The 141,118-nt window shown below is 53.9% G+C and overlaps 3 protein-coding genes across 3 annotated transcripts; 1 reads left to right on the forward strand and 2 right to left on the reverse strand.

Moving 5' to 3' along the window:
* Positions 1-46,365: 46,365 nt before the first annotated feature.
* On the reverse strand, positions 46,366-66,465 carry SPMIP7 (sperm microtubule inner protein 7). The gene is made up of 9 exons (XM_016198306.2): positions 65,913-66,465; positions 61,463-61,560; positions 60,264-60,340; positions 58,548-58,686; positions 56,824-56,891; positions 56,090-56,131; positions 55,414-55,521; positions 47,306-47,413; positions 46,366-46,593 (listed from the first exon to the last, which is right to left on the reverse strand). Exons 1-9 carry the CDS (start codon positions 66,463-66,465, stop codon positions 46,470-46,472), a joined length of 1,317 nt encoding a protein of 438 aa, XP_016053792.2. The 3' UTR covers positions 46,366-46,469.
* Positions 66,466-67,576: 1,111 nt separating this feature from the next.
* ZPBP (zona pellucida binding protein) lies at positions 67,577-82,451 on the forward strand. Its single transcript, XM_087821447.1, has 8 exons — positions 67,577-67,712; positions 69,233-69,313; positions 72,954-73,079; positions 75,230-75,379; positions 76,968-77,186; positions 80,948-81,024; positions 81,256-81,433; positions 82,357-82,451. The coding sequence occupies exons 1-8, from the start codon at positions 67,583-67,585 to the stop codon at positions 82,449-82,451; spliced, it is 1,056 nt and encodes a 351-aa protein (XP_087677573.1). The 5' UTR covers positions 67,577-67,582.
* Positions 82,452-89,705: 7,254 nt separating this feature from the next.
* Positions 89,706-117,520, reverse strand: VWC2 (von Willebrand factor C domain containing 2). The gene is made up of 3 exons (XM_087821448.1): positions 116,825-117,520; positions 101,572-101,701; positions 89,706-90,092 (listed from the first exon to the last, which is right to left on the reverse strand). Exons 1-3 carry the CDS (start codon positions 117,518-117,520, stop codon positions 89,941-89,943), a joined length of 978 nt encoding a protein of 325 aa, XP_087677574.1. The 3' UTR covers positions 89,706-89,940.
* Positions 117,521-141,118: the final 23,598 nt, after the last annotated feature.

Consider the following 141,118-nt stretch of genomic DNA (forward strand, 5'->3'; position numbering starts at 1 on the left):
TCAGTCTTTGTAAGGAGCCCGGGGGTGAGTCAGTCCTGGGCCGGGGTGGCCCCCCTGCCTAGATGATGCTTCTGGAGCATTTGTACATCACTTCACTTGTTGACCAGCTAAAAGAGAAAGAATTTATTCAATCGAGAACTGTTAACCAATGAGTTCTTTTATTATAGGTAACTCTGCTATTTTTTAATAGGTTATGAAAAAGACGTCCCGAGGTGCCATTTACATAAAGACGTTACCGTGTGTAATGGGTCACAGCAAACCAGGAACACAATATCCCCGTGATTAAATAACAGTTAGGAGGAGGGGCCCCATTAGCCGGGCCTGGAGTTGGAGCTCACCACCTCACCACTCTCCAGCTAGAAGGCCTCTAAATCCCCAATTTAAAACCAATGTATTTCCGGCTCGTGGATCAGAGCGGGTCTCCGAGTGAGAGAATAAATTGGGCCAGAGCCTCGGCCATTGTGCTGCTGTGGACACCCGATTGCTCTGGCGAAGGAATTAAGAATTCTGGGCTAATGTTCTGGAAAGAATGAATCGGCTGTTACAGCCATCTCCCCGCAGCAGGTGCCTCCACGGTGGAAGCACCGTCTAGCTAGGAAGGAGATTAATTGAATCAAGAATTATTCATTAGAGAAGGAATAAAGAGCTTTTTTATTGTTTTAAAATATGTTTTTATTGATGTCAGAGAGAGGAAGAGAGAGGGAGAGAGAGAGAGAAACGTCAATGATGAGAGTCATGGACCGGCTGCCTCCTGCTCGCCCCCCACTGGGGATCCAGCCCGCAACCCGGGCCTGCGCCCTGACCGGGAATGAAATGAATCTCAATCTCCTGGATCCTAGGTCGATGCTCAACCACTGAGCCACGCCTTCTGGCTGGAATAAATAGCTTTTGACAATTAGTGAGCTCAATCAGCCCATGGGTGACGGAGGGGCCAGGGAGCTCCCGCGGGGGGGGCTTTCGGGCACGGAGCCCGAGGGTGGGCAGCATCCGGGGCGCGGAGTCCATCGGCGCCGTGGACATTCAGGGGCAGGGAGTGAGCGAAGTGTGAGCGAGAGCCCCGGAGCCATTGTCGTCAGGTTGGAAACATGCTGGTATAATTCTCTGTATTGGCTATCAGAGCACTTTTTTATATACCGGGTGCGCCAAAAAGTGTATCCACACTGCAGCAGCTGAGAGCTCAATCTGCAAAATGAAATGTACTGTAATAAAACTGCCTTTATAATTATTCAAGGTGTGTGTATACATTTTTTGGGACACCCTATATAATGACAGGCACCTGCCTGGTGGGATCCTTTCCTACTATTTGTTACTATTTGGGCATCAGCAATGTATGGACAGTTATTTTCTAATTTTCAGCTTATGGGAGGAAACATTGCACTCAGGCAATCTGAAAATGTACCGAATTCTCTACGTAATGGAAACTTCAAATAAACAAAGAGGATGCCCCTTTCCCTCCAATATCACTGTAACTTTTTTCCAAAACTGTTACATTGGTTTGTACTTGTATTTAAACACACATATGTCACACACACTATATTAATTTCCTATATTAACATGTTATACTTCGGGCAAGGAGAGTCTTCCCGGAGAAAGACTTCATTTAAGGTCCCCGTGCAAATGTGTTTCATTGAACTCTTTGTTGGCCAGGATCATGGTTATGAAAACTTGGCTCCTGGAACATAGGCTGTTTGAAGAGGAAGAGACCCCAGGTGGTCCCTGGTCACTGTGGTCTGAGTGGCCTCACGCTTCTCTATTTTTTGTTTATGCTCAACTGAGGATATTTTTTCCATTGCTTTTCAGAGTGGAAGGGAAGGAGAGAGAGAGAGAGAGAGAAACATCGATGTGAGAGAGACACACCCACTGGTTGCTACTGGCTGCCTCCTGCACCCAACCCAGGTACATGCCCTCGACCTGGAATCGAACCCTCGACTGTGGTGCACAGGCTGATGCTCTAACCACCGAGCACACCCACTCAAGCTGGGGTGTTTACCAGAGGCCATTAGCAGCACCTCTGCAGGCACCATGAACATGCTGGGAGAGCTTCTGGGAGGAGCGTTGCCTGGTCCCGCCGACAGCAAGTCATTCGTGAAGGAGGGACCCGGCCGCGGGAAGCAGTCAGCATTTTCTAATCACCAGCTGCACCTCGACACTGCGGACGGTTTCTATGCATCACTGAATTCCCGTAACACCCCGGGAGGCAGACATTGCCGCCCCTGCTCGGCAGGTGAGTAAACTGAGGCTCACCTCCGCCGGTCAGTCATAAAGTTAGGCCCTGAACTCACATGCGTCTGGTTTTGATGAACTTACTTTTCCCTTTCCCACCACCTGCTCTCCCCACTTGCCTCCCTGTTGGTGTCTCTGGCCGTGGGGACAGGCCCTCAGGAGGCCGACATGCCTGCTCCCGCCTCCTCCTGCTTTGGCGCCCACAGGGCTGCTTCCCCACCTGGGACCAGGCACTGTGGTTAAGAGTCCACAGGAAACCGCCTGGATTCCAATCCTGGCTCCTCCGAATTGGGGGGCTCCCAGCTGGTGAAGGCATGCTTGGGTCCTGTCTGTGGCTGGCGTCTGGAATCCTCAACTCCATGTCCTTTGAAGGTCCCCTCCTGACTGCCACAGGCTCCTGTTCCCTCCTGGTGTAGGTCGTCGTGACCTAACTGGAAGGGACTCTCATCTCTCCGTCTGCAAGGGACCGATACCCACATTTTAAGTACATCACCCACTCCTGGGTTTAAATAGCTCTGGTTGTTGCTGAACCTAAGGAGAGACTTTCTTCCCATTTCTTCTCTCTAGAATGTTCCAGAAGCTTTCTGGTTACTTGGGCATCAGTCCTCCTACTTCTCTCCCCACTTTAGAATGAACTGTCTTCAGACACAGAGACTCCTGTGGGTTCAGTGTGAGAGGAAGAAATCCCCCATGGTGGGTGTGGCTCATCCCCCCCCCATGACTGTCCAGTTGAAAACACCCCCCCCCTCCCTGCCTCACCCCACCTCATCTACCCCTGCAGCTGCAGAGCCCTGAGGTTTCGTTGCTGAGCCATCCCACACCCACTGGTTCCCCTGGAGCAACGAAGTGAGTGAAATGAGAAGAACCCGAGAAGCAGAAGCCCTGGCCCATGGTGCGTGAATCGGGACATGGCCAAGGATTTCTCCTGATCAAAATAACCTACTGAGAAGCCCTGCTGCCCAAATCTCCCGGCATCTGCAGGTGCTGGGACCGGCCGTTCACACACACACGTGCGCACTCTGAGCAGTGGGCGTGAGCACCTCGTCCCACAGCTCTGCAAGTTTTGGAAGAAGAGCCAGCTAGACGGAGCACTCGCTCACTCCACCCCAAGTTCATCTTCAGCGCACGCCCGCACAGGCGGCTGGCTTGTTATACATTTATTACTCTCAGTGCAGTTGGCAGCTCACGGAGAGGCCCTCGCTGTCCAGAACAGGGAGCTCTCGCCGTTTGAACCAGAGCTCCCCCGACAGCCCCATTAAGCCAGAGAGTGAATTATTAATAGTGCTGACTAAAACTAAAGCCCAGATGAGGCAAATAAAGTTAACCAACGTGCACTGGAGAGACAGAAGGATTTGAGGGAGCCGAGAAAAACATCTCTGAAACACATTTCAGAAGTTCTCGGTGGGTATTGCAGACCGGCTCCCACAGAGAAGGTCCCACTTATGTAAGAAGAATCAGGCCTAGGGAATTCGAGTAAATTACACAGCGATCAGTAAGTCAGACAGTGATATCCAGGCAAAGTTATGCAAAGAATGTTGTTTCCAGGTTTTCATACTCTTGTTAAAATAATAGAGAAAAGCTTGATCTGAAAGCTTTTCAATTTGGTCAAATAAAACAAGCAACTAGGCCCATTGACAAAGGAGTCTAGACTGAGAGGCCAAAATCTCTTTCCAAGAATAAACGGCAGATGTGGGGATTCTTTAGCAGCCTTGAGGCCTCCTTGAAGTTCTGCAGCTCAAGGCAAGCCCAGCGCTCTACCTGTAGCACGTGACCAGGGTCATTCCTGGGAGGATGTGGGGTGTAGCAGGGGGTCACTATGAGGCCCCCCTCTGCTGCTCAGGATGGAAGCTCTGCCTTTGGCTCTTAGGTGAGTCTACAGCCTGGTTCAGAGTCCTGGGAGCTTCTCACTATTGAGAGTTAAGAATTTTCTTCTTGAGGAAATATCAATTAGTATTCATTCTGTGTGTTGGGCCAGCAGGTGACCGCGGCTGGGCCAGTTGGGCCTCCCTGGACATTCCTGGTGGCTGCTGGAGAAAGGCTATTCTGTGACTTGGGTGATGGAGCTCTATGATGTCAGGCCTGGGCTCTCATATTTTCTTCAGCATGGAGAAATGTCTGCCACTAGAAAAAGTAATAAAACCTGGATCCTGGCAGTGAGAGAAGAGAGGGAGGGAGGGAGGCAGGAGCACTTCATACCCAGCCCTTTGCTACCATGTTTTTCTTCTTGCTCAACACCAGCTTGTCTTGCATATCTGTGACCTACTCAGCATCCTTTTGTGACAGGGATCCAGGGTTGGCTGCCTGCCACCACGAAAATCAAACTCATGAGACAGGTGCTGGTGAAAAAGGAAAGAGGCTTATTCAAGTGCCTGTCACCTGAGGAGATGGGGGACTCTTGTCACAAAGCCCATCTCAACACCTCAGTGCAGGCGGAGGTTTTTATAAGGAGGGAGAGGGGAAAGCAGGACAAAGAGACAAAGGAGAGGGGGTTGAAAAGTTACTACATGCAGGCAGCACAGTCCATTCTGATAAGGACCTGGAAACTGGTCGAGTGATGGTCTGGTATGCAGCATCTTGGTCTTCTTCATCTTGGTTCTATGGTTGAAGGTCAGCCAATCTCCCAGAGCTGGGATCAGATTGAAGCCTGTATCTTCTGAAGTTAATTCTTAGGATCCTTACACAAACATGCTGTTTATCTTCAAGCTACATATTAGTCAGAATCAGCATTTACAGAAACAATGTCAAAAGAATGGTAGGGGGGTTTACAATTCCCACTGTTACATTTTTACTAAGTCATCTAGTGTTGCACATGACAGTTCTAATCGAGTTTCTTTAACTGGCAACTGACAGACCCCTGAGAAATATGATAAAAGAAGAAAGAATGCAATGGGAAATACACAGAAACAAAATAGATAAATAGCTCCAAGGCATGAATCTTAGAAAAACTAATGATATAGACAAATCTGAGAAATAAATAGCAAAGTGAAGTATGTATCAGAAAGTTTTCATATTTCCAAAATTTTGAGCCAATATAACAAATTGTGAAGAAAGCAAGTAAAAGATATGGAACATAAACATAGGAAACTTCCACCAAACAAGCACTTAATAAAAATAAAATGAAAAGAAAACAAATTGGGAAATATTTTCAATAAATATGACAGAGATTTAATATGGATTCTCATAAAATCAATCAATATGTGTCATGTGCTCAAGTAGAGATAGAATGAATAGTTAACCTCATGACTTAACAAAAATGCAACTTGAACAATAATTTAATCCCTAATAATTCAGTAAAAATTTAAAATAAAAAAAAAAAGCATAACTGAAACATATCTAAACAATATAGGGAATGTATCAGCTCAAATAAAAAAGTCAACAGCAGATGCAGGAGAAGCTGGATCCAGAGGACTCACAGGGAAATCAATGACTCTCCATTTCTGTGATCTGCCTTCTATAGTGTCAGTCTCAGAGTTGGACCCCACAGGGGGCTTTCCCTTGGATAAGCTCCACCCTCGTGCCCAGACCTAATGTTCTAAGTCACACAATATGAAGGGAGGGTGCCCTTCCCTTCAAGCCCTTGAAGCCCTTGAAGCCCTTGAAGCCCTTGCGTAAGAGTAAATTTCTCCATCCGCAGGACTCAGGAAATATTCTGGCTCTGACTGGATTGTGTCCCTGTCTCGTAACAATTACTGTGGCCAGGTGGTGTGATGCACAGCTGGTCTCAGCTGTCCAGGGCCCACATTCCCATGACTGGCCATAGACTCAGTGCTATTCACATGTCAGCTCAGAGGAGGTTGCTGAGAGCAATTCAAACAGTCCACACAACATGCCCAGTGCAGGAAACTAGCACATACAGGTTAGAGAGGTGTCACCCAACAGGACTTAGAGCCTAGAAGGGCCCTTAAGGGGAGGATTGCAAGCATGGTGACAGGCAGTGAGGACCGCTGGATGGACACAAGCCACGCTGACTGTCCCTGCTGGGCACATGCCCCCACAGGCCAGTCCTGCTCCTGCTTGGTCTCCTCCAGCCCTCACCACTCCCCTGTGAAGTCTGCTCTTTCCTGCACCTCCTAAGAGGAAATGGAGTCAGATCCCTATCTGCCCTGAGCAGCAGCACCTCTGTCAGCTGTCTGTCCACGGCTCCCAGGTCTCCGCTGCATATGTGGGCCACCCTGGGTGCAGCTCTGAGCCACATGCCTCACAGCACAGCCCCCGCAACGGCCCTTCCAGTGGGTGGGAATTTCACTTCCTTATTTCCAGGCATAAATAATCGCAGATGCAAAATCGCAGCCTTAATTTAGACACGAGGGTTGAGAATGCAGCTCCCAAACACCCAGCCATCCCTCTTGTCTTTGAGGGGGAGGTCACCTGAGCCCAAGCCACGGAGGCCCTTGGCTCACGTGCCACCCAAGCAGCAGAGAGAGGGGCAGGCGGGTTCTGTCTCCCTGAGCCTCAGGTTGCTGTTTGCAGCCACCTCTTCTCACACCCTTCCTGCTCCTTAAGAAGAGCTACAATCTAAAATGTCAGGTGCATGGGGGGCTCTGAGAGTCCGACCTGCAGCAGCAAGCTGGGTCCTGGGCAGCACGTGTCCCCAGGCAGGGCGACTCCACACTGGGCAGGGCTCTGCCAACCTGAAACACGTTTCCTTCTGTCATCTCTCTCTTAACTCGTAATGTTTTCTATTTGCTATTTGATGTCACGACCCCTGTGATGGGGATACTCAGGGGTAAATGCAGACCCTCATGGCCCCTGGGGCTGGGCCCAGACTCCCATGCACATGACTGCCCCGCCCCCACGTCCCCACTCCCAGGCCCAGGCCCCAGCTTGGGCAACAGGAGGCAGCAGTTTCTGGTGGGAGCAGATGGCCCGGATCCCATCCTGGGAGGGGAAGCAGCTGGGACTGTGGCTTGTGTGGGAGCCGAGGCCTGCTCCATGCTTCACCTGGCTTCATGTACAAAACACAGATTTAAGATAAAATGACCAGCAATTTGAGACACTGGCCACGGAGCATTAACTGCGGAGTCTGGGTGCCCAGGACCTGGGCCACTGCACTGTCTGCAGGCCTGCAGAGCGGCCCCACTGCCTGGCCCAGCGGGAGGGGAGGCACATGGCAAACAGCAGGGTGACTGCATCGCTCAGTTTGTTGCTTCATATTCTGACCTTTGCCAGTTATATGATCTTGAAAGAGCCTCTCTGAGCCACTCTGAGCCCCCGTGTCCAGGTGGGTGCTGCAGAGCATCCACCTGGAGAGCCTCGGCTCGGACCACAGACAGAGTGTCCCTCCAGAGTGTTCCCTGGCCACACTGAGCCCCCGTGTCCAGGTGGGTGCTGCAGAGCACCCACCTGGAGAGCCTCGGCTCGGACCACAGACAGAGTGTTCCCTGGCCTAGTCACGGACTCCCGAGCTGCCACTGCCCCAGGTGGGCGGCCTTGTCAGGTCCTGAGCTCAGGACGACTGCATGTGGTCAGCGAGGGACGCCAGGAGTGGGCCTTGGGCCCAGCAGCTTCCCTGATTCGCGACATTTCTTCCATTCTGGGCCATCAGGTGGCCGAGGTAAACAGGGGCCCCAGTGCTTCCCAGGGACTAACCCTTTGCAGGGCCAGAGATGGAGGAGTGACGGGTGTGGCCTCAGGACTCAGAGCCGCGGGCATGGCAGCCCAAGGAGGCTGGAAGCCAGAGGAGGAAGGCGGAGCAGCTGGGGTCGGGCATGTGCGATTCAGGCCATGGGCTGAGCAGGGGACAGGCTGGGGGGCCCTGGACAGAGGAGAGAGGGTCCAGAGGAGGAGACGGGAGGGGCCCCGGCCGTGGACCCCCTGTCCTTCTCATCCACAGGGTGACATTATCCCACAGTGACAGGGGCAGCTAAAACACATCCTGACTGCTCAGAGCCCAGGGCGAGAAATAGGACCTCGCCTCCTCACACCAAACAAGAAGACTGCCCGCACAACGCAGGGGTGCACCCACCCAGGGGGCGCTGGGAGGGAGCCCGAGCCTCCTTCAGGGATGGGGACATGGAGTCCAAGCCGCGTGGCTCAGGGCGCCTTTCCTGGCTCTAGCAGAGAAACGTAAAAGAAGGCGCCCGCCGCGATGTTAAATGGGGTGCATGTTTAAAAGGATGCAACCCACAGGAGCCTGTGGTTTCTGCAGTTAGGGTGGGTGGCTTCCTGCAGCTGCAAGGCCTGATGGGAGGAGACAGGAGACTTGAGGGCCCCACCTCAGAAGGGCCACCCCACCTCACCCCCTGCCCCCCACCCATACACACCTCCCTGGGCTCCGGCTGAGCACCTGCCTGCTCCTGGGCCTGCACCTACCATGGAGGGAAGCCACTCATTTACCAGAAAAGCAAAGACTGGGCGGATCAAATAAATCACCGAGGCCTAAAAAGTGAAAGCCGGGCATCGCAGCAGGCCCTCAGGAGGCGTGGGGAGGGAGTCGTTTTATTTGGCACCTGGAAGACAGTGAGGATGTCACATAAATGCGGCCCGATCCCCAAGCCGTCCTGAGATGCCTGGTCAAGCCCCGGCCACAGGCCACAGCAGGGGGTCTATACCAGATGGTTACCTGCTTCTGAGCGTTTTTAAAGTTATTATTTCAAATTTTGCACAGGATGAGCTGAGCCAGTGGAACTCAGGGGTGGGACTGGGTGAGGGTCTAGGGAGAAGCTGCTGCTCAGGCCCCTGGCAGGGAGGCCAGGACTTAGAACAAGGGCTCCTGACTGGGAGATCCAAGGTCCAGGCAGGACCCCTGTCCACCCTGACGCCCCGAGAAACCAGGACGAGAGGCAAACCTGTCCCTTTCTCCAGGAGGCCGGCTCTCTCGGTCTCCTTGCAAGGAGCCGGGGCGATCGCGAGAGACGGGCCAGCCCCGCCGCAGGCGGAGCCCAGGATGGCGAGAAATTCCCAGGAGAGTCCGGCAGCCGTCCTTCCCCGACTCCGGACTCCACAGCTCGGCGTGGGACCCGCGAGTTTAATCAGCGCCTGTGTTTCCTCCAGCTCTCGTCGGAGGTTCCTCCCCAAACCCTGCGCCATCTCCTCTCCTTTCTGTTCGCTGCTCCGCGGTCCCGCTCTTCCCGCGTCTGCTGGTTTCGTCGTGGGTCCGTTCCGTTGGGAGCCACCTTACACCACTTTGCCCCGAGGAGAGCTGCCCCTGGGCCCCGAACTGGAGGACTAGCGACGCCTGTCCTGACGGAAGGCGGCTGCGTCCTGTCCCTCTGGCACGTTCGCCAGCCGCCCACGTTGCCCGGGGAGGTCATGGCCGCCCTGCCCGGGGCTCCGGGAGGCAGGCCCGCGGCCTCGTCAGCCATTCCAGACCTGGAAATTCCGTAACAGCGTGAAAGAAAGAGCGCTGCCCTTCAGAGAGAGGGGCCCGGGCCACAGATGAGTCACGGGCTACCTCTGTCTCCTACTCGGCTCCTTCATAAGACCTGAAACTTCCCCTTTCCCCAGAGCTCGGCGCTCACCTCTCCCTCCCGCGGCCTCCGGTCCTGGATGCCCTGAAATCGCCACCTTCGAGGACGGCACAGAGCCGGCCACAGCGGCCTCGGAGGCTCCCACTCATGTCTTCCTCCCACGGCCCATCCCCACCCCGCGTGCTCAGGCCTCTGGCCTCTGCCCAGACTCCAGGAGCGGAGCCCCTCTGCCCGCGGCCCTCCGGACGCTGGCCCGCCTGGCCCCCGCCTTGACCCCCCTGCCTTCACCGCCTGCCCTCCCGCGGGCCGTCCAGCTGCTGCGCCAGCCCCTCAGAGAGCCTTCCCTTCGCCCGCCGCACACCTGTCCCCGGCCCTCATCTGACCCTGACCCTGACCCTGCCCAGGCTTCCTGAGGGCGTTTATTTTCTATTCGTGGCCGGGTTCCCCGGCCAGAACGCAGGTGCCCTTAGGACAAGCGTCGCTCGCCTTGCTCCTTTGCTGCGTGTCGAGTACCCAGGAGGGCGTCCTAAGACTGTACTTACGAGGGTGAAAAATGGATGAACGCGAGAGGGACCCACTTCGGCGAGGCGCTCCCCGGCTCCGCGGGGCCCTTGCGGCCCTGCCCGCTCGCTGCCCCTGGGCTGCCCCCGTCTAATTTATCTCGTAGGAGGGCCTGACTAATTTTCCTAGAATACCCATTGCCCTTTCAGCACCTTCCCGGTTCCCTATTCTCAGCACAGAGCAGGGCCCGAAGTGTGGACCAGGCCTCCGCGGCCCCTTCATCCGGCGCAGGCCCGCGTCCAGGCACCGCGGCCTCTGCGCCACCTGCCCGGCCTCTGCCGCCCGCCTCACCCTCAGCCCCGTGCCAGCCGCTCCTCACACCGCCCCCTCTCCCCTTAGCTGTGCCCCGAGGAAGCCATTCCCACCAGAATAAAATATTCTCGGGGGGATGGGGGGCTGTCAGACAGACTTGCAGGAAGGTCCTGCCTCACATTGACCACACACGGCCTCCCGGTTTTCCCTGCGTAACGGAACGCCACCGAAGCGGATGCCAGAGGAAAACGCCCATCGAACGCGAGGCCACGCGTGGCTTTCTCACCTGCGCCCCTGCCCCCCGGCCCCTCCTCCCAGGACGGTGCTGCCCCGGCGGCCGAGCGCCCGGCCCGGCGCCGCTCCTCAGGAGCGCGTCCGACATCCACCGTCTCCCCTGCCGGCTCTCCAGGAGGCGCCGGGTCAGCCTGGAGCGCGAGCGTCAGTCCACCGGGGCTTCCTGAGCACGCGCGACGTGGGAACCCACAGGCAGAGCGGGCACAGGTTTGTCCTGGGGCACCTGTGTCCACGCAGCGTTCATCCTCGGGAGAACCGCCACTAGATGGTCACTCTCGGCCCCCCCCGGGGAGGCGCGTGGGTGCCGATGATGTGACGGTGAACGAGAGACGCGGTCGCCGCCTTGCGCACGCACACCCCAGGCCGAGGGGGACGCTTCCCCAAACCGAGACCCGTTTCTGCTCTTCTAGGAGCAATAGAAACGAGAAGGGTGGCGACGGTGGGACCCAGTGATGGAGCGAGAAATCGTTTCTTTCTGGGCTTTGTCATTAAACAAGTGCTTTCACATTAAACTGCCTGGTGAGCCCGGCCGGGCGTGGCTCAGCCACTGAGCATCGACCTAGGATCCAGGCGATCGGGGTTCGGTTCCCGGTCAGGGCACAGGCCTGGGTTGGGGGCTCCATCCCCAGTCGGGGGCCTGCAGGAGGCAGCTGGTCAATGACTCCCTCTCATCATTGACGTTTCTCTCTCTCTCTCTCCCTCTCCCTTCCTCTCTCTGAAATCAATAAAGATATATTAAAAAAAAAATAGTGGTCCTCTCTACGTGGTGGTATTACAGCTTTAAAAATAATAATAATAATAAACTGTCTGGTGCAGTTCTGTGTTGAGAGCACCTTCCAGGTCGCTGTGGTCTCCGCAGGCCTCTCCACAGGCCTCTCTGCTCACTTCCTGTTTGTCCGACTTGGGTGGCTTCGCGGCTCCTGAATGAGAATGGAACCCAGGGGTGACTCATGGGCTCGCTCACCTCGCCCAGGAAAGGCAGGGGACCGAAGGCGAACCCTCTTTCCTCCCCCTCCTTCCCCCAATTCTGCTTTCCAAGCATCGCACTGGAGCCAGGAATAACCCCAATAATTTCTGGAGATGTTCAGGAGGTAATTTATCGATCGAGCTGGTTCTAGAGCCTCTTTGAAGCCTGGAGAGCCGCTCCCCGGAGAGGCGGCCTGATGTCCCCCCGCCCCTGCTCACCCACCCTCCTGGGGCTCAGGCTCTGAGCCAAGGCCCCCGCGGGATCCCCGACCCATTCAGTTCTCCACCACACGGCGCGCAGGGAGGGTTCCACAGCCAACCTCATTTTGGACGCGCCCCTTGGCGGGACAAGCCCTCCAGCAGAGCGTGATGGGTATTTCCAGGGCCTACCATGTGCCAGGAACCGTGCCTTGGTTTATGGGTCCCCGTGAGAACCCTGTGAACGGGTATCTCTGTTCACATTTTTCAGGTGAGGAATTTGAGAGTCAAAGAGTGGGAGACCTGGGTGGCCCCCCGCACGACCATCTCTCCAAAGAAAGATGCAACCACCCAGCCTGGGCAACCGGAAATCCCCAGGGCAGGGGGCAGGGCCCAGGTACCCCGAGGCAGCTCTGCCGGGGTGGAAAAAGAAGGTGGGTCCTGAGCACTTCCCCCTGGCCCTCTCCGCCCCACTCTCCCTCACGACCACAGGACACCACCGCAGCTTTTCTTTTTTCTGTTTTCAAAGAATTTCTGACCCCTTCAGAAATCAGGAAGTGCTGGAAATCAGGCAACCAAACTTCATCGCATGATAGTTCCTACCCAAGTAGGCGCCGAGAGTTCAAGGTCTCCAAACGAGCCCTCAACCTGTCGATGTTTATCTCGCCTGCAAGTTCAAGCCCTCCGGGGTCGCTGGATTCTGTACCCGAGACGCCCAGCACCCGGTTTTAGGGGCTTTTTTTTTTTTTTCTTCCCACCTGGGCTGCTGGGCGTAAGGAGGAGCGTGGCGACTCTTCTATTTTTATACTCAGTTTTCCGGGAACACACATTGTCCAGGAAGAGCTTCTAGGAAAACAAAAAGTTAAAATCCAGTGGGTGAAAGATGGACTGATCAACGGAACAGGGCGTCCTAGATATCTGATGACGGCAGATAGAGATCTCTCCCACGCCGGGGCCTGCACAGAGCGAGGGCCCCAGCCAGTCACGCATCACATGTGGAAAGAGCTCGCACGGCCTCGGAAGGCTCAGGGACTGACTTCGAGAAGGTGTGTCCATGTCTGGAACAGAAAACATGAGGCCAGGGCCAGTGGATGACCGTGAAACGCCCCCCGGCCATGCCCGTGATGTTCTGCAGGTCCGAGAACACGCTCGCTCCCGCTCTTCCCAGCTCTTCCTGAGCCCCCTGAGTCAGCAGACACGCGGCCACCACCGGCCATCACGCCCCCGGGAAGCTCTGGGGCTCGATCCCGCTGAGTGGCTGCCCCGGGGCCTGCGGGAAGTGGCCCCGACCTGCTGCTGGGGTCCGGCCGTGGTTCCCCAGGAGGAGGCTGCGACCGTCCTGTGTGGCTACGGAAAGAGAAGTTCTGAGAGCGGCCGCGGTGAGAAGAGCAAGGAGGAGATTACGGCGGCTCCGTGGAAGGAACGTGAGCCCTGGAGCCGCAAACCTCCCCCGCTCCTGTTTTGTCCCGTTGCTCGTCGCGGGACCCCGGGCAGGTTCCCTAATTCCTCCCCGCGCCCAGGTTTGCCAGGTGGAGCGTTTCTGGTGAAGGTTGGAGGAGGCGACGGGCGTGTTCCAGGCGCTAACTGCGCGTTGGATTCCGTCTCTCCCCCTTTCCCTCCAGCCTTCGCAGAGACCGGACGAGCACATCTCGGGGACCTGTTGCTGCGGGAGCGCCAGCCGGTTCTCCTCTTGCACCCCGGGGAGTCGGCGAGGCGCCCTCGCTTCTGAACTCTGTCGTCTCCCGGGTTTGCCGGCGGGAGACACGGGCTGCAAAGCCCGGCTGCCTTCCTTGGGCTCCTCCGCTTCACTGTCTCTCACGCCAGTGGAGTGCGCGGCCTGCGGCCTGTGGGTCATCCCATCGAAGTTATTTGTTTTATTTTTTTCTTGATCTTCCCCTGAGGGTATTTTTCCCATTGATTTTTATAGAGAGCGGAAGGGAGGGAGGGAGAGAGAGACGCGTGGATGGGTTGCCTCCCGCATGCTCCCCGGCGGGCTGGGGGTCGAAGCTGCAAGACCCAGGTCCTTGCCCTCGAAGGGAAATCGAACCCGAGAAGCCCTGTTGCGTGGGCCAGCGCTCCAACCACGGAGCCCCGTGGGCCAGGGATCGTGAACTTTATTAATTACACTTGATGATCGAAGCAACGTGGGGACGGGAAAGGCACCTGAGTGTGTGCGAGGGCCCCACGCCTTCCTCCACCGGGTAGAAGGCGGACAGCCGTGGGCCGTGATGAGTCCCGTGTGTGAATCGCGATACTCAGAGGCACCACTAAGGACACCGCACAAAGAAATACACTAACTGCAGTACAAATAAGCCAGGTGACTAAATTATAGAAGCGAGGGCTCCTGGGAGAGGGATGGGGGGTGGAGGGTGTTCAGCAGCACAGGGCCTCGTGGTGACGGAGCTCGGCTGAGCCTTCGCTGCGTGGCCGGTACACGGACCTGCACACGCGGCAACACGGATAGAGCTAAAGGCACACAAGTGCCTGGAGGAGACCCCTGGGCTGCGTCCGTGTCAAGGCCGTGGCCGCGATATGAGGCTACGTTTCGCAGGATGACACGAAACGGGCTGGCGGGCCCAGGGCGCGTCTGGATTACTCCCTGCACCTGCGTGTGAATCTACGCCTGTGTTAGAACTGAAAAGCTGAGTTACGCCAGCCCCCAAACGTGAAAACAACGGGCCAAATGGCAGGAAGGGGACTCTCGCTTTGCTTAGGAAGCGCTGAAGTCCTTATAGATTAGCCGAGGAAACGGGTCACAACGCCCGGAGTAACTGCTAGACCCCGGCGAGGCGGTGACGCTGTCGGGGAACAGGGGAGCAGAGCGGTGGGTTTTAAAAATAGTTTAATTAGGTGAAAAAAAGAAATAAAAAAGAGAAAACGCAGTACAGGAGCAGTGCAACCAACAGGAAGTAAGTTGTAAAATGGTTGATTTAAACCTAAATGTAAAATTAATTATCATAATGGGAACTGAAAATGTTCCAAATAAAAAGACTGTTTGTCAGACTAAATTTAAAAAATGATAAAAAAAGAAGACATACGATTTCGTTCCTCAGATACAAGGAAACAGAGCTTGAAAGTCACTTTAAAAAAAAAAAAGCCAATTAAATGGACAAATTCCTGGCCAAACAGATAACATAATAACAAAAAAAAAAAACCCAAAACAAACAGCATACATCCCTGTATTGATGATAAAAAACAGGACGTTACTACAGAAACTGTAGACATTAAAAAGCTAATATTAGGATTTTATCAAAAGTTTTACGCTAATAAATTGGACAGTTCAGATAAAACCGTGAAATCCCCAGGAGAACACGGCGGCTGGGAACTGACTCCTGCCTCGGGGGCGACGCGGCCCCCAGAGTCTGCGGACACACGGGCCCCTGGACACCGTGTCCTCGAGCTGCCCGGCCCCTCCAGCTGCTGTCCATCGGGGCCTGCAGGGCCGGCCGGGAGCGGACGCTGCGTTTCAACGGCCTGTTTGCACCCAGGGGTCCCGGGATGACCACACCCCCCGGGCCGAGCTAACCCTCCCTTCCAGAGGAAGCTTTTCCCCGAGATGGCTCCTGACCCCTAAACCGGCAAAGCAAACAAGCAAAAACAAACAGAAAAACAGCCCAAAGAAACTGCCTGACTCCTCTCGAGCAGGACATGGGACGCGGGACGCGGGCGCGGCGATCCTCTCCCCGTGGGCTGGGTGCTCCCTCGGGCTCCTCGGCGAGGCGAGGCCTCACCCTCCGCCTCCTCACGCTCGCCCCGCTTACCAGCTCCCGGGGGGCCTCGTCCGCGGCTCAGAATCTACTTCATACTTGAAATTTCCGCCAACCAGGAAAGGAGCAATTATTACGATTTAACAGTCACGCAGCCGGGGGTGGGGTCAGGGGCAACCCCAAGGAAACGAGCAAGGAAAAGGTGAACTCGAAGTTTCTTACAAGGGAGATGCACGTTTCTCCCGCGTCCACGTGTCCGTGTTGGGGTGGAGTTCGTGAACTACGGGTGATTACTAAGCATGTTTTTATCACGCATCGTTCTGGATGGAACACTCTAACCTGTGAGAGATGAAGCTCTAAGGTTCCCACCCCGAATGCTCGCATGTTACGCGTGACGGGGAACTCACTCCGACCTCCCCCCAGAAAGGTGGGAGGCGTTTGGAAGTCGCTCCACGCTGCTTAGGGGACCCGGGACACAGTGGGGTCCAGGGCGGATGTCCTTCTGGGCCTGAATGGTCATGAGGTCATTTCAGACACACAGTGAGACGGGGACAGGTGTTTATTCCGATGCCCACGGTGGCAGCTAGACCACGGCGCCCGCCTGCCCACGGCGCCCAGCGCTCCACACTTAGACGCGTGGAGTGGCCCCCCTCCCTCCTCAAGTCAAAAAGGGGCGAGTCAGGAAGTGTGACCATCGATCATGGAAAGAGCAAAATGGGGAAGGTGACCTTTGTTGAAAATAGGAAATTAATTCTAAGAACTGGCAGCTTGAAAGCCGAATCCCGATTCCCTGCGCTGGGTCATGATGCAGGACTTTCTCCGTATCCACAGCAGTTCACGGAAGCTCGTCGCTTGGTGAGAATCCCCCCAAATGGGAAAGCTGGGCTCCCAACAGAAAATGCCGGGTACTTACCACCCACTCAGGCAGAGAGAGGATCCTGCCCCGCCCACCGGTCACCCAGCTGCCCAGACCTGCCCTGCTGAGGACGTGGGCCCGGCTCGGGAGCCAAGGGCCGGCTTTGCCCGTTCCTGGGGGGTGTCACTCGTCAGGGGAGACGGGAGGATGTGCCGTAAACGCAGCCCGAGCCGGGCGTGGAGCCTTGCCGGGAACCTCGTCTCTGCCGCAGAGGCGCTGTCTTGGGCCAAGACGCCCGCTTTCTGGGCCGTGGAGAGGCAACGGGCAGTAACCACAAAGCTCCAAATACTGTCGGAAGAATCGAGATAAAACCATCACAAGAAAGCGCCCCGGGCATTCTGCTGTGAGTGACGTTGTTGTTGTAAGAAATTTAAGTGATCTGTGTAGAGGCCTCTCATTTCGAAAGTATTAGTGCCTGATTTGTGTAAAATCAGGGCATTTTCTGGTGCTTTCCCATTCCCAGCTTTCTGCGAAACCCTCCAGGGTGGCTAAGTCGGAGCAAACGTGCGCCGCGGGCAAGGGCACTTCACCCACACGTTCCCCGGCCCACCCCGACCCCACCCCCGGGGAAGCTGGGGTCTTACTTTTCTTTTGAATTGAATTTATCAGGGTGACGCTGGTCAATGAAGTCAATAGGCTTCAGGCGTACAGTGTCCCAGCACATGGTCTGCGTATTGCGGTGTGTTCGCCACCCAGAGCCGAGCCTCCTCCGCGGCACTGACGCCCCTCCGCCCTCTCCTGCTTCCCCCTTCCCTCCGGTCGTCACCACTCTGCCTTCTGTCTCGGGGGCATTTTTTTCTTCTTAATCCCATCACCTTTTCCACCCAGGGCCCCCCCTCTCCCAGCTACGAGTCTGTTCCAAGTTTGTCAGCCTGTCCGGCTCGCTGGAGTCCACGCGTGAGCGGGACCACGTGGCGCGTGTCTGTCTCTGACTTCACTCTCCAGGTCCCGCCAGGCCTAACTTACCCGTTACCTCCCCCGTCAGCACCAACGTGCGCGCAAGTCAACGGTCAGTCGGAACCGTACGAACTCACTAATTTCGGAGGTAACCACGGTCCCCCATCGGCTACTGCACGCCTCAGCCCAGCGCGGCCGCTCTCACACCGGCGAACGGTGGGCTCGGAGAGATGGGATTCCCCCAAGGGGCGCAGGCAGAGCGGGGACACGACCCAGGTCCGTCTGCGTCTAACCGACCCCCGGAACCGACGGGCGGCTTCCTGGGGAGTTTTCCCTGCCGCCCGGGACGTGATCTTAATGGACCTGAGCTGATGCGTCAGCACCTGGGGCTTCGCCGGCCGTAGGTGAGGAGTTCCCCGCACTTCCCGACCCCAGCCGGGGCCACTCGCCCGCCCTTCACCGTCACCCCCGACGCCGTAAAGGGCACCTCTGCGGGGCTCGGTTTCCCGGCAGCCTGGACCCTCTGACGGCGGAGCCTCGGCTCACGCTTGTGTCCCGGGTTGTGTGTTTTTCCTCTCTCCTGCGCAGGATTTGAGGGTCCCTACCTGCGCTGGAGCCCACGTCCTCCCGAGGGTCCTGGCTGTGGAGGGCGGCTTCTTTTTAGTTCTATATATTTTTCTGTACCGATGAGAATGAGCTTAGAAACCTGTTTGAGAGAGAAAATCTGCGTCTGTAAGTTTGTGGCATCAGGGGCCCAGACCATTGTTTTTATCGGCTGTTTTCTTTTTTTTTTTTTTTAAGATTTTTTATTGATTTTTAGAAAGACAAAAAGGGAGAGGGAGAGGGAGAGAAACCGTGATGTGAGAGAGAAACACCCACCCACTGCCTCCCCACACCCCCTGCTGGGGATCGAGCCCCAACCTGGGCGTGTGCCCTGCTGGGTGTCCAGCCGACCGCCTTCGGGTGGACGGGACGGGGGATGACACCCCACCAGCCGCGTCGCACTGGCCACGTCCTATCAGCTGTTTCCTTAACGTGACTCAGTGACTGACACCCACCGACTCACGCGAGGATTTTCGTAACAGCCTGAGCTACTCCGCGAGGACCGTCTGCCGGGCGCTGTGCCAAGGGCTCTGCATGGGCTCTGCACTTTAATTCTCACGCTAACACTCTGACTTGGGTGCTGGCATCAGCCCGTTTCACAGATGAAGCAGATGAACAACAAGGACGGGTCCCGGTGGCGCAGGGGGAAGGACTGGCCCGGGACCCCCCAGGCTGCCCGACCTCGGATGCCGAGCCCTCGGCCGGGACGCTGTTGCTTCCCTGGGGCTGGACTCTCAGCGGCTCATTGACTCACCCAAACGTTTAGCTCCGAGCCTGTGGATGGACACGGATGCGCCTGGGATTCCATACCCAGATCACACAGCCTTTTAATCCAGCAAGTCCTGCGTGGACTCCTATTTTGTGTCAAGTAAGCAAAGCTTTTTGACATTTAGACACATCTTTGCATTTTATTTATTTATTTGTTAATTCTCACAGGAGGAAGTTTTTCCCTTGATCTTTAGAGAGAGCGAAAGGGAGACAGAGAGAGAGAAAGAGAGACATCGATGCGGGAGAGACATCACCGGTCGCCTCCCGCACCTGCCCTGACCCGGGCCAGGGACCAAACCTGCAGCCCAGGCACCGTGCCCTTGACCGGGAGGCGCACCTGAGGCCCTCCGCGCCCGGGCCGACGCTCCGACCGCTGCGCACGCTGCCCAGGGCACGTCTTTAGATTTTTAAGCAGGAGTTTGGGGCCCGGCGGAAATGGTCTCTAGCTAACATTACATGTCACGAAGCATGAACCAAAGTGAGAGGCAGCTAAGCCCCTTATTATGACGACTTCTGCTCCGTCGTAGGGGCTCTAGAAAAGACACGAGGGGCCACTCTCCTCCCCCCGCCTACCCCGGAGCATTGTCGCCGAGCCCCAGGATGTCACAAAACCCTGACAACGGGCTGGCGGCGGGGGGCGTGCACGCGAGGCTCTGAGGGGATTCGCCTCCGGCTAGTTTCTCGAAACTCCGCTCAGGAGCACCCTGCCCCGGCCTGGGGACAACCCCGGCTCCTCTCTAGCCGACCGTCTTGTTTTATGCACCCGCACTAATGGGGAATGATGGATGCGCATCACTTGGGCGTCTAAATTATTTACAACTCCTCGAAGCACAGAAAAAATAATGCAGGGAATATGTTTCTGGCAGACAGCGGGACACCGCGGGATGGATGTGACAGGCGGAGACTGAAGGCCCGGGCGTCAATCCTGGCCCATCTCCCTGAAAGTTAACTACAGTTAACCGGCAAACCCGTTAGCTCTCCTCACCAGCTACGGGAACTCGGCCGGTGAAGCCTCGCTCGCTTGTCTGATCACGCCCTCCCTCCCTCCCTCGCCCACCTTTTAAGCTTCTAGTAAGTTTCAGGCACAAGTTTAGGTCCTAAGTAAAACGCTGCATTTGTGTCTTTTTTTTTTTTTTCACTTTTTTAATCCATTGATTTTCAGAGAGAGAGGAAGACACAGAGAGAGGGAAACATCTGTGAGAGAGAAACATTGACCGGCTGCCTCCTGCACGCCCCTTACTGGGGATCGAACCTGAAACCGAGGTATGTGCTGGATTTGAACCCGGGACCCCTCAGCCCACAGGCCAACGCTCTAACCACTGAGCCTGACCGGCCAGGGCTGCACCCATATTCTTAAGAGGAAGCGGGGCAACACTAGCAGGGACGAGGCCTGTTTTTTCGGTGACAGTAAGGGTTTCGGAATTCCCAGGAGCCGGAGCCGGGCCGCTCCCAGGCTCTAGCCAAGTGGAGAGATTTCTTCAAATGACAGACGGTGCAGAAGACCGGGGCTGTATTTCATGCTTCTCTTTTACGCTGATAGTGAAAGCTCCCTTAATCCATCTCATCCCACGAATAGAATTAATGTTTGAATTGGTCGACGAGACGGGAGCTGAGCTTCGTGGCTCCACGAGACCTGCGCTAATCCCGGGATCATGGACTTTCTCCAGCCCCTTTGTTTCTCTCTGTTGAGAGAATGATCTACGAAAAGCCTGTTAGGAACAACAGGAGCCTGTCTCAGTGCCTTTGGCCGAAGTCACAATTTCCGGTAAATGCCAGGGCTCCTCACTGTGCCCCCCGAGCGGGCGAGCGAGGCGCAGCGTGCCGCGGCCCCAGGGCGCTGCCCACCGAGCCCCCAGCCGGGCGTGCGGGCGCCCACGGCACACACGTGCGCACGTGCCTCTGCGTGCCCAGGGTTACACACAGTGCGGCACTCGCTCGTTTCAGGGCAATGGCGAGAGGCTCTCGGAGACGCTCTGCGTGGCTCGAGCCTGCGGCGGGGCGTGTTTTACTGGGTGAAAGAGATGAAAGTGTCAGGAAATCAATTTCTCCTCTGCGGTTACGTGTTTCCCATTATCGCAGTGGCTCTGACCTGGATTTGAGCCCCGACGTTTTAACCCCGAGTGCCCGGTTCCCTCCCTGTAGGCCGTAGCTGCGGGCTCACTGCGGGCGCCGCTCCCCTCTCCCGCCCGCACCCACGGGCCGTCCCGCGGCTCCGCGGACACGCCCTCCCCGCGTTCCCTCCGGTGCCTCCCCGCAGGCTAATCTCCTCGCCGTTTCCTGCGGGCTGGCGATTGCCTAGGCCCTGCTGGCGTTGCCTCACTTCCTCTATTTGGAGATACCCCTCTGCCCCTTTCCCAATTCAGCTGCGTGACGTGTGTCAAACGTCTTCTGCGTGAGATGGTCGCAGGCTCGGGCCCCTCACCCGCGGCTCCTGCGGGCTCCTCTACCTTGACGTGAGGTGACTTTACCGAAGGCACCGTCTTCAGCCAGGAGGGAGGGAGAGGGGGGCCTGGGTGGGGCTCAGTCCGCCCACCAGGACAAGCAAAGAGGGGCTGGAAGGGCCCCCAGGGCTGGGAACGCCGCCTGGGGCGGGGGGGGGCTGGGCCGGGGTGTCCGAGGGGACGTCTCGGTCAGGGTTCCCGGAAAGCTGTCGGCTCTGTCGGCCGGAGGTGACGGGCTCCTGGTGGAAGATGAAGCACCGACCACGAGCCTGTGCAGTAAATGATGCCGGGTGGGATGAAAACAGCTGGGAAGCGGATTTCCTGAGACGAGGTCCTAGGCCCCTTGTGAGGTGCCCAGAGGCAGGAGCTCAGACATGAGCAAGGGGGTCAGAAGGGGCCCAAGACCATCGTCCAGAGACTGGAACACTCGCAGGTCAGGGGGAGCCCGAGACGGGGGCCCGAGCAGGGGCTCCCCGTGCAGCTCAGTGAGGGGAGTAAGGGCATTAAATTCTCCTGCCTGGCCAGGGAACTAAGGGCGGGGCAGGGCGTGAGCAGGTGGGTGCAGGTGGCTGTTCAATTGACGTTTCAGACGGAGGTGAAGCGAGATAAAGGGTTGCTGGGGGCACAGCCTCATGTCAGGAAAGGAGGCCGCCGAGCCCCAGGGTCCCAGGGCCAGTCACGAAGCCATCTGGTGACGTCTCCACGTCAAGGTAAAGGCCTCAGGCTGCGGGGGGCCGGTTTCGTCCGCGCGTCGCAAGGCGGCCACGCTCCTAGAAACAAACTCATGATGCTCGAACTCGCGAGACACCAAGTTACAGCCCATAACTGGTCCTCTTGTCAACTTACAATAGGAAGCGTTGCTTCTGAGTGACATCCCCGCGTGCCGCCCACGGTGCCGCCTCCCGTCAGAGCCGTCGGGATGGGGTCAGGGCACAGGGCACCGGCCGACACACCAGGACCCTGGGGAAACTCTCGGGATAATTTTGGGAACCGTCCCTGCGACTTGAATCTAATGTCTGCCCGGCCCTTTCACCGGCGCGGCTGACGGGCCCGTTCAAGGGCAGCCCTCCCCGTCCGCCGGCTCCTCGCCTCGGGGTGCGTCTTCCGCTGATCCGCCTGCCGTCCCTTCGCTCGGTTTCTCGCTTTGACTCTGAGACGCCGGATCTCATAACGATGGCTCCGGAACGGTCGTCTCCAGCAGGCGAGGGTTTTGATCATTTGAACTTGGAAGGTCAGCTGAGGGTTGAGGGCCTGGGAACTCCTCCAGCAGTTCTGAGGTTATAACCGCAGGGCACTGACCAAGCAGGTAGGACAGGGCAGTGGTGGGACCCAACCAGCACCCGCCCAAGACCTCCTGCCCCCCTCGTCACGTTGATGAGTGCTGGGGTGCATGGAGCAATGGGCGAAAAGCTCGCAAGCGCAGTGTCAGTTAGAGACGCAACGTCTACCAACCTCCATGTCTCTCGCGAACCCCAAGCTCACATCACTTCTTTTTGTGTGTTTTATGATCACGTTAGAACACGAATTCCTCAGGGACCCTTCTCACTGGGCATCATGGGGCTTCCCCCTCCAGGGAGCCCCCAGTTCCCTCCCGACCGGGACCGTCCCCACCCGCCTCGGACGCTGACGCCTGGCCCTGAAGTCCTGAAGGACACTCCCCAGGGAGGCAGGCCCACCGCCTGGGAACCCGACTCCGTCTGAGGTCTGGGGCGGGGCTCAGGGGCCTGCACCTCTACCGAGCTCCCAGGTGACAGGTGCTGCTGGGCTGTGCGTCTTGAACGACAAGGCTCTGGTGCTAAAATCACGAGCTTCAGAGACTCACCGTCCTGAGCGGTTACTCAGTTCCCTCCATTGTCAGCTTCATACACTTGGGCGAATCCCTTCCCCGCCCTGAGCCTCAGCCTTGCATCTCTGGAGTGGGGACACTCCCTATCCCCAGGCTCTGTGACGATGGAGGCCATCATGCTCCGTGCCTTGGAGAGTGTCTGTCACCTGGAATCCTTCCCTTCTTACCTGGCCCTTTCCTCTTAGCCCCCGAGTCCCTCTTCCGGCCAGGCTCTGGCCTCCATATCTGGCTGACCCCTCCAGCAGGACACCCTCGGGGAGGCCTTTTCAAAGGGGTTCCGTCCGCTCAGGCACCAGCCAGCCCCTTGGCTTGGCCACAGCTCCTGTTCTCAGCAGGCAGCCACCCCTCCTGTGGCCCCTGGACTGCAGCTCCCACCACCTGGGTTCTCCCCGGGCCTGGGAGTTCTGACACCCGGCGTGGACCTTCTCTGCCTACGGACACTGTGGAAAGGCGCCTCGCCTCTGTGGCACCCTCCACGCCACAAGTCTGCTGTCGGGAGACAGTGAGAGAGTCGTGCTTCTAAACTGAAGGGGGTGACATTGTTTTCGGGGCCCATTTCCTTCTGCTGGTCTGCTCCCGAGACGTGGGTCCCTGGCCCACACTGTCCCAGAGGCTGAGCGACCGAGTGGCAACTTGAAAAGTGGTTCCCTTTTAGCATTTAAAGAGCACTCCCGTTTCCTCGCCACGTGAGATGTGCAACCTGGGCTGTTGAGCAGGACTCGGGGCGCAGGCTTCCTGCCTGCGAGGGGACCAGAGTCGGTGTTTGGGCTCGAAAGGGAGGGAGCAGGATGCTGTCCGGCGGAGGACGGGGGAACTCGCCGAGCTGTCCAGGATTACCAAAGCGTGTGCAAGAAATATGTTGTGCACGGTGGAAATTGCCACCCTTGGGTAACAGGAAGGCCGGCCATTACATTAGAGGTAGGAAGCGGGAGTAATGAAATCGACGCCACGCGGCGCAGCCTCAGTGAGACGAGGGGTTGGCCTGAGAGCGTCTGACCTGCTTGCACACGGCTCCTCTTGGGCATTTAAACTCTGCCTCTAACATCAGCCCGGGAAATGAGCAGAGAGATGCGCCCGGCTGCTGTTATTATCATCAGAGACTGATGTCAGCGAAGTGTCAGTAAAACGGGCCTGTGATGTCCTCGGAGATCAAGAGCACCTTGAGGGACCCGAGGGGACTGAAACACCACGTCCCCGCGGCCTGTGGGGTCCCAGGGAGGTCACTGCATTTAGGTCTCAGCGGACGGAGGCTTCAGTCTGGTCACACAGCCCAACCTACACAGGGAGGCCCTTGGAAAATGCGTTCCTGGCGTAGGAGTAGTTCCGGCTCAGCTCCCGGAAACACTCGGGAACATTTAAACCTCAGTCCCTGGCCTGTTCCGTGGACGGTCCAGGCTGCTGATGGGTGGTCAGATTCTTGGTGAGAAATGAGGCAGAGAGAACATTTCCCACGACGTCGGAGAGGAACTTGGCTCCAAGGCTCCCTGGCACACACACCAGTCACACGGCCTCCATCCCGAGTGGCCTCTCTTGTGCTGTCAGGTGCCACGGTGGCCTCCTCCTTCCGTGGCTTCGGGTCATGGGGCTCAGGGAGGGGAGCCCATGGCCAGACTAGTTAGGGATCACATTGGGACAGAGGCTCCCGACCCCTGTCCCCAGGGTGGTGCCCTGGAACCCTGACGTCACACCTGCCCATGTCCTGCCTCTGCTGGCAGAGCTGCTCTAAGTGGGGTGCCCACGGGGGAGACAGCAGGGAGGCCACCCAACCTCTAACACCTTTCTGCGTCTCCGTGGCAAACCAAGGGCAGCTGCGAGAGGGACGCGCGGTGACGTGCTGGGAGGCAGGCGAGCCCCCCCGGTGCCCGGTGCCCGGTGCCCGGTGCCCGGTGCGGGCAGGTGCCAGGCGAGGTCAGCGCTCCGCGCACTGGGGCTGGCGGCCTGGGCCCTGCACCTTGCTGCGTGGACGGAGGGCTGGGCTGCCGCTGGTTGTGCATGTGGCCGGGGCGCTGACTTGCGCAGACGGAGCCGTGGACGCATGCGAGAGGGGACGCGGACGGGGGATCCCAGAGCGGCGGCAGCCTGCGCCCTGCAGCCGGGGAGAGGGGAGCCAGGCCCACCGTGCTCGGCGAGGCTGTTGGCCGGAAGCGGAGGCAGCTGGGGAGCCAGTGTCCTGCCTCGGAGAAGCCAAGGCGCGGATGTGGTTTCCAGCCCTGGAGGCCCCAGGAGATGTGTATCCTGGCCCCATGCGTGCTGATTTGGAGATAAGCGCCGGCCTGGAGCGGGGAGGGCGGGGTGCCGGCCTGGACTCCTGCTCCCTGCGCCCCCTGCGCCCCCTGCGCCGGCCACTCCCGGAGTGTCCCCTGCTCGGCGCCCCTCGTCTTCACTGCCCTCGAACCCTGCCCATCAGGCGGCTGCCTCTGACACGCCCACCAAGCCTGGCGTCCAGGGACCGAGCCTGTCCAGGGACCGCGGCTCTTTCTGCCCCCCCCCAAGGACACGGGCTCCATGCGCATTGGAAGTCACCGGACGAGTGATGGGCGACCAGCAGGGACGGCCCCCTCTCCTGCCCCGTCCCTGCCACAGCACCGGCCTGCAGCTGTCCTGTGCCCAGTTCTCATTCCTGTGCCTGTCTGGCCGCTGGCTCCCCTTTGCAGGACACAGGGCGCCCACCCGCCCCGTCGCCCCCGGAGCCTGGCTCCTCCCAGGTCTCGGCAGCCCCTCCCCACGGCCTCAGGTGCGGCCCAGGCCACCCTCTGCCGCCCCAGCACCAGTTTCTTATGTCACTGGACTGTCTCTATATTGTCACCTCACGGACACAGCCGTCCCCATGACCTTGTCACCTCCAGGACCTCTCCGCCATCACGACCCAGGGCCGCAGGCTCCCGACGCCAGCTGCAGCGCCTGGCGCCCCCCTTTGTGGGTGCGAGCGAGGAGACAGGGATGTGGCATGAGTGCGATTCAAGCCCACGGCCTCACCTTTGCCGAGGGACTCCCGCCTCAGGTGACACTGGCTTAGGAGGAAGGACGGTCGGGTGTCTATCATGACGTTTCTGACATGGGGAAACCGAGGCACGGGGGGAAAGGACTCGCCCCAGACCATATGGAGTGAGCGGGACGGGAGGGATCAGAACGCCCCTGGCCCCGGGCTCCTCCCGTCGCGGAGCTGAGGCCCACGGCCGCCCTGGCCCCGCTGCCTCCCAGCGCGGGCCCCGCGGGGCTGCAGGTGCTCTGGGTAAGCGGCTCTGGACGCAGCCGCCTTGTTGGAGCCCCCGCGTGCTCTCCGGCTTGCGCTAGGGACACGGGTATTGCACAGCAGATGCCGCGCAGATAAGGGGAGATTTGCGAAGCGAGGGCCTCCCCGGTTTGCACACATCCCAGTTTGACCCAGCTCTGGGCTGTGAAATCGCCAAGAATTTGGTTGGAAAACAACCGACCGTCCAGCTGCTGCAGCCTGGGGCCTGGGCGGCCGGGTGCAGCTCCCAGGGGGCGGCCAGGGGACGGTCCACCTGGATCAGTGGGACAGACAACACTTCGGGCGCGTGAGGCACGGGGACCCCGCCAGCAGCTCCAGCGTGTCCTGTGTGACCCTGGGCGAGCACCTCGCTCCCCACGTGGGGCTTCCACGGATGGAAAATCGTTTTCCCAAAGTCTCATTTCAAAGGGAGCCTTGGGAGTGGAGTAAGAGCCCCGTGAGGGCAGAGGGTCAATGCCCTGGACCAGGCAGCCGTGGGCGGGAGGGGGCCCTGCGGGGAGACGGGGCCTCCGCAGCGCCTCCTGCAGGCTCCTGAGCACCCTGCGTGTCCTGCTTCTCCGGCGTCAACCGTGGCTGACGCTCCTACTCCTGGTGACGCCTCCCACTGACCAGAGCTCGGCCTGAGGCACGAGGCCGTCCAGGCAGCCACCCCCCTTCCCGCCTCCTTTCTCCAGCCCAGAGAGGACGGTGGCGCAGGCCCCGTCCGCGGCCTCCTCTACCCGCCTCCCCGGAGGGTCTGTCCACAGTCGTGGGGAAACGTCCGGGATGTTTGCTGAGCAGGGAGGTGACAGGGGAGACAGGAGACCTGGGGGCTACCGGGGGGTCCTCTGAGCTGCGAACACCGGGCAGCCCGAGCGGCGGAGTCTGTGATGGGAAAGAGCCCACGCAAGTCACAGCGAGCGTGTCCGCTGTTTGGTCTTCCGGCCACGCTGACCCCCACCTGTGGCCCACTGAGAACACGTCCCTACAGCACTCGGCCGCTGCAGGGGAGATTTTCCAAATCTACCTCCCAGGAAAAAATCAAATGTTCTTCTCGGCAGGTGCCTGTGAGCGAGCCTGCCCCCTGCGCCGTCCCTCGCTGCCGGGGTGTCACAGTGTCTGTCCCACGTCAGGCTGGGGACAGCCCCGCTCCAGCCTCAGACCTGCCCGGCCAGCCGTGGGCTCGCGGGCGGACACTGGCGTGCGCTCACTCGTGAAATCCTGCCTGTTACGGGACAGTGACCCAGTCAGGAGTGACGTCTAAAAATGTGACGATCTGTAACGCGCTACATTTTTAAAAAAAGATATTCTCGTGAGCAAAACAGAGACCTGGCTTTATGTATTTTCCCTTCCCTATTTGGCAACAGACCTTAAATTTCTGTATTAAGCCCTTTCTAAGTTTCTGTGAAAATGTTTTAAAAAACGCTTTGTTCCTGAAAAATAGACACCGGGCTCTAAGAGGACAGTTTATTCAGAGGAAGGAAAACAAGTCCAGCGCTCGGCTGGTTATGGGGTCGGCCCGTGGACCGAAGGGTTACAGGTTCAACCCCCAGCCCTGGTCGGGGCGCGTCGGGAGGCAGCCAATCGATGTCTCTCTCTCCCCCTCCTCCCTCCCTCCCGCTCTCTCCAAGAATCAATGATAAATACACAAACAAAAACAAGCCCAGCTGTGACAGTTGCCTGTGGATGGGACCCCTTGGCTCTGGGCACCACAGTCAGTGCACTTTGGGGTGTCTCAGAGGGAGGAGCTGCTGCTTCCCCGCCGGGTCCCCTCCTGACGAAAAAAGAAACCAGTTTCCAATCAAACAAGAAGCTTTTATTCCTTCACCTGTGGTCTCAGGCCCCCTGCCGCTGCCAGGGGGGACCCGGGACACCCTTCTCAGCTGACAGCACAGAGGCCTCGCGTGACCGGTGCTAACAGCAAAGGAAGGAGAGAAGGTGGCCCGGGCGGAGGCCGGCCGCTGGCCTTGCAGCAGGCGTCTCAGGTCGAAGGGATGTGACGGGACCCGGCCCCTGGGACGCAGCAGCACCGGCTCGGCGAGGACCTGGGCGGCCCGGAGGACCCCTGGGCGTGGGGACTGCTGTGTGCCCCCGAGAGGGGCGTTCGACACTCGCTCGCCAGCAACCGAAATGTGGTTCTTGCCAGAGACCTCAGTCTGAGCTGCCAAAGGTCACCGGTGACATCACAGTGCCCTCCCTGCTGACGTCACCGGGCTTCGCCCCATCGATTGTTCACCGGCATTTCAGCCCAGTTCCTCTGCCACGTGCTGGCCCGTCGGCTCCACTGGGAGGCTCCAGCCCTTCCCTTCGCCTCCACAGCATCCGGCCTCCACCCTCATCAGCACCCCGACTGCAACCCCCGGTCCCCCCTGGACCCCACCTGCCGCCTTCCGCCTGGTTCCCTCACTCTCATTTTTTAAAACCCTCACCCGAGGATTCATTTTTATGGAATTTTAGAGAATGAGAGGAAGGGGAGAGAGAGAAACGTCGATGTGAGAAATATCATCAGTCCCTCCAAGGCTCCCCGGCCAGGAATGGAACCTGCAACCTTTCGGTGCCCGACGGGGCTCCACCCGGCTCAGCCCCGGCCAGGCCCCTTCTCTCCCCCTTTCCCTCCCACTTCTCAGCGACGGAAGTGACGGCTGAGCCCGGCCTCTCGCCTATGCCAGGACCCACCTGAGCCCCCCCCAGGGAAACCAACCCCTTTCCGCCTGGGAGCCTGACCCAGCCCCTGCTGGGCCCTGATGCTCCTCACATGTGGGTCCCCTGCCAGGAATGGGGGCTCCTCTCTCTCAAGTTTTCCTTGAAGGCTCTTCCTCAAAGAGGCAACGTTTCCTGACCACACTGACCGGCCCACTGCGCTGTCCCGAGTCCTTGGAGAGGACACCTCTGAGTTCACGTTCCTCTGCCTGCTGTGCTCCCTGGTTGGCCTCTGACCGCGCCCAGAGCTCCCTGTGGGGAGGGGGTCTGCGTCCCCAGGGGTCCACAGTGCTCAGATCCATGTCCCCAAGGGTCCCCCCAGTGCTCAGAGTGGCCACTCATTCACGTGTGGGACAGAGTGGATGTCAGCAACTAAGCAGTCCGCTCTTCAGCTCCACCTCCACCGAGCTCCCCTGGGCTCTGGGACATGCTCCGTCCACCCTGAGGTGTCCCCCTACATGTCCTCCCAGACTCCACCTAGCGGGGCGGACACGGTGGCTGCTGACAGTGCCCTCGTCCCTGCTCCATCAGCACCCCCTGTACTGAGTCCCCAGACAAGGGTCCTGAGGCAGAGGGGGTGAGGCCGAGAAACAGAACACGCCTAGCGGTTCCCGGAGCGACCTCTGGTCCAGGGGACAGGCACGTTCCCGGGGGGACTCCGGAGTGAAGAGAGAGACAGGACAGAGGGGGCCGTGGGAGTTCGGGGGGGCCCTGGCTCAGACTCGGGTGTGTGGGCCTGAGTCCCCGCTGTCGGGTCCATCCGTCCATCCTGACGTCTGTCCCAGTCCAGGTGACCCGTGTACGGACAGACACCTTGTGTTGTCCTGCCCGCCTACGGCTGCCGGCTGCCCTCCCCGTGGCCAGGCAGCGCCTCAAAGACCCCCCCGCGCAGGCCCCCCCCACTGCGCCTGGCACCTTCCGGAACAGGCCGCCCCCTGCCTGGGGTAACCTCACCTTCCTCCCCGGCCAGCAAGTATGAGTCACAGGAGGCTTCACATGCAGTCAAATGTCACCCCCTTTGAACAGCGCCTGCCCCTCTTCCTGCCCCCCACATGGCGGACGGCTCCCTATGAACTGGTGGGGCCTCCACGGGGGTAGCCCCTGGGGGCCCAGCCAGCTCCAGGGTGGGGGGCTGAGGGCCTGGCCCACACCCTGCATGACGTGGCCCCAGCACAGGGGCCCACGGCGGGATCAGGACTTGTCCCATCGGAAGGATGGAGCTGGGAGCCTGGGAACCATGTGACAGCCCCGCCCCACAGGAGGGACAGAGGAACAGCCGGCCACCCTACCCGGAGATGTGAGCGCGTCACGTGCGGCGGTGGGCCTCAGTTTCCCCACCCAGAGCCGGGCAGGGCGTGTGTGCGCATGTGCGTGTGCAGGGACCCAGTCACTACTGCCACCTGCTGGCTGGGTACCCGACCTGCAGGCTGGGCCCCTGCGAGGTCGCCCTCATTTTCCGGCTGGCGCCATCCCAATCTTTCCCCAGTTCTAGGGGGAGCCCTATGACTCCAGGGTGAGAGGAAGGGAATTTCCTCCCCGCGATGTTCTCTCCCACGCTCCCACCCAGCCCAGACGGTCACTGTCCACCTGACAGCTCCAGGCAACAGCGGCCGGGCCCCCCTCTGGCTGCCTGAGCTGAGAACCCTGCCCGGGGGCAGAGGACAGGCGGGTGCTCAGCCCCCCACAGCCTCAGCCGCCCGGGCTCCGGTCAGAGCAGCTGGGCAAGGACGGGCAGGGTGACCCTCTAGCTCGGTGCCAGGCCTTCAGCAGCACGTGGTTTCACTCAGGCCAAAGGAAGACATTTTCACCAATATATGAACAAGGCCACTCAACCAGCAAACTCCCCCGGTAACAGCTCATGAAACAACAGGGCAGCTTGGACACCGGCGCTGCTTCCTGGGACCCATCAGCGGCCCCTCGCCATGGCCATGTTCCAGAAAATACCACTGCGCTTCTCCCTCTGGGCAATGGTCCGGCCGGCAACGCGGAAATCGAGTGCCCCGAGCGGCCCGGGCCTGTGGGCAGCCGCAGGAGCCCCCTCGTCCGCTGGCTTCTGAGCAGGGACGTGTCTGCCAGAGAGCTCTTTGGACGTGGCCCCAGCCTCCCTCCCAGGGCCCCGGCGTCCAGCTCAGCGACCAGGCCACCTCTGAGACGCCCAACAATCCCCACCCGGGCTCCGTGCCCCCCACACAGCCTTTACCTCTGTCTCCGAACAGTAGCACCCCGTGAGTGGGGACTGAGCCCAGGCTCGGGGTGTCCGAGGCGCCAGCAGGCAGCTCACAGAGCCTCTCCCAGGCTCCCCCGCGAGAAGCGGCCGGAGGGCCCGGGATGGGAGGCGGGGTCACCGGGCTCCAGGTGCAGGACATGAGGAATCGGGAAACTGCAGGTGGGCAGGAGGGAACTTACCCAGATGAGGCCTGTCCTGGGACCCTGCTTTGCCATCTGTGGGCTTGGGGGGATCTCTGCAGACCATCCAGGGGTTCACTCACTCACTCACTCACAGCAGGGGACACTGGGTGGGGCCCACGCCCGGTGCTGGGAACAGGTGCTGATAGAAACTGGCCACGGCTCCTGTTCTCAAAGAGCTGGGCCTCGTGGGCAGCTGGGGACCAACGAAAGCTTCGCAGGAATGATGCGTAGTTACCCCCCGGGAACAACATCTCACACGGGAGCAGGCGCCGGAGGGGCTTTACCTGCCTGGGTGCATCCAGGCCTCCCCGGGAAAGGGCCCTGGGCACAGGGAACTGGGGACGGTGGGAGCTGACTGGGTGGAGGGAGAGATAAGAACCCTGCTCCCGACGGGAGGAAGGAAAGAGGGGAGAGAGGCCTCCGGGAGGATCGGAAAGAAGCTGGGCGGCGTGTCCCTGGGCACCGAGCAGGGGGCTGCGAGCCCCACGGGGCAGGGTGAGCCCAGGGCAGAGGCCTCTCTGAGGGGCACCTTCCCCAGAACGGTGCCCGGACGCAGTGTTTGCTGAATGGCGGAAGAAAGGGCGCCTGCATTTAAAAATATTTAATTGTGTTAAAATACCCACAACACAAACGCGCCATTTTATCCGTGATTAAGTACCCAGCCGGGTGGCATTAAGCACATTCTCACTGATGTGCAGCCCAAACCCCCATCACCTCCAGGGCTTCTTCCAGAACCGACCTCTGTCCCCTTTAACAACGGCCCCCCCGGGACTGCGGACAGCCCCTCCTCCTGTCCCGGGGACGCGGTGGCTCTCAGGACGGAGCAGAGCAGGGTCGGCCTCGCGTCTGGTGCGCGTCGCTGGGCGCCGTGTCCTCGGGGTCCATCCCCGCTGCAGCCAGGTCAGGCTCTCATTCCTTTTCAAGGCCGAGCGACGTCCGCTGTGCGTACAGGTCACATCTGTCTGTCTGTCTGGACGGACGGGGCTGCTGAGAATCTCTCAGATCCTGGCACTTTCAGTCCTTCCGCGTCTACACCTGGAGAAACGGTGCTGCTTGACCCTGTGGTCATCCCACGTTCTTTCCTTTCCTGTCAGTCCTCACGGGGGATGTTTTCTCCATTGATTTTCAGAGGGAGTAGAGGGAGGGAGGGAGAAGCATGGATGTGAGAGAGAGACATCGATTGGTTGCCTCCCGCACGTGGGAATCGAACCTGCGACCCGGGGAGGTGCCCTTGACGGGTATTGAACCTGCGCCGCTGGGGGTGCCGGCCGATGCTCTAGCCACTGAGCCACCGGCCGGGGCCATGTTTCATTTTTTGAGAAACTGCCAGACTGTGCTCGGCCGTGGCTGCCCCATTTTGCACCCCACCAGCAGTGGGAGGGCTCCCACGGCCCCCCATCCCCACCAGCCCTTGTCTGTCCATTTCTTTTCCTGTTACTACCGATCACCCCAATGGGTGGGGAGCGTCTGAGGTGATGGACCAGGGAACCGAGACGGAGCCGATCTAAGCAGCTCGTGGGGTCGCCCAGCTACCACGGGGCAGGTCCGGGGACTGCACTCAGCTGGTCTGAATCCAGGGCCCAGGGTCCCCTCTCCCCTTCCTTCGGGGTCAGCAGGGTCCACCCCCGGGCTTGTGGGGCTCCTGCGAAGGGTCTGAGGCTGCTCATCTCGGGGGCGGGGGGCTGTGCTCGGCACGTGCCGGGGTCACCGGAGAGACAAAAAGCGGGTCCGGCGGCTGGAAGCGAGTCTGCAGCTCGTTCGGCCCCAAACCGGCTGCCGCCTGGCACAGGTCGAAGCGAACGGCTCCCGACCTTGGGCGCAGACGCCAGGGGACCCGCGCGGATAATTTTGGAAGCCAACTGCAGGTTTGAGTTATGACTTGTCTCGGCGCTTCCTGCTTTCGGTTGGGACTGGAAATGGAAGCTCTGGCGCTGCCAGGAAGCCTCGGCTCGCGGTTTTACTGGTCGGGGCTAATTTAGGAAGGGCTGGAAATCTCGCAGAAGCCCCTCGGGAAAGTTTCACCTCGCCTTCCCGCCGAAAAAGTTCCACCCGGTTACGAAACCTCAGAAGAGACATCTGGCCGCCCTGCCGGCTTATCTGGGCCCAGCCTTGCCTCTTCCCCGTGCAGTTCGGGGTCGGGCTGCCCAGCCGGGGCCAGGGTCCCGGGGGCTGGGGCGGAGCCGCTGGAGCAGCCTGCCGGCCCGCGCGTCCTCCCACACCCTGCGCTCGCTGTCCTGCGCGTGGGTGTCTGTTTCCATCTCCCCGCCGACAGCCTCGCGGCGGAGCAGGTGAGGGACTTCATCCAGCGTCCCCAGCCACTCAGCAGTCAGGCCGACGCACCGAAACCCCCGCAGCCAGAACAACAGCGCTTTTCATTGCCCCCTCTCCTCTCTGTTTCAGAAGCGACGGAAACAATTCCTCTGGTGAAGGAGGTCTGGAAAGTTTAAGCTCCTCCGTCAAACAGGAAACGTACACGTGGCCTTAAGTCCAAACTCAGGCCCCCAGCAGGCCCGGGGCCGGGAGATTCCCTCCGTCTCCTCCGAGCACCTGCGCCCGCGGCCGGACCGACCCACAGCTCAGACACACCCGCCCCGCCCCTGTCCCTCCCTCTACGGGGGACGGTCATCGTCCTCCTGCCCGGGCCCCACGCCAGCCGTCGCTCATCTGCGTCTGTAAGGGGTTTTGAGTGTTTCCACCTCTGGTAGCTCAGAGGGGTCCCCGCCTCCTAGAAGACACAGCCGGGCAAAGGGGAGTCGAAATCCAGGCGGCCGTCCGGTCACTCGACGTCTGTCCTGGAGAGATGCCTGGAACTCCGCCGACGGGCGCAGGGGGGAGTCATTTTATCCGGGAGAACCGGGCCCTGCGGACTTAGCTTTGCTGGTGGCAAAACTGTATTTGCTCACAGGTGCTCCTGAAGAGCCGACGACTGAGAGAGAAAATTCCGCCTTGTTATTTTCCTCCTTAAAGTCAATTTTAATCACTTAGAGCTGTTTCACGGCAGACTCACCAACTCGAGTCTTTTAATTACTCATGGGACCGTCTCTATCATAAAGGCACCTCTTGTTTTTTTTTAACTCTGAGAGTCAAATGTGTTCTCAGACACTTGGAAATTTCACGTAAGGTTTTCAAACGTGATTTACATATCCAGCAGCATTTTGAGCTAAAAAAACAAGTTAGAATCAAAACATCCCTCTTCTCTGGGAAACCGGGTCCCAAGGCCGGTGGCAGCCCCTCCGTTACTCACGACTCATTTCCATACTCCCACCCGCGGGGAGAGGCACCTGGTGCCCACGGAGGGTGCGGTGACTCAGAGCAGCCCGGTCCTGTCACCCACCTGAGCCTGGCCGAGTGACTCATCCCCAGGCCCGGGAGCCTCCGTGGTCCCCCTCCCAGGGACGTGGCTTCCTGTCACCACGGCCCCCCCGCTGCTCTTGTGCTCACAGAGCGCGACCCACAGGCCTCGTCACCTCCCTGGGTCAGGCACACGTGAGCCTTTTTTTAAAACAAAATATTTTATTGTTGAGAGTATTCCAGTGCCCCCCATTTCCCCCTTTGCCCCCTGCACCCACCCCACCCCTCCCCAGTGCCCCGTCCGTCGTCTGTGTCCACGGCTGTGCCCACGCGCTTCCAGGTTCTTCCGTTCGCTCCTTCCTGCCCCCTTCCCGCCTCCCCTCTGAGATCCCTCCGTCTGTCCCCTGCTTCCACGTCCGTGGTCCTGTCTCGTTGGTCGATTTAACCTGCTCCTTGGATCCCACACGAGTGAGATCACGGGGCACCTGTCTTTCTCCGACGGGCCTGTTTCACTCAGCGCCGTGCTCTCCAGGTGCCTCCAGGCCGTCCCAGCGGGTGAGAGAGCAAAGGGGCCGTGTTTAAATGGAGGTCAGTTTGGGGGGGTCTCTATCAGCCTTGGGGGTCGGTTCTTCCTCTTTTCTTGGGGTCAAAATAATTTAATGAGTTTTTGGGTGACTCGGTTGCTTCCAACTCAGACCCTCGGCCTTGGCCGACAGTGAGGGAAATCCATGGTCCTGGGGGCGTCGGCCCAGGTGACGGTGACAGGGAGTCACCCGCTCCCCGTGGTCTGCGCTGTGGGAGGGGGCGCGGGCCCTGCCACGAGGCGGCCGCCCGGGACGAGGAGAGCGCTGCGGGCGGTGAGGCTGCAGGCGCCGGGGGCAGGAGCACCGACGCCGCCCGAAGCTCTCCCTCCGCTGGGAGCCTCGCGCCCGTAGCCTCGGGCCTGGGGACAGTCCTCAGAGGTGAGTCTGCAGCTCTGCTTCGAAGCTGAACGGGCTGAGCTTGGGGGGCGACCTCACTGAGAGCAGAAACCGGGGGGGGGGTGAGGAGAGGGCCGGGCAGCCCTGCCGGGGGGACCCGAGGGGAGCAGGGCCCCGGGGGCTGGCTCAGAGGCTGGCGGGGGGGCCGGGGGGCAGGTTACTCGTCTGCACTGGCCATTTCTGTGCAGCTCCAGAGGAAACGTGTGGCAGGTAGATGCCGAGATGCCCTAAGCCTCAGGCCTGTTCTAGACGGCGTGAGCTCGAGCACGTCCCACAAAGACGGCGTCGGGCTGCTCCGGGCAGCCGGGGACCCTGCAGAGTGGACGGCAGCCTCGGCCGGTGGGACTGGTGTCCAGCCGGAAGCGACGAGGGGTGTGGAGGACCGGCCAGCGTCCCGCTCCCCATCCCGCCTGGACTGTGACGTGAGACGGCTCCTTGGGGCAGGTCGGCCTCAGCTGGGAAACTCAAACCTTCTAGTTAATAATAAAAAAAAAAGTGACTTAATTTGTACCTCAAGTGGAGAAAAGAGGTGCCGCACAGACACCAAAATTGTGCACAGCTGGGCCGGTGTGGCTCAGGGGTTGGGCTTCGTCCTATGAACCACGAGGTCTCGGGTTCGATTCCGGGTCAGGGCACATGCCCCAGGTTCCGCTCGGTCCCCAGTGCAGGAGGCAGCCGATCAATGTCTCTCTCTCCCTCTCCGTCTCTAAAATCAATGAAAAACATTTTTTAAAAAAATGTGTATTTTGGTCCAGTAGGTACAAGGGGCTGTGCCTCCTGAGCCCCGGCGAAGGGACCCGGCCCTCGCCGTCTGTGGAAGGGGTGACGGGGGCCGGGACCCCCACGTTTCTGTGGCTACCCTAAGGCGCTCAGTGAGGACCGCGCTCTGCCCGCATCTCGCCCTCGGCGACGCCCTCCCCACCGCGCCCGAGGCCTGGCACTGGGGAATCGAGCCCAGGTCGGGGGCTCCGGCTCCGTGGCGCACGCGGCCCCGCACAGCCCGGTGTGAGTTAGACGCGGGCTCCGGGCCCTTCGGGTCCCTCCCGTGACGGCCGCGCCTTTCCCAGCAGCACAGAGCAGAGGCGCGTCTGGAAGCCGGTCCCCGAGTTGATGACCTCAGTTCTTATTGTCTGAAATCTAAACAAAACAATATCACGTCACCGGGCTCCGCCGTCTGCCCGGAAAGGACACTGGGGCTCAATGAGACGCGAAGCCGGGGTCGCCTCCCTCCTCCGGCTGCTGACGGCTTGGAAATGGTTTGTCAGGTTGTATTTATGGTCAGACGGGTTCCCGGGCGGCTTCGGAGCCACCGGCCTGGAACTGTGTTGGAAGCGGGCGGGGCAGTCATCAGGGGTCGATTAAGGCTCCGGGCAGAGGAGAGCGGGGACATCAGGAGGAGCGTTGAAGGGGCCGGAATTGTTTTATTGCTACTTCAGACCGTCGGAGAGAAGGGACGCGCGGGAGGAGCCCGGAGAAAGCCCGCGGGGCGGGGGCAGCCACGCGTCGCCAACACCGTCGCCGCCGTGGGTCGGGCGACAGCTCTGCCCCGTCACCTGGCGAAGCTCCCCCGCCTGGGCCGTGGGGTCAGCGCTATTACCCCAACTGCAGGGGTGGGGTCGGCGAGGCCGGGCGCCCAGGGGATCTGCCCAGGCCCCCGGCAGTCACTGGGAGCTGGCGAGAGGCCCACGGCTCGGACCCGGCGCCCTGAGGTCTCCCTAGACGCCCGCCTCCCAGGTGGCGAGGAGGGTGGAGCGCGCCGGAGCCGCTGGGAGCCCTCGGCCGGGCCCTGCTTAGCTGGAGCCGTCCCTGCAGCGAGCGGGAGCCCGGGATGGGGATGGGGAAGGGGGAACGGGGAACGGGGCAGGAAAGTCCCGCGGGGCTGGGCCGCACCTGGGGCCCTTGGAGGGGCCCTGGAGCCGCAGGTGGGGCCGTGTCCTCGGCTGTGTCCCTGGCGCGGGGGGCGCCTCCTGGGGCTCTTGTTGGGCCCGGACTGCGCCCCGTGTGTCTGGGGGGCACCGGCAGGAAGAGCTGGGCCCTCTCGCTTCAAAATCATGGCATCTGAGTAATTTTTGAGCCGCGGCACGGAATTTATTTAGGCGTTTAAAGGCTAATTGGTACAGTTTCGGTTTCAGGTGGAAACATCGCTTTCGGGGCGCCCCATTCACCTCAGGCCCTAACGTGGGGCCGTAATTGAGGCTCCTGGGACAAGAGCATCATGAACGCCGTGGCCGCTGGTCGATGCGCAGCCAAGTCCCCACATGGAGGCCGCGGCGGGGCGGGGGGTCGGGGTCTCCGGCCCGGAGTTTCTGGGAGAGGAGCCCCCCCCGCGCTGGGGCGTCTCCCTTGGGCGATGGGGGGTGAGTGAGGTGACGCAGGGCGGACCCAGCGTCCACGCCCAGCCAGCCGTCAGGGAACAGCTTCCGTTTCTTCAGTGGGTGGTTATTTTGCAGCTGCTCCCAAAAGCTGTATTTATTCCCCCCCAGCTTCCCGGAGACGCGCACGGGGTCCGGGCCGCACGCTGAGCTGTGGGAAGCGCCTCAGAGCCCGTCCTCCCCTCGGCGTCCCCCCGGCGTCCCCAGCTTGGAGCTTGTGTGTGTGACAGGCACCCGCGGTCCCTCTGACACGGGAGCACGACCCCTCCCTGGGGCCCGACCGTGGGCGTCACTGTGCCCCTGCGTCCACATGGACCCTGAGGTTTGAGGCCCTCAAGTCCCCGAGTTCACACGAGGTGCCTACTAAGCGGCGGAGCTGAAATTCCACCGGACGCCGTGGCCCAGGCAGGGTCGCCCCCACGGCTGGGCGCCCGGAGGGGCTCGGGGACAGCGGGTCGCCTCTGGGCCTGGCGGCAGTCCCCAGGGAGGAGGATCCGGCCGGGTTTGCTCCCTCGCACAGCCACGGCCCTTCCCGCCTCCCTCGGCCTCGTACCCGGCGCCCCGAGGAGCCCGGAGCCCACCACCCAGACCGGTTCCTGAGCTGACTCCCCGAGGTGCTTCCTCCGTCCTGCCCCGTCCCCGAGGGCAGGGCGGGCCCACCTCTGCCGTCCCTCGAGGGCCAGCGCTCTGTCCCTGGGCGCTCGAGTGTCGGGGTCGAGCGTCCCTAGAGCTTTCTAAGGTGTCTACTGGCAGCAGAGACCACAGCGAGCGGAGGCCTGAGGCCTGAGGCTGCCCCCCGGCGGCTTCTCGTTTTGGTCCTTGGGGGTGGGAAGGGCATTCGGAGCCTCCCGGCGTCCGCCAGCCGAGCCTCACGTCTCCTGGACAGCGAGCGAACCGGGTGCTGCGCGGCCCAGGCTCTGGGACAGGTGCCCGGGGAGATCGGCGGCTGGTGGGCACGTGGGGCCGGCGGGTCAGTGCCGAGGCCAGTGAACAGCCAGCAGGGTGAGACCGTCCCTGTGGTCACAAGTCTCGTCTGCACTGAGCCCTGTGCGCTTGGTACTGGGGTGCACGGTCCCCCTCAGTCCTCACTGTGAGCCCCGTGAAGTGGGCACTGTCCCTACCCACCCACTCGTGGGGAAGCTGAGGTCCAGGGAGGGGAGATGACTTCCCCCGGACGGCGCGGCCACCGGGCCGCGGGTCAGAATGCGCCTCCCGCGGGCCTGACGGCCGGGCGCCAGCTCAGTGGCCGCCCCTCGTGGCTCCGGTGCATCGAGGGCAGGCAGTGAGCAGAGGGGACACCGCGGGGGCTGCATGGAGGCGGCAGCCCTCTGTTGGCACCTTACAGCTTGGGTCAGAATTGGCTGCGGGAACAAGAGATGAGAATTCCCAGCTGAAGAAATAGGGTGCCCCCGAGCCCGGGGTCCAAGGTCGCCCCAAGTTTTGGGAACCTCCTGCGGTTACTCAAGTGAACTTCCTGGGGAGGGTGGGGCGGGAGGCAGGAGGGAAGGGGAAGTGGCCGGCCTGGCGGGGGTCAGGTCACAGGCCTGCGGGCTACGCAAGGCTGGAATTGGATCTGCCGATGGGGGAGCCCTGGGGAGGGTGGGGGCCCGGATGTGGGGCGACGGGATGGGGGTTCGGGAGCTCCCTGTGGCTGCCCGTGGGGCTGGGGAGAGCAGGGAGGCGGGTGTGGGGCCGACACCACGGCTACGGCGACGGTCCAGGTGAGGCGCGGCCAGGACTCCACGCAGTGGCCACCGAGAGGAGAGGGGGCGCTCAGGGTAGGACGACCGCGTGAGGTGGGCGACGGCTCAGGCGTCCCGCTCTGACCGACTGTGGCCAAGAAAGGGCTTCACCTGAGGGACGCTGGCTGGTCGGGGGCAGGAGAGCTGGACTCGCAGCTCCGAGGGGCTGGAGGGAGCCTGAGGACAGACTGTCCTGGGAGCGATGGGACCGGCACAGGGCCGCCCTCCCGGCCTGTCTCTGACCCCACGTGAGAGCAACACCTGCGGCGCCACGTGCCCTGAGGACAGACAGGGACAGGTGTCCACCGGGGCGCGGGAGGCCGGGGAGGGGCCTCGCTGGACCGAGGGCCCGGTGGGTCCAGCCTCCCCGGGAAAGGGGCAGGAGGCCCTGGAGCAAGGCAGTCTGTGTTCTAACAAGTGGAAAAGGTCAAGATTTGTCTCCGACTGTAAAACACAAACCGGTTTCAGGAATGAGGCTCCCCGTTTAAAGGGAACTCCGTCTGGGGGGGCGTTCTCGGTGCGGCTGTGATGCGCGGGGCGGCCCCGGGGACCGGGGGTCATCTCTCCGTGGGCAGGGCCCCGAGCGGCCCCGCCGGGCACCCGTGGGGGGTGAGGGCAGAGGGAATGAGCGCGGCCGGGTGTGTGCCAGGCGAGCGTCCAGGACGACACGCGGGCAACGCGCTGGGGCCCAGGCGCCCGGGTTCGGAGCAGCTCTGACAGGCACCAGCTGTGCGTTTTGGGGCAAAGTTACTTAAGGCCTGAGTCTGTTTCCTTGGACATTTCAGCAAATACGTTTGTCCAGACCCCACGCCTTAGCCTGGGACTCAGCGAACGTCCCGCGCGTCACAGCCCGAGCAGGGAGGGTGGGCAGCCGATCACCGGAAGGCCCCCGGCGGTCACCTTCCCACAGCCGCTCGCTCCTCCCCCCGAATTCAGCTCGTTTTCTGAGGACCCCCGAGCCAGGGTCTGAGCTGGGCACCGGGGGCACAGGCACGGGCCGGGTGGGACCCGCTGCCCGCGGAGCTCAGTGTGTCAGGCGCGGGGGTCAGTCAGTGGCCTCCTCACGAAAGAAAACGCTCTCGTGTCCCCACCAGCTGCCGGGAGCTCCGGGGACGCTCAGCTCCTGAATCCCTACAGAACCACTGCTGGCAGTTCCGGGCTGGGACGGTTTCAGTTCGCGACGCCGGGGACACTACAGATGCGGATGAAGGCTGGGCGAGGTTCACATTTCCCACGCGAACGTGGGGCGTCGGGGAAGGCGCAGTGGGGGGGCAGGCTGGGACCCCGCTGTGGGCAGAGCTCAGGGCCGAGCCCACCGCCCGCTGCTCTGCTGCTCAGCGGCATCGACTGAGCCCCCGGACACGGCGGACCCGACGGCGGCCGGTGGGACGCGGCAGCCTCGGCAACGACACAGTTAACCTGGCTGCCCGCGGCTCCCATGGGCAGAAGTAGGAGCCCACAGGCTGGGAAGAGCCTCCCCCCGGAAAGAGGAAGCTCGGGCCTGGCGGTCAGGGCGGGGAGCGGGTGGGGCTGGGAAGGGAGCGGCCAGGACTCGTGGGATCCAGTCGTACTTTCAACAGAAAGTAAAGCGACGTGAGCGCCCCGGCATTTGAATGCAGGCTCGTGGGACCCCCGTGTCCCTGTGGATAGAAGCAGGCGCGTTACACTGAACGGTGGCTCCTGTCTGCTTCCCGGGCGGCCCCAGCGGCCTCGCGGCCTCGCATGGCATCTGGCGTGCGGCCGGTGTGGACAAATGCTTTAGGACAAGTGCCCGACCGGCGTCGAGTCCCGACTAGGGTAGTAACTGGACGAAGCCGCACCAGTCGCCCCGGTGCCCTTGGTGCCCTGGGATGGGCTGGGCTTGGGTCTCCCTCTGCACAGCCTGCGGTTAGGAAAGTGGGCGCAGGCGTCGGCCGCCCTGGTTCACGTCCAGCTCGGCCGCTGTTCACGGAGACGCTGAGCAGTGTTGCTAACTGCACACGAGGCGCGAGCGCGAGCTCACGTGTGCGGTCAGTTTACGCGAGATGCTTGGCACCAATCTTGCTGGGGCGCCGGGTCTTTGAAGTTAAGAGCTGTAAGGACAGCTCCCCGTTTGGACACCGACGTCACCCGAGTCCCGACTGCCCCCCGGGGAGCAGTGTGCCGCCCAGAGCGGCCCTGAAGGCTGCGGCTCCCGATGGGACGCAACCTCCTCAGGTCTCGTCGCTCGACATTTCAGACCCTGGCCAGCTGGTCACAACGCTGTCCCCTGAATTCTTGCTTCCGTCTTTGTCCCCTGCGGCTTAAAAAACAAACACCAGGGCGAGTATGTTGTCAAATAAAACTGCATTTCAGGCTTCGAGCGACTGAGCAGTTACGGGGGGCTGCCAGGGAGGGGCCCCTTCTCATGTCTGTAGCTCTAGTTCTCAGTCCCGGCATTTCTCTCCGTGTGGAATGGCTCTAAGGGCCTCCACACATCTGATGAAATACCATTTTTTCCAGAATTGGGCATCTGGAACCCGAGTATCCGCCCTGCGGACGCGGGAGGGTGGAGCAGCCAGCTGCCTGGCGCGTCCTGGGAGCCCCTCCTGGGACCACCGCAAGGTCAGCCAGGCCCCAGCTTCCGCAGCTGAGGGACGGGGGAATTTTCGGTTGGGACCCTTGGGCAATCCCCCGGCTGTTACCCAAACAGTCACAGGACCGCCGGGCGCGGGGCGGGAGGCGTCTCTGAAAGTCCTCCAGAGGGAAACGGGACGGCAGAGGTGCTGGATAAAGGGAACTGCTGGGCTGGCTCCGTCCAGAAATTTCCTGTCGGGTGTTTCACTTCGCGTTCAGGGAGCGATTGAGGAACCCTGGGAATCTGGCGCGGTGAGACCCGGGCTCGGGGAGCAACTCCGCAGCCCAGCCTGAACCCGCCTCTGGGCCCCTGGAGGCGGCGGCACCCCGGCTGCCAGGCGTCCGCCTCCCGCCGGTGCCCACTTCCTGCTGGCCCCGGGCCTGCGCTGGGCATGGTCTTTCTTCTCTCTCCAGGTCCTAGAAAAGGAGAACAGGAAGCCGGGGCAGAGCCCGTCTCGCAGGCCCGGCAGCAGGCGCAGGGCCACGGTCCCGAGGGCGCGTCCCGGCCTCAGGCCAGCGAGGGGCCGAGGGACACGGGCCAGCCCAGCCGCGCGGGGAGACGACACCTCTCCACGGGGGCCGCTCGGCCCCGCTCCCTGGTCTTAGGCAGATTTGGGAAGACGGAGGAAGGAGACGCAGGTTTTCTTTTCATTTCATGGATCCCTGCCCTGTATTTAAAGCAGGCCCTGGGCCTTAGACACAGCTGGCGCGCCGGTAATTATTTCAAACACTTAAAAAAGCTAGTTAATGATGTTCAACATAAGTAATCATGTTAAATAGTAAAATTTAATTTCTTAAAAACCTAAATCCCCCTATCTCCTGGAAGGCATTGTTCTGGGGGATGTCTGAGTAAATTAAATTCTCTCCCGCTCACTAAGGCATCAATTTCCGTATGGTAATTATCTGCTACAGTGGATCTGTCAGAGGCGGGGAGCGAGCCTGACATTAGACCCTCTTTACAGAAAATGATTACAAAAAATTAAGACGAATGAGTGAAATTACGGGCGGCTGGTGAGCCTCCGCGAAGCCCCCATGGATCACCCGGCGTCGGGCGGCATTGTGCGGGGCTAAGCCTTTAATGACTCGCCGCACCGTCAGGAGAGTCCATTACGGGCTGGCAGAGTCACCGATCACACAGATAACAGCAGAAGCGATTTTCCGCCAAGTGGAAGCAATTTATTACACACAAAGGCCCGTCTCTAACAGAAGCATCTGCACAGAGGGACCCCATGGAGTTGGCAGGATCTCTCCTGGGAAGTTGGACACGCTGCAATGCTGGGTCCCCCGGGCGCTCACCTTGGCTTCAGGCCTCCCTCGGGGGCACTCACCTGGGTCAGCAGGAGCGCGCTGGCCACCCAGGGTCCCCGTGTCACGTTGTCCCCGTGGCCGTGTCCTCAGAAGCAGCTTGGGACGAGCAGACTGGACGAGGCGACTCCCAGGCAGCTCCCCAGACCCCTGGGCGTCATGTCCCTGCCCCCAGGGCTGCAGTGGGTGGGCCAGGTGGGGGCCGTGGGGCAGGTTAGCAGGCGCAGGTCGGAGCTGGGCTCGGGGGACGGTCCACATGGGAGGGGAGCCCAGGTTGGTCCCAGGGGCACGTCCACGTGGGAGCAGCAGCTGTATGTCCGTGGGATGGTCCTAAGTGCCCGGGGCTCTGCGTGTCCCGTCGCCCTCCCAGCACCGTCCCAAGGAGAGTGAGGGGGGAGCACAGGCCTTCGCCACAGCCGGGCGCAGAGCCGAAGCCTGTGGGCCCAGCAGCTGCTCCGAGGACCCCGACTCTGACGCGGGCCAGGGAGCCGGGCGCCAGGGCTCGAGGTCACAGAGCTTACGGGGCACCCTGGGAACTTAGGAAGTTAGACAGACAAGGGCTAGGAACGGAGTTTCCACCAGGAGTAAGCGAACACGCTGGTCCCACAGGCAGCGGCCGGGCCCCAGGAGGAGCGGGTTGGACAGGAGGGTCCCCACACACGGCAGGAGGTGCACCCGAGCCCGCGCGGCTCCCACGAGGGGAGCTCTGACGGAAGGGTCCCCTCTGCCCCTCCCCGAGGAAGGGGTGCTGTCGCTGTGGCTTCAGAGCCTGAGGCTCCTGAGGGACAAGCCATGAAGAGTTCGAAGGAGCTGTGATGAGGCCACAGCCACAGACAGCGTCGCCGCCTCGCCAACCCGCCTCCGCCCACCGGGGGAGGTTCGCAAGGTCCCTGTGCTTGCAGAGGTACCGGGCGCTCACCCCACCCGAGGTCCCCACCCTGAGCTCCGGGAGCCAGCCTGGCGTCCCCAGGGGCTGAGGGAGGCTGGCAGAGCCACGCGGAGGTGGTGAGCCCCCTGCACTGGCCTTTACAGGTGCCCGGCACCGTCCCAGGGCAGGAGGGCACCTCCACTGTTCTGTGGGGCCCAGAGCCGAGTCCACTGGGCAAAAGGCTGGAGCCGCGCCTGACAGGCAGTGGCCACTGCCCTCGGGGAACACGGGGCCCATCTGTCTGCTCCGAGGAATCCTACGCGGACGGTGGTTCCCCCAGACAGCCCCTCAGGAACAGAGGGGGGAGCCCCCCAGGGTCTCCCTCCACACAGGCTCCTGCAGGAAGCCGGCTGACCCCCAGCACATTCGGTGACCCGGGTCACTCGGGGCCACCCCTGCCCCTGCCCTTCCTGGGTGTTTGGACGTCGCTCACCTGGCCGTCCTCAGGTGGCCTCGTGGAAAGCCACCTGTGTGAGGTCACTGCTGCTGCGCACAGGCCGACTCCAAAGGGCCTTCGGCTCTGCAGCTGGTGAGCTTATGAAACAATCCTGGGAGGGGCACAGGCCACTGGCTCCGGCATCCGCACCACCACACGTTAACCGTGCTCAGAGCGGAGCCTCTGCTCCCAGATCTGAAGTGAATTAACGTTTCCTGACCTTTAATGGGTGGCAGCTGAGACACATTCTTTTAAACAGAAAAACCATGAAGCTGGTCACCTAGCGTACACATGCCGACCCCCTTCATGAGCGGATTCAGCAGGTCTTTTCCCAAAGGAAGGCGTGAGGGGCGTGTGCAGTCCACGTGGAATGATGGGGCACGTGAACTTCACGTGGACTGACCGCGATGGATCCCCACGTTTCACAGACGGATTCAGACCCATCTTCTGCTACACTCACCACCCCTACCTACGCCCTGTGCTCTCAGGTCTTTAAAGGATCACACATTCAGGTGGCACCTGACAGCAAAATACGTGGGAGCAGACACCTGCAGGAGGGCAGGGCGGCCGAGTCACCCCCTGGGGGCCCCTTGCTGCTCCGGGGGAAATGCCCCTCCACAGGGGAGCCCCGGCCCCGGTGGTCTGACACACATGTGTGCACGTACAGAATTCTCTTTCTGAAAATAATTATGCCCAAGGCATCAGGTGGGATCAGGCGTGTGAAGCACACTGTGAGCTCTAACAGGACCCACAGACCTGAGCACACAGGTGTCACTGTGTGGGGAGGTGGGAGGGTCTGCACGGCCACACCTGTGTGAGGGCCTGCAGCCGGCACCGTGATCAGGCCACACGCTGACGATGCTGACGTGGATGCGTGTGGCCCTTCCTGCCCATGACCTTCATGGGGCCTGTGGGACGCTTGTCCCTCTAAAGCCCTAGAGCCAGGCGAGGGTGTCTGTCCTCCTTCATGGCCTGTCCCTGGTGAGGCTGCCCCTAGTGACAGGACAAGGGAGAGGCCATTTCTCTTGGTGGATAGGTTTCCCCACTGACAACAGGTGGACCTGGACTGGATGCTGTCACTGTGACAACCTGTGATCTACGCTACAAACAACTGCACTGACCTGGTCAAGACATGAACCCCTAGGAGGCCTAGCACCCCACTAAGAGGAGTCTTCTCCAATAGACCCCTCACCACAGGAGGCCTCAGACTACTTCGGCCGCTTGCGTGGAACGGTGGCATCGCAGGGCTTGCTGGCGACCAGGGCTGGGCCCCTGACCCGTCTCAGTCGGAAAAGAGCCTCCAGCCTCATGCAGCTGCGGGGCCCCTGCGTCCTTTATTCCCAGGGATCGTGGACAGCACCTCCCCAGGCTGAGGTCAGTCTCACTGGACGCTGCCCTTCAGTAGCCTGCAGTTTCTCTCTTCCTATCACTGAAAGGGTTGTAGGGCTTTACGGTTGTGACCAATCGGGACAGGGGTGCCTGGCGACGGAAGAGGTCAACCGCCATCTCTTCCCGTAAGACACTGAAAAAGAGTAGAAATAAAAACTGACACATCAAATAAACATAAAAACATAAGCTGCAGTAAGAGCCACAGTGACCGTGGGGGGAAGTTTCCACGTAGAAGCAGATTTCTCTGAAACACATGAGCAACACCGGAGAGCCGGACTGCACGGCCGGGAAGGTGCAGCCCATCAGGATGTGGGGGTGAGGCCTGAGATCTTTCGGGAGAGAAGACGGATTGTGACAAAAGTGAGGAACCAGAACGCTCTCATTCCCCTCGGAGAGCACCTTTGAGCTGGACCCTCCCCGACTTACCCGCCTAGAGTCCCACCCCAGCACCTGGGGACAGCGTCTGAAGGACAGATGTGAGGAATTTAACTTGACACTGTTTCCTTAGGTCCTTCACATAGAATGAAGCACATGAACTACCTACAACTCTGCCAGGCCCGCCTTTGGAAAGGGGTGTGTGACATCTGAAAATGCATCTTGAGAGAAGACTGACTGGACGCAAAACATCAGCCGAGAAAGATGACTTTTCAAACACAGAGTGGCTCTGACACACTCTCAGCATCCGGGCAGTGGCCCCCTGCTCTTAGCAGCAGCAGGGGAAGGAGCTCTCCATCCCTCTGGACTCAGCACCCCAGTTTTAGACCAGGTATTAACTGCTCTGTGATGCATGGCGTCACGAGGTGCCCCACTGTCTGGGCAGACTGAGGAGTGGGTCCCACACTCACCGGTGCACTTCGGAGTCCACTGAGGGGGCCGCTGCCGGGATACTGGAGTTTGCCGGGTGGGTGGCTGTGAAGTGGACCTTCCCTGTGTACCCAGGAATGTTGGCAGAGCTGGAGGAAAGGGTTAAGGGGGGGAGGATTATGATGTGAAATACTCGTGGTCACCAGCACCCAAACCTGGAAACAGGCAGGAGCGGTCCAGCGGCTTTGTCCTTTGGAAGGTCCGAAGTCGGCTGCCGCAGCTCTCCTCCAGGCCTGAAGAAACTCACCTTGGATCCACGTTTTCTTATCATTTGCATTTTCATGTATTTTATGAACATAATTCGCTGCTGAGCTCATTTCCTCATGAGGGCAGAGCCTGCTCTTGACACAGCAGATTGTGCCCCATGCAGAACTCAAGGCCGACTCCAGTGCAAGGGGATGTAACCGTGTTTTTAAATAATATTTCCCCCTTGTCACCACTGTGCGCCGTATGGCTGATCTCACGGTTAAACGCAGCCCCACTTACTCCTCTGCTTCCCCACCCGTTTCCCTCCAGCCAGTGAGGAGACAAGATAAACACAAAATGTGTGTGTAGAAAACCCGTCTACAGTCAAACCAGCATTCAGGACAACAGCTCAGTACCCACCTGAGAGCAGCATCTCTGCTGCGTTTATAGCACGCGACATGCTGTGCTCGGCGCGCCTTTTGCGGGGAGGAGGCTCAGTGTGAGCTGCTTCAGACACGGGCCTTCACCTCAGGGGCTGGGGGACGTGCTCCAAGGAGCAAGAACATGCTGTGTGCAGGGGTGAGGTCACCCCAACAGCGCGCCACCTTTCTGGCGCTCAGCTCTCAGCCTCCTCTCCTGCGAGGCCTCAGCTTCTGGGGCTGCTCCAGAGGGACGCAGACACCAGCAGCATGACATGCCCTGAGCACCGAGAGGGCCGGGGCCGGCTGCCCCTCCCGCGCACTCAGCGTGGGCCCCATCCCTTGGCCCCTCTCTGAGAGCGTGATGTCGGGGGGGCTCCTTATCCTACCTGGGCCACCAAACCCCGAGGATGGGTGACAGGGAAGTGGGACCCTCCTGGTGAAAGTGTCTCTGGGGAAAAGGTGGCGGCTCAGATCGCAGCCCCTTGGTGGCCTTCGGAGCACCGACTGTGTGAGAGAGAAACTCACGTCCCTAACACGCCTCCCATGCGTCTTCCCAGGGGTCGTCTGTGCCTGTATGTGACGACTCTCAGGCTTGTGGGGACGGTCGGGACGCCTACCGAGCAGCGAGAGGCCGCATCCGGGGCAAGGGCAGCACGGACGGCCCGTCAGAGGGAGCCGAGCCCCCTCCACCCCACCCCCAGTCAGAGGGAGCCGAGCGCCCTCCACCCCACCCCCAGTCAGAGGGAGCCGAGCCCCCTCCACCCCACCCCCAGTCAGAGGGAGCCGAGCCCCCTCCACCCCACCCCACTCAGGTTCACTCGGGGAAGCCCTGGGCCTCACCCAGCCCCTGCAGCTGGGAGACACCGCCAGGCTCTCGGGGGCACCCTGGGGAGAAAGGGACTCAGAAGGCGAGAGCAGCCAGCAGAGCTTTGCACTTAGGTGCTGTTAGTAGAAATACGAGGTTTTAAAGAGATCAGAAACGTGCACACAGGCTCCCAACGGGTGGAGCAGGCAGGGGCAGTGCAGTGTGGGCAGCCGCCCAGACGCCGGGACAGCGGGTTTCAGACACTGCTGCACAGGCTCGTGGGGGCTCCTCTAAGGCGCTGACGCCGACTCCCAACACCGGCCGTTCTGACCGGGCTGGTGAGGCTGTGACCTGGGAACTGGGCTTCCTAAGACCCTCCAGGTAATTCTAGGTGGGGTGGGGTTTGGAAGCATCTGTTTTAGAGCCACAGTCTCGGGTTTGCTGGAGAAACCGGGGAGGGGACCAGCACCAAATTCTGAGAAGTGTCCTTCAGGGTGTCTTGGAGTTTTCTTGTACACGTGCGGCTGTGTGTCAGAAAGACAACCAAAAAGCGAGAAAACTGTTTTCTGGGTGCGCTCTCCCCAGACACCCACAAAGGCTCCAATGTGTGGTATGGAGGAAGTCCCCGCCTGTATCCACGCCCCGGACACCTGCAGAGTGAGCACCTCTGAGTCACAGCTGCCCAAGTAGCTGAGGAGTCAGCCAGCAGCAGCCGCTCATCAGTCCTGAGAAGGGCTGGATGTAAAACATGCAGCTCCACGAGCCGTGGGAGGCAGGGCACTGATGTTCTCTTCTCTCCCATTATCCAGAAGTTCTTCCGCCTGCCGACACTTGTGCCTCTTCAGAGAACTCTCACTTCTATCCCGTTGGGTTTATATTCTATCACATTCCGTTATATTCTATTACATCACCTCTAATCACAATGCACCAGGAGCGAGGAGCCTGAGTGAGCAGCAGGCTGCCAGGCCGGAGGAACTAAGCTGCATAATGAACTTTCCCCTGTGGGAAAAGGCAGGTCCTCCCCACACTGCCCCCAAATCCCACCAATGCACCTCTGAAGGGCGTCACAGGGACGTTTCTCCACCCTAACAGTACCGTGCTGACTCATAGCACTACGAGGACAGTCGCTGGTGGACCCTCCACAGATGGCTCATAGATGACACTATTTTTCAGGTGGAGCAAAGTTATTAAAGACAGTGGAATATGCAGCCTCTAATATGGATTCCGGATGAGGTGCATGCCCAGAGCCCCGTCTCAGGACAGCAGGGAGCAGCAGGACCCATCTAAAAATAAGAGTCCTCACTTTCGCCTTCGCTCCACTTTCTAGTCCCCTGAACACGTTCTGTACCCCAGTTCCCAAAATACACCCAGACGTTTTACTACTGGGTAAATTGGACTAAATTATTTCCTAGGTTTACTATGAATTGGTCTCGTTCAACAAAGCACAATAAAATAGAAATTAAATAACTTCAGAATATAAAAGGTTTAGTATATCAGAAAAGAGAGCACGGATGGTGTGTCATCAAGAGCTAAACAGACTATCAGGAAACAGAGAAGAGTATGTTCTCTGTAGAATACAGGCCGTGGCACATGGATTAGAACCTCTGTGTGCATGTCTCTGGATGACAGACATGACTAATACTCATGGGGTGAGCACTGTACCCCGGGCACCTTTTAGATGCTCGGTGAATGGACTATTTAATCCTCACAGTGCGCTGTGTCGCTGGTCAGGCCCATTCCTTAGATGCAGGAATTGAGGCTTTGGGGAAAGTCTAAGGAATGTGCCCAGAGCTGACTCAGCAGGCAAGTGGCAGAGCTGACCCCGCCCAGAGACCAGGACAGGGATGAAGGTCCACCTGCTGGGAGATGCCCTGTGCCCTCGAACCCAGGACTTCCTGCGGAACCAGGGCAGCTCTGCCAGGTAGAGGGGCAGTGGTCATTCAGGGAGGGTGTGAGTTCAAGTCCACTCAACTGTCCTTTACAAAGCACTGCTCTGTCAGGTACAGATCCAGGTAGAAACCATGCCGACTCCTGACAGCTGCCACAGTAAGGAGTAAAATTTAAATACTCATTTAGAAGCTGAATGAACACCAGTGGGGCAAAGTAAGTGGGGGGGGGTGTGAGGGAGACACAGAAAGGGGCATCGGATCCGAGCCCAGAGCAGCTGGCATTTACCCCAGGGCTGCCCCTGCCAGCCTGTAACCTCAGGACCTGAAGCTTCCAGCCACTCCTCCAGCGGTTGGGAAAGCGGCTCCCGTGGGGTGGGGGGACGTTACCTGGGTACAGAGCTGGCACAGTGCAGACTGGGAGGTGGGAAGAAGTGGGGGGGTGCACAGCTGGCCCAGGCTGGGTCTTAGGGGGGACTGAGGCGGGGTTGCAGGGGACACTGGGGTGGGGCACAGCTAGGGGGAAAAGGGGAGCCATGTGAGTTTTCATCCACCTGCTTTTACTGCTCAGTGAGAAACCCCAGCAAACAGCCTTGTTTCGGTCACTGGACTGTGCTTCTGTGGATGTGAGAGGCGCTGGGCCTCAGGTATGTTGAGGAATTAGTTTTATCATATAATCATCATCGCCCAGTGTATGTGTTTCTCCCTGTTCTGAGAATCTGTGCCTGTCCCTTCAGCAGGGGCACAGAATACCTGTCTGGGGGAGGGCTGGGTGCAGGACCCTCCTTCTAGCCTCCCAGGGACTAGGAGGCTATGTTCTCAGCTGCTCCTGAGATGAGTGATTGGCCCTGACATCAATTCTCCCAGCTCAGCCATCTCCTCTGTAAGGTGGGGATAGAGCCTCTTCCCACCCCTCTGACTCTACACTCTTTTTAAACCCAATGATGTAGAAGTGAGAGTTCTCTGAAGGGGCAGAAGTGTCCGGCCGGCAGAAGGAACTTCTATTCAGAGCCCCTTGGACCTGGGCTGCAGGAAGACCCAAGGTGCCTCACAGGAACACACCAGGGTCTTAACAGGGTATGTCTTGTGTGACAGTGTGGTCATAGCTTAATTGTTATTAGTTCTTCTGCACTTTTTCTGTACTTTTTTCCTATTATGGTCAGATTTAGTTCTACAATAATTTTTAAAAACCGATTTTCTAAACTACAAGTACAATCAACACCAATTTAAAAAATATTGGTCATGTCGGATAACTGGTGACCAGAAAACAAATCCATTAGTTAGGGAAATGTGAAAGCATCCGCCCTGTAGGGAAACCGGTGACCCTTCCATGGTGCTGCCTTCACGGTCTGTGTCCTGATTCTGCGTGAGGTGTGGCCTGTGTGGAAGGGCGGGGCTGGTGCAGCTGGCCCACCAGGAGTAAGGTCAGGAACTGTGAGGAGAACCCTAAGGATAGCATCACAAAGGTATTCATTCCTAAGAAAGTTTAGGATGAGGCCACAGGGGGCGCCCTGCTTGCTCCTGAACAGGATGGAGCCCTACTACCTCCCAGGCACACAGTCCGAAGTTCACCTGTTGTGGGTTTTGGACTTTATGCAAATGACATCCCATTGTGTCGCTTGTTGGCTCAATGTGGTTTTACAGACACGATGTGATATTTTACTTGGACATTCATGTATATGTAGTGAGATTACAAAGCAAGGGGAGCCAAGGATGGGCACCAAGTCAGATATGGGGCCAAGTGAGGAGGCTGGGAGGAGCACACAGTGCTGAAAGATGTTAGTGAAACATTGTATCTTTAGCTAGGAGCACACAGTGCTGAAAGATGTTAGTGAAACACTGTATCTTTAGCTAGGAGCACACAGTGCTGAAAGATGTTAGTGAAACATTGTATCTTTAGCTAGGAGCACACAGTGCTGAAACAAGTTAGTGAAACACCCTATTTTTAGCTAGGTGAGACATGGCATCTATCTATTATTTCACTTCAGATGGAACATGTGACACTACCTAGTTCAGTTCTGTATCTATCCACACTTCACAATGAAATTGGAAAGCACTTCTTTGTGAAATGGGGGACATCTGTGATACTCTCAACAATAAATATATTTTTTTGAAGGTTAAGATCATGTTAAAAATTGAAACCTAATGGAAAGAAGAAACTCTGCAACCTTGCAGGCCCTCTAGTGCCCAAATTGTGTAACTACAGTTAATGTCTTCAATTCTTTTGCCTGATTCACTCATTTATCTCCCAAGGCAAGGGAAACAAATAAAAAATAAACAAATGGGACTACCTCAAACTAAAAAGTCTTGCACAGAAAAGGAAATCATCAGCAAAAGAGAGACAACTCAGTGACTAGGAGAACATATTCACCAATGATCCATCTGATAGGGGCTTAACATCCAAAATTTATAAGGAACTTACACTACTCAACACCAAAAACCCCACAAACAATCCAATTAAAAAATGGGCAAAGGACCTGAATAGATGCTTCTCCAAAGAGGAGACACAGATGGTCAACAGACATATGAAACGATGCTCAACGTCGCTAATCATCAGAGATGCAAATCAAAACCACAGTGAGGTCTCACCTCACACCTGTCAGAATGGCTCCATCAACAAACCAACAAACACGTGCTGGTGAGGATGTGGGGAAAGGGGACCCTAGTACACTTCTGGGAATGCAGACTGGTGCGGCCGCTTTGGAAAACAGTATGGAGGTTCCTGAAAAGCTGAAACATGGAGCCGCCTTATGACCCAGTGATTCCACTCCTAGGGATATATCCTAAGAATCCTGAAACACTAATGCGAAAGAATATATCCACCCTTGTGTTCACAGCAGCACTATTTACAATAGTCAAGCTATGGAAGCAAGTGCCCATCCGTAGATGAGTGGATTAAAAAGCAGTGGGACATTTACACCATGGAATACTACTTGGCCATAAAAAAGAAGGAAATCTTACCCTTGGGGACAGCAGGATGGACCCAGAGGGTATTATGCTAGGTGAAATAAGTCAGTCAGAGAAAGACAAATACCCTGTAATTTCACTTACATGTGGAATCTAATAAAACAAATGAACAAACAAAATGGAAAGACTGATAGATACAGAGAACAGACTGACGGCTGCCAGAGGGGAGCAGGTTGGGGGGCCGGGTGAAAAGGGTGAGGGGACTAAGACGCACAAATTGGCAGTTACACAGGAGTCACGGGAAGTAAGGGCCGGTGGGTACTGGAAATACGGAGGGGACACCATGTAAAGTACAGGACTGTCTAACCACTAAGCTGTACACCTGAAACCAATATATAACAACAAAAAAACAGAATTAACAGCAAAATGAGGTAGAATGGCCTGCCCCCAAATTTGTTTATGTTAAACGGTAAATTTCACATCAACTTTAAAACTACCACCAGGCTGCTCTTCATTCCCTTTGAAGAAGGACCCAAGAGAGTGTTTCAATGTTTTATAGCAAGAATGTTTCATAAAACTATTCAAAATTCAAATGTACATTTCAAAGGAGAATCATTAAATGTTTATGGCCGTCGAACATTTTTAAATTGGTTTGTCCCATGTCCTTCCTTTAAATTTTTAGAATTACTACATTACCAGCAATAAATTCCTTTCAGAATTTATGGGAGAATCACACCAGCTGGTCCTTCCCCAGGACTCAGCTCCACATCACAGCCTCCAGGTTCCCAGGGAGAAAGGGATCCTCCCTATAACTGGGAGCTGCGGGCCCCCAGCTGGCTCTTAGGGTCTGACTTCACCCTGCTTTCTACTGTCAGCATTTGTGCACAGAGCTCATCAGCCCTTCACAGTTTTAAGTGTCGTGAGGGCAAAGTCTTTGTCTTTTTTATCTTTGTATTTCCACAGTTCTTAACATTCTATGTATGTTTTTCTCCCCTTTTGGTTGAAGTAGACAGACATTTAAGTGAGATAAGTTGTATAACTATATTTTAAAACCAAATTTACTTTTGAAACATATTTTATAGTTTGGTCAAGTGGTCAAAAGGATTTAATAGTCAGAAAAGATGAGATAGAAAAATATAAAATCATTGTAGGATACAGTGTATTGCATTTGACCACTACTGAAGGTATTGTCTGATGGTAACTAATGTGAAATTTAACTTGTTCCTATCACGGGCACAGCTGATATTTTTAAAAAATAGAAAACAGTCAACATTTAAAATACTGCTGGGGGTCCCACTGTGGCTCTGCATGGAAGCCTCTGCCGGTCTGTCAGTCATTACAGACACTGACGGTACAATCAACACCATGGCATTTACCAGCTCAGTGGCATCACAAAAAAAGCTCAGGACTTCAGCTTACAGCAGAGTGCCTTGTGAATGCTGGGGAAGTCCTTTCTGAGCCTCAGCATTCCCACGGTAAAAGCAAGTGTCCATACACATACTTACACACACACACACACACGCACACACACTTACATGCATATACACATACACATACACATATGCACATATACTTATACATACACATGCACATACATGCACACTTATACACACATACATGCATATACACATGCATACGCATACACATGCGCGCGCGCACGCACGCGCGCACACACACACACACACACACACCAAGGTGCCTAGCTTAGTCTGAGCCTAAAACTGTAACCTCCTCAGACAAACTACATCTCATCAGGAAACGGGCACGGTTCCCCCTATGCTGTGTCCAACAGCAGGCCATGCTCTATTCCTTCATTCATAATAAAATTCATCACCACTTCTCACCCTTGATAATAAAGTCAGGAGGATTACAAGTGGACTCACCGACTTATGTTTGAGCAGAGGATTCTGGAGCTCCGAGGTGTGGCCAGAGACGAGATGTCCCCGGAGGGGTTGTCAATGTCGTCAGCATTGGTGGACTGCACATGGCCCCTATCCACGTGAAAGAAAAGACGTGGGTCTCTTTATAATAAATACTGAAGAAATAAAGTGTCCTAGCTTCCCCTCCAAAATCTTATTTGCTAAAATATATCAAAAATTGAAAATGCAAGAAAATAAAGGCATGATGAAGCAGCAATTTGCCTAAAAAATAAAGGCAGGTTTCCCTTTTCCAGAACAGGAGTTGCCAGACTCCTGTGAGTTCAGGTTTGGGCCAGAGTGAGAGTGACGGTGGGTTGGTGTTTCTGAGCATGAAAGGCTGTCTCTGCAGCCCTGGGACAACCCATTTTTGGATCCTGGGAGGCGGCGTGGGGCAAGGTAGAGATGAGCAGGACCTGCAAAGTGAACAGGGCTCCTGTGGAGATGAAACCTGGAGCAGGTGCCTAGGACCCTGGCAGACAGCAGTGTGTCTGTCTGTACTGAAATCTGTAACAGATCTCTGATGAAAGTCCTCCCATTAAACAGGTACCATGCTGGGGAAATGTTAGAAATTGGTGAGAAAGCTTACGTTGTCATAAAAAGTAAGTCTAGTAATTCTTAAATATTAGGAAACATTACTTACGTGTAGAGAGGAATGTATTTGCTTCTAGAACTTGGACTCACGCTTGAAAAAGAGAAAATATGGGCCATTGAGTTATTGTTATTAACTTATAAAACCTCAACAGTATTTTTCTTATTCAAGTGAAAATAAAGTCTTCAGAGCCATCTCATAGGAACTGGCCTCTAAAAGTTTCTAATTTTAAACAGAAATCATTTAAAGATGTAGTTTTAAGTGAAAATCAAACACAGATCAACTCCAAGCTCTTAGGGACACATCTTTGCTGACGCCATGATTTAGCTCCAGTGTGAACCTCCCTTGTGCGTTTCTCTTCTGCTGTACACTCCCTGGTGATCAGACATGGGTTGTGGGTTGTAGTGAGAACAAAGCTAAAGCAACTTTCTAAAGCAGAAATGACATTTTTTTAGACTAAATGAAAAAAATGATTCACGTGGATTTGTAATGACACAAAGCTTGATAAAAATAATTTATAGTCCCTGAAGTTCACCAATTCTGTCACCTTAGAATTCCACGTCTTTGTGAAGCTCCTGATAGTTAAACTGTTGTGTGTACTAAACAGTCTAGACTTTAGGGGGATTAACAGACAGCATGAGGCGGCTGCGGGACTGAGCAATGAACTGGGGTGAGGTCTGTGGGCCTCTGGACGCTTTCCAACCACGGGCTAGAGCATCGAACTCCTGATGATAAATACGCGACAGCGGAAAATCTTGGGATAAGAACGTTAGGATAAAACTTACAAATTAACTGGTTTGACTGGTGCCAAGAAAGATCTTGTTTGAAATCTGTCCCAGAGTCCACCGACCATCTGAAACCATCAGAATGGATGACGCTTAATGAACGAGTCACTGTGGTTTCTAGCACATTAACTCCAGTGGCCTTACCTGCTCTCCCATCAGAGCCCAGCCCAGGCAGCACACGAAAAGCACTGGGGACAAGCACCCAACTCTAGGGTTTGCTCCAGAGCCACTCCTGGTCTCGGCCCTGGTCTCAGACCCTGAACTTCAGTTTGTTTGCTTAGCTGGAGTCTGCCTCAATCCCCACCCCCTTCCGAACGAGCCCTGGAGGAAGGCCTGACTGGTTTTCACCTGAGACTCCCAACCTGGATCCCCCTTAGCCACAGCCCGTCTACAGCCCGTCTCCCCTTTCCTATCCAGCCCAGACCCTGAGCTTGGAGCCTCACCTAGCCAGCGAGGACTTTGGACACCAGTATTGTCCAACACTGGACAATATGTAATAAAATGACCAATGTACGAAGGCATAAGCTCCATGGAGCCGAGACCCTTAAAGATGGTTATGAGCCAGGCACCTCTCTGTGCTTTAATCTGCTTTAATTTCTAAGTGAAAACCCCACAATGAGACTGAGAGCCGTTCTTCCTCCCTTAGCACCTTTCTGTCAATGCTCGAGAAGTTTTCAAGATGATGCACCTCTTAGGGTCCGTGTCTAGGCCCATACACAGTGCCATCAGCTTCATTTTCAGTCCTATGGGTTTTATAGATATTACAAACTTTGTTATGAGCACTAGTCCCAGGGCCTGTCACACTTCTGAGAAATGGGATTCGGCAGGAAAGGCCGAGGGCGGAGACAGGAGATTTGCTAGCACAGGCAGGAGTGTTAGGAGGTTGAAAGTGGGGCTAAGATAAGATCTGGTAGGTTCTGGGATTAAGCCTGGAAAACACAGGTCGAAGGCGGGAGAGCACTATTTGCAAAGACAGAGCCTGAGGAAGAGCCCGGCTACATGAGGGCTGGGAGGTCAGCTGGCTGTGCTGTGATGGGGGATGGGTGCCAAGTGTAGCAGGAGGGTGCCCGTGGGTGGTGGGCTGCGTGTGGGTGGGGCTGGAGGAGGACCTGGAAGAGCAGGAGGCAAGGTGGGGCTGAGGAGGAGCTGAGGAGAGGCCGTGGGCAGGTAATGGAAAACTTGGCATGTGCCAGGCCAGAAAGGATGGGTTCACTCTGTACATCAGCGGAGTCACAGGAGAGGCCACACTTGAGGAAGAGCCCCCGGCTGTGGTGTGGCCATGAGAATCCCTGAGATGAATTCCTGGTGCTCAGAAATGAAAGAATGGCCATCTCTATGGACAACCAGGCCTGCTTTGTTCACTAGCTGAGGAGAGCTCCGCAATTCGTGGACGTGCCCACTCTGTCTCGAAAGCACAGGGCTTAGCTCTAGAGTCAGGGTCAGACGCTGCCCTCGGGCCGGGTCCTCTACTGCAGTCACTTCTCTGTGTCCTCAATTCTCCTTCTTTTCAGTTTTTAAATAAACACTGCCAGTGTAAACGGCTTTTGAGAAAGAGGCTATCTTAAATGAAATTCTAAAATATCACACAGATACTATTAAGTGCCACACGTGTATGTATTTACTTGGTCTTTCCATAATTCTTAACAATAAACAAGTCTTCCTGTCGCCCAGCGTGTGGGAGTTCGGTTCGGTAGTCAGTATGTTGTTGCCGGATGAGCTCTGACCTGGGTTAAGGCTGGCGTGCTCTCGTATCTCTTCAGGGTGAAACACTGTGAGACAAGGTCAGCGGCTTTTTCCACTGTTGTTTCTTCTGGATCGAGCTTTGGTGGCAGCATCTTGTCCCAGGGAACACTTTCATAAGCCCTATGAAATTATTAGTGATGACACTTTATGAAAAGTACATATTCAATTGGTATCATCACAACGTCACACAATGTTGCAGGCAGAATTCTCAGGTGTCCCGCAAGATTCCTGCTTCACCCCCCCCCCCCATACACTGTACATGCCACAGATAATCACCTCCCCTCGGGTGTGGGCGGAGCAGGTGGATGTGACAGATCAATCTCCTGATACTTTGTATGGCAACTTCATAGGCAAAGGGACTGTGCACACGTAACTAGGGTCCCTCACCAGCTGAATTTGAGCTCGTCAAAAGGGAGATGATTCTAAGTGGGTTGGATCTAAACTGGTGAGTCCTAAGGAGACAAAAACAGCAGCCGACACTCCACAGCTGTCCTCGAGCACATGGTGTGCGTCCTACAGCTGCAGTGAGCTGGATCCTACCAACCACCTGAGTGACCTGGAAGATGAGGGTGCAGCTGCGGCCGACCCTGAGGACCCTGAGCGCTAGCCCAGGTGCGGTGTGCCTGGGCTTCTGAGCTGCAGAACCGTGAGATCACAGTGAGGGTTAAAGCTGCTGAATTTGTGCTCACCTGTTACACAGCAGCAGGAAACTACTGCGTATACCTACACCATCCAATTTACAAAAGGAAATCACTACAGAGAGATGCCAGGACTCCAGCCCTCTACCTCTCAGGGCATGCCTCCCTTGGTGCCCTGTCCAGCGACGTGGCTTTATGTACCCACCTACACGCCGTGACACCCAGGAGTGTCTGGCGCACGCAGCCCTCTCCCCCAAACTCCAGATCAGAGCACCCACTGCGTAACTGAAATACCACCTGGATGTCCAATGAATGTCTCTATGCTCAGCCTGTCCAAAACTGACTCCTGGCCTTTCCTGCCACACCTGCTGCACCTGCCCCGATGGGGTTAAGTGGTGGCACATTCACTATGTCCAGCTGCAAAGCCCAGACCTGGGAGTCATCCTGACTCCTTTCTTCAGGCGTATCATGTCCAAGCTGGATACTGTGTCGGCTCTATTTTCAAAACACAACCAGAAGCCAGCCGCCACTTAAACTTCCTACCACCCTGCCTAAGCTGGTTACCTCTGACTGCGGTGACAGCACCTCTTCCATTTTTTCATGGGCCCATCTGCCTAAGGTATGACCTATTTACCTACCAGCTTGTTGCTTCCTGCCCACCCCCCTTGGAACGAGAGCTTCCTGAGACAGCTTTGCTTTACTCACTGACGAGTCCCATGGTTTAGGGCAGACACACAGGAGGCCCCCACGCACTTGAAGGAGCACATGAATTCCCTTCCAGGCTTTCTCTGCCCCCATTTCCTGTCCTGCTGCACTAATCTCCGCTGTCTGGGCATTTCCCTTCTGCTCTGGTTTTACTCTTCTTCTAAACACAGGTTTCTTTTAGACTCTCCCTTGGCCTGTTTATTTTAGCAATCAACGTAAGTAACCTAATATCTGTATCTGCTGTCCTCTGAATTTCTCACAGGATTCAGGATAATGTAGACACAAAGGGGGTACATAACTAAAGATAACATAAATAAATTTTTAAATCAAAATCCTACTTGGAGGAATTCTTACTTCTGTGTAGAGGACTTATAGAACGAGTCCTTTGCAGTATACTTTTTGCTTGGCTGTGAAAGTGGTTCTCCATCACCCTAGAATGAGAGAGATGACAGGTGAACGGAGCCGGCAGCGTCCTCTCCCACCACGCTCTGCTCTCCCCACTTCTCTTCTAACAGCACCTCTTAAGTCAACAGATACATACTTCTCTACTTTTCTCTATTGCCTTGGAAATTTACATTTTGTGTATATGCTCCTAAGGATTAAATTAAAATGAACAAAATGTATATTAAAGTTAACAGAAAGTCAGATTTTTATGAGCAAGCTCTTGAATTTTAAATGTTGGCAGATAGTGTTCAGTCCCACGAAACCACATTTTAAAAAGTTTTCGCTGTCCTGTCTAATGATACAAGGACATTAGTTCTGAAATATTACACTCTTCCATCTTTCATCTTACGTTATCGAAGCTAACTAACTGTTACTGTAACCGCCATTACCACCTTTAGCGGTTATGACTCATTTAGGTTCCCACTGTATGTTCCCAGTCCTTTGCCTAGTTTTGTTCCTTGTTCCCCCCGCCCCCCGGTTCTTGGTTCAGTTTTCAGTAATTCTTTCCAGGATGCGAATTTCTAGCTCTATTTTTCACTCACCTTCCTGTTTGGATACCGTTCTGGACGGGTTTAGAGTCTAGTCTAATGGTCACCGTGGTTTAATAACAGAGACATCTCACTGACTGTGCACTGCGCTGAGCGTGTCTGCGGGTGTTCTGTGCCCGCCCCACCCTCTGGATGTGGTCAGGACACTGTCTTCGTTTCCCGTAGCTCCAATACAGCGTGTTTGGGAGAGGACACAGGTCTGTTCATCAGCTTTAAGACTTGTTCTGCTTCACTGAGAGTCCGAGTCCTCCGGCTGGTGACTGCCAGCCTTGGGCGGCTGTCATTCCCTGCTCCTGGAGGAGGTGCATTTGCCAGTAATGGGGTCTGGATTGGACACTACCAGCCTCTACTACTCAGTCCTCTCCCAAAGTGTAACTGTAGGGACGGCACAAGATAACGCAAGACATACAATGACTGCGAAGGTCTGCAGAGTGGCCGACACGTGTAAGAGGTGTTTTGTAAGTGGTAGCTATTTTTACAAGGCTCAAAATATCAAAAACAAAGGCAATGAAATAAATGAATTACAAATACTGTATTACACCATCCAGTAGAAAACCTTACTGCACACGCTGCTTCCTCATCAAACGTGTACGTGAGATTTACTGAGCATCCTTCATGGCGTGGTTGTGAAGGAGTGACTTTCACTGGGCTTGTCCAACCTGAAAACAAGCAGGGACATGCTTTCAGCTAAACTGCAATAAATACGTCTTCTTCCACCAGAAATGCTTCCTCATAGAGCTATAAAAACAACAAACTATACTGAAAGCTAGCAGAAGGAAGGAAATAAAGATTAGAGCATAGATATAAAATAAAGAATACAAAAATAGAGAAAATCAATGAAAGCAAGAGTTGGCTTTTTAAAAGGTCAACAAAGTCATCAAATAGCTAGACTGACTCAGAGAAAAAGACTCGAGTAAGTAAAATCACAAGTGAGAGAGGAAACATGACAACCGATTTCACAGAAATAAAAAACAATTATTGGAGATTACTATGAACAATTATACGCCAACAAATTATATAGCTTCGATGAAATGGACAAATTATAGGATCACACAACCTGCCCAGACGGAATCACAAAGAAATGGAAACTATGAGGAGACCTGTAACTAAGGAGACTGAGTTGGTAATAAAAACCCACCCACCAAGAAGAGCTATGGGCCAGACAGCATCACTGGTGAATTCTACAAAGTGTTTAAAGAAAAATTAACGCCAATCCTCCATAGGCTTTTCTGAAAAAGAAACCCAAAACAAACTAATGAGGAGGGAACACTTCCAAACTCACTCTATGAATCCAATATTACACTGATCCAAAAGCTGGGCTTTATGCCTTACTAAACACTGATGCAAGGTCCTCTACAAAACACAAGAGGACAACACTCAAGGCACTAAGAGCAGCACACACACAGCCAAGTGGGTTCTGTCCCTTGAATGCAAAAAACTGGAATTGTGCACTGAGGGCGGGATTGAAAAATGCTGCAGCTGCTGTGCGGGACAGGGTGGTGGTTTCTAAAAAAAATGAAACAGAATTACCGTGAGATTTAGCAATTACGCTCCTGGGTACATATTTTAAAAACTGAAAGCAGGGTCTTGAAGAGATATTTGTACAGGTATGTTCATAGCAGCATCATTCACAATAGCCAAAAAGGTGAAGCAACCCAGTGTCTATTGATGGATGAATGGGTAAAAAAAGGATTATATACCTAAAATGGAAAATTATTCAGCTTTAACAAGTAAATTAGGGCACATGCTAAGACATAGACATTGTTGTCCATGATGACATTATGCTAAGTGAAATATGACAGTCACAGAAAAACAAATACTGTAAGATTTTACTTGTATGATCTCTCTATAGAGTAGTCAAATTCATTGAGACAGAAAGCGAAACTGGTTTCCAGGGGCAGGAGGAGGGGAGAGCTAGGGAGTTAAGGTTTAATGGGTACAGAGTTTCAGTTTTGCAAGATGAAAAAAGTTATGGAGATGGATGGTAGTGATGGTTGCACATGCTGTACTTAATACCATGAGCTACACTTAAAAATGGTTAAGATAGTTGTCATGAAGCGAATGTTTTTTCACCCCAAAATTCCTATGTTGAAGCACTTACCCAAAATGTGATAGTGTTTGGAAGATGGGCTGGTGGGAGGTAACTAGGTTTTGATGAGGTCATGAGGGTGGGGCTCCCATGAGAGGATTAGTGTCTTTCTGAGAAGAGGGAGAGAGGTCAGAGAAAACCTAAGGTTAGCCTTCTGCAAGCCAGAAAGAGGGCGCTCAACAGGAACTAAATCAGCTGCACCTTAATCTGGGACTTCCCAGCCTTCAGAACTGTGAGAAACAGAGGCGTGTTGTTTAACCCACCCTGTCCATGGTATATAGTTATAGCAGCTCAAGCTAAGACGATATAAAAAAAGGTAGGAAGACATACAAAGAACTATAAATATGGATATTAGGAGGCTGAAGGTAGGAAAATCACAAAGATTGCAATAGGCAACCTCTTTTTTCTCTGTGACAAGAACTACTGTGTCATCTGCTGCAAGGAGAAGAAAAGAGACCAACCGATAAAGGGTCTGAGTATAATTAGTTTAAGTCTGGAATACTTGATTGGTGCATGAGAAAGCAAGCCAACTCTGAACAGAAACAGAACCACTGACCCAGTTAAATGTCTAGACAAGGTCGGAACTGGGCAACAAGACAGCCATCTAATCTTTTACGATTTGGCTTTGGTATTTACAAAAACCCACTGGAAAGCATACTGGGCTATGATACAATTAATTCTGAGAAGATGTACTTCCTTATCAGAATGTATTTGGAATCATACATATTTAGGTTTGCTAAAAACTGAGAGTACTTATTTATAATTAATGATTATTTCCAGGATCTACAAAGTCATTGAAAGCCTAGGACAAATTATATTGAAACCAATCCCCAAACTCCAGGTATTACTCTTTGAAAATGTTAATAGCTAATAACAAATACTATTAACGGAATGCTTTAACTAACCAGGTTCCAGGAATTTTGCTAAGTATTTTACAAGTCTGAATTCATTATTTCTTACAGCTTTATAAGAAAAGTAGTAGTATTGCCAATTTAAGTGTGCAGGGGCTGAAAATTCTTGACTTTGCTTAACTTTATAATGTGTAACATTTATTGGTTCATTCCTTCATGTCAGATATTTTTACATGAATTACACTAAATGGCCCTCACTATAATCTCATAAAGTATTTACGAGCAGGTGAACTTATTTTAAAATAAGGATACACGGGCATAAAGAGATTAGCAACTAGTCCATGGTCACAGTGAAAGTAAGCTTTCTGCCTGGGTTTGAGCCCCTCAGTCTGACCCCAGAGTCTATCTTCTGAATTCTGTTGTACATATCCAGGTCATGCAATAAGGAGGCTAGAGGAGTTCTATGTTTGGCTCTGGGTTGTTTGTGCAACCTCTGTTAAGCCTATTTTAGTCAGAAATTAGCCTTAATAAACTATTTCGTCAGCTTGTAATTTGTTGGAATACAGTTCTTACAAACAGTCCAGCACTAGGCGGGGGCTTTCTGCTTACCACCAAAGTGGTATACTTGCCTACATCGGGTCTGCTATGAAGCATGAACTCAGTTCCTCTAAAGAAGCACCCTGGACAATGAGCACTACTGTATACTGAAACATTGCAAAAGACTGAGCTCAGGGCCTCTGCTGACAGACGAGAAAAGTAGTCGCTGGTTCAGAATCAGTGAAAAGTGCTGTATGAGGTGGACCGGAGCTCACCAATGGTCCCCTCACACACATACTTAAAACACTTTTGCACCTTAGACAGAATCTATCATTTGTAGACACAAGTGCATTTGAGTCTTAGTAATACTGTTTTTCCCCAGGTAGTATTTCCAATGGGTTATAAAATCATCTCTTAAAAATAGGTAGTTGAACCTTATACTCTTCCTATGAAAATTCCAAAGTAAGGAATTATCCTAAGCCCTCTGCTAGGTCGACAACTGGAATGAACATTAAAAGCATAATTTTTATCCTATGCATATATCCCTGCAAGTTGCTCTTTCTGGTTCAAAAGCGGTTACCTGGAGGGCAGGGCTGGGAAGCGAGATATTGTGGCATTATTTATATTTCCTTTACCTTCTTTCTTACCCCCTTTCTGGTCTCAACTGCCTATGGCTTCTCTTCATGTAGTCGCAGGAACCGTGACTCCCCACTGCTCCACCGTCTGCTGCCACCACTGTCCCTCCCCACACTCTCTGCTTAGAGGTCTGGTCTAGGCTGGGTGTGGGAACCTGGCACAGCTTCTGGTGCTACAGGAAGCTCAGCATCTCTGGACGCGGCACTTGGCCTGTTCCTTTCCACATGCTCAAGTATGTTTATCTCTTTCCACTCCATTTGCCAGACACACTTCCATACAGGAGCATTTCCTGTGGCTTTCACTGAGAAGTCTCAGCCCTTTTGGGCCAGGCCTGTGACACTGGGAGTGTCTACAGAAGAATCATAAGGTGTATCTGTCGGTAGGTGTCATCAATTGTGCCTCTGGGGCTGTGTGGAGCTATTTCTGCAGGGGTTGCTTCTCCTCAGCTCCTGTTCTTACCAGATGCCAAAGTTTACTTTCAACTACTTTCCCATTTCATTTCATCCCATAACCTAATTCTTGCATAACCATCAGATTTATTTTTTCGAGAGAGAGAGGCAAGGAGACATGCTACACAATTATGAAAATAAAATATAATTTGCCTTGTGGTAAGTTAGGTTATCTATATGCTGAGAATAAATTATCTGATGTATACTTTATGTTGGTCACTTACACTAATAACTGAACTTTTGAAAACCAAGTATTATTTTACAGATAGGTTTATAAAAGGCTTATCATTTTTACTAATTTTCCTTGCAATCTGTAACTTAAAAACAAGATTATCTTATTCGGTTCTTTACAATTTTATGTTACATTAACTACTAAATAACGAATCTTATATCGAAGCTCTTCTTCCTTGTTTCAATGTTTAAAAATTATAAAGCCAATGTCACTTTACCTCCAAGTCTTGCTCGGATAGAAATGTCTGGTACTGCCCTGGAATTCCATTTGCTGTCTTGTTTCAGTTCTTCTAATAGAATTTTTTGCCTTTTCAGGGTCGTCTGAAATCCCGTGTCTGGCCTGGGAACGCGCTGTTGCGGTTTCACGTCACTAAAATCCACCAGGCTCGGGATGGTTCTGCCAATGCCAGGCTTCAAGTCGGCGTCGCCGCCTGGGCTCATGCACTGCGAACAAGGGTCCCTTAAAGGCACTTCGTCGCGAAGTGGAAACAACGGGAAATCCGGCCCGAACGGCCGCGGACAAGGGTGGTGCAAATGACGGTCTGGCAGGGCGGAGGGCGGCTGAGGGTGAAACTTAAGAAAAGCGCAGCTGCATTTCTTTTCGATTCTGCCGCAGTCATGTCTGTCCTCAACGCCTTTCACAAAAGGCATGTTCATCTTCCTTAGGAGGCTGCAGTAGTGCGGGTGGTCCCTGTTCTCAACAGCCTTTGCTTCGGGAAGAATGGACGGTCCGGAGACGCTCACCCGTCCAGGTGAGCACTGCGACCGCATGGCCGCCGCTTCCTCTGCGGGTCCCGGTGACCGCCAACGCGGGTTTTCCGACGACTCCTCCCGACCTCCGGGCGTATACTTCCAGCAGCGGGGCGCTGGCGCACTTACGGCAGCATCGCCTTGGCTTTCATCAAGCTCGGCGGGGCAGGGCTTTTCTTTTTTTCTTTTCTGGGTGTTTTTCTCTCGACCAAAGGGGCGCACAGGGCAGTAACAGACCAGGACAGAAACACACACCCCACCCCTAAAAAAAAACAAACACAAAACAGAGGCCTTGTTGCTTAGCAGCGGCCAGAACGCGCGCGCCCCGGGCCCTCCCCCTAGGAGGTGACAGCGCACCGCGTGGGCCTTGAGTCTTCGGGGCCGGAAGCTCGTTCTTCGGCGCATCTGCCCGGACAGAGGCCTTTCCGTCGGACCTGTCCCCTGGGAAACCCTTCCGGCTGCGGCACAGCAGAGACACGACGCCCTCGCGTTCCGGCTGCACGCGCCCTCGCAGGCGGCCTCCTACACTTTCCTGCACTCAGGTGGCGGAAGACGAGCCCCCGGGCGCACGTTGCACGAGAACCTGTCTCGTGGGCGCCGCCTCCGGGGCCTCGGGCGCCGCGCCTGTGCCCGGGGAGCTCCGCGCGGCCCTGGAGGCCCCATGGCCACAGAGGGGCGGCCCAGGCGCCCTCCCAGGGCCGCGGGCACCGCCTCCCGCCGCGCCGCTGCCTGCGTGGGGCTCCAGCCTGGCGCCCGAGGCCGAGGCCGAGTCTGCCGCCGCCTCCCGCAGAGGCCGTCACGGGCCCAGCAACGCCCGAGAGGCTGAGGGCGCGGCTGCCGCCTCGGCGGCTCTCACTCCAGAACCTTCCCGGGCGCTCGTGCTCCCAGGATGCCCTGCGCGGCGGCGGGTGACGTTGCGCTGCTCCCGCGGCCTCGCGGAACGTGGCCCCGCCGCACGTGGCCCCGCCCACCCTACCGGAAGTGGCGGCCTTCCTTCCGGCTGCCATTGTCCTTCGGGCGCCATTGTCCTTCTGCCCACATTCGGGTTCTCCGCCCTCCAACTTCCGGTGGGCGAGTAGGCGCGGGCCGGCTAACCGTCCGCGTCGACGGGCGGCAGGTGGTGGGCGGCGGCGTGTGGATGGAGGCTTCGGCCCCGGGCCAGAAGCGGCGGGGCAGGCGGCGGGCCTGGGCCTCGGGCTCCCCGCTCTCCCGGGCCCCAGTGGTCGTCCTCCTGCTCTACGCCCTCCTAGTGCGGGCGCCCGGAGCAGGTGCGGCTTCAGCGTGGGCTGCCGTGGGGCACCCTGGGCGGGGCTCCGGACGCGGGCGTTTGTGTCACGTGCACCGCGGGGCCCCGGTACCGGCGGGAGCGGCGAGGAGGAACCCCCATGCCCTGGGGCCGCCGGACGGGGACGCGGGGGCGTGCGCACAGGAAGGGCCGGCGTGGTTCGGTGGAGGCGCCTGGGTCCGACGGGCCGGGCTCGGCGGGCGGCGGGGCCTCCGCGGGCCTGGAGCCCCACCTGATGGCCTGAGCCGTGAACACGGGCGGGACCCGGAGTTTCCACGCTCTGCCGCCGCCATTTGCGTCCCCTGCAGCCGCCACCCTGGGCCCGAGCGTGTCTGAGGGGCGGGCGGGCGCGGGGGGCGGCCTTCCCCCCGCCGCTGCCGTCTCCCCACGGGCTTGGCCCCGCTCGCCTGTGCTTCGGGCTTTAGGCTTTTAAAAGGGGGGAGCGTCCCCAAGCCCGGGGTCGGGCGCGGGGCCTCGGGCCTGGGCGTCGGGCTGGAGAGCGGCCTCCTGGCGGCCTCGGCTGTCCGGCCGTGGCCCCGTCCTCGGAGGACGGGGCTGCGCCTGGTTAGGTCCAGTGAGGTGACCAGGCGAGGGCGTGGGCCGCGCAGCAGCAGGACGCGCCCCCACCTGCGCCCGTGGGCAGCGGAGGCTCAGCCTTCTGCGGGGGGCTCAGCACCCCACCCGCTCCCGCCCAGCGCCGCGCGTCTGAAATTCAGTCTCGTTCTGCAGAGGAGAAAACGGAAACTCCTGGAGGCTGAAGTGGCTTTCCTCCGCTTTGAGTACCATGCTCTTTTTTTTTTCCTTTCTTCCTTGACCCCCTCTCTATTAAAGGGAACGTGGGTAATGCTTTATAGCATTTTTTATTCTGCTCCTCCCACTAGTTCTGCGCACATGATTATGTCCATCACGTTTGCTCATTCATCAGTGACTGAAGAACTTCAGAATATGTCGTATTTAACAATCATTGTTTAATACTTACTGTGAGCAAGATATATTGCTCGGTACTGGTTTTTGATAAGTTGACGTACACACTGCGCCTACCAGCAGTGGAGCTTGTAATCTAATGAGGAAATTTATACGTGTGCACAAAGAACTGGGATACAGTGGAGTGGGTGTCATAAGAAGGGTGCCGGTGATGTACTGTGGAAAGTTAGAAACGATACAGACAGAAGGTTGGAAGGAGGAGGGGACGTGTGATCTGGGCCTTGAAGGATGCCGGATTTGGGCTTTTACAAATGAAGAGAGTATTCTAAGTGGATGCAGAAAACGCTGGAATCAAGATATAGTAGGGACAGCAGCGGATAGATTCATTTCATTGGAGCATGTAAGGGGAGCAGAGTTGGAAGAGGGATGCCAGGTGTCAGGGGACATTGATCTACGGCTCACCCCTTCAACCAAGATCGACTATACTATGATAATGTGCACTATTTTAATATCTTACGATTTCTGACGAGGCAGATTGTTGCTCATTTCTTTTTTGTTTCTTGTTTTTGTTTTTGATAGTTGGACATTTGGTTCGCTTGCCAAGAGGTTTTAGCTTGACCCAAGATTCGCTGAAAATAGTGGGATCGCCAAATTATCCAGGTATTCATAGATAGATTTTCAATACTTTTAAGAAAGTAATTAGCATTTCTTTAAATTTTACCGATCTTGTCCAAAAGGCTAATGTTGTTCAGTTAATCCCAGTCTCCTAAGGCCCCTTTCCTTCTAGGGCAATGGGTTATAGTTGTTTCCATATAGTTAGATTCATCCAAGTCTAATTCTATAACTTCTTATGTGTGCAAAAAATAGTTACTTCTAAAAGTTATATAATTAAAGTTGCCTGTAGTATTTTCTTGTTATTATATAATAATTATATTAGTAAATGCATACAGTTCAAATATGCTAAAGCTTTTTTCAAATGAGATCTATGTCTTGTAAAGGTTTTGGATTCATAAGATTTTAATTAATAGCCACTTAAGGTATAGCAGGTAAAAAATTTTTGTGTACTTTCTTATTGAGGTAAATTTACATGCCTTAACTCCTCCCCCCTTTAAAGCATACATTGCAGTAGTTTTTAGTATATTAACAAGTTTGTGAAACCACCAGCACTATGTGATCTTACTTTCATCACTCCATAAAGAAGTGCCATACCCATTAAGCCACCACGTTCAGCCTCTGGACACCACTAACCTGCTTCCTATCCCTATGAAGTTGCCTATTCTGGAGACTTCATGTAAGTGGAACGCTACACTATGTGGCATTTTGTGTCTGGCTTCATTCACATTATAATGTTTTCCAGGTTTGTTCCTATTGTGGGATGTATCGGTACTTCATTTCTTTTTATGGCTGAGTAATATTCCATTGTGTGGATATACCACTTTTGTATGTCCATCAATTGATGGATATTTGGGTAGCTTCCACTTACTGGGTACTATGAGTAATGGTGTTATGAACACCCCTGGACAAGCTTCTCTGTGGGCATATGTTTTCAACTCTCTTAGTCTGTGTGAAGTGGATTCTTGCTGTGGTTTTGACTGGCATTTCTCTAGTGACTAATGACATTGAGCTGCTCATGTGTTTATTGGCCATCTGCATACCTTCTTTGTAGAAATGCCTATTTAAGTTCTTTACCAATTTTTTATTTGGATTAGCATGTATATTGAGTTGGAAAATGATGTATTCTGGATACTAGACTCTTGTCAGATATTTGACTTGTAATTGTTGTCTGCTATTCTGTGGGTCATATTTTTATTATTTTAAATAGTGTCCTTTAAAGCACACACTTTAATCTTTGATAAAGTCTGATTTCTATTTTTAGTTTGGTGTTGGTGTTTTAGGTGTGTCTTGCAAACAGTTGTGTAATCAACAGTCACAAAGTTTTAATTCTATGTCTTTTATAAGAATTTTATAGTTTTAGCTTTTATAATTAGGTCTTGACCATTTTGAATTAATTTTGCATATGGTGTGAGGAAGGGGTCACACTTTTTTCTGCGTGTGGATATCCAGTTGTTTCAAAGCCATTTGTTCAAGAGGCTATTCATTCTCTATTGAATTGTCCCAGTGGTCTTACTGAAAAGCAGTTTACCATAGATGTATGGTTTGTTTGTTTTTCTGAATTCTAAATTTTTTTCTATTGATCTATGTCTATTTTTAGGCCAGTACTACACTATCTCCATTATTGTTGCTTTATAGTAAGTTTCGAAATCATTAACTTCGAGTGGTTCCTTTATATTTGTTGTTTTTAAGATTGTTTTGACTATTCTGGGTCCCTTGCAATTCTGTATTAATTCTAGAATTAACTTGTCAAAAAAAGCCCATTGGGATTTTAATATGGATTGCATTAAGTATGTAGATCAACTTTGGGGGTGTTGTCACCTTAACAGTATTAAGTCTTCCAGTTCAAGAACCTGGATTATTTTTCATTTATTTAGGTCTTCTTTAATTTCCCTTAGTGATATGGTTGTAAGTGTACGAGTCTTGGGCTTCTTTTGTTAAATTTATTCCTAAATATCTTATTATTTTTTGATGCTATTGTAAATGGAATGGTTTTCTTAATTTAGTTTTTGGATTGATCATTCCTATTGAATAGATATACAATTGAGTTTTGCAAGCTAATGCTGCATTCTGTCACCTTGCCACCTTGCTGAATCATTTATTAGCTTTATTTTTTAGTGTGTGTGGGTGGGGAGGAGTTAATCTTCAGGATTTTTTATATATAACAACCATGTCATTTGCAAATAGAGATAGTTTTATTTCTTCCCAATCTGGATGGGTTTCTCCAGCTAGAAACTCCTCCATCTCAATGCTGAAGATAGCAGATACCTCAGTCTTATCTCTAATCTTAGGGGGAGAGAAAGACTTTCACTACTAAGTACAACGTTAGCGGTGAGCTCTTTGTAGATGCCCTTTATCAGGTTGAAAAAGTTCCCTTCTGTTCCTAGTTTCACTGCTTAAAGCATTGCTGTGAAGGGTGTTGCATTTTGTCAGACACACTCGCTGTAGATACTGAGATGACGTGGAGCATTGTCCTTTACTCTGCTGGTGCCGTGCTGCATTGAATGGCTTTTATATTCTGAACTAACCCTGCGTTCCCGGGATAAAAGCAATTGGCCATAATGTACACTCCTTCTTCATGCTGCTGGCTTTGGTTGCTGATATTTTAAGGATTTTTATGCCCAGTTATTTTTGTGTGGCTGTTACAGCCTACCTATAAGTACGGGTGTAAGTATCCTAGGAAAACCACCTGTGGATGGAATCCCTCAGATTTAAGTAAAAGCGCCATCTGTTAGCATTACTTCAGAAAAGCCATCTGGCAACATCATGTCCCTCTGACATACCCAAGAGACAAAAACTAAATGATCACCTCAATCAATATGAAGAAACGTTTCTTAGAATTTAACAGTAATTTCTGATAAAAATAAATGACCAAGAATAAAGGGGAACTTTCTTAACCTGAGGAAGGATATCTGCCTAAAAGCTACATTCAGTAAATACCACGCCGAATGGTGAAGATTTATAGTCTCTTTAGCATTAAGAAGGATTTTGATTCTCAAAAACCATTTTCATATCCCTGGGTCCCAGCTCCTTTCTCTGCACGAGGTGAGGCTGTGAGCGCTGCCTGCAGCTGCTGAGACGCCCGGAGCCTGCTCCAGAGGCTGCCTTACGAGCACATTCCCAGCAACTGATGCCTCACTGTGTTCGCTTTCTGTCTCCTACAGAAGATGATTGATTTTTGTTTGTTTAATGATCGGGACTCTAAATTTTAAAGCAAAGTGGGAAAATACTTAATAATTAAAATAAATCAAAGTACATAGTTTTTGACTTTTAAATCACATTGCAGTGTGTTAATTCAGTACGTTGTGTTACATCATTGTGAATACACTGCTCCTTTAAACAAACTTAGCTTATCAGTTTCTTTCAGGGGTGATGTCTTAGCAATAAAGATAAAGCACAGATATAGAGTTATCTTAACATTTTATAATTAAAACAATATTCTCAGAATAAAATAAATTAGTGTATGTGAACTGTTAATAAAAAAAGACCAATGCATATGCTCTGATTGAGATACACACAAATAAAATAATGTGTCTGTTTTTAATGTTAGTTACATGGAATGCAATGAAATTCAGTTCTTATTAAGTAATAGCAATAATTCAAAGAAAACTTATGAAAACATGTAATTCAAACTGCAAATATGAAAGCACATACAGCATTAGTGGAACATTTTAATGTTGTATTTCAGTGAAAGTATATGTTATGACCCATCAGAAGAGTCCACACGTGTTATGTGTAACCCAGCGGCTGCGGAATTCCGAGCTGATAGACCCCACGTTCCAGTGGCATGGGCCGAAGGGGAAAATTATCTCAGGTAGGCACTGCTTCCATCATCATGAGATGGAGGAAGAACAGGAAGAGTATTTGTAGCTCAGACACACTTTCCTGCTTCCTCACCTTTCTCGTGATTTCCTTTTGGCGCTGAGATCCAGCGGTGCGGGTGGTGCGCCCGCTGTCCACAGAACTTAATTTGAGAGTCAGACGTAATAGATGATCGGACTGTGTGGCAAGTCCTCTAAGCATTTATACTCCCAGAGATGTTACTTTTTTATAAAGTTCATAAAACCATTTTGGTTACCTCAGACTTTTGTTAGTAATGCACATACGAAACGCAAACGTGATTTGGGCTTTTGTTAAAAATACAAATGAGCACTTTGAGCCATAGACTTGTAAATACGGTTTTGTTTGTTTTATCCAGTCCCACACAGAACAGTTCAAGACTATTCGTAGTTATAATTTTATATTTCTTTCTGACCAAAATCCTGACAATGTGGATATTTGAATTTAACTTAGATATTACTATAAAATTCGAAAGGAATGACTAAATTTAACATGGAATATTTTCATGTAAAAACATGCTGTTAAATACACTGCACGGTTTGGTGGTGGTTGTGTATTAATACCCTGCTTGTGCCTGTAAGAGCTGCTTCGCATTTGCATATTTACGTGTTTACCCAGAGGAGGAGATGGGCTGGAGGTACGTCCAAGGGGTAGCCTTGCATTTCTCCAATTTCTGAGGAAACGCGATCATACTCGTGTGAAGGTACTTTCTCCGCATGGCAGTTATTGGTGGTGTGACTGACTCATCACATTTTCTCCATTCGGCTTCTTTGTGATTTTGAAATGCAGATCTTATTTTTACTCTAATTTTTCGTTTGCTAAAAGCGGATTTGTTTTTGCAGGACAGTTCAAAACGTATACACAGGCTCAGCTCTGTTGTTTTCAGTCTTGCTAAAAATCCAGAGGAATGAACTTCACATGGAAGATCTGTTCAGTGAAGCATTTAATCGTTTTGCATACGTCCTGAGGGAGTTTTTCTTCACTGCTCTGTTCTCTCTCCCTCTCCCCCCCCTCCCTCCCTCCCTCCCTCCCTCCCTCCCTCCCTCCCTCCCTCCCTCCCTCCCTCCCTCCCTCCCTCCCTCCCTCCCTTCCTTCCTTCCTTCCTTCCTTCCTTCCTTCCTTCCTTCCTTCCTTCCGTCCCCCGCTCCGTCCCTCCCTCCCCTTGGTATATTGAGGTGGTGCTTCTGGGTGAAAACCCACAGCTTTATTTTGTCATTTTCCATGGAGGAAGGAAGAAATATATTCATACAAAGATTTGCTAAAGAAACACTCGTGGGAAATACTTGTTTTGCAGTACGTTTTAATATTTTATATAGTTGAATGATGTCAGTTGTACCTCACTATCAAGCATCTGTTATATGCAAATGTATGTGAGATACATGCACCTTATCACAATAAAGCAAACATAGGTTAGCCTGCTGTCCCAGTCACGGTTTACTGCCACAGAGGCCGTGACCCTCTTAGGAAGTGGCTTAAAATCCAGTTCTTCTCTTCCCAGCCCCTGTCCAGTAAACACTACCCTGAACTCTTACGTTACTACGTCCTAACTTTTCTTTATGCATTTACCGTACGTATAAAGGCACACGTTCAATAGATGTTACGTGTGCACGTATATATGTATGAATGTATTTTGCAAGAATGTGTTTCAGTATTTTTATTTGAATTTTATAAAAATAAACACATACTATATTTGTCACATGTCAGATACAGTTCTAAGCAGTTTACACACACTAATCATTTAATTTTGCAACAGCCCTTTGCAGCGAGCACAGCCATTTTCTTCATTTTATATGTGGACACAGCTGCATATACATACCTGTGGACAAATACCTGTGAATGCCCAGCTCAGCTCAAGTGCCCAGTTAGAAACTGCTCTTTGTGTGATTGGTCTCTTGCCACTTGGGCAGCCACACAGGTGGTGGACTGTGGTCAGTCACATTCTGACACAGGTCCTGGCACCTGCATCACCAGATGCCCAGTGTGACAGCTAGTTATGCCCCCAACTTCTTTGAATGATTCTGTAGATAAGTTTTCATGGTTTTACTCGCTTAGAAAATACTTTGTTATTTTATCCTAATCTTGTGTAATTTAATAAATAATTGCTGCATCTTATTTCTTTGTTAGAAAACACCTCTACCCACGTGACCACCACAGGGAGCCTGGTAATCCAGGACTTCGACGAGGGTATGACTGGGGCTTACACCTGTTTCCTCGAGTATAAACCTACTGTGGAGGAAAGTGTTAAAAATGTCCAACTCAAATTCATTATCTATGGTAAGAAGTGCGTCGGTGCATTTTATTATCTCCTAGTGTTTTCAAATATTTACACATACTAACAGGTTTGTTTTAAGGGTATTTTGTAATTTTTACTCTGTTTTACTCAGAGAAATGACTGCCTCCCTGTTTTACAAAGTGCTTTGTAAAGAGTTCATGGGGAGGGACAGATCTTTCCTGGGGGGGTGGTGCATGTTCGCAGATACCTCTGTCAGTGGGTTGTATAAATGCCGGGATATAGTGCAGCCTTTTGGGGTTGGCTTTTCATACGGCCTATCCCCTGGACGTCCCCCAAGTCGTGGGGTGTGTGTATCACTGGTTCCCTTTGGTTGCCGAGGTGTATTCCGTTGTGTGGATGCACCGCGGCTTAACCACTCTTCCATTGAGGAACATCTGGGCTGCTTCAGGTTTTGGACTCACACACAAGCTGCTGTGAATGCCGTGCGTGCTTTGGCGTGTAGACATTGTCATCCCTTCCGGATACACGCCCACAGCGCGGTCGGCAGGCACGTGGCGGCGGCATGTTCAGTTCAGGAGGGGCTGCCGAGCTGTTTTCCAGAGTGGCAGTGCCATCTTCATGCCGACCTGTGAGACGAGGGCGACGCGGCTTCTGCGTCCTCACGGGCGCTCGGTGGTGTCGTCGTCTTTACTTTTACCACTTGGGCAGGTGTGACGTGATGGTTGATGGTGGTTTTCATTCACATTTGCCTGCCGTCTATGATGTTGAACCTGTTTTATGAACACAGGTGCCATCTGCACATCCTCTAAAATGTGTTACCCGTTTTCTAACTGGGTTGTTTGATATATTACTGTTGAGTCTTCCAGAATTTCTTTAAAAATACATTTCTCGGTGTTACTCTTGTTGATTATGTTATTCTCAGTTTCTTTCAGTTTGTGTCTTCTGTTTTCATGTAATGGGATCCTTCTCCTCACAAAGGGAGCAGATCCAGAATACTTTCTTAAATCTTAATTTCTTTACCATTGACCCCCTTTACTCCACCCCCTACCCTCTGTCTCTGGCAACCACCAGTCTGTTCTCTGAATCTGTGAGCTTGTTTTTTGTTTGTTTGTTTTTTAGATTTTACATACAAGATACCATATGGTGTTTGTCTTTCTCTGTCTGACTTCATTTTGCATAATGTCCTTGAGGTCCATCCATGTTGTTGCAAATGGAAAAATTGCATTCTTTGTCATATCCCATTTTATATCCATACCACAGCCTTTATCCATTCATCCATCAGTAGACACTTAACAGTAGTTAAGGGGACATGCTGGGGCCAAATTCCTGGTTAGAATCTTAGTTTCAGTAGCAGGGGCATTGGTCATGCGATGGTCTGTTTACCCTTCAGATTTCTCATGATGGATGTGAAAATAATAGCAACCTTAAGTGATGTTAAGAGATTTAAGTAAGGTACTAAGCGCCTATACCAGCATTCGTCACTTAGTAACTTTTAGATAATTGTTAAATTAAAAACATACAGTTACATACACACGATGGATTTGTTCCCTATAACGATTTCTCCTGCACAGCTGTGATGCATCTGACTTGCGTGCGTAACTGCTGTGTTGTTCTGTTCGTTTTCCACAGCGTACCGTGAGCCTCGCTTCTATTACCAGTTCACAGCCCGCTATCACTCGGCTCCTTGCAATAGTATCTACAACATTTCTTTTGAGAATAAACTTCTACAGATTTTAAGCAAACTGGTTCATGACATTAAGTGTGAAGTCTCCTTACTGAAGTCTGAATGCCATCATGTTAAAATGCAGAAAGCTGGGTTTCAAAATGAATTGTTTTTTAAATTTTCAGGTAAGTATATGCAGTTATTCAAAGAAAACAAACTGAGAACACAGAGCTTCTTTTAAAGATGTGAATTGCCGGCATCGGTTTTATAGTGTGAATGTTTTAAATCTGAGTATGTTCATGTTCTCTACTTTGACTTAGTTCTAAGAGCCCTAAAATAAAATTGCACTGACTTACGAACTCAATGAAAAGTTAGTACTCAAATAGTTTAAACCTTGCTGTGGTAATTTACTGTAGAATGGAATTTAGCATAAGGAATGTCTTTTGTGATAGCTACAAAGGTTTAATTTTTAAAAGCATCTGATTATAACAAGGCTGGTTAATATTACAGACCACAGGGACCCTTCGCTCTCAAAATAGTGCAGAGTGGAGACCCAGGGTTTTCTGGGAAACAAAAGATAGGATTTCAAATTAGGAAGTGGGAGTCCTGAGTTTTGTTCTTTCTTTGCGCCCTTGTTTTGGCTTTTGAAGTCAGTTGCTGTTCTGTGTGTTTTTTGGCATCTTTTCCCCCATTTTTGTGAAATGAGGCCAGTGGGTTTTGATAGGGGTTGCACGGATGTGTAGGTGGCTTTGAACAGTGTGACAGGCTAACAGTATTGTGTCTTCCAACCCACGAACGCAGGGTGTCTTTCTGTTTGTTGAGGACTTTGATTTGGTCCAGTGGGCAGCTGTGACGCTGGGCGGCTGTGAACACTGGAGATTTATTTCTCACAGTTCTAGAAACCGGAATTTTCCCTCTTTAAAATTCCAGAATTGTAACTGTACCTCACATGGCAGAGGGAGCTCGCGTTCTCTCTGGAGCCGCTTTGTGAAGCGCGGGCGTCATTCACGAGGGCTGCACCCTCATGACCAAGACCCCGTCTCCTTACCCGTCACCCGGGCCGGGGGCGCGTGAACGCTCACACAGCAGACTTTCAAACCCACTTTGGCAGCGCTCCGCACTTTTCAGTGTTAAGTCCCGTGCCTCTGGATAAATGTGTGAACTACACACTTTACCATTTTTGGTGCTGTTGGAGACGCAGTTATTCCCTTTTCCTGTTGCCCACTGCTGGTGTGTATATTTGTGACACACAAATTTAGATATTTTTACTTTTCTTTGGTCCAGATTTAGGTTAGACTCATTTTAAAACAATTTAAGGTAAAAATAGGCCATAAAAAAACTTTTTTCTCCAAATTTACAGCCTTATCTGAAGTCTGCTTCAGATTAAAAACTGCTCTGATTTTGTAAAATTATTCTGATGTATTTTACTGCCCTGTCTGTGATGTTTTATGGTATCTTATGACACCAGTCCAGAGGGCAGCAGTGAAGTTTCATGCCGTGTAGTTTGGGGTGTTAAAGGATATCGAGGTAACAAAGATACCCAGTGTTCTCCACGTGGGGTCTGTGTTTATTAATAATTTGTGGTCAGTTTTATTATTTTCATGTCAACACTTAGACATCAAACACTTCATATAACGTATTAGGCAGATGTTTATACTATAGTATTGGCTTTTTCTTCAAGAAGGTCGTATTCTGGTAAAAAGAAAATATCCATAGACCGAGAGTACAGGTTCTATAAATACTGTAATAGAGAAAACAGGTGCTTCGTGGGTTCTGTAAAAGGGAAGGTGTCACTGAGGAGATGAACAGTTAAGGATGTCCAAGAAAAAATATCGGCATCTTAAAAGAATTCTGTGTAAAATGGCAACGTAATGTTATATACACAGACCGCATAGGGTTCATTTGGGACATGAATAAATTAATTTATTTGTCTAGAAAAGCTAATGGGTAGGATATGTAGAAAGTATTTAGGGAAAGTAAAATTGTCATAAATTGTCATAATTGCTTGTAGTTAGAGCTTTGAGTGTTAGACTGACATGTTTTTAATCCTGTTCTCACAGCTGGAAAGGAGGGAATCACAACAGTTAGCCTCTTGTTTTACATAACAGGGTGCAGACGTCCCAAAGGAAACACTAAATAATGTGTCAGTGTTAGACCTCGGGCTAGAAATCAGATCCCCCCCATGTATTTCAATCAGCAGTGGGGAGCTACTCAAGGTTTTGAGCTCTGCGATGAGCAGATTGACGAGCTAATTTAGAAAGACGAATAGAATTCCTGGAGCCATCATTCTCTTACTCCCTCTTTGATTTTTATGTGTTGATAGTACACTAGGAACTTCTCTTGGATGATCTTGCAAAGTCCAGAAAACCTTGGTGTTATCTTTACATCTCATACACCCAACAACAAATATCAAGTCTTTCTGGTTTTATTTTCAAAATATTATCAGAATCCGGCTACTTCTCACCCATTCTTCTGCTACTGTCTTTGGTTCAAGCCACCAATATATTTTGAGTGAATTAGTACGGTAGCCCTCTAATGTTTAAAATTTCTTTCAACACAAAAATGTAACTTAACAACTCACGTTGAACATTAAAACAGCGATCGTTTATTGTCACGGACCTGCCTAGGCTGGACTCCGGTGGCTGTGTGCCGTGCTCTTGGCCAGCTTGCGTGGTTGGCCGTCTGCATTCATGTGTTTCTGTTCTAGGAGCATGTCTGAGGTGGCAGCAGCCACCAGTGGAAAGCTCTGCTCCTGGTGACATGAAAAGCTCGAGAGGGCAACTGAAAACGCATTTAGAGCAAGACTTAATACTTTAACTTCTCTCCATTGCCACTGGCGAGCCACATGCCCAGTTCTAGTCATGGGATGCTGCCTGGTCCCCATACAGGCCTCAGCAAAGCCGTGGGTACCTAGAGGGCGAGGGGTCGGGGCCAACAGTGTACTCCGTCCCGCTGCTCTTCCATGTCATTCCTCTTGCAGTGGCCTCCTGCTCACGCAGACTGTAAACCCAACCTAAGTTTGTCGTGGCCGACACCACGCAGCCCCACGTGGCTTCTTCAGCTCCATTGCTTCCGAGCTCCAGCCACGCCTGCCTTCTTCATGCCCCTCCCATTGCGTGCTTCTGACCTAGACAGTTACACTGTCTCCTCTCCTCCCAGCTCAGTCCTTCAGTTTAATGCTTGAGTATCACCGACGATCAGCCAGCATATGATTGTCACCCTCTCACCATCTCCCAGGCCCAGTACTGCTTTCCCTGCTCGCTTGCTTTGTTAAGCCTTGTACCTACCACCTTTTTACATGTTATTGTTTGTTGTTGTTTCCTCTGCATTGGAATGTAATTTCCAGAAAGGCATTGGGGTTGTTGATTCTGAGCTCGTCTGTGCCCTAGACTCCCAGGTAACTCCTGGGACAGAGACGACTCCTAGCAGTATGTTGGATGGATGGGCCCAGGCATCCTCACGTGAATGAATGTGTTCATGACTCCAGTTACCGTGGCCCCTGCCACAGTCCACCTCCTTCCCTTTCCAGTGTCATTGCTGTGGTTTATCCCTCTGTTGTGGTTAAGAATTAGTCAGATGACACACACACCTCATCTGGGTGAGGTTAGGTAGAACACTGAGTGATCTATGTGCACATACATGCACATGTTATAGAAGCTAAATGAGTCTGTTAAAATTTTGTTAGTAGCCAAACATTACTACTATCAAGGAAGTTGATTAATTTTTAAGTTCACTGTGATCGTGAGGTTTTCCTGATGTATTTAAAACAAATATTTGGCTTAGGTTTTTAGCTGAAAAAAGGGGCTTTAACCTTGGGGAAATTGCTTAATTTTTTTCGTGGAGGAGAAATATTAGACAAATGATCTATTTTATAATTCAGGAAGCTAATTTAAATATTATGAGATGGTACTTTAGGTCCACGATAAAACATAATGTGCTTTCTCAGTTTCATGTTTAGGTTCTGACAAAGGATCGAAGCTGTGTGACGACCGAACTTGTGAATATTCCAAGAAGCTGACGAAGGTGACACTGACGTGGCGGGGAGGGTCTGGGCCTGTTCCACACAGCATCCTTGTGCCGTGGCAGGAGGTGACGCCCTTTAATTTTATGTTGTTCACATCCTGTGAACACGAGAAACAAACAAGGACCTCACGAGCTTAGTTTCCCGCTTCTAAATTCAGAAGCAGCCTCGTGCATTCTGTGTTACGTTTATTCGTGAAAATAATCGTTCTTCATGTTGTATTCCTATTTTAGGCTAAAAACCTCATAGAGAGATTTTTTGCTCAACAAGTAGAAGTCCTAGGCCGACGTGCCAGCCCCTTGCCTGAAATATACTACATCGAGGACACCCTGCAGATGGTCTGGATTAACCGCTGCTACCCAGGGTACGGCATAAGTGCCATGAAGCATCCAAAGTGTCCTGAGTGCTGTGGTAGGTGGAGTCTCTTTCTCACTTGATGCCTGTCGCGTCCGCTTCTGTCCACTGTGCCGAAGGAGCACCTGCTCCTTATCTTCACTTTGCTCACGTGGCTCTTCGGTGTGTCTGAGGGAGTGTTTGAGAAAACCGTGTGACCCCGAAGACGCGAAGGGAGAAGCTGGCTCCATTCAGCCTCGGGGTTAATGTCACAGTAAAGGGGGTTGGGGGCCGGCCGCCCTCTGGGAGGAAACGGTAGTGACGAGCCAGAGTTCACAGTGTGCGTTTCCCTTATGATGGGGATGGTTAGATTCAGTTAATTTAGGCTAAGTAATTTTTTTCAAATTACACATTTAACAAGTGGTAGAAATAAGTCTTAAAAACTGAGACACTTAGAAATAAGGTGCACGTCCTTCCCTCTTTGGGCTCCCCATCCACCTGAGTTGGGGTGGCTGTGGGCAGTTCAGGGTCACATTGGGCCCCACCCGCGGACTTGACCTCTGGCTTCACAGGATGGCCCATCAGCCCACGCTCAGCATTGTGGAGTCAGTAGGACGTTGCAGATTATGGTCTTAGTCTAAGTCAGGGTCAGAGTAAACGGCTAAGACTTTTCACTTCTGTGAAGTATGTAGAGCAGTCAGATTCCATAGAGACACAGCCGAGCTGTGGCTACAGACGTGGGGGAGGGAAGAGGGGAGATGGGGGGCAGAGCTGCCGTTCTCCCCAGTGAAGGCACTGGAGGCGATTGTGCAGCAGTGTGGGCCCACTGACACTGCTGAGCCACACAGCGCAGCATGGTGAGGATGGTGAACTGACGTTATGTGTATTTCACCACAATTAAAACAAAGTTTTAAAGTGAGAGGGATCCTTGAAAGCTGCCCTTGTGTCAGGTGAGCTCGGGGGCATCAGAGGACCCTTCTCCCTCCCTGCTCTGTCCACAGTGGTCTGCAGCCCCGGCTCCTACAACCCCAGCGACGGGACCCAGTGCCTGCACTGCAACACCAGCCTGGTGTTCGCAGCCAAGACCTGTCTGTAGCGGCCATTCTGCACGCTTTGGGTTGAGTAAACACAGAAGTGTACTTTTGAAATGTTAATACATAATAAATCACTATTTTGCCAAAATTAAATGTATCAGATTTTACAAAAAAAAATAAAAATGGTGTCATCATTTTGATTGAAGCACTCTACACCCGAGTGTTTTACACGTGGAACCCGGGGTTCCTGCTGTTCCTGCCAGCCCTGCATGGGAGCCCAAAATACTTCCGGGTCATTGCTTTTCAAAGAGTCGCAAAACATCATCAGATTTGCCCGAGAGGTTTTTCTGGATTTTCAAAAGCCTGTGCTCCCTTCACTACACCCCGATTCGCCGCAGGCTGCCGTCTCCCACACCTGTTTCTTCAGCCTATTTCACGCCTCTGATTTAACTCATGGGGTTTGTTTATTTAGTTTGACCTTTCATAGTTCAAAGTCACTTTAAAAAGACTTTGTCATATTATTGCAGCTTTAGCCACTGCAGTGTAAGGCCCGGGCCCAGCAGCACCGTGGCTTCAAGGCAGCTGACTTGGCAGGTGGCAGCCCAAGCTTTATTTAAAGCCTTTCGACGGCCTCTTGTCTACTTTCCCTTCGTCAACCCTCACCTGAGGATATTTTTTCCATTGCTTTTCAGAGAGAGTGGAAGAGAGAGAGAGAGAAACACCGATATGAGAGGCACATCAATTTGATTGCCTCCCAAATGAGCCTTGGCCAAAATCAAACCTGGGACCCTTCAGTCCACGGGCTGATGCTCTAACCACTAAGCCACACCAGCCAGGGCTCAATGGCTTTCTTGACGATTAGAATGTCGTAATCGTGGTGTCCCCACGGGACAGACACCAGGGCCACCACCACCTGACCCGCCCGCCCCACACACACTGCCGGGCTATGCTGGAAATGCAGGGAACTACCAGAAATTGTGAAGATTGACGTACCCGGAAAATACATGAGTTACAGGAAACTCGTGGCTTTTCAGCTTCCTAATGAAGCCGTCACCTATCGTCACCTGGGTCAGGTGCCGGCAGCAGGTGAAACACGCTCTGTAATTAAAAAGATGGGGACGTGTGAGGACCGAGGCGAGTAGGCTGCTTTCACTCACCTGCTGGGACGAAGGGCGAGTCTGGGGCTCCGAAGCCCGGGCAGCCTGTGCGACGCCCGCGGGAGCAGCCCTCTCTGCCTGGACCCGGCAGACGGTAAGCCCAGTCCTCACCCCGTGGGCCAGACGCAGAGCACCCTGAACTCAGCCTCGTGCATGACTCACGCCGGAGGCGAGGCATCGACTAGCGAGACCAGTACGCGCAAAACCGAGGCAAGGACGTAGGAAGCTGAGCACGCTCCTCTCGCCAAGGGAGGCAGCCCCTCCCGCCCCGAGGGAACCATCACAGTCTCCCTCAGGTCGTCTCGCCTTCTCCCCAAAACTGCCTTCATTGTTTTCGTTGCCTCTGAGCCCAGGGCAGTTTGCGGGGCGTTGGGTGCCAGGTGTAGCCTCTCTACCTGTCAGAGGCATTGCAGCGGCTGCCAGTACAGAGGATGCCTGGGGCGCACACGCTGTCAGATGCACCCTTGGGGCTGCTCCGAAGGGACGAGCTGCGTTCTGTGGGACCCTCTCCCGCGTGGGTAGCGCCTGCGACTGGACTTTGAACTGAAGATGTCAAGGGCGGGAGAGGTTTGGATGACAACCTTGCTTCACAGCGTGGCTGTATTCTGACCACCGAGCCGGGAAGTGGGGTGTCCACAGCAGCTCTCTGTCGGCCTGTGGGGTGGACGGGGGCGTGTAAGGGGCTGGGGGCAGGGTAAGTTCCACACGGGGTGGCTCAGAATCTCCCCGCCCCTCCTCCCGCCTCCATTCTTCCCATGTCTGTGGCCTCGTGGGGACGTCTCTGTGACAGATTCCCTGGGGAGAAATATTCGAGCCTGATTTAAAGAAGACTGTTGGCCGCATCCCCAAGTAGACGGCCACGGGCATGTTGGGGCGCCGGGTGAGAGTGTGTGCGTGTCCCTGGACGAGGCGAGGGGAGATCCTTGCACGGGAGGAACGTTGCGCCCGCCTGCTGCTCCACTGCCGGGAATGGGGGCTGGAGGTTTGGGTGGATCCGCAGAGATGTTTAAGCAACAAGTCAGCACCGATCAGAGACTCGGAGAGAACAGGCGTGGAAATTCCGTAACAAGGTGCGGTGAGAAAACCTGCGAGAGCAGAGGAAGCGCACTGAAGGCGCCGGAGGGGAACCTTAATCCTACGGACACGACGGCCCGTTCTGTGGACAGCAGTCAGCCTCTCTCCACCTTGCCGTGGCGTCCCCACGGCCAAAGAAGGGTCTCCCCGGTCACCAAGGCCTGGTCTGACCACAGCCGCTCGGGGCGCCCAGTGGTCCAGCAGGAGACAGAGCCCAGGGTTCACCGGGGAGCCAGCCAGGCCCCTGGACGGCAGGTGGAGTCCACTGGTCAAGTTCACCGGGAAGGGTCAGCACTCCGTTTACACTGGAACTGGGCACAGACTTGCTTTCCACCGTCTCTGCCCAAGCCACCGCCCGTGGGCCTGCTGAGTGCTGCCGGCTGCTGGCCCTGTCACATTGCCGCTGGCGGGGAGTCCACCTCACAGGATGAGCCACGGCGAAGGCGCTCCTGCGACATGCTGGTATCCCCACGCACCCCATTACCTGGGAGCATCTGGACTGACGGGGCTGTGGGCGCCTGCTGAAGACTCAAGGTGCCAGCCCAGTGACATCACCAGGGCAGGCCAGCGCAGTGTCCTCCTGGTGGGGATTTAGGCTCTAAATCGATGAGCGGCAACCGGCCACGTTTCCCTCGTTGATTTTGTGCCTGTGGAGCCCCGAGAACTTCCCTACCCGCGTGAGAGTAAAACGTGCCGGGGCTGCCTCCATCGCTGAAACTCGGGGTCTCGGTGCGCGGGTGCTGGAGGGCGGGAGGGGGTGGCTCCTCACTGTCGCCCCACCTGCGGAGCAGCAAAGCATCTGTCTCTGCTCTTCTGGGCTCTGCTGGTTCAGAGGCATGTGGGGGGGGTTCTTCTGCGAAATCGTAACCTGGAGCTTCCGCTCGTGCTGTTGAACCAGCCAGTGGAAAGGAGGAGACTCTGCTGGGGGAGCGACTGGCCCCGGCCACCCGGGGAAATAGTGTTGCCATAGTGCCAGGGGGACGGAGGAAGCTATAGGTCCTCTGCGGTGTGACTGCGCCCTCCCTGTCCTGTGGGAAGGGGACTGAAGGCTCCAGCGCCCACCGCGGGAGGCGCGGGCGATGGAGAGAAGGCGGGCGTCACAGCTGGGACAATGCGCCTTCAAGTTACTGCGAGGAGGGACCTGGCGGTGGCCCGGCCACTGCCCTCTTGACCCGTCTCCGCCTGCACTGAAGCTGGGCTCCCATGGGCTGCCCACCAACGACCGGCACGGCCGGGGGCGCGATGCAGGCCCGTCGTCCGACCACGTGGGCGTTTCCCGAGGGCAACAGTGGTTCAGAGACCTCGCGTCAGCCCAGCCGGGTCCTCCCGTGTCGCGCCCGCTGTGCTGCCCTTCCCCAAGCTGAGGGAGGAGGGAAAGGCCCAGCCGGATTCAGGGAGAGACTGGCTCTGTCAACGGGAGCAAACCAGAAGGTGCCAGTGGCTGCTCCTGCCCAAGGCGGCCCTGGGAGACTGGAGACACTGCATATCTGTCCCCAGGCAGCGGTCAGCAGGCCGGCTGCAGCCAGAGGTCTAGGGCAAGGATAACTGGGCGGAAGACGATGCAGAGGGGCCTGGGGCAGGGCCTGTGGACGGGCACGGGGGCACGGGAACAAGGTGCGAAGACCTGCTCACGTGTGGACGTCAGCAGAAAGCATGTGCCCAGAAGAGCTGCTGAGCAACCAACCGAGCAGCTGAAATGTCTCAGCCAACTGACGTTCGCCAGCTGTCAGCACCCCGGTGGGACGCGCACACGCTGGGCACAGGACAGGCAGAGCTACACAGGCCCGGCAGCATGGACCACCGCCCTGGGCCCTTCCGGCTCATGCCACCTCAGTGTCAAACCTCTGCAACAAAGACCAACGCCGCGTCCCCGACAGGCCACTATTCCTGGAGGACACCCGCCACCCACTGGGCGAGCTGGCGACAGCGGGCTCCTCCCCACGGCCCATCCTTTCAGGAATGTGCACCTACAGCACCACCGCCCAGGGGCCAGCAGAGGGCCAGCGCCCAGCCCCAGGCATGGATCCTGCACAGGAGAGTGTCCAACAGGGGGCGGGACCTCTGCTCCGTGCAGGAGCAGGAGTGGGCCCCACACCCCCAGCAGCGGAGCAGGAGCCCCGTCTGCTTCTGCAGGTGGAGGGTGAGGGTGGGTGAGAGGCCAGCTCCCCCGGGACCTCTAAGGGGTGCGGGTGCCGTTTTCCACGGGTGTTTGCCTGGAGCAGGGTGGGCGTGGCCAGGAAGGTTTCCTGTTGTCAGGTCACCACTTTCCCATCCTGTAGATTTTCCTGGACTTACCTTTCTCTGTGCGTCGGTGGATCTGAGTACAGGGCAGACGACAAGGACACCAGGGAGCGAACTCCCTGCGGTGGTGACCCTCAGATCCCTGCGCGGGTCGGCAGCCCCTCCTGCTTTGCAGCGTCCGGTCTTCTCACGCCGGGTGCTGGGTGACGCCTGGGCTGTCAGGGGAGGAAGGAGAAGTTGGAGGGATGGGGCTACTCTATTTGGCAGAGCCAGGGTCTCCGTAATAGAATCGTGTCATCTTAATATGGTCACCGCCGCCGGGGCCCCTCCTCCATTCCCAACACTCGCATCTCGTGCCTTCTCTCTGCGCTTGACCAACAGCGTTAGGGTTACGGTTTTCACTCTGACATCTCCTTTGTCCTGTGGAATATTTGGAATTCTATTTCTTAACTTGCAACACACGAGAAGTTGTGTTTTTTTTATAATTTTTTTTTTAATATATCTTTATTGATTTCAGAGAGAGGAAAGGAGAGGGAGAGAGAGAGATAGAAACATCAATGATGAGAGTCATTGATCGGCTGCAGCCCACAACCCGGGCCTGTGCCCCAACCGGGAATCGAACCCCGATCGCCTGGATCCTAGGCCGACGCTCAACCGCTGAGCCACGCCTGGCCGGGCACAGGAGGATTTTTTATTTAGCTTGTCTTGTGATTTATAGTTTAATTGAACTGTTGTCAGGATTTACACTGTGTGTGGTGTCGGTTCTTTATAATGTATTATGTCTCAGCATAAAGTCTTTGTTTATAAATTTTCCACAGGTACTTTGAAAAATAGATATTCCACTTTTTTTTTTTCCCCTAGAAGAATTATGTGCATGTCCACCGGGTCAGCTTTGTTCATTATATTATCCAGGTCTTCTATGTCTTTATTATAATTTTATCTCCCTTTCATGCCACCAGTTAAATGTAAAAATATCACTTTACCAATTGCAGTATGTGCACCCTCATGAAGGTCTGATCACCGCCGGTCCTTCACCATCCTATGTCCCTGTCGTTTAAGAATGCAGTGGACAGGGAGATGTTTTCAATCAAATAAGGACTGAAAACACAGTTCTACCACTAGAAATTCATTTTCAAAAAATACCAAAAATATTCTCAGGCAGAAGAAAATGATCTGCAATGGAAAATGAAAGAAGGGATAAGATCAATTAAGTCGCAAAAATGGGGACATAGCTGAATAAATAGTGGCTATCAGAGAAATAACAGGAAAGAGTTGTCAGGTTTTAAACACACAGAATTAAAATACGTCTGAACAGTAGACACGTGTAGGAAAGAGGCCAGTGAAGCAAGGCCGCTCTGCGACTGTCGCTTCCTCTGCGAGGCGATGGGAGCGTCGGCGTCAGACCCTGAGAAGGCGCCTGTGTCACCGTAGCGACCGACAGAGCGCTGTTCCCACATTTAAATTCTAAATTAGCGGCCGTTTCCCTCCCACACACTGAAGACACCCGAGCGCCTCCAGAGTCCCACGGCCCCTTGACACCGCGTCACTCTAACGGCTTGTTTTTCAGTGGAACCGTGTTTGTCTCCCGCCGCTTGCGGGGTTTCCGTTTCCCTCGTTTCACTGTGGCGATGCCGCTCGGGGCTCCTCCCTGCCCGGTGCTCGTCAGCTGCAGGGCGACCAGGACTTTCCAGCGGGTGCATCCGCTCCCTCCCCCTCCCCTCCCTTTGCAGCTTTAAGTGCTCAGCGCGTCTACTCTGCGCTTCCTTGCGCAAGTTCTCCCTGCGCCGCCTTTTTGAGCTCTGTCTTCAAGTTCACCGTTTTCTCTTACGCTGTGTCTAACGTGTTGTTAAACTCACTCAGCTGAACCTTTGACCTTAGTGTGTTGTTCAGGTTCCAAAATTCATACTTGGTCCGCCTCAATTTGGTTGGTTGGTTGGGTCCTAAGACTGCTGGGATTTTCAGTTTCATCCTGTCCCTCCTTGAGCACAGCACAGTCATTCTGTCTGCAGTCTGACTGCCCCACTATGCAGAGACCCTTTACCTCCTGTTCTTGGTCTCTGCCCCTACTGTCCACGTCGTCTCATAGCCCTGGGGCCCCGTCAGCTCTGGTAACATGCTCCGTACGTGAGAACGTCGATCGTCGTAATTTAGGGCCAAAGGCTGTGGCCATTCCGAGGAGAAACATGAGTCCATTGAATGGGGAGCTTAGGCTGCAGGTACAAACTTGACCGGGGTTCGTGTGCCTGACCGCCCCCGCAGACAGCCAAGGGAACCCGTTTTACTGCCCGCCTCAGCCTGACGCACAGCGACGCGATCTGCCCAGCTGACCCTGGTCCCCAGTCTAGGGGACAGTTTACAGTCATGACGAGGAGACCATGACAGTGAAAATGAAACGCGTGTCCATCCAACGTGGGCGCTTTGGATGAACAGGGAACGTGCATGTTAGTTACCTGACGCCCGCACTTGCCCGGTGACGGAGCGTGGAGGTGGCACCAGAAGTCGGGTGTAGGGAGGGGCATTGTGTCCACCTGAGTCGGACTGGGTCGTCTCAGGACAGGCACTGGACAGATCTCTGAAATGAAACAGAATTTGGGCAGGATATCGGGAGAAGTCAGTCCCACTGTTTCATGACCCATTCACGGGTACGCGGTTCCCACGTGTGAGGGAGAAGCAGCCCCCGCCACGTCCCGCGATGGGGTCGGAACGGAAAGGACAGGCGGGCGCACAGCGGGGTCGGTGACAGCACAGCGTTTTAATCTGCATCTATAGAAAACACCTGTGTGGGCTCTGTCAGAGGCCACAGAAACACATCTCCTGAAGAACCGCGCACGTCAGTGCACTTGCTCCGAAAATAGCACATTTATTTAGGGAGGGGCCGCTCGCCCAGAGTTCTCCTTGATGTCCTGAAACACATCCGTCTCCTTCTCTGGCAGCAACTGCTACCAAGAAGAGCAAAAGTGCCAGCGGTTTCCCACCGCTCATCAGCAGCCTCCCCTCCGATGGCATTTCCCAGAGTCGCCGAGAATGTCCGCACGGGGGCAACGTCCCCGAAAGAGCCGGCGTTCCTGGCAGCCGGCGCCTACATCTGCTGGCACTCGTGCCGGGTGCATGTGGCCTGCCGCTCGATCCTCCACGTGCCCTCCTCGTAGGTGCAGTGGCAGACGGTGCACTCGTCCGTCCTCACCTCCCTCCCCGCGGGGATCACAGCCGTCTCCGCAAAGCAGTTTGGGCCTGGAACACAGAAACACGCTTTGTAGTCTCTGCAGAAATACGCAGTGGCCTTAACTAGGCGCCTAGTCTTACAGTCCACGTTTCATTCACACTTTTATGAAGGACAGAGGAAAATTACAGCTTTTCTCACCCTTCTTTGGAAATTTAACCAATGTTATTTATAGGGGCGCTTTTGTTTTGTTTTCTTGACTTCTTAAATATGTTTTTATTGATTTCAGAGAGAGGAAGGGCGAGGGAGAGAGAAACATCAGTGATGAGAGTGATTGATCGGCCGCCTCCTGCACCCCCCACTGGGGATTGACCCCGAAACCCCCGGCATGTGCCCTGACTGGGAATCGAACTGTGACCTCCTGGTTCCTGGGTCAACACCCAACCACTGAGCCACACGGGCTGAGCCACTTACAGTTTTTATGAGTGAAAGACGGCACTGTCATTTTCACTACCAAGTCATCCCACGGGTGGCAGCCAGGGACATTAAAACCCGGTCTCTCCACGGAAGGCGTGTGTGTCTCCCACTGAGCCAGACGCAGCTGCTCCCCGCGTGGGAAATTTCTCTGAGCAAAGGAGCGGACGCAGCCCCGGGCCGATGCGCCGTTAAGCAGCCGCCGTGTGAGATCAGTAACCTCAGCGCCGGTTAGGATTTTCCGCGCTCCCGGCTGCGGAGGCGCCTCAGCCGATGTTCTCCAAGGTTCCAGAGCAGGATGGCGGTTCTAACCGTCTGCGTTCAGCACCCAGAGAAACACTCATCTGCCAGCCACGCGGGGAAAGAGCTCCCGAGGCCGACCCCACCGCCGAGCAGAGCGCCCGCCTGCGCGGGCAGCCGGGCTCCGGGCGAGCGGTATGTGGGGCGCGGGCGGGGCGTCTGCGCAGGAGGCCCGGGTGCGAGTGGTCCGCATGGCGAGGGAGAGGAAGCCCGGCATCCGCTCCGGACAGACACGAGGCGGCACTTGCCGGGGCCTCCCTGGGGCCTGGACCTCGGGAAGACCAGACCGGTCCTCAGAATCTCCCGTTTGGGCAAATACAACAAAAAATTAGTTTGAAACCACCACACAGGCTCCTCCGAAGGAACACACTTTATTCGTCTGACTCCAGCAGGGATCGTAGATGTCTCCCCTTGGCTACTAGGAAGTGACACAAAACAAGCTCTGCATTTTCTCTCTCTCATCAGTGGGCACGGCCTTCGGAAAGCATCTGGGGCCATAGCCTTGCGACTGGATTTCGCCTTCTTCCTCTGTGCTCTCAAACTGCACCGCATGTAAGTTGTAAATGTCTTCAGGGCCTGTATCCCCTGTGAGCCTTGTCAAGCTTCTTGAAGTGAAGTGGGGTGCAGGGCACAAAACGCCTTTTCCATGTGCACTTGTCCACTATGAGCTTCCAGGGACCCCCAGGACACAGCGACTTCCCCCGAGCAAGGGTCCAGCTGTGATCAGGTGGCCTGGACCCCTATGCACCCCTGCACCCCAAGCTCTAAGTGAAGGGTCATTCTTTGTTTTTAGCTAATAAGAGGAGCCCCAAAGTCCTTCATGTGTCCCGGGGACACCCATGCTCTCACCTGGCACAGCGAACACATAATCCAGGTCCTGGTTTCCTTGCATTTAATGCCCGTTTTTGCAAGACAGAAACATTCCCACCAATTAATTGAAGAATGTCTTAATCTAATTGAGTTCAGTGACACAGGTGCCACGAGCAGCATTCACGGCCGGCTGAGTGCCAGGGAGCCCTGGTGGCTTAAGTGCCCTCACTGACCAGCACACGGCAGCTCCTGCCTAAGTCCCCGGATCTGCGGACCAGGCTTAATAAAAACCTCAGAGGGAACTGGGCCACCTGCTAAGGCTCTCAGCTCACTTCAGTGGTTGCCACAGGCCACCCTCCGACAGGCCAATTTCTAATGCCACACAAAGCACACAGCTCGGACTTTGAAGATTAGATGTCCAGTAATTATTAAGTATATTCTTTAGCAATAAATTGTGCACATTCGCATGTCTTTTTGAAATTTTGTTCAAGGGCAGAACAACAGTACTGTGACCCTGTGACCTGAATTATCTGTGAGAAGAATACTATATATATATATATATATATATATATATATATATATATATATATATATACACACACACACACACACACACACACACACTATATACCACATGTATGTTATATATGAAATATATGTACAAGTGGTTTGGTTTCTTTCTCAGAGTGCACAGATACATATATCTTTTGCATATCAAAATTCTGGAAGATTTTGCCAAACTCAAAGAAAACCTTGTGTAAATTCTGTGCACACCTAAGCATAGGTTTTAAACAGCATTTGTATAAGAGCCGTAGACAAAAACATTGCTTTAAACGTAAAATATTAATGAAAGCCACCCAACCATACACATGTCCCTTAATTTATTTTTCTCCAGTTTTTTTAATCAGTCTGGTTTTATAGATGTAAATGCAATTCTTGAGTTATCTGGATAAAATATTCTGCCCAAATTAAGTTTGGTGGCTTGAGGCCTCACTGGCTTAGCCTGGGAACAGTAGCCCAGACTCTGGTTAAACTCAGAATGAAAACAAACCACCTAACGAAGTCCCTTCCCCCGGCTCCTATTCATTGTCATCTGCAAGCTCCCATTTAATATTTTTTATTGATATTAGAGAGGGGAAGGGAGAGAGATTAATACATAGAGAGAAACACTGACAGGTGCTTCCCGCACGTGCCCCGAGCAGGGATGGAACCCACGACCTAGGCACGTGCCCCACCCGGGAATCAACCCACCGTCTTCCGGTGCACTGGGGCCGCTCCAGCCAACCGAGCCACACCAGGAATTAAAACATTAATTCCTTTCTGAGAGACAGAGTCAACAGCAACAGTTTGTGTCTGTCTTTCCAGCGACAATCAATCAATCAATAGCCTGTTTCATTCCACCTTCTCATTAGTTGCTCCCAGTAGGAATTCTGCTGATTGGGGGGCGGGGTGGGCGTTGTAGCAACAGCTGGGTGAGATCCCCTCTCAGTTCTGTTTCTCTGCAGACTCTGACTTTCTACACCCCGTCTCCTGTGAACAAAACCAGGGTCCTGGTCTTCAGGGCCTTTCTCCTTTAGCCCACGGCTTGTCCCGTCGTGTTTATGAGGGTTTCCAACAAGGTGCTGACCTTAGAAAGGGGAGAACGGTCCTTCTCTTCTGGTCTTGAAGGAGACACTCACCGTGATTCTCCTCGATGTGTTTGCCGCAGGTTTCGGTCCGTTTTCCTGCCCCGTTCGGGTCTCCCGGCTTTGCTTTCATTCTTGTTTATGCTGAGTTTTACTTTCTAGTCATGAACAGGGACAGCATTCTGGCAACTATTTCCTTTGAGCATTTAGGGGGGGAATCACCCATTTTCTCATTTAACGTGTGTGGGGTCTACGGCCCCCGCTTCCCCATTAACTAGGTGCCCGGATACACGGACACGACGGGAGCCTCACCCTCACAGCTTTGTACCGGCGGCCACACGGGGCTCCTCACGTGTGAGGGGCGCCTCCTGCCCACACTCACCCCCCAGGTCACTGAATGATTTTACTCCCAGAGTCCCCCCGGGAAGAGAGTTAGCCACAGGGGAGAAAGGACAGAGGACACTGGACATACCGATAAACCGCACCTAGTCACCCCAACGTTCCCCTCCCGGCCCGCGTCACCCGAGTGTCATTCAGCAAATCAGAGCGGCCCTGCTCGGGACCAGGGAGGAGCGTCTGGGAAACAGCCCACCCACCCCGCTCCCAAATCCTGCCCGCCAGCCTCGGTCCCCAGGGAAGCCCTGCTGATCTCAGCCAACCATAACTTTACCCAAGACCCAAGGCCAACATCTGGCCCCTGGTCACGATGACCCAACGGTCACCTCCACATTCACCTCCCTGTCCGGGCCCCGCCTTGAATTCCAGACTCCAAGCACCTCCGTGACGAGGTCGCAGGGTCTCCCGTCGGCCCACAGAGCTGAACTCATCCAAAGCCCACTCCCCACTCACCCCCGCCCCGCCGTCCCGCTGTGCCCACCACCTTCTCAGCAAACACGAAGCCCATTCCTGTGCTGCCAAGGCTGAGCTCCTGGCCTTCAACCTGACCACCCTCACGCCCCATCCAGCCATCGGCAAACCTCACATTCACAGCACGTCGGGGTCGCTGCTCCCGACTCGGCCACCGGATCTCCTGGAGTTTGCACGTTTCCAACTCAAGCCATGCGTGGCCTGTAGCGGCAATTCGGGAAATGTCCTTCTCCGTGAGATTCCGTTAGAGTGGGGTCCCCTCGGGGCAGGGCCAATTTCTGGTCTGCCACTTTTAATCCCAGGGTTTAATGGTACATCCAGGGAGCATTGATAAGTGACTGAGGGGAGCTTAATGACCACGGGGGAGCTCACTGTCGAAAAGCTAATACGACGTGAGGAAGTCTTAACGGTGCTGAATTTATCTGGAGGCCAAGGACCCCCCCAAACACACACGCTCCGTTGTATACTGGAAAACGGCTGACCACGGAGAATCCCCCTTCCCTGAGGGACTGAGATGAGACGCACCAACGCCCCTTGTTCACTGTGACCGTGACCAGACACAGGCCCTTCAAACTCCCATTTATTTCCTCACTAGCAATGAGTTGAATTGTTTTATCCCCACTGGTAAATCGGAACAAAGTGAGTATCGACTTCTCTCCAGGCCCCTGAACACTGGGACGCCCCCAGCCTAAGAAGCAGACGGCACCCCTGCCCCCGGGACAGGCTGGGCCCGGGACAAGCGCTCCGGTCTCCTGTCCCATCACCCCCTGCCACCCACCTCCCTGCCTGTCTGCCCTCCCCGTCAAAGAGAACCCAGCGGCCTGACCGATGACGCTCACAGGTCTCGCAGCCGCAGGTTCTCCAGTTGCCACCATCCCTTTCCCCCGTGACAATCTTGTTGAATAAAAGTCTTTCCCTAGGGTTTGGATGTTTTATCTGGTGGTATGTCATTCTCGTTGAGAGAATAGATGTTAGGATTTTTTTTCACTGTCACCTCCAGCAGCCGGAGTCACTGTGGCCTCAGGGTCCACTCCGTGGACAGCAGCCTCATTAGGAGGAGCCCCGCTCTGCACGGAGCCAAAGTCTGCCCCCTGGATGTTCTACCACGAGGGCCCCACGCAGAGTGAGTCCAGCCCTTTCCCACGAAGGAAGTTCTCAAACATGGCATTTCTCCCTGCAAACCTCAGCGCCTCTTCTGCAGGTGAGAAGACAAAGCTGCAGAAACACAGCCTTTGCCCTGTCACCCTGAAATCTGGTGCCCAGACAGCGTGAAAGGCTCCTCTTTACGAAAAAATTTAAATTTAAAATGTCAACAATCTAAAAGCAAAGGGTAACACTTAAAAAAAAAAAAAAAAAGGAAGCATCCACCTAGGATCCAAGAGATCGTGGTTCGATTCCCGGTCAGGGCACAGGCCCGGGTTTTGGGCTCGATCCCCAGCAGGGGGCGTGCAGGAGGCAGCCGGTCAATGACTCTCATCATTGGTGTTTCTCTCTCTCTCTCCCTCTCCCTTCCTCTCTCTGAAATCAATAAAATATATATTTTTAAAAAGAATGAAAACATTAAAACCCCATGACAGACACGTTTGTGGGAAGAACAGGAGGCTGCAGGCAGCTGGGATGGGCACCCTCCCCTCGGGGCCAGAAGCAGCTTGTGAAGCCGGAGAGAAGACTCTCCCCTGGAGGGTGCGGACGGGTGGACGTGGCGCGTCAGGCCTGGTAAACAGCACCGCCTGGGGATTCGGGCCTGAAGAAACCTCCCAGGAGGTGCAAGAACTGGACAGAGAGAAACACGGAAAGTGTCCCGTCAGATCCTCGCCAGCCCAGAAAAACTACCAACCGAATGGAGGGGCACCCCGACGGTGAGACAAGGTGAACCCGAAACTCCTGAAATTGGATCCAGAACATGCCACAGGGGATGCAATCAAACAGCAGGGAAATCAGAGACTTCTACCACCACCCAGCACCCTGCACCCTGCACCCCACGGACGGGCAATTCTAAAGGAAACAGGCCCTCTTCTGTCCTGAGAATCCTACTTATTAAAGATATTTTTGTAAACTGTAAAGAAAAAAAGAAAGAAAATCCTACAGCTTGCGTGGATGGCAAAGGAGGAAGCCTCCGACTTCTCCCAGCAGGCTCTGGAGAGGGGAGCGCAGGAGGAAAGGGCAGAGCACAGTCACGGGGAAAACACACGTGGCAACCACCGTGTTCTGAGGACACGGGAGAAACCCGTAAACACCGCCTCAGGGCTGTAAAATCACCACCAGCAGCATTGGAGATCTGGGGACAGATTACCTAGAAAAAGTAATAATCACCCAAAAGATAGCTGATGATCTACAGGCGAGTCACGGGGAGGCTGAGCCTGCAGGTAGCACGGAAGGTCCCAGGGGACGCTCATTCCCCCCCGAGGAGGAGCCAGACGCGCTGGACAAGCAGAGCTGGGTGCTGGTGGTGGTTGTTTAATGATTTTGTTTAAATCATTAGGGAGCTGAGGCTGCAGAGGACCCGCTGGGCTAAATCCAGAGGGAGATGAGCCTCCCGGCAGAGAGGAGAGGCATCCCGGCTGGCGGAGTGGCCGGGAGGAGGCACCCAGAACGCTCGCCAACGGTAATGGCCGAGTCTAGGAGCCTGACGCTTTGGACCGCAGAGAGCACAGCTGGGGAGCCCGCCTGCGCCCCAACGCCCGTCCTTTCCCAAGAGCTCACCAAGTTCACAGGGGGGATTGCTGAGAAGCCTCCCAGGCCGTCTGGGCCTTGACTGAGCACCACGCATGCCCTCCGACGGCAGGCGAGCAGACAAAACTGCCTGAGATAAGCCATCGAGGAGCCCAGCTGGAGAGCAGCGGAGGCCCCCAGACACAGAAGGCCAGTGGAGTGTCCCCGTGCTGGGCTCCTCGGGTGACCCAGGAATTGCTCAGACACCTGCTGTCTTGCCCAGTGTTGTGGGAACCAGGCCACAGCACAGGTTAGAAAACAGACACCCTTCCCAGAGGCCCTCGGGTCTTTCATCGGAAAAACTCGAGGGCTCCTAATTAAAGAATTGGGGGCAATTTCCTCCCATAAAACAACGCATTATTCAGTGCTCTCGATGGACACTCGTGGAGCTGTGGGAGCAATGGGTCCAGGGCACGGCCATCAGCCTCACCCATGTTCACAGCTCTTAAGCAAAGGCGTTTGTTTTGCAAAAGGTGAGAACAATTTTCAGAACCGGCAGAGTGTGGACACCTCCCAGGGTAATGGCTCTTTTATACCTGGAGTTTATCTTCCTGAAAGACAAACACAAGGTCTGGGTTTTGCTGTTGGCCTAAGAGCAGAGCGTGTCTTCTGACCGGCACAGAAGGTGTTTTACATCCCCGGACGCAGTCCCTGGACGTCCTTGCTGAGAACATTCGCTGGCTCGTTCCCCCGGGACCCACACAGATCGGGCGGGTGGCCAGGACCGCCATCTGTCTTCACTCCGCCTTCCACTGACAGCTCATTTCTCCCGAAGGCAGCCCATCGGAGGGCTCTGGACGCAACTCAAGTCAGCGCGGGTAATGGCCCCATTGATCACGGATCTATCTGCCTGCCTGGGATGAATTGCTTTATTGTATCTTGTGACAACGGATTTCCCTGTTGCTGAGAACCCGGGATGGACACATTCTGACCACTACACGCTGACCAGTGGCTCGAACAGACAAACGATGGGAAAGGGGAGTGGCCGGAGCGTCTTCTAGGCGACAAGTATGTCTGCAGCCTCGTCTGCTGACTAAGGCAGGGCAACCCTGTGGAGTTCGGGGCCTACACTCAGGGCTTCCCTGGAGGGAAATCTGGTGATGGGTGTCACTTTTAAAAATCACAAGTTGAGCCCGGCCGGGTGTGGCTCAGCAGTTGAGCATCAACCTAGGATTCAGGTTATCAGGGTTCGATTCCCGGTCAGGGCACATGCCCGGGTTGCGGGCTCGATCAATGACTCTCTCATCATGGATGTTTCTATCTCTCTCTCTCCCTCTCCTTTCCTCTCTTTGAAATCAATAAAGATATACTTAAAAATAAAAAGTAAAAAAAAATAAAAATCACAAGTTGAGCCTGGCCAGTGTGGCTCAGTGGCTGAGCGTCGACCTACGAACCCGAAGGTCAGGGTTTCACTCCCGGTCAGGGCCCAGGCCCAGGTTTCGGGCTCGATCCCCAGTAGGGGCCGTGCAGGAGGCAGCCGATCAAGGATTCTCTCATCACCGATGTTTCTCTCTCTCTCTCCCTCTCCCTTCCTTTCTCTAAAATCAATAAAAACAAATTAAAAAAAAAAAAAAGAATCACACGTCGCAGTGCAGACCAGGAGGCCGGCGGCGAGAGAGTGTCCGAGTCCTGGGCAGCAGCGGCACGGGCATGGTCCGCCCTCCCGGGACGCCCGCGCCCCCAGGGAAGATCACGGCATTTGCAGGTGAGGAAAGCGAGGCTGCCCCGCAAACCAAATGAGGCGACAGGGATCCCGCCGCAGGGTCGCGCCCGTGGGCTCCGCCTCCCTCCCCACTTCCCTCGCTGTTCAAGTAAAGCAGTAAACACGCTGCTCACAGGGCCAGGCCCCTCTAGTCCATGAGCTCCGATCGCAGGCCCAGGACCTGAGGCTCCGTCACAGCACTTGTCTCCCCGGACAGTGGGCCCTGGAGAAGGGCACTGAGGCCCAAAGGGAGCTGGGAATCCCCTGTACATTTCTCTCTTTTTTCTCTCTCCAGTTCATTTTGACGTGTTGGAATTGTTTAGTCGTTTGCCAGATACATGCATTGCATATATTTTATCCAAATAAGTGGGCCGCTTCGCACTGGCTCCATATGGCTCTTCACTTTGGGGAGATTCAACAGTGAGGCCTACAGGAGCTGGCCTTTCCTTGCGAGAGGATCTCTCTCTCACGCACCCCCCCCATTCAGTTCTGTCCAGCTCACCACGCTATTTAATTATGATCTTATCCTGCTCTTTGAAATACACAGAAGAAAAAAACTCATCTAATTCTTAGCCAGTTCTTCTCACAGTTCCCATGAACGCGCTTCTAATAATTTGAATTCTCAGCACATCCTTAGAAATGTTGTGTAAGTTTCCATTTTCCTCCAAAACCAGCCGTATTGATTTCCTCGTGGAAACGGAGCTGTGCGTACCTGCCATCGAGCGGCGCCGAGACCGGAGGGATCCGCTGTCTCCGGAACCCGGGTGCTTTGTGAACACCACGCCCCTTGGGCGAGCTGTTCCCCCTGGAGAATCAGCCGATCCTAACGAGGCCCTCGGAGGTGCCCCTCTGCGTGCAGAACACGGGTCCTCTGATCCCCGACATCCACAGGGCAGCGAGGGCAAAGGGGTCAGGTGGACGGGCCGTGAGCCTCACCTCTGCCCGGCACCATCGCCACAGAAACCAGAATCTTCAAAGTCAGCCTGTCACTTGTATCATTGGGGGCAAAACACCTACCAAGACAGTGCCAGTCCATCAAACGAAAATCCTCGAGAGACTGATCCACACAAGTCAACCAAGTGAGTGTATTAAGTCGTACTTGGTTTGTGATCATTTATTTATATGCCAGGCATCCTTGGTCTCACACTCCTGCCGCTTTGATGTAAGTGACTTTGGCAGCTCGAGACCGAACGGCAATTTTCCTTCCGTCGGGACAAAGAGCTGTTTACTGCTCCAGGTCGAGATGTCTGAGCTGAGGGTAAAGTCGGGCTCACTGAGATCAACAGCAGCGAAGACCTTTCCTTCCCCCCCAAGCAGAGTCCCCCCAGGCACTTATATTCGTGCGAGGCGTCGTTTTTGATGTCCTATAATCTGTGATCCCTCAGACATGTAAATGTGGTTTTTTTTTTATGAAAACATTTTTGTGTGTAAGCGGCATGGATGGACTCCCATAAATTACTCACTAATCTCAGTCAATTACTGCAGAGCATTCAATTCTGATAGAGACGGTTTTCATTTTTCAAGCAAAGGATTTTACTAAGAATTCCAAACACGGCCTGCCCTTTCAAGGTCGGAAGACAACTAGAGGCGGCTGAAAGGGAAAGTCCATCCGTCAAATATTTTATAACAAACTTAATGGAATCGCACCTTCCCGAGCCCACCTGTGGCTTCTGAGTCCCAGCATCAGGCCTGGGGGCCACGCAGACAGCCCACCCGCGGCAAGGAAAGGCTCTCATACGTGTGGACGGAAAGGGGCCAGGCGCTCACCTGACGCGCTCAGGGGAGGCCTGCTGGGCGGCCTTGCAAACTCAGAGACCTGAAGTAGCCACAAAGGATGGTCTGAAATCTAAGAACTTTACCTAAAAGCAGTTTATGGCGGGTCATCATGTCCTAGGCCAGTAACTTCCCTGACAAAGGTCCATCCTTACCTGACCTGAGCCCATCTAACGTCTTTTGCATCTACGATAACATATTGTTGGAACGTCAAAGTAAATTCCTTTCTCCCGGCCCCTCAAAGCACAGGCCCCGCTCTGCGGGGACCACACATCCCCTCGCTGTTACCGAGTTAACTGCTGACTGTTAACTATCCTGCACCCACCTGAGTAAAAGACGTGAGTCCATCACTTTCCTTTCTCTCCAGTCCCAGGTTTCCCGCTTTGCTCTCTCCCGCCTCCCTCACCTGTCGCCCAGGGATTTCCTGTAACCCACTTACACCCCCTCTTCTGATTGTAATAAAACCAGGTGCGGAACTGCCCCTCTCCGGAGCATCGTCTCAGTCCCTAGAGATTCTGCTTCCCCGCAATTGTCGTCAGTTTGGCTCAAATAAACTCACAGAAGTTCTCCACAGGTTGGAAAGTTTCTTCCGTTAACATCTCCTTGGAGACACGGTCACGTCTCCACAGCGGGCTCTTCCGCAGGCGCACTCACCTGCTCCATGGGGCTGCCCTGAGCCATGTCCTGCAGCCGGTCCCCCCGGAAAACACCCTCCTGCTGTGGGTCACCCAGGACGGCGCCGGTCTCCTCACTCAGAGGAGGAAACGCTCTGCCTTCGCAAATCACCGTCAAGGTCAAGGGTGTCCTGCGGTTCTCCCTCCTCAGCCCACAGGCTTTGATCCCCGGGCTCTCCCTGGAGATAAGAGGAGGCTCTCCTCCTGCCTAATTTGCTTATGAAAAATATTCAATTATGTTTCAAGTTTTAATTCACTTCGTAATGGATAGGAAATGAGCCCAGCATGTTTGATTTGTGTTAGAAAGAGAACTGCTTTGCAAGAACAAACAAAGTTAAATTAAAACAAGTGACTCTCCTTCATGGTGGAAATTGAATTTCTCCCCAAAGACCTTTTTCAAGTCCCTAAACCACGGTGACACCAATGAGAGCTCCTGCCTCACTATAGAGCAGCCCCCGACGTCCCCCGGGGCCCGGAGGTCACAGAGACGTGCACCTGGGTGTGCGGACACGTATGTCCCACTTGCGCATCCGGACATCTTTCACGTGCCACAGAGTAAGCAGAGGCCTCGTCTGTGGGGGCCCACCCCGTGGTCCACGTGCGTCCCACGTACCGTTTTTGCAGATGGGGCAGCACTGGTCGGGCTCATACACGGGGTCCACACACTCCGTCTGGGGACACGCGGACACAGAGCACAGCACCTCCCCGTTGGCCTCGCAGCGGCACCTCTCGCACGGGGACACCTGGAACAGAGGCCCACGGTCAGGCGGCACGTCCACGTTCCTACCACACAAATACCCGTTTTTCTTCCCCCAGACATTCTGTGAGGACACCCCAGTGTTGTAGGAACATAAAAAAATCATTCAGCCACGTGGTTTTCAAAGTGGGGACGCAGGGCCCTGGGGTTCGGGAGGTCCCCCGGGGCGTAAACGCATGGTCGGGCCCAGGGTCTCTCCCCTCTCATCTCCAAGAGGACAGCTGTCCTTCAGTGACCCACATATGGAGGTCTCTGAGGAAAGGTTTCTGTTAGTTTAAATATTAAACAGATAATATGTCCCATTGGGTTCTTGCCCAGCCACTCACCAGGCAGACACCTTTTCCACAGTCCTGCCACGTGCCACCCACCCAGCCCGGAGCACCCCCATCGTCCGACTTAGGAAGACAGTGGATGGGGGTGGGGGGCAGGGAGGGAAGGGGAAACTGAGGCACTCTCGGAGCCAGGCCCCGGGCCCGGAGCTGGCGTAAACCTCAGGGCAGCTAAGACACACCTGCTACAGTTATCGCCCGTTTACTGGCGAGGAAGCCGAGGCTCAGAGGCTTCAGGCAGCCTGCCCTGGGCACGCCCTTCCTCAGGCCAGGCTCCTGACTCCCCGTGCACAGGGCTCCGCTCCCCTCCGGGGCCTCCCGTGGGTCATTCCCTCTGTCACCCAGTGTGACCCTGCTCTCCCAGGCACCGGGCTGCACTTTGCAGCCACTGGCTCCAGTTCTACCCTTTGGATCATTCCCATCAGCATAATGGCCATTCCTGGAAGGGCTGTCGAATGCCAGCGAGTCTGCCCACGTAACCCAGGCAGGCGCAGTGTGGATCCAGGCGGGCACAGCATGGATGCTTTTCCTGGAAACCACAGCAGAATGATTTTCCACCGGGTGCACCCAGGACAAAGCAGGAACAGCACATGGGGGACCCAACGACCAGAACCAGAAGCAGTGACAGGGGACCATGGAACTGAAGAGAGAGTGGAAGGGGGACTATGTCAAGCTGAGTTTCCTGGGCAGAGGGGCCCTGGTTGACTTGTGTTCTAACTGTGACTCAACCAACACCCGCGGGTGAAAATGCACCCAGCACGTGGGCCTCTTCCTCTGTCCACACGACGCAGACGATGAAAATAAACCTCCCCTCAGTGACCTGGTTGCTTCATGGAGCAGAGGCTCCATCTGTATTGAAGGCTTGTTTCTCGGGCGCTGGAGCAGTCGGCCAGGCTGGGGGCCTGGACTCAGGCTGGTTTCTCCAACTCACAGCTGCCTATCTGACGACAAGGTGCCCGGGACCCCTGCCCAGGACCCAAGGCACATGACAGAACTCTCCAGTCTCTAGTCCTGGGACCCAGAGTGGCCCCAACCCCAACCTACAGACCCCGCCTGGGCCCCTGCCCCTCTCTAGGTGTCGAGTCCCATTCAGGCTCCACCCAACCCACGGCCAGGCCTGCCCCAACCTACCGGGCAGAAGACAGAGCGTGATTCCTTCCTGGGAGTCACGCTCCAGCCTCCAGAGCCACCGCACTCGCGGCTCCCAGCCGCAGGCTGCCATCCTGTCCCCGGGGAAGGCTGTCAGGTGGACTCACACCTGGTCTAGACCCAGCTCAGGCCCTTCCTGCCCCGGAGCCGCCTCAGGGTCAACACAGCTGGACCTGGTCAACCCTCCCCGCCCCCGTTAACCCACCTCTGGTACCCCTGCCCCACCCAGCACTCGCCTGGGCAGGGAATGCTCTAAACTGAAAACCACCCCATGGCGAAATCCCACCCCCCGCTCCTCGCCTCCCAGCCTGCACCCACCTTTCACACTGCCTTTCTGGCCCAACAGTGACCCTGTCTTACAAACCACAGCTCTTTAAAGTAGATTTAAGAAATGTAGCCTCAAACCTGGAGCAAATAATAAAAAACGACAGGACTAAGCAATGAAACCACTTGACTACCTTGTGCACAGCAGGCTCTACAGCGAGAGATGAACTTGATGATCATTAAAACAGAGCGTATTTAAAAATAGTTAGACTCTTATGATGCTCAGTAATTCTACACGTCTGTATCACAGGCACATAGGCATTGAGGGCTATAAAGTAAATGTTAAATTTATTTCTAAACAATCAAGTGAAAATAGGCAACATGTGAAAAAATTCTGAAATGTCAAACGAGACACACAAATGGACACGGTGTAAACCAAGTGCCTCTGGTATAAACTGGAGACGCCTGAGACCTCCAAAGACTGAGATTCCCCCAAGGAAACCAGAAACTTTAAATCGATAGGAACGAACGCTTCCCACGCTAAAAGCACGGCTCTAACCCTGGAGAACACGGTCCCGGTGTCCGTGTGTCCGTGTGTCCGTGCGTCTGCGTTGTTTCCACATTTAACCCTGAAATGCGGTTACTCCCGTGACCTCAAGTTTAGAAATGAGTGGCCAGAGGCACAGGCGACAAGCCCCGTCGCTGGGAGCCGGGCCCTGGATTAGGAGCATCTCCCACAGCCTGTCACCAGGTGGCGAGCGTGTCCTTCCAGCTGCTGCGCCTGTGGCCTCCCTGGGCGGGATGCGCGCGGAGGGAAGTCGCAGGGTCCCCGCTAGTTAAGCCGCTGGCTTCTGACAGCCCGGGACTGTGTGGTTTGGGAGCTGGGGGAGGTGCAGGAACCAGGCTTTCAACTTTAGTTTTTCATGGAGCAAAACCCCACCCGCAGGTCTGGGGATCTGCCGGGAGCCCACAGGGCGAGTCAGGGCGGCGGCCGGGGCCAGGGTCTGCTCAGACCCCGGCCACCCAGGGACCGTCTTCACGGTGCATCCCGGGCCATGCGGCCCACGTCCACCCGCCCTCTGCGCACCTGCGGGAGCCGGGAAGACGCCATGCAGGTCACGGCTTCTCGCCCAGTCACCTCACACTCCATCTTCCCTCCCTGCTCCAGGTTGACCTGAAACTGTCTCATCAAAGCAGCCCAGGCATCTCCAAGCCCCATCTCCAAACCCATCAGCGGTCGGGCAGGGACAGGCGGTGCCCGGCCTGCGGCCTGCGGCCTCCAGTGCTGTGTCATCCACCTACTCCACTCGGGGCCAGCACGGAGCACCCCGGGCCCCTGCGCCGTCCCCTCCTCCACAGGAGACAGCAGCTCCCAGTGGCAGGTTCGGCAGCCACCTCCCAGCCCCAACACAGGCTGCCAGCCACTTAGCAACAGAGCCCTGCTTCCTGCGCCCTCGGAAAATACTTTCCTGTTCTCTTTGTCTTTTCATTCTGTCAGAGAACGAATTTGCACACAAAGGGACTTAATTAAGAACTGTCCCCAGAAGCTGTCAGCTTCCAGTCCCAGGAAGAAAACAAGTCTGCCGAGCACACAGCAGAGGAGCAGTTAACAGTCTGACAACCCACCCGCAGCGGCTCCCTTCTCCGCCCAGAGTGACTTTTCCTCCTCTGTGGCTTAGCTGGGTGGAGGCCAGGCCCTCTAATAATTCACAAGTCCTCCCGTGACTGGTCTCCTCCGATCGATGTCACTCGTGCAGGAGCTCACGTGGGGGGGGTGCAGGCGGCATGTGCTGCTCAGATTGCACGGCCGAGAAGGGAATGAAGAAGACTCCTCTGGGCTGGGTTCCCGGCCTGCTCGGCTCCTGGGGACTCAGGACCTGGTGGAGCAAAGCTCGCCTGCCTCCTGCTGCGGACTGACTGTCTCCCCCCGATTCATATGTGGAAGCCCCAACCCTCAGTGCAATGGTGTTTGCAGGTGGGGCCTCTGGGGGATAGGTAGAGCCAGGTGAGGTCATGAGGGTGAGGCCCTCTTGCTGGGATTAGTGCCCTTCTAGGAAGAGGAGGCTGCGATCACTCTGCTTTCTCTGCACCTGGTGGAGACCCAGGGAGAAGGGACAGGGGCCCTCAGCAGAACCCGACCAGGCGGCCACCTTGATCTCGGACTTCAGCCTCCAGAACTGAGAGGTACATTCTGTTGTTTAGGCCTCTCAGTCTCTAGCATCTGCTACGGCAGCCTGACCGGGACACCCCCTGCACCCATCAGATGCGTGCCCATGGTGGGCCGGCCCCTGACCCCCACACCCTGGCCTGCTGCAGACAGAGCAGGACAGAGAGAGTGGAGGAGTTTGGGGAGGAGCCCAGTGACCACAGGCCGTACACAGCCAGACTCAGGGCCCCACCCCGGACACTGGCCCCGAAACAGGGAGGGTGTCTCTCCTCCCGCCTGGGAAACATGAGCGATGTGGAGATTTTGGTTGAGTTACTTTAATAGATACTTTGCTCATTCATAGGTTCCTAAATTAATCCCTTAACAGAAGGGACGTGGGGGGTGGGAGACAAACTCCTCATGTTAGAGAAATGGGAAGATGTAAACCCATTTGATTTAGAATCAGAATAGAGGATTAAAGACAAGAAACACTTGGTAGAAAGAAGCAGAGGCTTGATTTCCACCCAACCTATAAATGATCAAAATCAAATGTCTTCCAGAGTTAGCTTTTAAAAGATGGGTGAGGGTCTGACATGACGATTGGCTCTCTCGGGGGTCACACATTCACGTTCTTTCAGGGACTCAACAAATAAGAAAATGGGACAGTGAACCTAGCGCAGTAATAGAGGGTGGTGGGGACTGCGGCAAACCAGAGAAACAATGCATTGAATCTGATATGCATACCTCTTCCCAAAACATAGATATGCACACAGGCACACACACCCCTCCCTTCAAGCATTCTTCACTTGGGATGGCAGTGATAACCGTCATCGTAAGCAGGGAGTAAGGAAATGACCAAAGGAGTCCCTTTCCTTTGCCCAAAGCTGGCTGGGCTCCAGGAACAGGGCTGAGACTTCCCAGCTGTAAAGTGGCTACTTGGGTGCCTGTCTGGCCACCACCTGAGGTCAGAGCTTGGCTTCTTGTTGCCACTCATGGGCGGTGGGCACTGCTGGCTCCCACCACCGGCCACGCACTCCTTGTTGACGCTGAGCTTCCTCCCAAGCTTCCTGAAATCACAATGGGAGGCCACCAGGGGTTTCTCTAGGCCATGAAATCCCTTACTTGGAGGGCTTGCTCCCAAGGAAGGGACCATCTCTGTCTGCACTGAGACACACAGGTGGCCAGTCCCTGAGAGCTGACCACTGAATCCTGTCACCAAGGAGCAAGATGAGTTTGTTTCCCTGGCTCCCTACAGGGCGCTGGCAGCCAGGGGGGACTCTGCTCCCAGTGGGAGGTGACCTGAGCTGAGAGACTGACAGCACAGTTTACCCCTTAGGCCTCCAGCATCCCCTGCTCCTCAGTGGCCCAGGGGAAGGCAGTGGCCTTGTCAGAATTGTTTCTTTTCCAACCTTCCCCTCCTGACATTTCTGCATGGCTGAACTCCCAGCGGGCGAGCAAAGGCGCTCGGGGCAGCCTGTCCACGGGCCAAGGGCCCCGTGTCCCTGGAACGTAACTGTGGACAGTGCAGGACTGAGACCAGGAGCAGAGCTATGCTCCTGACACCTACAGAAATTCATACGTATGAGTCGTGACTTGCTTGAAACTAATTTTGCATGGTTGTTCTTTTTGTTGTTCTGAGTCTCCTAAAGCAAAAATATTGAGCTAACTTTACCAAAACAATGTGGAATTTGAAAGTAAAATATAAGTGAGAAATTGTTTTTAAAGGTGGGCAAGGGAAATATAAATGAGTGTAGCAGGTCAACCTACAAGAAAAGCAAAGATGCAATCCAGGAGGTCCTCCCGACTGGTAGTGATGTCACTATTTATTTCCGAGCTTCCCAGTGAGCAGAGGGCACTGAGAAGCCAGTGGGAGGAGAGTGTCACTGTGGAGTCCTCTGCATTTTGTTACAGGAAGCATGGAGCCGTCACCCACGGCCAACTGGAGCTCAGGGGCGTCTGTGACCAGCATACCCGGACAACAGAAGGGGCCTTTGAGAATGTTCACCTATTTCATGATTTAGCCTAAAGCTGAGCTGGCTCCAGTAATAACTTTTTCCCCAAAAAACATTTAAAAGTTGTTCCTAGTGGGACTGCCTGTTTGTTTAAAGTTCTTAACTCAAAATTCAGTGCAAGACACACCAACCCCTGCAAAGCTCACAAAACATTAGGTCCACCTCCAGTTAGTCACCACCATTGTGGAGGCTCCTTGGATTTAGTCTAGTCAGGTCTTGGCACCAGCGCTCCTGACACTGGTTGAGGGGGGCTGCTCTGCACCCTGTAGGATGTCAGCAGCATGTCTGGCCTCCACCCACCAGATGTCAGTAACATCCCCCACCCCACCCCCAGTTATGACAAACACACACGTCCACACACACTGTTAACTGCCCCCTGCTGGGCCAACGTGGTGCCCAGCTGAGAAGCACCCCTCTGCAGCTTACTGAACAACAAGTTTGGTTCCATTCCCTCCCAATTCTGTGCCTTAACTTCGGGAATTATGTTCCTTCATCCCGATTTCACCCTTCAGGTTGCAGTTTTAAGTTCTCTCAGTGAAGGAGTTTTGGTGGCATGCTCTCTGTTGCTGTGAAAATGTCTCTGTTCAGGGCTCATTCCTGAAAGACCATTTTGCTGGGTAAACGTAAATCGGATTAAAGTTTGCTCCTCTTGACAAGCTGTCAGCTGACGACCTACTTACTGTTATTTTGCAGGTAAAGTCTTTTCTCTCTGGTTGCTCTTAAAATCTCCCCTTTGTCTTTGGCGTTCTGCAGTCTCCCTGTGACACGGCGGGGTGCGGATGTATGTTTATGCACCTTCCTCTAGATTCACTGGGATTCCTGAATTAGAAAATAGTGGTCTTTCAGCTAGAAAGTCTTGGGTACCCGCTCTCCATTTCTCCCACATTCCCAACTTTCTCCCAGGTTGAGGGAATTCTAATCTGATGTGTACTGGGGCTTTTCTCTGTCCTCTGTGTATCAAAACATCTCTTCCTATGTTCCATCCACATGTCTGCATTTCATTCTGGGTCACTTTTTCAAATCTATCTGCTGGCTCACTAAACTATCATCTTTATCTTACTGTCAAACCCTCCCATTGAATATTAACCCAATTATTATACCATTCATCTGTGTAAGTTCTGCTTCTTTTCAAAGTTGATTAGGGCTTGGATACACTGGTGCTGTTTACCATACATTTTATTCCTGCATATTTTATTTATGCATATTAAACATTCACATTTATGCCCCACATCTGGGCCTGGCCTGACTGCTCCTCTTGGCTGACCCTTGTGTGTAATTTTATTTTCACATCACATCCCTTGACACGCTGCTGTGGGGATTTCTTACTGCCTGGGCGGAGAGTACATTCCTGCTGAGGGCATTTGCTTAGTCAGACACCAGGCTGGGACTCCTCTAAATGAAAATATCCCACTTGGATTTTTTGGACCACTCAGAGAGGCATGGATTTGGGCTCTATGCCCACCAAAGGGCACATGCACTCAAGACAGCAACTGTTAAGAGGAAACCTAGCAGCTCAGCACCTGGCTCAGCCCCACCCAGGAAGTCGTCTGCCCCGCCCCACTGCAGGAAAGGCTCTTCGGGGACACCTCCTGATCTGATCCGATCTCCATATTATGTGTGTGGCGGGGGAGAGGACTGGACTTGTCATATGCCCTGGCCCTGCCATGAGGACCAAGGGTCAGGTCCCAGGCAGGTCTCAGACAGCTGCCACTACGAGGCTGAATTCCTCTCTGAATTCTGACTCCACCTCTGGGGGTGGATTTCTCTCACTTTTGGCCATTTCAGCTATGCTTTAAAGAGGACGACTTGTGCACGATATCTGGGATTTCGTGAGCTTTGCTATCAGTCTTCCGTACTCCCAGGCAGGGGGTGGTCCCATCCCGTTACAGCAAAGTCATTTCAGCCTTAAGAGTGAATGTGCAGAGCCACAGGGCAGCCAATTGTCCATCCCCGAGCCTGTCCGCGGGCTGCAGGCTTCTGAGAGGAGGCACAGGGCCTCGGGCAGACGCCTGACATCATCCTGCCTGCAGACTCGAGAGGCACGCAGTGTCCTGGCCGCACCCCAGGGCCCGACAGAAATAGACTGCCAAGTGCAACCCGCTGGCAGCGCATCAGGTCAGGCTGGGAACAGAGGAGCAGCAAGGATTCCAGCGACGCGGTCAGAACCGGACCAGAAGGATGGCCAAAGGCTTCCTCGGCCTTTAATCCAACTCACCATCGCTCTGTTTGAGACAGACTCCTGTCTTCTTCCCAGAAAGCTGCCCCAGGGTTCCTCTGTCACTTTTATTTTGTTTTATCTAACCTTACCAGAGGACATTTTTTCCACTGCTTTTCAGAGAGAGAGAGTAAGAGAGAAACATCGATGGGAGAGAGACACATCAATTGGTTGCCTCCCCGCACATTCCCAGACTGGGGCTGGGGAGTGAACCCGCAACCCAGTTACCTGACCTTGACTGGGAATTGAACTGGAGACCCTTCAGTGCAAGGGCTGACGCTCTAACCACTGAGCAACACCAGCCAGGGTTCCTCTGTCACTTAATAATGAACCACAGAAACCACAGAGTTTAATGTGTGGCTTCCACCTGTGCCCACAGAGCCCCTCCTGAAGCTACCTGCACCCATCACACACTCTGGGTCACCACCCGTGTACCAAGGGACCCGATGGTCTGTCACTGTATCTCCAGTCTCTGGTCCAGGGCCTGGCAAATATTCAAAAAATAATTTGAATAAATAAATGCAAGAATGATTTTTTTTTTAAATTTAGAACTTTTCAGATTTGGCAATAACGTCCGAGAAGGAAACATTTACAGGAAACCCCAGTCCCATGGAGCCACGCCCTAACAACGGCAGCCTCAAGGAGCAGGCTTTCTAGAGACCAAAAGCCATGCTGGGGGGGCAGTTGCCCCCCGTAAGATGCACCCTCAACACAACCCACCTAGACATGCACGCGGACCCGGCAGCAGGTGTTTCCTTTCCTGTTTGTAGGAAGGCGTGTAGGCTCAAGTGGCTGCCATGTGTATCTCATTGACTTCCTACAATGGGAGAGGAGCGGGATACTCTCCAGTTTTTACCACTGAAAAAAATAAGAAGGCCCTAAGCATTGCCCAGGGCACAGGGAGGAAATGGAGCAAGGGCTCAGCCCACCAGCATCTTTAGCCTGTACTACTCTGGCCTTGAAGCTCTAGAAGCTGACTTTCCACCCAAACAGGAGCCGAGGGCCTGGCAGCTTGGGACCTGGGTTCCTGAGCCTCCCCTGATACTTGAATGAGGCATCCGTTTCCTAAGGTGGACTCTCTCTACCTGTGCAGAGAGGCACATTACAAAACCATGTGGCTCGAGGACCACATGTAAATCACAACAAATGCAGATGTGGGCAGCTGGAGAGCCAACATGCCCTTCTAAAGAGACAGTGTGGCTCAGCATCGGCAGATGGCTGCCAGCTGGGTACCATCCCATTTTCACAGCAGTTGGGGAGTCTTGGTATTTACGTGAACCCCTTGTTTGTTAAATATCTGCACTCCTCAAACAAATGTCTCATGTGCTGGGAGCCAAGCAGAACACGGTCTGGAGCTGAGCTGGCTCTCAAGCCACCAGTCTGCCCCCCCCGTGGGCCTGCTAACCTCCAAGGCCTTGGCCGCCTCTAGAGACCCAGTGTTCCATCCCCTGCCCACTGGAGCGGTCCCCCTGGCCCTCAGGCGGCTCCTGAAATGAACGCTCCTGTTCTCGTTCCAATGCAAGGTTTCATACTTGAAGGGCACAGATATTTATTTCATCCTGGATGGCTTGAGTCAAATATGACACAAATCCACAAAAATAAACACTTAACCCAACTGATCCAGCATTTCCTGGACACAGATGCGGTCAAGTGCTCCCAGCCCGTGGGAGCCTTCCCTCTCCACGTCCGGGAAATGCTCTCGGCTGCACACAGGACGCCACTTCGCCTCCGAATGGTCGTGGGGATAAAGAAGGGTTGGAAGCGATACATGTCAGAGCCCAGCAGGCTGGGACTCACCTCCGGCCCCACCACGGACTAGCTCGAAGGCTGTGATCCAATTACTTAAGTGATTTGACCTTGGTTTTCTCTCCTTCAAAATAAATACCAACCCATCAGTCTGTTGTGTAAATTACCGCCCAAAATGTGCAAAGCGTACAGGCTCTAAATAAACCCTGGCTCCCTTTTTCCTGTGATGAAAGATCAAACTTCTATGGTGTCTATGCCGCTGTGTTTGCCAATCAAATGTCGCGTGGAGCGTGACCATCCGCAGTCAGTCAAGTGGTGTTTCCCCCACTGAGTTAGGGACACAGCCGGAAGGTCCAGAGAAACCATACGGACTCCCCATTTTTTGGTTTAATTGTCTTGTTTAAATGGCTTTAGACAGGAGGCAGAAACCGAGAAGTCCAGAATTTACAAAAGCTTCCGCGGAACCCAAGTGAAGTCAGAGGCGGCAACAAGACGGGCACCCGACTAACCTGATGAGAAGAAGGCGTCACGCAGCGCGGTTCATTTGGCGCGGCAAAGGTCAATTATTACAGTACTGTTTTATGTTATAACATCAGCCAATAGAATATAAATTCCACTCACTTGAAAATATGAAGAATCTGTCTTCCTCTTCACGGACACTTGATCATAATTCCAGGAGACATCTATTTAGATGGAGCTTTTGATCCCAAATTTCAAATAAGATTATTTTTTTTCCATTAATAAACTTCCAGAGATGCAGTTTTGCAGCAGGGCGAGGCACAACCCAGCCCCGGCGCCACGGTGGACGGTCTGTTTGACTCGCTGGTCCCAGAGCATTTCACCTGCTGCCTCGGCCCTGTTATCGCCATGTCAACAGTCCTCAAGCTTTGAAAGACAGTTCGGCAAGCGGCACCTATTAATAATTCATTTTCTCTTCTTCTTCAAAGGCTTGTACAACTGCCAATCGGAGCTCCCGATCAGCTACGAGATATCCAGTGTGGACACACTGAACGGCACCCTCCAACCAGCAGCAAAGCAACAAGACGTTCCCGTGGTCTTGCGAGGCCTTATCTTGGAGAGCCCATGAACTCCATGGGGTTCTGTGAAACACTGATCAGCATGCGGACCCCGTTTCCACCACCCCCACCCCCCAGGGAATCCGGATGCCCACGAGGGGAACAACTCCTTTTGTTGCTCAAAATGGAATCACTTCTTATTAATGAATTTCCAGTTTGATTTGCCCGCTGGCCTGCTTGGTAGTCATCGGGGGTGAATTAAAACCTGCTCGGTAGAGCCTGTCAGAGTCACCGTGAGTTACAACGACACAAACACCCGGTGACATCACTCATGCATCCCCAAAGTAGCGCTCAGGATGGGGCAGACAGACCAGAGGGCTCACCTGGGCTGCTGAACTACGTCTCCCAGGAAGGTAGTTTATCACCCATCCCTCTGCACCTTTTCTATAAACACTTCCAGTCATGCTCCCTGATTCACCCTCCGCAGCCCGGTTCCTCTCATCAGCTCAGGCCCGCGCCCACGAGGTCAACCATGGTCACTGACGCTGTTACGGGCCGGACTGTGCCCACCCCTCCCAAGTCCAGATGTTGCGGTGCCAACACCCAACACCCCCGAACGTGACTGTATTTAGAGACGGGGCCTTCACAGAGGTAATGAAGTCAAAATGAGGTCATATGAATTGGCCCCACTCCAGCATGACTGGTGTCCTTGTAAGAAAAGGAGGTGGGGACACAGACAGGCACAGAGGGATGGCCATGTGAGGTCACAGGGAGAAAACGGCCGTCTGCTTGCCAAGGGGAGAGGCCTCAGGAGGAACCAGCCCGGCCCACACCCTGATCTCAGGCTTCCAGCCCTCAGGGCTATGAAACACTCCATCTCTGATGTTTAAGCCACCCGCCCGCGGTGCTGTTAGGCGTCCCTAGCAAAGAAATAGATCCTGGGAAGCAGACTCTAGCTCATGAAAACACGACTCACTTATAAATGACACAAACCAACAGACAAGCTTCCCCACTCAAAGCTGGACACCCGCAGGTCCAAGCTGAAGGACAGGACACCTGGTATAACGTGAGGGGCAGTGGAGAAAATCCTGCCAGTAACGGTGTTCTTGTTTAGATCTAGAAATGAAATTGCGAGCATCCTGGATGAGTGAGAATGTTTCCCTAATTGCTATTAGCAGCTTAATGGATTTGGTTGGAGCCGTGAGCGAGGTCTTCAGCTGACACCTGGCTGAGGTCTACCAGGCTGTAAGAAATGGGAGTTTCAATGCGGTAAAGAACAGGGAGAGATGGGGGAAGACGGGTTTGAAGGGCAGAGAAGCCTGGGCAGAGAGGGCAGCGAGGTGACATGTGCTCAAGCAACGAGACACACAAGAAGGCGGGGGCCAAAGGCACTTCCCGGCACAGGGCGGGACCTGCGGTTCCACTGCTCCTCGCTGCAGACACACAGGGGCCCCCAGCCTCCATCATAACCTCCTCTCTTGTGCCTCCAGGTGAAACAGGCCCAGAGCAGCCTCTCTTTCATCTCCTTCCCTGCTACGGGGAAGAAAGAGTTCCCAGCTTGGCCAGACTGCACCCCAACTGGCGCTTCAGGCAGGAGATGCGCTCCGTCTCCGTTTCCCATAGACTGTGCCCTGCACACCATGGGCTGCGAGTTCTTGCTCAGAATCCCAGGATCCCCAGAGCAGGCCTGTGAACAGCGGTCGTGCCCTGGCACTTGGCATCACAACAGTTTTCCGCTGTTGCCACCCACAGACCCCTGGGGACCCCAGCTGACCCTAGACCCTTCTACAGTCACCCTCCGACACCCTGAAGAAGGCATCCTCTCTCGACATGGAGGGAAACAAGAACACCAATGCCAACTGACTTACACCAAGCCACAGGGAATTAGGGAAATGCGCGGAAACGTTCCCGTCACTAACAGAAATGAGCAAGCAGGACGCGGGCACGCAGCGGCGTCCGCAGGCATTGCACACACCGCGGGAGCGGCTCAGAATTAAAGGCCTGTAGCAGCTTTCCAACATTCCCGCCCCGGCACCTCCTCACGGCTGCTAACGATTGGATGGAAGTCAGGAATGAAGAGTCACTCGAAGATGAAGGATGCAGTTAATTCTCTAAAAAATAGGTGTATCGGTCCTTTAACCCTTCCCAGGCTGTGATCTTTCCAATCTCCCATCTCCATAGTTTGACACACAGTGTACCTATTGACCAGTTTTGGAAACGGGAGCCAAATTCAAGGTCCCCCCCCACACACCCAAAGGCAGTCTCATGGCATCAGACACTTGGCGGTGAATTTCTAAACAGAAGCTTGAAATCCTCCTCCTACCTGTGATCTCAGCTGGGCAGGTGCCCGCACTGAGATGCGTGGGGCATTTTAGATCAAAACGCTAATACCTCAGCCTACATCACGGGACACTTATAAGAGATCACTGTGGACCTCCCTACAGCGAAACAATAAATATCAGTAATTAAAAATGAACCACTTGTCTTTGATCTTATAACACGTAGATTTTCTTATGAACTTAAATCTCCAGAGAATTGTACTGTTGGGTCCCTGCCTTACAGCCCTGTCCCAGGTCAACATGGAAGTCTCCCCTCTGGGCTCCACCCGCACCCGCGGCCACCTCTGCCTCCACGCTTCCATGCTGCACCCAGCAGCTCGGGAAGGTGCCTGCCCGGCTCCCCAGGAGTCAGGGGAGCACTTTGAGGGCAAGAGCCCCAACTTACTCATGGGCGTGGCCAGGGTTAGCATTAGGGTTAGGTTCACATGAGCTTCTCATCAAAGTTTTCCTTGTTTCTCAGGGGGCTGAAGCCAAGAACTGTGAGGGTAAACAGGTGTGGCACCTGCTCCCGTGAGCCCTGGAGTAGCCCTTGATCCCACAGGTGAGAAAAAAGGAACCCAGAGGGGACGTGTGCTAGGCCCCTGTCACGCGGCTGGTTGGCTGCAAAGCCAGAATGGAAATTCATGTTTCCTGACTCTAAATCCCAACGTTCTTCCTACACTTGGTGCATTATCTGTAGATCTGTCCTCCTGGCTTCCTGTTTCTACAACGCTCAGGGATTCAATCCTAAAAATCCTTAAAGCAGTCACGTCCCGAGTCTGCATTTCTCAGTGGCCGTGTCCTGGGGGAGCAGCAGGACACCCCCCCACACACTGCCCTTCCAGCTGGGCGTGTGGGGGCTCTCGGTCCCAGGGTGCCTTCTGGCACCCAGGAAATCTCTGGCATCCCAAGTCAGTGGGCCAAGTCCGGGAGGGCCACGGGCAGAGCCTACCTTGTGGGGCTGGAATAACTGAACAGCATTGCAGGTGTCTCCCAGGCCCGCTAGCAGAGAGTCAGGGGTTTCCAAGTTCACGTGGGGCCAGCCAGTGGGCATACTGGGCAGCATCTCCATCCTAACCAGCGACCCAACGGGGCTGGGCTCTGGGTTCAAGCGGAGTGCAAGGGGTATCTGCATGCGCAGCAGAGTAGAGCCGCTGAGCTGGGCACAGGAGTCTGATTCCCAACAGCTGTGTTGCCTTCAACAGGTGATTTAAATATTCTGTGTCTCAGTTTCCTGTTCTCCATAAACTAGAGACAGTGGGTGATAATCTACTTTATAGTGTGGTACTGCGAGGTTTAACTAAGTTAAGGCAGATTTGGAAAACAGCCTGGAGCCCGACACACAGTAGGCCTTCAGAGGTGGCCAGTGCTATTCGTATTTTTACTAGTACTCATCTGAAACAAAACATGTTTACCCATGAACCGGCTTCATGTTTTCAGACCGCTGTGTTCGGGCATCCAAGGAGCAAGCATTTTCTTTTAATTTTTAGAATATCCACATGAGACCCCAACACATAACCTAGGGAAACGGCTTATTTATGTGACTCCTCTCCCTTAATGGGCTATTAGGTTAAGGGTATATCCTGACCGGCTCCGTGCTTGAAATCAGGTGAGCCTTTCAAAGGGGATGCTTTCCAAGGAGCAACAGGAAACGAGTGTCAGAGGTACAGCTACCAGGGCGCGGGCCTGCCCTTCGGAGCCCGGCCTCCCTCCAGGGAAGCCCTGTCCCCCGGAAGACAAAGGAATGGGTGCGACGGGGCCGCGTGGCTTCGGGAGGCCACCTCCGCTCTGCAAGGAGAGGTGGCGCGAGGGGCGGGCCTGCGCGAACCCTCCGCGGAGCGGGCGCGCCCCTTCTCCCCCCGGGGCGCCCGGCGCGCGGGAGGTGCCCAGGGCCCGCGGGCGCTCGCCTCTTACCACGAACTCCTCCAGGGTCTGGTAGGTCTGGCCCCGGAACTCGCAGTAGTTCTTCCTCTCCTTGCACAGCGGGCAGCACTGGCTCGTGTCGACGTGGAGGCAGCGCGGGTGCAGGCGCGGGCACTCGGGCTGCGCGCACAGCGGCCCCTCCTCGGTGCACAGGCAGGGACAGGCCGACGGGCCGGGCGCGAACTTCTCGCCGATGGCGTACACGAAGCCGCTCTCGTCCACGCAGCCCTTGCCGCGGTAGTCGGGGTACGCGTACTCCTCGGGGGGCTCGGTCGCGGGCGCGGGGTCCGGGCCGGCCGAGTCCTGCGCGGCGGCGGCCGGGGGCTCCTCCTGCGGGGTGTCCCCGCGGGCCCGGACCTGCAGGTCCCCGGCCTTGGCGCCCGCGCCCTGGGCGGCCCAGGCCTGCTTCTGCCTGCCCCACGCCTCCCGGCCCGCGGGCCCGCGGCCGCCCTTGCTCCTCCAGTCCCGGCCGCCGCCGCCCTCGTCCCTCGCCGGGCGCCCGAGCTCGCTCACCCGCCCCGGGCCGTCCCGAGACGCGTGCTCGCGCTTCTCCTGGCCCGGCTGCTCGGGCGCCTGGGCCAGCTTCTCCAGCGGGATGCTCGGACTGCACAGAGCCACCATCAGGCAGCAGGTGACCAGGAGGGAACTGGACAGCGCGCCCGCTGCCATCGCAGTGGAGCTGGGCATCCCCTACCGCGTCCCGGCGGGCGGGCGGGCGGGGAGCGCGGCCGAGGGGCGAGTCGCATTCACGGCCCGGGGGCGCGCCGCCGCCAGCCGGGAGCCGCCGTCCCTGCGGAGAGAACAGCAGCTCAGCCGAGCCCCGCGGCCCGCGCGCGCCCCGGCCCCCACCGGCCCCGCGCCGCCCGGCGCCCGCAGCGCTCCAGGGGGACGAGCGGGACCGCGCGGGCGGGGCCGCACGCCCCGCGCCCGTGCCCGGCGGGGCTTCGCAGACATCACGACTTGTGGAGACGTACATGGAGGCGAAGTTCCAGAAAAACAGCCGCCGCAGTGTTTCTCACGTAGTCGTGATTAGCGGCGGAGACGGCCTAGGGCGGGTGGCGGAGCCGCGGGGAAGCCGCGAGCCGGGCCCGCAGCCTCCCCCCGCCCCCCACCGGCAAATCTTGGATCGAGCCCCATAATTCGGGCGCCCCGGGTGCCCATCCTAGGTCCTGGCCACACATTCCCCTAGGTTACCAAGTGGGGGACTCCGTAGGGAATGGGAGACGCACGACCGTGGGGAAGCTAAGCAGGACCCCCTCCCCCCAGTGCCCCGGACCGGAGAGGGTTAAACAAAGCTGCGAGGACCCCACGAATCATTTCCAACAACTTTTAAAATGCGTCCAGGGCGGGGAGCCCACGCCGCCTCCCGCCCTCCTCCCCAGGCCCCCGCCGAGAAGGGTGTCCCTGGCCGCCGGCGGCGCGGAGCGGATTCCGAGGGCTCGGCTCCCTCACTGGCCACGGCGCCCAGCAGGCTGCTCGGCGGCCCCGTGGCGGCGGCGAGAGAACCGCGCGCGAGCCGCAGGAGGGGGTCGTGGGGTGCAGCAGACGTGCGGGGGGCTGCGCTGAAGTGGGCGGTGGGGAGGCTGGGGGCGCAGGGCGCAGGGCGGGGCGAGTCCCTCTCACTATCCCTGGCCCCAAAGCCTCTCTCGAGCCCGAAGTTTCTGCCGCCTAAAGGGGCCTAGAGAACACTAGACGCCGCAGGGTGCGGGCAACCCAGACACCCTCCCCTCCCCTTCCAAACCCCACCCCCAATCGGGGGCGCTCTGGGTGTCTCCCTCCCCCTTACCGGGTCTCCAGTAGGGCTCCGGTCATCTGTGCCCTCTGCTCACTCCCAGCCCGGCCTGGTGGACCTCAGCCCGGGCGAATCGCCCATATTTACAAACTTGGGGAGGAGGGAGTTGCTCCCGAGCTGCAGGGAGGGGGACCGGTGCCCGGGGAGCGGACAACCAACATGCACCTTCATCCCTGGGGTGGGCGCCCAGCCTACATACATGATCGCAGGGCGACAGCCGGACTCCGGGCTCGTGGCGGGCGCAGCCGCAGCCGCGGGGGGCGCAGCCCGGGGGCGCCGGCACCCATTCTCCCAGCGGCCCGGGACCTGCGCGCTCCGCCCCGCGCGTGCACCGCTAGGGCGTCTCCGCCGGCTCCCTCCGCGCCGCGGGCGGCCAGCAGCGGCTGCCCCAACCGGCGTCCGTGCCCGCGCGGCTCTGGCGGCTCATCCCCGGGTCTCGCAGCCCGGGCGCGACCTGGCTCCACCCCTCCGGCCCGCGCGGGGCGCGCTCCAGACCACGCGGCAGGGATGCGGGGCGGCAGCGGAGGCGGAGGCGAAGGAGACGCCCCGAGCGCGGAGCGTGGCCGGCGGGCGGCCCCGAGGCCCGCCTGGGAGACTGACTGCGCGCCCCGCTCGCCCGCGGCGGCCGCCTCCCGCCCCGCGCGCTCCCCGCTCCCTCCGCCGCGGCCGGGGCTGCCCGGGGTTTGGGGCCCCCCCGCCCCCCTGATCCCCTTCCTGGCGCAACCTACCTGCCACTGTCTCGCGCGTCAGCGTCCCCCACTCTGCTGCCGGCCACCAGCCTGGCCGAGGCTGCCATTCTCTCCTTCCCGGCCACTCACTCGCTGTCCACTGGACCTCGCATCTGGGCTCTCTCTCTCTCTCCTTCTTTGATCTCTTGGTTCCTAAGTGCCCCCCACCTCCCCCCCGCCCTCCGCCCTCCGCCCTGGGCGCAGCTTGGCTTCGCCTCCGCTGGGAAACCCGGACCACGCGGCGCTGGGTGCGGAACGCGAAGGCCGTTGGCTCCGCAGCCTGTTGGGCGTTTCTCCTCTGTACCTCCAGAAACGCAGAGGGACCGCGTGCAAGAGGAAGAAACTCAGAAACCCGCACGCGGGCTTCGCGAGTCCCTGGCCTCAGCCCCCTGCCGCCCGCTCTCCCGCCGCCGCTGGAACCGCTCGCGGTGGCCTCGGGCGGGAGCCGGCCCTTCGCTGAGCCCGGTGCGGTGCAGGTTGCTGCCACTCTGATCTTGGTCAGGAACGTGCCACCCGCCGGGCAGGTGTGGCTCAGCGGTGGAGCGCCGACCTAGGAGCCAGGAGGTCCCGGTTCCATTCCCGGTCAGGGCCCAGGCCCGGGTTGCGGGCTCGGTCCCCAGCAGGGGGCGTGCAGGAGGCAGCCGGTCCATGACTCTCATCATTGATGTTTCTCTCTCTCTCTCTCCCTTCCTCTCTAAAAATCAGTTTAAAGTTTTTTTTAAAAAATGTGCTACTTTTCTTGCATAAAGGGGGTGGGAACAACTATTCCAATTAACCCCTGAAATGGACTTTTTTCCCCTGAGGTATCTATTCCCAGCGCACTGGTTCTTACTCCTGTCATCTCAGAATCCCTGAAAATGCTCAGACGCATAAACACGGAATCTTTCCCACAATCCCCCCCCCCCCCATGCACCTGATAATGGACAAACCTGACTTAAATAAGGTGCTAGAAAGGCAAGTTGGACAGCGGAAGCTTGGAGCAGAAGCTGTTTCTCCTTAGGCACCAAATAAAAGTGGGGTTGGGGGTGCCTAAGGAGCAGGAGCCAGAGCCCAGTGGAGAGTGTCTGAGATCTGCATCCCTCCCCCTCCTCTTCCTGCCCCTGAGGCAGCAGACAGGCCCCACTTACCTTACCTCCAGGTCAGGTAGCTGGCTGGTGCTCCCCAGGGTGACGTCAAGTCACTAAATAGCATCCCCGGAGCACGTGTTTCTAACACCCCAAAGCCGCCTCCCAGACTTGCATTCAGACCAGGTGTCTTCCTTGGGCTCCACTTTATTGTTTCCACGCGTTCATCAGAGGTTTCCTGTCTACAGTCACGCAGTTGGCCTCCATGTCCATGGGGTCTGCATCCACGCGGAGCCAACCACTCCTGGTGGAAAATATTTGGGGGGAAAACTGACGCTGCTGCTGGGTGCTATGTAGTTAGGCCTCAATGTCTGTGTAACTGCTGTACTCTTGCAGAATTCTTTTCCTGTCATCGCCCCCTAAACCATAGGGTGTGACTACGGTTCACATAGAAATTTACATTGTATTAGGTACTGTAAGGAGTCTGGAGATATTTATTTTTAATCCTCAGTTGAGGGTATTTTTCCCATTGCCTTTCAGAGAGAGAGAGAGAGACGCATGGGTGGGTTGCCTCCTGCTTATGCCCCCAGACCGGGGAGGGGGCCTGCAACTGAGGTACGGGCCCTTGGTTCGAATCAAACCCCAGACCCTTCAGTCTGCAGGCTGATGCTCTAACCACTGAGCCAAACTGGCCCGGGCAGGAATCTAGAGATATTTAAAGTCTATAGGAGGATACGTGTAGGTTATCTGCAAACACTACACCATTTTATACAAGGGACTCGAGCATCCATGGGCTTTGGTATACCAGGGGAGGTGGTGTCCCGGAACCAATCCCCTGTGGGTACTGAGGGAGTGTGTCCTCACTTTAATGGCGACTGCATGCAGGGGGCTAGATGCAGATCACTACGGCTGTACGTAGACATCTGCCACCCAAGATCCATTCTGTTTCTTCTGATAACAGACACTAACCTGACCCTCCTCCAGAGACCCGAATCCCAGCCCATCCTCAGCCCCCTGCTTCTCAGGCAGAGCTGGGCGGGGCAGTGGGCCAGGTCCCACCAGCATCGCCACAGTGGATGGTACAGGGACTCCCACCTGACCTCATTTAAACCTTGGGAGTCAGGCCTATGGCTTCTGCTTGAGCCACCTGACACACAAAAGGTGTTTTTTCTTTGGACTTGAGTCTCGTAAAATATTAAGGCTGGACCTACCAGGGGGACCGCGAGTGACGGGTTTTACCTGTAGTGGGGACAGTACCGGAGAAATGGAAGCGAAAAAAGCAGACAGACTGACTCCAGAAGACGCTACATGACATCCTCACAGCGTCAAAGGCTCTAGATATGTCTTCAGGTGCCAGAGCAGACCTATATCTTTTTTTGCCCAAGTTGATTTGAACCAGAGTTTCCTACATCTTGCAAATTCAAAAGCCCTGACCAAAAGATATATATTCATTGATGGAATTCAGCCATGTCAAAATTAAAATAGTGGCCCCCAATCTATCTGCAGACACCAAAATCCCTCCGAAACATTAGACTGTAAGTGGCTTCTGTCCCGCAGTGACTATTCTCCGACATGCTCCCTCACGTAGGATTGAAGCCACTGCCTTTTCTACACAAGAATCCCTTTCACGCCATCCCGGCAAGTCTGCCCTGCGCGCTCAGAGGCAGAACTGTCTCCAAATTGTGCAAAGAGCCGCCGTTGCCAGCTGGGCGACATTCTCTGGCAGCCCCAGCATCCAATCAAGACTTCTGGGCCTCTTCCAGCTACTACACCATTTAGAAATACTCAGCACTTCCCAGGCCTGAAGACTGGATGGGTCCCTTCAGGAGGAGAAAATATCCTCACAGACCCGCAATGGTGGCTCAGATTCTTTTTATGGTGATGTTACTTAAATATGCACAAACATAACATGCTACAAATGCTAAGACTTATCGCTTTGGGGTGACTCTAAGAGACGTGCACAGATCAGATGTAAAATTAACCACAACACCAGTGGGATCGGAGCCGACCCTGCAGTTTCAGGGGACCGGGCAGAGGGCACTCGGGGAGCTCCTGGGCCGCTCACAGCGTGGGAGGCCCCGTCTGCTGGGTGTGAGCTCCACATCGTGACGGGATTCTTGTCTGGAGGGGGGGGGGGTCTGGATTACTCCAACATGGTTCTCCATCTACAGAACTTGAATGCCTTCTTAGCGTGGCTTCCAATGAAGACCCTGGCTTCAGCTTAACACAGCGCCGGCATTTGCTGATGAAGACTCTCTGCTGTTTCTTACTGAGCCTGAGTGTTAGCACGGTGCTGGGTGTGTGTCCATCCCTCTAACCAACGTGAACTGTCAGAAACGCAGTCATGCTGTGGTCCTCCGGGCGGCGGCCCGGAACGTGCTTATTTCATTTCTAACCAACTTTACTGAGGAGCAATTTATTTACAACAAATTGCACAGATGTTATATACGTCGATAGATTTTGACAAATGTCTATACATGCATCACCAACACCCCCATCAAGGTATATACAGTTACACCCCAGAAAGTTCCTTATTAACCCTTCCCGTCATTCCCCTCTCAAGCCCAGTCCCAGGAAACTTTTCACTTTGGAGGCTAAGGACATCCTACATGTGGAGTCAGGCGGGACCCTGGAGCCTTCTGTGTCTGGCCCCCTTCATTCCCCCTCGCGGTGGTTTCTGAGACACCCACGTGTGTTACGGGCACTGCGTAGCTGTTCATTCCTATTGCTCAGTGTGTCCCAATGCCTGGCTCTTCCATAGTTTGTTTCTCCACTGATTTATGGGAAAATGGACATTTGGGTTGTTTCTGGATTTTAGAATAAAAGCCTATAGGAGCATTTTTATACATCTTTTTGTGGATATCTGTTTCTGCTTTTTGAGAAGTAGAATTTCTGAGTCTGCGGCATGTGTGTATGTCCCACAATGGCTGTGAATGTTTTGCACCCCGCCCAGTGACATGTGAGCTCCCCATTATCTCAGGGCCTTGCCGACATCAATGTGATCAGTCTTCTTAATTTCAGCCACTCCAGGGGATGGGAAGTGGACTCTCAACACGCTTTTAATTTGCATTTGCCTTTTAACGCTGTCCCTTTATTGGAAGATAAATCATCGTCCACCATGTTGAACAATTTTTCATGTGCTCTTGGCCTTTTGTCTGTCTTATGTTGGGAAGCATCTGTTTTTAATTGCCCTTTTAAAACTGGTTATCTCTTTTTTCTGTCTCTGGAGTTTATACATTTTTTTGGTAGAATTCCTTACATACTAGAATTGTGACTATTTTCTCCCATTTTCATTGTTTTAAAAAGTTTAAAAACTTGTCCTTTTAATTTTTAACAAGATGAAAACAAAGATTCATAAGTCCATGTTTTTAGTTAAAATCTCTTGAAAAACATTCCTTTTAAATTTTCATAAATTCCAACTTATCTAATTTATGTTTTATTCATTGGTGCTCTTTTTTGTGTGTATACTTTCTGAGATACCTGTACTTACTCCGAGGTTGAGGACAGTTTTTTCCATGTTTCTTCTTGATGCCTTATAGGTTTACCTTTTGTGTTTAGTTCTGGCAGCTAGTTCAAGGTCATTTGATGGTTTATCTGGAGGTAGAGGTCAAGGTTTACTTCATTCCATTTAGGTGCCTGGCTTTCCAGCATCATTGTTGAAATGGCTTTCCTGTCAGAATTTCCCAAACTTCTATCAACCACTGAATGTATTTGTTTGGATCTCTATTCTGTTCCGTGGATTTACATATATATCCTTATGGCAATAACTCTACATTCCTTCCAGTAACATTCATGGGCTAAAGAATTACTGGGTAGACAGGACTGTCTCTATTTTTGCATCTTCTGCAGACTTGGAGGTGACATGCCAGCCGGTGGATTTATCAATAGTTTGTGTAGTTTCTCCTTACCCAGCCCACTGTCTTCCTCCAGTTGACCTACATCTCCACCACGCCTGCCACCAGTCAGGGATGACAGAAAGCGTGCTCGAGCCCTCCATCACCAGGACAGGTGCTCCAGCCTTCCATCACCAGGACAGGCTCGTCCTTCCAGAGCTCAGCTTTTTCCAACTGCTTTGCTTCCACAACTCCTCCACGAAGTTTTTAAAAATCTGGCTTTGACGTTCTGTTGGTACAATGGGAGGGATTTTTTTTTCACATCCTTATAAATGCTAAATAGATGAGGAACCAGCACGTGATTTTAAAAATTATTAGAAAAGTGAAGCTAAAAAACTTAAATCAATGAAACAAACATAAAAACCTCAAAGCTTATGTCCCAAAATTTTTAGTCAATGACATGCCTTTGGGAAGTAGCTTCATAGGGAATGCTGCCTCCACTTGCAAACCTACACATAAACTCCCAGGATGGTCAGCAGCCCTCCTATTTCAACAGAAAACTGAGTTCCAGGCCCTGGGACTGGGGTAAGAGTCTGAGATAAAAAAACAAGACTTCTTGCCCAGCAGGGGTGGTTCAGTGGTCGAGCATCATCGTGTGCATCAAAAGGTTGCCGGTTCAATTTCCGATGAGGGCACATACCCGGATTGTGGGTTTGATCCCCAGTCAGGGCACATACTGAAGGCAATTGATCAATGTTTCTCACATTGATGTCCCCCCGCCACCCTCTTTGTCAATCTCTCCCCTTTCCTCGGTTGAGGATTTTTAAAAAAATAAACAAATATGGCTTCTTACTCTGGACTCTTTCCACTTGGGATTGCTAGACAATGCATAAAATACTGCAGGAGACATACTAAAAATATTGTATGTTGTTTGTCATAAGCTCAAATTCAACTGAGAATCCTACATTTTTATTTGTAAAATGTGACAGTCCTATTTCCCTTGCATAATATTCCCATTGCCTTGATTTACATTAAGACTTTCTACAAGATGACGTTATAATGACCGTTTTCCCTTTTACCAAACCAAAATGCAAAAAATGAGCTTCTTACATTCTCCTCTCCTATGGGACCAGAGCTTTGCAGGTAAAGATTTTGGACGTATAGTGAAGTCATTTTATGTTCCTGGGCTCTGAGGAAAGGACCCGCGCAAACGTTTTGAGCAACTAAAATTTCTTTTATTATATTGTATTTTTCTTCAGGGAGGAGATACACTCTTTTTTACTGATATTAAGTATATGTATATATATGAAGGGAATGTAATAAATGTTCATTTAAGGGGACATTTGATTATGACATTTTATAAGAAAATAATAATTTGATCACCCAAGAGAAGCTTCACATTTTTGTGCATTCCTTTCACACTTTATACAGATGTTAGAAATGTGTGTGTGTGTAGTATTTGTAGATTATATCTAAGCTCCAGAAGCCAGCCTGTAACCAAGCTATAGACGTATTTGCAGCCTCGGCTTTTTGTAAAGGCCTGTGAGGTGACTTCTAAATGCTGACTATGCACATGTTTGCACACACATTTGCTCTCTGTCTTAGTAATTGTTGCTCCAGACCCCTTACTTCTCTAAAGGATGTCCGCAGTTTCAAATCTCCCAGTTAGAATCTCCCTGCTGTCCCCTCGCAGAATGTCCATCTGTTTCAGTAGCAGCAGCTAATCGCTTGCTTTTTGGCAGCTTGGGCCCAGTGAATAGTTGGCTTTTCCATCCTGCAGTTGTTTGCCCTCAGTTGGAAGACCTGTTTCCACCCCGAGCCAAGCAAGGGGGGGGCTGGTTTCCTTGCTGGAGAAACTATACAACTGATACAAACATGGAACAAATAGAAATTCTTGGAGGTAGGGCTAGTGGTCTAGAAACAGCCTTTGAAAACTCTTTATTGGAGCATAGGTCTCGTCCAGAACAAGCAGTGACAAATAGGAACTTCTGGGGGCAATTTAGAAAATAAATATTTCATCTGCATAGTTAGTATCTGTGGCCTTGCTGTTGGCTCATGCAGGGAGTATTTCAACTATCATATGCTGCTTAAAGTTAATCAATACCTTTATGTGACAGGTGATTGGGGATATTCCTTTGCTATGGATAAACCCATCTCGATCAATTAAGGCCACCCACAGACCGCGGAGGTCATAGAGCCTTGGGGCAGAAAGTAAAAAGAGGCCCTTGCTTTCAAAGAGAGGCCCCAGGATGGGCCAAACATAGAGCTAAAATTTGAACGTCCTGATTGGTGGGAGTCCTCCTGTCTTATTATATTCCCCCAATTTTTTATCCAAGTCAATTTTCAGAGAAGCGCCAAGTCTCACAGATCCACCTGCGCTGGGGAATTGGGCAAAGTCACTGCCACAGTAGGTCCCGAATTTAGTGAATACAAATGTCTCCACCTGCCAAGTACCTGGACCTGAGCCCTTCTCCCTCCGCCCTGCTGCAGATCTCTGCCAAGCCGCAAAACGCCGCTCCCGGCGGGCCCCGCCGGCGCGGAGCCGCTCGCAGCCCAGCTCTCCGGGAGCCCCGAGGCTCCGGCCTCTACCTTGCAGTGCATTCTGGGAGTCTCCAGGCTCCAGGCTGTCCCTCCTGCAGTGCATTCTGGGAGCCCCAAGGCTCCAGTCCTTCTATCTTGCAGTGCATTCTGGGAGCTCCCAAGCTCCAGACCATCTCACCTGCAGTGCATTCTGGGAGCTCCAAGGCTTCAGTCCTTCTGTCTTGCAGTGCATTCTGGGAGCTCCCAAGACTCAGGCCTGTCTGTCTGTCTTGCCGCGCACACTCTGACTGCTCTTCGCTGCTCCGGGACTTTCCCAGTGGCCTTGGACCAGGGGTGCGTCAGCTTGGAGCACCCGGTTAGATGCCGCCTTTTCAGCGCTCGGCCTTCCGCTCGCCCGCTGGAGACCGCGGCATCTCTGCGTCGCCCCCACGCCTTCGCTACGTTCTTCTTATGGCGCCGTAAAGCTCTCCTTGCGTGTCAGGTTGCCTGTGGAATGAATGTTTATTTGAGGAATTTGTCTCTTCCCGCATCTCAGAGTAAACCCCATGCCGTCAGGATGCTCACCTGCTTCGTCTTGTTTCCTCCACGGACCCTAGGAGATGGCCAGGCACACAGGAGACTCGCTGCAAATGGATCTTAGTAAATGGATTCATTTATTATAACATAAACTGCTCACCCACACAGTCTCCCAAGATCTTTTGCCATTTTATGTCCTTAAAAGTCCATTATTATTGATAAAGCTTCTCCTCTAGCCTCCAGCTAAAGAATTTTAAATAAATTATGGCAAACTCAGAGCAGAGGTTGTTTAAAATGATAATGCTATTTTATTTATTACAAGGAAAGCCTGCATTCTAAGAGGAAATGTAGATTAGTGAGGGCACAGAGTTATATGTATGTGTCTGCATATAAGCCTGGAGAGTAGAAACCAATACGTTAATTAGTAACGGTTCTTTCGTGAAAATGGGACTCTGTTTTCCTCATGTTTGTTTCCTTGTGCTTCCTATCCTTCTTCCATAACTAGGTGGTTTGTTTTTTTTAGGGGAAGAAAGGAAATGCCAGCTAAAGTAAGAATCAGCTAGAAATGCCGTAATTTGGGGACACCCGTCAGTTTCTCAGGGCGAAAGCAGCCGCGGCCAGGGGTGCGCTGCGAGCGCGGAGGCCGCCGGGGCTCCCGCAGCGAGGGGCCCCTGAGTTTGCAACAATGTTTCAAACCTGCGCGGCGTTTCCGGCTGAAATAGGCTCCGCAGGGAGGCCGGAGGCTGCGCCGCCACCGCAGATGCCGATACAATGTTCCGCGTCCCGAGCGGGGAGCCGACCTCTGAAAGCTCTAGAAGTCGACAGCTCGGAGTCGCAGCGTTTTCCAAAAACAAAACAAAGTTGGCGTGAGGCGTAAAGCAGCTCCAGTCTCCAGGCTGAAAACGGCCAGGGAGCTGCGGACACGTTGCTTGTCCCAGTGGCATTTCCCGGCGTTCTCTCCCATTCATTCTCTAGGATCCCTGACCCCCCGTGATGTCGCTGGGGGGGGGGGGGGGGGGTGCAGAAGTGAACGCCCTGTGCATTCACGCCCTGGAGCTCCCAAACCAGAGACACTTTTACGCCACGTGTATCCTCTGTAATGTGTTAACCCGCGGGAAACACCTACGGAGCAGCCACACGTACATACTTTGTTTTAATTAAAAACTGCCTTCTGGACTATCCTGCTTCTTACTTCCCCAAACAGGAGATGCTTGGAACCCTCGTGAGCCGGGTCTGCCCGCCTGCACATTGATTTCCTGGAAAAGATTACAGCAGGAACCTGTTCCATCCTTCAAAGGAGGAGCTGCCTGGCCACCTGCTGTGCCCTTTTAGATGTGAAGGTACATACGCCCCTCTCCCCCCATCTTTTGAGTTTCTGTAATCTTATTTAGCCTAGAGATGCGGTCATTCCTGCAGAGATAACCTCTCTTGGATCTTTTTTTCCCCACTCAAGAAATGTTTATTGGGTGCGTCCCACTTGCAAGTATTAGAGTGGGCACCCCACGGGATGTTGGCTTTTTGAATGTTGCGCCAGCTTGCATTCTAGGGATAAAACTCCCTTGGTCGTGGTACAGGATGATTTTACGTGTGGCTGGATTGTGTCTGTGAGAAGGCATTAAGGTTGTGTGATCTGTGTTCATAAGGGATATTCTGTGGTTTCCTTTCTTTGTACTACTTTGCCTGGTTTGGGTATAAAGGTTCTCTTTGGTGTTCTGGGTGAGTTTGTGTAGTTTTTATATATTTTTAGAAATATATCTTTAGTGTTTATTAGAATGGGACAGTGAAAGCATCAGCTACTATAGTTTTCTGTGCTGGAAGATTAGTAACTGTCAAAGTAACTGAATAGGCATAGATAGGACAATTCAGATTCTTCATTTTTTCTTGACCTATGAGTTTTTTAACACAGTTTTTAAATTTTCAAGTGTATAGAATTTACCTCTCTTTATATGTTGATATACCCAAATAGTAAAATATGCAGTAATCCAAATATTTATGATGATTTTTATGAGATTATGCAGTGACAAAGTGGCAGTAAGAATCCTTCATAAATTAGCATTTCAATTTTATACAAAAGTTTGGCAAAAGTACTGAATGTAATATATGTAAAAATGAGTCCGTGGTTCTCTGAATGGTGATATGTAGTTGATTTAAAATGTTTTACACTTTTCTATTTTTCCTAATTTTGACAATGATTCCTTTTTTTATTAATTCTTAGGACTAAAGAAATAGCTTTCTTTTTGAAAGCTTGACCACCATAGTGCTCTGCCTGTAACCATTACTGTTGCCCGAGGGCTCACATTTAGCACTTGGAGTTGACCTCATGCCTGCAACCCTGTCAGTACTCCTGCTCCTGTGGCACCTGGCACTGGATTTCCTACTCCAGGTTCACCTTTGTCCAGGCATCAGGCCAATGGGAGAGGAGCCTGGTGGAGTGTTTGGCACCCTGCTCATTGCCACGGGAAAGAATTGATTTCCCCATTCACAAGAAATGCTCATATACAGTAACTGCTCTTCAGTTAAAAACAAAAATAAAACCAATAGAGCCACAGTCCAAAAATCAAACTTTTTGTGATCTGCTAGGGTTACTAACTTACATAAATCAAGTATGTTTAAGGACTTCATGATTCAAGTATCTTTAATGTACTTTTTCTTTGGGGGGGGTTAAAACGACAGTAATCATTTTATTATCTCTCATTACTTGGGAGGCTGACTGGGCTCACCTAGGTGATGGTCAGTTCTCTCTCACGCAGACGTAATTAGAAGGTGCTTTTAATGTACTGTCAATACATCATTCCTTCTAATCCTAAGGACTCTAATGAGTGTTATGATATATTATGGATTTCCTGGGTTGCTCGTGATAAATCAAGTCTGAATGCTAATGCTGTGAATTCAGAGCTCACCATGTCTTTCTGATCCTGAGATTAATGTCTTACATGGACACGAATGAGCCCAGGGCTGCAGTCCCTCTGAGGCCCTCTCTGGGCACCTTCTTGCCAAGCAGCCCCTCCTTTCCAGGCTCCTGGAGCAAAGATCTCTGAGTTTTCTGTATGAATAGCTGAGTCCTTAACAACTAGGGATCCTGACCTTTCTCACTGGAGTTACACGAGCTTGTATTTTGTTTACAGCAGCTCTTGTTTTATCTTGTACAGACCTTCTTGGGTTCATTATGGCCACGAGCCCCTCTTGTTCAGCTGGTCCTACATCATACTTCAAAGCATCCCTTCCATTTGACTGTTTTGGTTATTGACCCATCGGTTAGTATCAGATGCCTTCAGATCTGAATTTGGGATGTTGCATCCCCCCATCTCTTCTCCAGACCCCCCAGGAAGAGCTGCCGTTACTACGGCCTCCATTGTCCTGCGTGTATCCGATTGCAAGGGCTCCTTCTCTTAGGAGAAGCCAAGTGCACAATCTAATCAGAATTTTGTTTTGTCCTTAATATTTGATAAGACATCACATTGTCATCATTATTCTACGTAGAATGGAGCTGAGCACATGCTGTAAGCTTTGTCAGTGTTGTCAGCAAATAATTCAGGGGAAAGTGGAAAATGTTTAGAGAAGCTCAGCATCACCGCCACAGGCAGCCTTTCCTGAGGCCCGGCCCGAGTCGGGTCTGTGCCGAGCCGTAACTACTGAGCCCTGAGGCCTCCGGTGTGGCTGTTCCCTCCACACCGTGGACATCAGGAGACTTTTCTTCCCAAGGACAGCAGATTTGTAAGCACTCGGCCCACACCCGACTTCCTCACAGGCCTCCCTCGAGGAGAAGAGAAGCCTTTTTTTTCAGATTGACTGATCCACTCAGCTGCACTCCCACGCCATTAATCACCTGTATGGGATTTTGTTATATTTTTGAGAAGGCTGCAGCTCTGCATCCATCACCTGATGTCAGTCTCCATAAAACCGACACGGACATCATGTTCATGTTCAGAGCCAGATGCCCCGAGTAGCACGCAGGACGGAGCGTCATTCAGCCGGAGTCCCGGGAGCACCAGGCTCCTGAGGCGGGCGTGGCTGAAGTCTGCCCCTTCTCCAGCCCTGAGTCTAAGTCCTGTTATGGTCACATGGTCTCTCACTCCTTTTGGCTATTTCTGACTACACCTTTATAGACACTGCCCTCTTTACGAAGGCTCTCGAAGATCTCTTTTGCTTGTACCATTAAAGAGCCTCTGTGCCATCACTTCCACTGCATGTGTAGCCAGCCCAGAGCCCTCTGACGTTCAGGCTGGGGGGTGGCTGAGTGGGCTCAGCCTCAGGTGGAAAAGACAGAGGAAGGTGGCCCTTGAAAAACCTCGGTGATTCCCTGAGGAGAAGCCTCTTTCCCCGGGAGGAACTGGCCTAGAGTCCCCCCTTTTTACTTCTTTCTTTAGCATTTGAAGCTTTTTGAAACAGAATGACTGTCGACGGGATTACTGATGCTGTAAGAGAGGTGGTGTGGCCGGCCCTGGATGAGGGAAGGGGCTGAAATGGGCACACTGCAGCCATAATATAATGTAACTTAGGGGCCTCACGGAGCCCGGGCCTTGGCCCTTGAGCTCTGCCCATTGGCTACTTAATGTTGGCAGGCCCTAAAACTGACTGATCTTGAGGATGCAGAGTTAACTAAACTCCTGAGAAAAGCATTATTTACGTACAGCAGGTGCCAGTGTATTTATCTGTGATGAGTAGGACCCCAGAGGGTGTTCTTTCCGCGGATGTGGTGCCGGGGCCACCACTGAGCACGGTGGGCAGCGGGGAGACCTGTGCAACCGGAAGCTGCTTCCTGAGCTCAGAGCGGCCCGAGCTGGTTCCGATCGATCTGGCCACGCGGATGCCTCTCCAGTCATGGCAGGTGCCCGGCCTCCTCCAGGCCAGGGTGTGGCCGCAGCTCCTGTGGAGAGACGCGGGAGTCCCGCCAGGTCTCCTCTCCCGGCCCCACGTTCTGATCCTTTCACTGCTCGCCCCCGTCTGCTGCGATGCCTTCTCCCCTCCAACATCAATAACATCTCAAGGTCATCAGAGGCCACCACTTTATTTCGATTCGGTCTCACTGGGTAAATGTGTGTATTACTGCCCTGCTCTCTTCTATTTTCATGTACAGTAATTCTCAAAAGACAACCTTAGTAAGGACTTTGGCTCTAGAGTGAGGGTGCAGGCAGGGAGAGGGTTTATTGCTACAGAAAGTTAGAAAACTTCTTCCGAAAAGCGCAAGAGGAAACCGTAAGCCTGGGCCCCTCGGCCGGCGACCCACGCAGCAGCTCGCCGCCCGCCCTCATCGCCGCTGCAGTTTAATTTCTCTCTCTACCGTCTCTCGCTTCTTAGCTCCCAAGCTCGCCGCACCCACATCCTCTCCACTGTGTGCTAATTCCCCCGGCTGTTCCTTAAATACCTGGAATCCAAAATGACGCCCCCTTCTCCTAGGTATCATCACTGCCAGGGAAATCTTTCACTCTCTTACCTGCGTATTAGAAAAACAAGTCACCTTAATTGTGACGCTGGAGGGCGGTTCCAGCATACAGATGGCAAATCAACGCAGGAAGAGACGCTCAACATCATTTGTCACCAGAGAAATCGCACATTAACAGCGTGACACCACGACCACTTGCTGGCGTGGCCAAGAGCCAGATGCCGACAATGCCGAGGACGTGAGTTAGCAGGACTCTTTCATTGCTGGTGGGGGTGCAGGCGGCTCAGCCACGCAGGACGGTTCAGCCGTTTCCTACAAAACTAACCCGGCCTCCCCATATAGTCCAGCAGTCACCCCGGGGCATTTATCCAGCTGACAGGAACTCCGATGTCTGTGCAGAGCCCTGCAGGGGACGGCTCACAAGAATTGTATTTATATCACTGAAAACCAGAAGCGACCAAGATGCCCTCCAACCGCCAATGAATAAGTGAAACTGCGGCCCGTCTGTGCAATGGGATATTAGTCAACAGAGGTGAGCTGGGAGCACAGCAAGGCCTCGGTGAGTCCTAGACGCATCCTGCGAAGTAAAGTAAGACAGTGTGAAGAGCTTCATGCTCATGATGCTAATTATATGACATTAAGAAATCAAAACCACAGAGAGAGCAAAGCGGCTGTTGTGTGAAGTGCTGTGTACGGAAAATCAGGCAGGTCCCCAAGGCTTACCTGGGCTGCAGGAGAGGGTGACAGACAGCCCTTGTTTTTTCTCAGCCTTTCCGCAGCCCAGATCTGTGACCTCCTGGGAGACTCCCTTTGGCCAGTTAGTGATGTTAAAATTAAATGCAAAATGGAGATTGGACTTGAGAATTTCCTGAGCAGACGGAACCATGGAAGCCACGTCAGCAAAACTAAATCTAGCTTCTTTCATAAACGTGAGCAAAGCTCACCTGGGGTGACTGCTCGTACGTGCCTCCAACAGTCACGAAGAAGCTGGAGTCATCTTCCTCAGAACCACGTGAGATGGTCGCTCTGTTAACCAGCCCCCTGCCATCTGGAAGTCCCCTGGTAATAATCAATCCTTGGAAAGGTTAACAATGTCCTCATTTCCACTTTATGAGCCGTTCGTAGCGTCAAGCCCCCGAGCCTCATCCCTCGCTGAGGGCTCCCTGTTTGCAGCTGTCTTTCTGGTGTGTGCACAAAAAAAAAACTTGCTAATTACTACTTCAGTGATCCATGGGTTTTGTTTTTTTCTGAACTTTTGACAGTTAGAAGGAAAAAGATCTTCGCCCTGATTTTCAGAAGGGCCTGTGTAATTTCCCCCCATTAGCCAAAAGAGAGTTGCTGCCCTAATAAAACCCCACCTGGGAGTGGCCCTGACAGTCAGTGGTTATGGGCAGCCCTTCCCAAGAGGACAGCTTCCCCGAGTAATTCCAGGCTGCTCATTTGAACAGAAGGAGACATGGCCAGAGATCTAGACAGAACTTATGGGAAGTGACCTATGGTTTGGCCAGTTAGCCAAGGATTTGGAATCGAGGGAAGGGTTTGTTTCCAACATGAGCAGCCAGTTCCTCAGACATCAGTTGGTTGACCAACCACTTAAGTCGATTCTGATACTAACCACCTGGAGCTGGCATCAGCTTCCTCAGCGTTCAGGGTTTAGCCCCCCTGGGTTGCCCCACCTCAGGCACCAGTTGCAAGTCCTGGGCCACCTGTACTGGTGAAGGACTGGCTACAAATCCGGGGTTCCCAGGATCAGCTCCTCAGGTTCACTGATGCTCTACAACGGCTCCCAGAATGCTTTACTCACATTTACTGGGGTATTAGTCAGGATTGTCTACTCGGGAAACATCCAGACTTGTAGAGAATTTTTATGAGTTTGAGCCGAAATGATGATATGCCAGGAAGCAAGTTCTCAAATGCTCCAGAGAGTTACAGTTTGCAGTTCTTTTTATATATTTGGATTAAGGAGGGAAAGCAAGGGGGGGGAATCTCGATGATCAGACCTCAGGGAGTCAACAAGATTATGTGCTCCAAGACACAAATGAGAAGTTCGAAAGCGTAAGTTCCCAGGTTAGTTAAAGCAAGAACTGGATTTCCCTCATGCCTCAGACACCTCGGTTTTCAGTAACCAAGCAGCTCCACATTGTTTATCTCCTCACTGGCTCCTGCAGATCCCTGGGAACAGGCCGGTTACTCTAACCTGTAAGCTGTCCCCCTTATCATGAACTGGGGAACACAGAGATTTCACGTCCTGGGTATAGATTTATTTCATATGCCCAGAATGCTTCTGCCAGCTGCTCTGGTCTCGACGTGTACCTGTAATCTAGCCTGGTGAATTCATGTTAAATGTCCATGTAGTTACCACCAGAATACAGCCTGTTTACGACTTGATTGCTATTTTATAGGGTGGACTATATATGGTGGACCAGGACCATCACATGACTAACCTTTGCAGGGTTTTTGCTTCTGTTCCTTCAATTCTGAGACATGTTGGTTTAAATATCCTAGTTTTGAAAAAAATTTTTAAAAAGTAATGTTTGTATCTGTGGATACAGCATTGGCCCCATTCAGTTGGGAAGTGAGACTGCCACTTGACTATTTTTGGCTCCTTAGGGCTCTGAACCAATGGGCCCATAAGATTACTGTGCTCTTTGGGATAATCCATCCCAAGTATTAGGGAGAAATTGGGTTTTTACTCACAGTGAGAGCAGGAATTATATATATCTGGAAACTAGGGAATGCTCTGGAGTGCCTCGTAGTAAGTCCAGGTTCAATGCTCATAGTCACTATGTTACTACAAGGACTCAATAAGTGGGGACCATGAAGGAATTTACTAGGTAAAGACTGCTAGTCAGTTAGGGAGCTAATTGAGGCAAGATTGTCAAGAAATGGATGTGGCTGAGGGAAGTAATAAATACTAACTACTGCCTCTTGACCAGTTACAGAAAAGAAGGCTGGAGTAGTTTAGATGTTGGTATACAATGATTTGCCCCCCACTCTGCGTCTGAGGGGTATTGGTAGCACTTGGTTAAGGTGTTGGCAGAACAAGCAGAGCCCTGTCCACACCTCAGCCGAGAACTGCATGTCCACGGGACCCTGGGCTGGAAATGGCTGCCATGCCCAAGGGACACAGCTCGTTGGGGAGAAGGTGACACTTTCCCCCGTTGGCTCACGGCACACAGAGACAGGATGTTCCTCGAGGGAAAACGGGTGGGAGCAGGTGTGGGTAGTAATGTCAGTGGCTCTGCCGGTCCCGAGCTTGCCTCCCTCAGATTCACCCTCCTCTCACCCCTGCCCCAGGTGTGCTCCAGGGAGAGGGGGCAGAGAGAGAGAGCAAGCCCCGGGGAAAGAAGGGGTGGAGAAAGACCCAGGCTTGCTCCATGGACAGAGCCACATCCTGAGGGCTTCTAGCTGAGGTCTCAGGGGAGGAACTCAATAGAATATTCATCGGCTCTCCTGCTGTGTCTCCTCAGGTTGTGGTCTCTAGTGATTGGCTGGCGCCAGGGCAAGGGGTCAGTCAGTGCAGCTGGTCCTGATGTCAGCCATGGCGTCACTCGTCTGGTTTTGCTGCCTCTCTGGGTCTGGAGCTAAAACAGCTGAGGCCTAGATGTCATCTCCAGGGGCTAATGCGTACGGGAGTACCCTGCAAGGGCTTACAGATTTCCCGTTGCTGGGCACCCGGGGCTCTCTGCCCTGGTGACCCTCTGCACCCCTGTCCTTCCTGCTCTGCTCCGACCCGTCTGCCTGCCGCAGAGGAAAGCATAGTGACAAGGCAGTGAGCTGAGATTACAGACGAGGTCCCCTGGGAGAACTGGCAACTCCTTGGAGGTTGGAGTCCCAGTGCTGGTGCTGCCTGGAAGACCTCAGTGGCCTAAATGGCCCATCCCAGACCACGCCTCAGATTTTGTGCCCAGTTTGTTCTTTGACCTGCATCGTCATCTGAAGACCTGATTTCCTCGCGTACAGAGCAACGCTGCTACTGGGTCATCTTGGAGACATGGACAGTTCCTTCGTTTTCTAACCCAGTTGTCCTGGACCTTCTGAAAGAACATTTCTTCCTATGCCAGTAAAATTTTATTAAAGAAATAATTCAGCCTTCTGTAATGGAGCCGTGAATTGCCAGCACAAATCCAGCCGACCCCAGACAAGGCGTCTTCCTCACCTTGGTCCACGGGCTCTTTGAGGAGGTGTCTACCCAGGAGATTATGGGGTTGACCATCTTTCAACGAAGGGAACACGTCCAAGTCTTTGCATCTAGTTTATAATGAAAATAATTGCCAACATTTATATAAGACAAAAATACATTTTAGGTAGCATGTTAACCACATGCATCTCTGGTTACCGCCATTAAAAGACACCCTGAAATAGGTCTGTTGTTAGGGTTTAACTGAGAGGGTTTAAATAACGTGTTCAAGGTTCCACAGACAGTCCGTGTTGGAGCTGAGAGCCCCAGGGGGCAGTCTGCCTGCAGAGACAACCCCTAACTTCCCTGCTCAATGGGAAAGGATTCCGGCTCCGTTAGCATATTCGTTTATATTGAATGTAGCCAAAAAGGCTATTATAATGTTCATTGCTTGGCCAACTTTCCTATCACAGCGGGAGCTCTGGCCCTCTTCACTGGGCCCCTGGCACCGAGGGAAACACCCCACTACGCACCAGTTCTGGGGCTCTGGGAAGAAATGGTGTGAATTTCTGGAACTGGAATCAAACCCACGTCCGTGCGCCCCACGTGCAGGGAAGGCCGACCGCTGAAGCCTGGGGCGTGCGGCAGGGGAAGGGTTTGCCCTGCGAGGCAGCCGGAGCAGGAGACGCGAAAGCCGGCGCCCGAGGCCCCGACCGGGGTTCGGGCAGGTTGGAAGGATGCAGCGGGAACAGGGCTGCGGGTCGCTTACAGGGCAGGGTTTTAAAAAGTATTCAAAAACGATGCTGCATCAAAACAACCACCACCAAAAAAAACCACACACACACAAAAAATACACACGAAAAACCAGGGCAGGCTTTAGCTGGGGGGCCTTGGAGCGTGGCGTTGATGGCGAAGGGGCTTCAGCCCCAGACCTCCCCGGACAGCGGCCCTTCGCGTCCCGCTCCCAGGTCAAGTTCAGGCTGTGTCCCGGCGCCTACCCTTCCCTGCGTCTGTCGGGAGGCGAGACTTTGTTCCGATGCAGCTGGAGGCCAGCGCTCTCGCCTCTGCTCCTGACTTGCAGTTTGGCGCTGTTCTCTCTGAGAAGCAGCTGTGTCTTGTTAGAAACAGGACAGGACCGTCTTTAGCTGGTTCTGCGGTTCCAGTATCAGCATTTGGAATCGTGAATAGTGAGCGTCTTAACACAAACATCAGCTAACGGTGATCAACCGAAGAGGTGGAGGGAGGACAGTGGGTAATTCTGGCTGGAGCTTAGGGCATCTGGGGGGGCCTGCCTGCTCTGTCTCTCTGCTGAAGCGCGACTCGCGCCCATCCCACCCTCTCTGCTCTTCATGACTGCTGACAATCCGCTTCTGAAAACCCTCCCTTCTCCAAACAGTTGCCTATTTTTGTTTTTTGATGAATGTGGCTAAAGGGCGATTCTTTTCTTACTTGACAACTGTTTCAGAAATGGGAACTCCCTCGGGAGGATTTGGGGAACATGGCAGCATCTCCAGTCAATCGAGCCATGCGGTACTTTGCAGGAATTTTAATTTCTGGCTTCAGGGAAGCCCTGATATTTGGAGAGCTGAGTTGAGATTCTAGATTTTAGATAAATCTTCAGTGTTCCCACCCTCGCTAAAGGGCAAAGCTTTTATTTTTCACATTTCTCCTCCCGACTCCTGCCAAGCTACATTTTCTTGACTTAAGGAGAGTCAGTGGCCAGAAAATGGTGCCACGTCATTTAGAGGTATAATATTTCATTTCTGTCTCCAGAGGTGTTTTTATAGCTTTCGCTTTCTTCATTCACTTCCCGCCAACCCACCGGGAGGAGAGGATTCCGCAGAAACTGCCGCCTTATTTGTTTTTCTTCCTGACTTGTAGGGTAATGTGATTAGTCCTTAATGAAAAAGGCTGAACTAAATCAGATTTACACGGTGATCATGCCCACTCACGTCTCATGTACCGAGGTCATAGGCTAGAACTGTGAGAGGAAGCCGATGAAGCCTCCCGTGAGGTAAAATAGAAAAGCTTGGGCAGCTCTGGTTGTATCCCAGCTCCGATAGTCTCTAGGTGTGGATCTTGGAAAGCCCCTCTTTCTCTCCAAATCGTATTTCCCTTTTCAATAAAATACAGGCTCTGTGGAGTTGTGTAATTATTTTTTAAAAAGCCCTTGTAAAGCATCCATAATGGTGTCTGATAAATAATAGGTGGTCAACTCATTCCCTTTCCAGTGCTTTGTATTACAAAATGGATATAAAAATGCATGGAGTGTAAGCAGTTCATCTTTTCCCCAAATCTTAGCCAGCCATGTGCTCTGCCTCTGCTTGAAACCTCCAGCGGCCACTCACTACCCCGCACGAGTCTATTCCAAGCCCTCGTAGTAGATCTTTCTTTGAATGAGCTGGAGAGAGTATCATGGGCAAGGGTGGTGCGCAGTTTGGGGGTCCGTTTAACTGATTGTTGTCCCCTTTTCCCCCAGCCCCCCTCCCGCCCACGCCTAGATGAAGAAGCCGGTGTGGCTGCCCCCTGCCTCTCACCCTCGGTGGCCTTCTCCCCGTGAGTGTGGGCGGGGCCTGCGGCTTGCTATTGCCCAATAGGACATGGCAAAGGTGATGTCACTTTCCCGTTACACTGGGTGAGATTGCAAATGAGTCTTTCTGGAAGACTCTATGATACTTTTAGACTGTGGCAGCCAAACTGGTAGTCTGTTTATAATCCTTCAACAGAACCGAGCGTCCCTGGAGCCTCCTCTGGTCCCTGGGACGCCGCAGTAGTAAGAGGCCCCCACTCACAAGCTTGGCCAGAGTTCTGTCTACCTGTCACCTGCCCTGGACTCTGGCTTTATTCCTCAGTCCCCTCATTACAGTCATCTCTCTCTCAGCTTTGGCACCACTGTTTGTCGGTGCTCTCACCACTGATACTGCTTCACCCGGTGACTCCTGGCTGCTTCCCGACTGTGGCTCAGCGTTTCTTGGCCGGACCATCTGGAGATTAGACCTCCCTGGTTTGTCTCCCTAATGCCTTTTTGGGTCTGTCTCATGGGAAGTGTCAGTGGGCTCAGCCCCGCATGGCCCATCCCTGTCCCTTTCTTGGTTCCTGTATTACAGGGATAGATGTAGTTTTTTCAAGTAGGTGCAAGAAAAAAATAAACAAAAGCTAGTGCCGTCACCTTCCCCAAACTAGTAGGTGGAGTTTCCTCCTTGGTCAATTTTATTACCTTGGTTTTGCGACCTCCTACTAAGGCCGTTTGGGATGCTGGCGTCTGATTCATTCGCTGATTATCCTGGCTTCTGTCCACTTCGAAAAATGATGGATGCACTGTCCAAATAGTGTCACATTCATGATACATTAGTCAGACAAATTTGGACAAAAGATAGAGTCTTATTTCCCAATGTAGTTTAAAAAAACCCACACAGACATTCTCTTCACATAGAGTAAAGCAACTGGAAGATTTGCTTTAGCATTTAATGGGAGATCTTGGGAGAAATTTTATGCTTTTCAACAAAAGAAACTCTATACCTACAGAAAGGTTTGAGGAGTTTATCTGATCCAAGACTGAAGGCCAGACCCAGGAGAAAAATCTCAAAGGATTAAGAAAATGCTCCGAAGAGGAGCAGTTTTACAGTTCATTTTCTACACGAGAGTCAAAGAAGACGTAAGAGGGGTTGCTTGAAATCTAACGGTGGCAGAGTAAGGAGGTGGGAGGAGGTCCAGCGGAGAAATCTCTGGAGTTTGATAAGAGTAAAATGGAGAGATTCATGCTTTTCTTACACTGGTGGGTTCAGGAGCGCTAACATTTAACACGGTTCGCAGAGGTGTGTGGGTAAAAGACAGCAATGAGTAATGTTGGTGCTGCCTCGCCCTGAATGGGGATGTTGGTCTCTGGAAGCCTGTAGAAGGATTGTTCTGATACATATATGTTTTAACAATGTCTTTATTGATTTCAGAGAGACGAAGGGGGAGGGAGAGAGAGAAACATCAATGATGAGAGTCATTGACTGGCTGCCTCCTGCACGCCCCCTATTGGGGACGGAGCCCGCAACCCGGGCATGGGCCCTGACCGGGAATCGAACCCTGACCTTCTGGTTTATGGGCTGACTCAACCACTGAGCCACACTGGCTGGCTGTTCTGATATTTTAAGTATGTTATTATTCATAGATACACACACACAAAAAAAACAAGGCACAGGGCTTGCTCAAAGTAAAGATGAACCTCTCCCATAGGCTTAGGATGTGGCTTCCCATTATAACCTGCTCAGTTAGGAATTTTTGCAAACAAACATCCCGTGTAGTCATTTTTGCTTATTG

The sequence above is a fragment of the Miniopterus natalensis genome, chromosome 10 (assembly GCF_054644295.1).
Source record: "Miniopterus natalensis isolate mMinNat1 chromosome 10, mMinNat1.hap1, whole genome shotgun sequence".
Classification (NCBI taxonomy): domain Eukaryota; kingdom Metazoa; phylum Chordata; class Mammalia; order Chiroptera; family Miniopteridae; genus Miniopterus; species Miniopterus natalensis.

What these genes read in the sequence shown, in the direction of transcription:
- SPMIP7 (XM_016198306.2), bottom strand. Translation starts at nt 66,465, where the DNA reads ATGCGGTCGCAGTGCTCACCTGGACGGGTGAGCGTCTCCGGACCGTCC. An exon ending in CTCTGCTCAAACATAAGTCG is followed by an intron (nt 47,414 to 55,413) that starts GTGAGTCCACTT and finishes CCTTTCCTCCAG; the next exon opens with CTCTGCCAACATTCCTGGGT. An exon ending in GTGGACTCCGAAGTGCACCG is followed by an intron (nt 46,594 to 47,305) that starts GTGAGTGTGGGA and finishes ACTCTTTTTCAG; the next exon opens with TGTCTTACGGGAAGAGATGG.
- ZPBP (XM_087821447.1), top strand. Translation starts at nt 67,583, where the DNA reads ATGGAGGCTTCGGCCCCGGGCCAGAAGCGGCGGGGCAGGCGGCGGGCC. An exon ending in ACTCAAATTCATTATCTATG is followed by an intron (nt 75,380 to 76,967) that starts GTAAGAAGTGCG and finishes CGTTTTCCACAG; the next exon opens with CGTACCGTGAGCCTCGCTTC. An exon ending in ATTCCAAGAAGCTGACGAAG is followed by an intron (nt 81,025 to 81,255) that starts GTGACACTGACG and finishes TTCCTATTTTAG; the next exon opens with GCTAAAAACCTCATAGAGAG.
- VWC2 (XM_087821448.1), bottom strand. Translation starts at nt 117,520, where the DNA reads ATGCCCAGCTCCACTGCGATGGCAGCGGGCGCGCTGTCCAGTTCCCTC. An exon ending in AGACCCTGGAGGAGTTCGTG is followed by an intron (nt 101,702 to 116,824) that starts GTAAGAGGCGAG and finishes CCTCTGTTCCAG; the next exon opens with GTGTCCCCGTGCGAGAGGTG. An exon ending in CTGCCCCATCTGCAAAAACG is followed by an intron (nt 90,093 to 101,571) that starts GTACGTGGGACG and finishes TCTGTGTTCCAG; the next exon opens with GCCCAAACTGCTTTGCGGAG.